The sequence below is a fragment of the Centropristis striata genome, chromosome 6 (assembly GCF_030273125.1).
Source record: "Centropristis striata isolate RG_2023a ecotype Rhode Island chromosome 6, C.striata_1.0, whole genome shotgun sequence".
Taxonomy (NCBI): domain Eukaryota; kingdom Metazoa; phylum Chordata; class Actinopteri; order Perciformes; family Serranidae; genus Centropristis; species Centropristis striata.
In genome coordinates, this window is record NC_081522.1 from 16,152,391 (window position 1) to 16,272,115 (window position 119,725).

At 39.9% G+C, this 119,725-nt stretch overlaps 9 protein-coding genes across 12 annotated transcripts; 4 read left to right on the forward strand and 5 right to left on the reverse strand.

Moving 5' to 3' along the window:
- The first annotated feature begins 13,054 nt into the window (after positions 1–13,054).
- Positions 13,055–15,668, forward strand: LOC131973983 (F-box/LRR-repeat protein 14-like). The gene has a single exon (XM_059336130.1). It carries the CDS (start codon positions 13,653–13,655, stop codon positions 14,862–14,864), a length of 1,212 nt encoding a protein of 403 aa, XP_059192113.1. The 5' UTR covers positions 13,055–13,652; the 3' UTR covers positions 14,865–15,668.
- Positions 15,669–16,861: 1,193 nt separating this feature from the next.
- Positions 16,862–35,201, reverse strand: LOC131973226 (ELKS/Rab6-interacting/CAST family member 1-like). Its single transcript, XM_059335163.1, has 20 exons — positions 35,025–35,201; positions 32,884–33,671; positions 32,583–32,771; positions 29,298–29,589; positions 28,676–28,803; positions 28,456–28,530; positions 28,198–28,353; positions 27,924–28,091; positions 27,546–27,713; positions 27,294–27,431; positions 27,034–27,174; positions 26,644–26,784; positions 26,295–26,488; positions 24,548–24,683; positions 24,286–24,417; positions 23,206–23,366; positions 22,857–23,004; positions 21,677–21,772; positions 20,427–20,612; positions 16,862–19,674 (listed from the first exon to the last, which is right to left on the reverse strand). Exons 2-20 carry the CDS (start codon positions 33,427–33,429, stop codon positions 19,537–19,539), a joined length of 3,333 nt encoding a protein of 1,110 aa, XP_059191146.1. The 5' UTR covers positions 33,430–33,671; positions 35,025–35,201; the 3' UTR covers positions 16,862–19,536.
- Positions 35,202–37,425: 2,224 nt separating this feature from the next.
- On the forward strand, positions 37,426–67,993 carry LOC131972744 (serine/threonine-protein kinase WNK1-like). 2 transcript variants are annotated; one of them, XM_059334439.1, is made up of 28 exons: positions 37,426–37,666; positions 41,102–42,371; positions 50,325–50,497; positions 50,822–51,042; positions 52,653–52,810; positions 55,027–55,115; positions 55,215–55,434; positions 55,603–55,704; positions 55,884–56,310; positions 56,417–56,577; positions 56,825–56,908; positions 57,288–57,323; positions 57,825–57,959; positions 59,110–59,186; positions 59,290–59,452; positions 59,540–59,656; positions 60,051–60,164; positions 60,264–60,312; positions 60,428–60,565; positions 60,782–61,782; positions 61,882–61,956; positions 62,071–62,184; positions 62,562–62,904; positions 63,482–63,659; positions 63,761–63,954; positions 64,194–64,346; positions 64,440–64,669; positions 64,798–67,993. In XM_059334439.1, the coding sequence occupies exons 2-28, from the start codon at positions 41,580–41,582 to the stop codon at positions 65,185–65,187; spliced, it is 5,934 nt and encodes a 1,977-aa protein (XP_059190422.1). In that variant the 5' UTR covers positions 37,426–37,666; positions 41,102–41,579; the 3' UTR covers positions 65,188–67,993. The 2 variants fall into 2 exon arrangements, with proteins under 2 accessions (XP_059190422.1, XP_059190423.1); XM_059334440.1 differs by lacking the exon at positions 37,426–37,666 and adding an exon at positions 39,602–39,678.
- A 174-nt stretch (positions 67,994–68,167) lies between these two features.
- On the reverse strand, positions 68,168–74,328 carry rad52 (RAD52 homolog, DNA repair protein). 2 transcript variants are annotated; one of them, XM_059334442.1, is made up of 12 exons: positions 74,190–74,328; positions 73,885–73,956; positions 72,472–72,591; positions 70,444–70,537; positions 70,291–70,358; positions 70,037–70,155; positions 69,875–69,950; positions 69,556–69,785; positions 69,256–69,446; positions 68,818–68,898; positions 68,465–68,701; positions 68,168–68,388 (listed from the first exon to the last, which is right to left on the reverse strand). In XM_059334442.1, the coding sequence occupies exons 2-12, from the start codon at positions 73,930–73,932 to the stop codon at positions 68,327–68,329; spliced, it is 1,326 nt and encodes a 441-aa protein (XP_059190425.1). In that variant the 5' UTR covers positions 73,933–73,956; positions 74,190–74,328; the 3' UTR covers positions 68,168–68,326. The 2 variants fall into 2 exon arrangements, with proteins under 2 accessions (XP_059190425.1, XP_059190426.1); XM_059334443.1 differs by having other exon boundaries at positions 72,472–72,573; positions 74,190–74,327.
- Positions 74,329–75,056: 728 nt separating this feature from the next.
- Positions 75,057–76,803, reverse strand: LOC131973858 (zinc finger protein 892-like). The gene is made up of 2 exons (XM_059335961.1): positions 76,466–76,803; positions 75,057–76,308 (listed from the first exon to the last, which is right to left on the reverse strand). Exons 1-2 carry the CDS (start codon positions 76,635–76,637, stop codon positions 75,608–75,610), a joined length of 873 nt encoding a protein of 290 aa, XP_059191944.1. The 5' UTR covers positions 76,638–76,803; the 3' UTR covers positions 75,057–75,607.
- Positions 76,804–79,190: 2,387 nt separating this feature from the next.
- On the reverse strand, positions 79,191–82,656 carry LOC131973857 (gastrula zinc finger protein XlCGF57.1-like). The gene is made up of 2 exons (XM_059335960.1): positions 82,343–82,656; positions 79,191–81,156 (listed from the first exon to the last, which is right to left on the reverse strand). The coding sequence occupies exons 1-2, from the start codon at positions 82,512–82,514 to the stop codon at positions 79,823–79,825; spliced, it is 1,506 nt and encodes a 501-aa protein (XP_059191943.1). The 5' UTR covers positions 82,515–82,656; the 3' UTR covers positions 79,191–79,822.
- A 5,066-nt stretch (positions 82,657–87,722) lies between these two features.
- prr5a (proline rich 5a (renal)) lies at positions 87,723–96,395 on the forward strand. Its single transcript, XM_059335994.1, has 11 exons — positions 87,723–87,885; positions 89,081–89,211; positions 91,609–91,734; positions 91,813–91,893; positions 92,439–92,487; positions 92,620–92,677; positions 92,765–92,856; positions 92,982–93,122; positions 93,737–93,872; positions 93,967–94,245; positions 94,328–96,395. Exons 1-11 carry the CDS (start codon positions 87,808–87,810, stop codon positions 94,615–94,617), a joined length of 1,461 nt encoding a protein of 486 aa, XP_059191977.1. The 5' UTR covers positions 87,723–87,807; the 3' UTR covers positions 94,618–96,395.
- Positions 96,396–97,204: 809 nt separating this feature from the next.
- On the forward strand, positions 97,205–99,209 carry tmem60 (transmembrane protein 60). Of its 2 annotated transcripts, none has more exons than XM_059335481.1 (2): positions 97,205–97,412; positions 97,670–99,209. In XM_059335481.1, the coding sequence occupies exon 2, from the start codon at positions 97,765–97,767 to the stop codon at positions 98,167–98,169; it is 405 nt and encodes a 134-aa protein (XP_059191464.1). In that variant the 5' UTR covers positions 97,205–97,412; positions 97,670–97,764; the 3' UTR covers positions 98,170–99,209. The 2 variants fall into 2 exon arrangements, with proteins under 2 accessions (XP_059191464.1, XP_059191463.1); XM_059335480.1 differs by having other exon boundaries at positions 97,207–97,412; positions 97,712–99,209.
- A 580-nt stretch (positions 99,210–99,789) lies between these two features.
- Positions 99,790–110,518, reverse strand: LOC131973474 (lysine-specific demethylase RSBN1L-like). The gene is made up of 8 exons (XM_059335479.1): positions 110,021–110,518; positions 109,636–109,761; positions 108,511–109,199; positions 104,067–104,204; positions 103,790–103,932; positions 103,413–103,580; positions 103,192–103,303; positions 99,790–102,347 (listed from the first exon to the last, which is right to left on the reverse strand). Exons 1-8 carry the CDS (start codon positions 110,502–110,504, stop codon positions 100,620–100,622), a joined length of 3,588 nt encoding a protein of 1,195 aa, XP_059191462.1. The 5' UTR covers positions 110,505–110,518; the 3' UTR covers positions 99,790–100,619.
- Between the last annotated feature and the right edge of the window lie 9,207 nt (positions 110,519–119,725).

The window sequence follows — 119,725 nt, forward strand, 5'->3', positions numbered from 1 at the left end:
ACTACATACCGAGACAAACAATTTACCTCCTTGCACTAGATCCATAAATTCTTAACTCAACTCAGTTAAAGAGGCACTGGATAAAAAGTGAATCATATAAAATACAAACATAAAGTTTGAACACACATCCATCTATCATAGACACGTGACTTATTTTTTTCAGTACTGAATACTAAAAAGATTGAACACAAAAGGCAGATTTAAAAGGTATTTCCACGTCAAAAAGTTCCAATGCATGTATTAAACACACAGTCCTATTACAGCTGATGACTTATTATACAGCACAACTTCATTTAATCCAGGAAAGTCCCAAAAGCTCCTAACAGACCTGCACAGACTCATTCAACTCTCACAAACCAACAGGTGACTGAACAACCACTAAATGATTTAGAGTTCTGTTAGAGAAATGCATTGAGGAAACCTTTAAAATTAAATTATCTGACACCAACAGAAAATCCTCACCTATTTCTCTGCGCAGATCGTTTGATGGGGAATGATGAGCAGGAGACGTCCAAGTTCTCAGTTTAACATGATTTTATTACAATATGTCAAGAAATGTGCAGTTACAGAGATCTCTGTGGGTTCCCACATCACTTCTCTGATACACAGCAGGCTGGTTTCAGGTCATGATGTCTGGACCAGTCTCATTTCCCTTGAACCACTTATCATATTCTAACAGATTTACTAATCTTACTTACTGGGCAGTCCGTGGCCTAGAGGTTAGGAATCGGAATTGGGCTTGTAACTGGAGAGTCGCTGGTTCGAATCCTAGAACTGACAGGTCTAGGACTGAAGTGCCCTTGAGCAAGGCACCTAACCCCCCTGCACAGCTCCCCGGGCGCAGTAATGTGCTGCCCACTGCTCCTTGCATGGTGTGTTCACTTGTGTGTAAAAAAAAAGAATGGGTTAAATGCAGAGGTTGAATTTCCCCATTGTGGGATTAATAAAGTAATAATAAATAAATAAATTAATAAATTAATAAATTAATAAATTAATAAATTAATAAATTAATAAATTAATAAATTAATAATAATGAAGGTAGATTTCTTCCAGGAAGTGCCGCCCTCTTGATCAGTTGATTTGTCAGTTTTAATCAATATAGGGACACGTCATGTCACCAGGCTGCAATCTGCCCAGAACACCATGTCCGTGTCCTGACCTGTTCCCCAAAACATTCAACAAAACCTCCTGCCTTGTTATGACTTACAGAGATATAATTGGAGACACAGATGTTGCAATGTGCACATAAAATATATATTTTTATGATGATAGAATCTTACTAAGTTTAAGCAGTTGGGGTAAATGTATTTAGTTTTGATGTATCTAGATTAATCATAGTTTTAAAACAATATCAGCACATGATCATTGTATCAAAAGCTCTTACATGATGAAGCCTGGGCTGTCAGAACTCTCAACACTCAGAACTCTAAACACCCACACAGGATAAATTAATTAAAAGGCGCAATAAAACGGGCATATGCAATACAATCGAAATGTGCAAAACATAGGCCTACTATCTACCTCATCTATAAATTATAGCATTCTCAGTAGCCATTTATTTATTTTTATACTTATTTATCACATCACGTCCTTGGTCTTGTTTTTGTCATTGTTTAGCTCGGTATTTTTTAAATGTTTTTACTCATGCTGTTTTGTTGTTTTGTTTTGTGTTATGATTGTCATAACTATGCACCTTATGCAGTGGCACTTTCAATTTCGTTGTATAGTGAACTATATAATGACAATAAAGACTATTTGATTTTATTTGATTTTGATTTGAGAGAGAGGGCACACACACAGTGAATTACGCATGCATTTGATAGTGACCTTTGATAGTGACCTGCGTCACGCACAGAGTCCTCCAGACTCTGTCCCTGCTCAGTTCCACATCAGCTTAACAAAACAGCTTTAGTGTTGAGACAAACCATAATATGACCTCCAGGACATCAACCACTGCACAGCAAGGAGTTAAATACTAGTGAGCGTCACTTTGAGTGCGAATTATAAAGCAGAAGAACCAGCAGTCAGGACCGACATTATGTTACGTAATGACGTTACGTAACGCTAAAACTATAAATAAAAAGTCATAACCACTCGCATAAAACTCACCATCTGAACGTCCCCCTGCGTGTCTTCAGCGTCCTGCGTCACAGCTGCACGTTAGCGAAACGGAGGTCACGTCACTTAAGATTTCTCATGAGCTGCAAATACACAGTTTCTCACAAAATCTACCTTTGCAATGCAATGCTATCTAAGTGTATGGATATAGACAGTAAATGTGTCTTCTGTGATGTGGAGGAATCTATTGCTCATGCATTTTTTAAATATAATGCTGTGCAGGATTTTTGGATGGACTTGAGAAATAATTTATCTAACTTTCTTAGTGTCTCATACCTATTCACCAAAAAATGTGTTCTTTGTTATTTTACTCATTATAACAAATCTGTTGAATTTGTAACCAATTTCTTAATTCTCTCTTGTAAGTTCTTTATACACAAACACAGATTTCTCAAAGCTAAGCCAAAGTTTAAGGTGTTTACTTGAACTCAACTATCTTCTTAAGTCTCTCAGAATTGTAAAAGACAAAAAAATGAACTATTTCTTCAATATTTTGACAGCCTGATGAATATATAACCTTAATTTCTAATAACTATATGATTTTTTATCATTATCATTGAATGCACAGACTTTATGTACTTCGTACTCTCTGCGTGACCAATGTATGTTCCTCTTTTTCTTTTTTTTAAAATTATTTTTATTAATTTTATTTTTTACTACTATTTCTCCTGATTAGTTCTTTGTTTCGTGACATTTGTTTCTTGTAATCCCTTTTTTGTCTGATCTCATGATTGTAATGTTCCTTAATTGTCAATAAAGACAAATAAAATAAAATAAATAAATAAATGAAAAAAATACACAGTTTCTAATTTGCCACTGAAAATCTCAAAGTATTATCAGTAGGCTCTCCTCTCTTGGAAATTATGCTCTGTTCACAACTTTTCTCCACACAAGGAATTACTTTGGAACAATGGTCAAATTACTATTAAAAACAAAAGTGTATAATGACAGCTGGATTGAGAGGGACATAATCTTTGTGACGGACTTGTTTGACAATAACGGAAGTCTTTATAGCTACGGAAACTTCCTAGAAGCTAAAGCCTTCCCAGTCAAATACAGAGAGTTTGTTTCTATTGCAAAGGCCATCCCCACTGGTGTGATTGAGTTAATAAAATGTCACTTAAATTATCAAAATGTAACTGTTCAAATACCTTCTCTAAAAATGTGTAGGATTGATATAATGGATTATAAAATGCACAAACAAGCATATCAGAAATATTTTACAGAGACAAAATAAGATTTCCCCCAGAGGAAAGTTCTTTTGGGATTCACAATTGAATGGAATAATAAACAAAAAATCAAAAATGGCTGCTGGTTGGAAGCTCTGTGCTGATCAGCTCTAACAATCTCCTGAATATCATGGGAATAATTTAACATCTGAGAGACTAGTTAAGTTTCTTAACTTCACAAAGAAACATTAAGCCAGTTTGCAGGGTTATTTTTTGGTATTTTTGAAAATTTTGGTATTTTTCATGACATGTGCTCTGCAGTCAACAACACTGGATTACCTGGAACCTCAAAGTCTTCTGTTTCTATTGAACTTAACCTTTTCTAAGAACGTCTATTGATGAAAAGAAACATGGCAACTAAGAAGTTATCAGAAGATATGGAAGAAGTTAAAAAGTCCCTTAACTTTATGTCAGAGGAGCTGAGCAAGGTGGTTAAACAACAGGTGGGCCTACTGGATTTAATTGATGAAGTCAAACAACTGAAGGCTGTGATAAAGGAAAAAGACATGAAGATTGAGGAGCTGGGAAGAAGAGTAGAAGACCTGGAACAGTACACAAGAATGGAAGATTTGGTGATATCTGGGCTGGAGACAAACCACTACTCCTATGCACGGATCACAGCAGGAGACAAGGAGGGGGAGGACGCACCAAGAGGTGAAAAACTTCTACTTGAGCAGCAAGTCATTAAATTCTTCAATGATAAAGACATTCCCTTGGACAGTAAAAATATAGCAGCATGTCACACTATCCCACAAAAACAAAACAAGAGGCCAACTATCATAATCAAATTTGTGAACAGAAAACATAAAATGGAGGTGCTAAAGCTGGGAAAGAAACTGAAGGGAACAGGAGTATATGTTAACGAGCATCTCACAAAGAGAAATGCTGAAATTGCACGGCAGGCAAGACTCCTGAAGAAGGAAAAGCGCATTCAAGACACCTGGACAAGGAACTGCAAGGTATTCATTAGACTTAATGGTACACAAGAACAGGCCAAAGTCATTGCTGTCAGAGATATCAAGGACCTTGAGAGATATAAATGATAGATTGATGGAGAAATGTTATTCTTTTTGTGTTTACTTTGTGATGTGATCAATATGATACAGGTGGGAAACAATACTTGGGCATGACAATGTGTGAACACACAAAGTTAAAATCTTTTGATTTTCAAGATCATAGGTTTTATGAGTTAGAAAATGGCATTGATCCAGACATCAATTTCTATCAGAATGTTAATATGACCTGTGAATATTATTATGAGGAAGAGTTAAAAACTAAAATGAAGGGGTTTTCAGTGATCCACTTTAACAGCAGGAGTCTTCATAGTAATTTTTCCAAAATTAAAGACTATCTTAACCAGTTCGAAGAAAAGTTTACTGTTGTAGCAATATCAGAGACATGGTTGAGTAATGATAAAGAGCTAGAAGATGGACTAGAGGGATATGAAATGTTTTGGCAAAACAGAGTGAACAGAAGGGGAGGGGGGGTTGCTATATTTGTAGCTTTGGGTTTCAAATGTAAAGTTATTAACAATATGTCAGATGCAATTGATAATCTGATGGAATGTTTGACCATTGAAATTCAGGTGGAAAGAGAAAAAAATATGTTAATTAGCTGCATTTATCGCACACCAGGGTCCTGCATTGATCATTTTAACACAAACATTTTGGAAATACTTGAAAAACAAAAAGGGAGGATGACTTTTGTTTGCGGTGACTTTAACATTGATTTACTAAAGTCAAATGATCATAAGAAAACTGCTGAATTTATTGATGCTATGTTTAGTTTTGGTTTATATCCGTTGATCTCAAAGCCCAGCAGGATAACTAAGGACAGTGCTACTTTGATTGATAATATTTTTATAAACATGATTGATGGGAAGATAAATAGTGGACTGTTAGTGACAGATATAAGTGATAATTTCCCTGTCTTTGCAATTCTTGAAAAGAACAATAAGATTAATTTTTCAGAAAAAATTCACACTCATTATTCAGGTAGAGTGAAAACACCAGAAGCAATTGCAGCTCTCAAAACTGGATTGGCAAATCATGACTGGCAGGAAGTTTATGTGGAGGATCCCAATGATGCTTACAATGCATTTTTGAAAACGTTTTTGACACTTTATGACAGATATTGTCCAGTGAAAAAGTTTATACAAAATCCTAAAAAGAGTAGAAAACCATGGTTAACAAATGGACTGGAGAAGGCTTGTAAAAAGAAAAACAAGCTATATAGGGAATTTTTAAAGCATCGAACAAAGGAAAGGGAGGATAATTATAAAAAATATAGAAACAGACTGACATCTATTATGCGATGTCAAAAGAAGATGTATTACGAACAATTGTTTCAAAAATATAAAAAGAATATTAAGGCTACCTGGAGTGTATTGAATAAGGTGATCAAAAATCGTAATGACAGGTGTTTTCCAATAAACATAGTTAAAGGTGACAATTCAGTGACTGAGGATATTGAGAGTATGGTTAATGAGTTCAACAATTACTTTGTTAATGTTGGTCCTAATTTAGCAAAAGAGATTCCCATTACAGGTGAAAAAAATGAAACCTTTAATTTAGCTTTCAATAAATGTAACACAATGTTTCTCGGGGGAGTTTGTGAAAGTGACATTTTAGAAGTAGTAAGAGAATTTAAGAGTAAAACATCTACTGATTGCAATGATCTAAATATGTCACTTATAAAAGAAGTTATTTTTTGTGTCCTTGAGCCATTAACTTATATTTGTAACAAATCTTTTCAAACTGGTATTTTTCCAGATAAGATGAAAACAGCCAAAGTGATCCCAATCTATAAAAACGGAGATAAGCAATCTGTGTCAAATTACAGACCAGTTTCTTTACTACCTCAATTTTCTAAAATTCTTGAAAAATTGTTTGTAAAGAGATTAGATTTTTTTATTGATAAATATGATTTATTGAATGACCATCAGTATGGGTTTAGGAGAAATCGCTCAACATCATTAGCAGTGATGGAATTTGTAGAAAACATTGCAACAGCTATAGATAATAAGCAGTTTGGAGTAGGTGTGTTTATTGATTTGCGTAAAGCATTTGATACGATCGATCACTCTTTACTTCTACAGAAATGTGAACGGTATGGCATAAGAGGTATAGCACAACTTTGGTTAAGAAGTTATTTAAATAATAGGTTTCAATATGTGAGTATTGATGATATTAAATCTCAACTTAAACATGTAACCTGTGGAGTTCCACAAGGATCAGTGTTGGGACCAAAGTTATTCATACTTTACATAAATGATATTTGTACTGTAAGTGATACATTAAAATATGTTATGTTTGCAGATGATACTAATTTATTTTGTTCTGGAGGCAATATAAAGGAGTTGTTAAAAACTGTAGAATTGGAATTGATGAAATTAAACAAATGGTTTGCTTTAAATAAGCTGTCCCTAAATGAAAGTAAAACCAAATTTATGTTGTTTGGTGGTAAAAGGACTAACACTGAGGTAAAAATAAATCTAAATAATGTTGAAATTGAAAGAGTATATGAAACAAAGTTTTTGGGAGTAATAATAGATGATAAAATTTGTTGGAAGCCTCACCTAAAATATATAAAACAGAAATTATCCAAGTCTATTTCTATCCTTTACAAAACAAGAGATCTACTGAATAAGAACTGCCTTCATTTGCTGTACTTTTCACTTGTGTTGCCTTATATGACATACTGTGTTGAAATTTGGGGAAATGCATATAAAACAAACCTAGATCCAATAATTAAACTGCAGAAAAGAGCTATCAGGATAATAAATGAAGTTGGATACCGTGATTCTACAAATCAGCTTTTTATAAGATCACACACGTTAAAATTTCAGGACATTGTATATTCAAAAACATTAGAAATTATGTTTCGAGTGGTAAACATGTCAATTCCTGTTTGTATTCAAAAAATGTTTAAATTAAGGCAGGGGATTTATAACTTAAGGGGGTTGCTAATGTTTGAAACTCAGAAAGTCAGAACTAATCTCAAATATAGATGTGTGTCAGTTTTGGGTGTAAAATTATGGAATGGACTAAATGATGAAATAAAGATGTGTAAATCTATGTTAGTTTTCAAGAAGACTTTAAAATCTAAAATTATCAAGGGTTACAATGAAATTTGATTGAATTTGATTTTTCAGTCTAAGCTATCATGTGTTTTGTAACAATGTGAATTACTCAGTTAATGTAATGTATATAATGTATACATGTAGATGGTACAGGAGAGGCAAAAATAAGCCTTGGGGCTTCAGCCTGTTCCTTTTTCGGTTGCTGTCTGATGGATTCTTTTGTAAAAACATGATTTTATTTTGTTGTCTTTTTTGTTGTTTTTTGTAACCGAAATAAAGCATTCATAAAGAATAAACTGGCGTAGACAAGTTGTGTTCCTTCCAATTCTGTCTCTCATTTAAGATCAGAGAGGTTCATTTTAAAATTTTGCATGATATTTACCCATGTAATAAATTAATTTCCAGGTTTGCTGATGTAGGTGGAATGTGCACTTTTTGTGGAGATGAGCCAGAGACAACTTTACATTTATTTTATGTTTGCCCATTGTCATCTATATTTTGGAGGGATATGGAAAAATTCATACCCGATAAGACTGGACAGCCCATAATTTTTTAACCTAAAGATATTATCTCAAAATTTGAATCTAATAACAAAACAGTATGCTTTATAACAAATCTTATGCTTTTGATGGGTAAGTTTCACATCCACAAGATTACGTTTTCCAAATCCCTACCTAACTTTAGTGTTTCTGCAATAGAATTGAAATTTTATATAGAAACTTTAGAGTTGATGTCAAATAAGAAATGTGAACGCACTGTGCTTCACTTTCAATACTTCTTTTCAGAAATCCCAGAATAGTATAAAAGTAAGCACCTTATACCTTATGTGCCTTTTTATATTATTGTTTTATTTTTATATAGCCTTTATATTTTAATCTACAGTTACTGTAACTGACATTTTTCTTTGTATGTCTTGTTTATATCCTGAATGTCTGCATTTCTTCATTGTTAAAAAGATCTGGAAAAAAGAGGTGATCTTTCACCTGCGATAGGCATCATGTGACGCAGCCAAGTCATATAATTTAGAGCTAAATTATTAATAATTGTTAAAGGGATAAAATGAATTGACTAGTTATATTCCTGTCCACTGCAGAGGGAACTGATTGGTGGTAACTGTGCTGTTATCAGTTACTGTTGTTCTGATAACACTCCAAGTACAAACTCTGGACAAGCCCAAACTTTCACTGGGTGCCTAAATGTAATGTTAATTTTTTGACTATCACAATTGCAGGTAACCTATATCTTCTATGTAATATGTAAGGGGAGTGGTAACGACATCAACTTTAACTTATTTATAGTAAAACTGTGCTCTTTTACCAAAAAGTACCAAAGGATAAAAGGTCTTTGTACCTGTTGCCATTCAGATGTTAATGTTATTCTGTTGTCTGTAGATTGTTTTTATGCACAGACTGTTTAGATTGTGTACTTTGACAAAGGCACCTCCAACTGAACCACTCTGTAAACTATGCCCTGTTGTTGTTATTGTTGTCCATCAGTGTTTAGGTGTTTTGTGTGTTTGTATGAATCCTTGCTTCAAACAACTCTCCCCGTAACATGGACATATATATATACAGTCATGGAAAAAAATTATTAGACCACCCTTTTTCTTCAATTTCTTGTTCATTGTAATGCCAGGTACAACTAAAGGTACATTTGTTTGGACAAATATAATGATAACTTTTTGTTGTACCAGGCATTACAATGCACAAGAAATTGAAGAAAACAATATTTTAATAATTCTCATATATATTGTATATGATGTACAGGATGTGGCTACCACAGCAGCTCGTCAGCACTATTTTGTTTTTCTGTATCAGAGAAATTGGAACCCTTAGAGTGAATCTGTCATCACTATTGAAGCTATTATCTTCAAGATATATATACTTGGACATTTGCTTTGTACAAACCACATTTTTTGTAAAATAACACAGACATTAACTCCTTTCGAGATCATGACCATTAAATCGTTGCATGTTAATTAAAGCAGGACAGATGATGAGGTTTGAGGTCCACTTCCGACCCGGACCACCCACACAGGTTTGATTGATCTGTCTCCTAGAGATGTGATGTCAAGAGCCTCTGTATCAGTCACAGCTGCAGCACAGTGAATAATGAAAGGCAAGGGAAAGACAAATATTATTTTTTGGCTTCTTTTTTTTTAAATCTGACCATTCAATAGATCTTTCGGTAACGCTATATATTAAGGTCCTTGTAATAACCATTAATTAACAAGTAATAAGGCCCTTGTAAGTCCTTACAAGATGTTTATTAACATTATTGTGTGTTTATAAGCTTATATAAGTGTTAATAATGGCATTACAAACACCCATGACCCACCCATTATGTCTTTGCCATGCCTTTATTAATCTTATTGTGTTTGCTTATTGATATTAAAATATACTTTATTGCTCATCTATTATAAGTTAACTATAAGTTAACTATGCTTTTTGCAACTACCGGATCTAAAGCGAGAACAATGCCTTATTACTTGTTAATTAATGGTTATTAAGGACCTTATTATAAAGCGTTACCGATCTTTCTTACATAAATGTAATATTTGCCTTCAGTTCTCCCAGAGCAGTCTGTATAATGATACCACAATCATAATCTTTATTGAAAAAGCACATATTAAAATCCACAAGAAAACAGAAAAACAACAACTATTTAGTGTATGTTTATAGAAATGTTAACATTAATGAGTGCATTTTAATTTTAGCTTCTCTTAAACACGTTTGACTACATATTTTCATTAATCCAATGCAAAAAAATAATGTTTAAAAATGTTCCATATTACATGGCTGGCCTTTGAAAAACAATATAACATCTAAACTTCAAAACAACTACGACTGAAGTCTGATTAAGTTTTTTCTACCAAATGTCTATTCCTTCATTTTTTAAAATGACTTAATATACACACACACACTGATTATATTCTCCTCAGCATCTTCTACTTGTGTCCATGTGTACTGTTTATTCATCTTTTAAATACAGGAGAATGTTTGGAATGTTATTTCTGATTAAATTCAGGAACCATTCTGCTTTTTTATTCCTTTTATTTTAAACGATCTGAAATCTGAAAAGCTTTGGAGAACTAAGTGGTGTTGAAGGATTCAGGAGCCCTGAAACATTTCAGGAATTGAAGGTATTTATTGTTTCAAAGCCCCGAGTGAACTGTTGTCAGAGGGCCCAGGATTTCTAGCAGTGCCCCTGAAAGTCAAAGGTAATTCTCAGGTCAGATTCACTTGAACTACAGTCCTTTCTCATACTGCTGCACAAACACACAGTATTAAAGATTGAGTTACCATCATGTAAGATGTTATCTAACATGTAGTTAGTTTCCATAGGGAAATTATTGAAAAAAAGATCTCATGTTGTCTGAACTCAAAAACAATACAGTTTATTCCCTTCATCACTGTTAAAAATGCACATTAGTTGAACCCAACAAAAAAGGGATTTGGTTACAGATTAGAAATATAAATACATAAACACTCATTTTTTCTCCCCGGCTTTCGAACCTGTGTGAGAAGAAAGTTGTTTTTGTGTGCTGTATTGTATATCTCATATCATATATTACTTGATATAATTGTCTTTGTTAATTTTATCTTTGATTTTATTGTTATTCATTTATGTATATTTTTGATTTTTTGTTGTTATTCATTTATGAAAAGCACTTTGGTCAACCTTGGTTGTGTATAAGGTGCTCTACAAATAAACCTTGAATATAAAATCTATATACTGTATGTATCAGAGGCTTAACCATGATTCAGAGCTCAGCCCAAGAGGCAGCTCGCACTATTTTCAATCAATAAAAGCCTAAAAAGCTGTACCTCAACTGGGAACAACATGATAGTTCCCAAGGTAAAAACTCATCCTGTAGAACCTACATTCTGAAAACATAACACAAAAATGAAAATGAAAAAAAAATTAGGATGACTTGTTTTCTCTCCTGCTAAATAAGAATAAGTTGGTTTTTTTGTCTCATGTTATTTTTTTTAATGGCATTACAATTGCAGTGTCAACAGTACTACTTATATGAAAGCTATGTTCATTATATCATGCTGGAGTTTACAGAAAAGAATGTTTGAATCCATCCCATAATAATCTGGGCTATTCCAATTATGAATCAACAATCCCAAGTAATGCAGGGTAAATATGATCTTCAATACTCTGAACTGTTTATTAGATCAACAGATGAAAACTTATTAAATCAAATAATTTTCCCTAAATTTTAATTTAAATTTGAAATTTTACATGAAGGACCAAAAAAGTTAACCCTGCTTACTTTAAATTTCCAGGTATTGTAATGTGCTGTGTTCCCCTTTTGTTTCTCTCTTTTACTGTTAGTGTGTAAATCAGTCCAATGCTTTGTGTGAACATTGAGACCCAAGAGCGTCTCTGACACGTCCCGCCTCTCTTGTCCTTTACACACTGAACCACCAACAATCATCCTCCCAGCAGCCAGAGGTGACCAGGTCAGTGAACGCCTCGCTGCAGTAACTCCGGGCTCCCTGCCAGGTCGAAGACATTTATACCATGTAGCACTCAAGAGGGAGTCAGTCTGTCTGTCATACTGTACTGAGTGTAGGGACTCACAGAGACTGTCGTCAGCTGCATCTGGAGGATGAGGCAGCCTCTCTGGTTGATGGTGGTTCTTGAAAAGCTTCCAACAATAATATATGGTAACGTGACTCCTGATTTCAGTCTTCTCCAACAGTCAGAACATTGAGAACTTAGTTTTCTCTAGAGACAGAATATACATTTATGTTGGTATCCTGTGCAATTATTCACCATCACCATAACTTTAACGTTTAAGTGTAAGTAAAGTGTGTAGGACTATAGCTATATTATTTGTATTTTTGTATTTTAAGTTTTTAATTTGGCACTCAATCACCATTTCCTTCACTTACTTCCTTCAAATTGCTATAACAAGGAAATGTCCCAGATATGGGGTGAATAAAGTTAATCTTCTCTTCTCTTCTCTTCTCTTCTCTTCTCTTCTCTTCTCTTCTCTTGGTAAATTCATGTTTATTTACTGGTGATGGTTTAGGTTTATGGAATCATATTAGCAGATAGCGCTCTTTATTGCTTTTCTTCTGTATATGTACCTCACATATAATATATTCCAAAATAAAGTTAAGTGTCAGTATATTTGGCCTATAAACTTGTCATTCAATAAGGAGCCACTAGGGTTCAGGGCCTACATTAATACTTATACAGTCTATGATTAATACATTAATTATGGCAATGTAACCTTTTCTTGAATTTGTAATTAATACAATTTGTATGCATATGTAATGTATTCATATCTGGTTTCAGTACCCACCAACAAATATAATAAAGATAAATAAAATTCATATAATAATAATCAAACAACAACCATATACAGTCTTATCATGCTGTATTGTCTCGCTGACTTCTTGCTAGGGGATGCTAGGGCACGCTATACAGATATGAAAGTTGAAAAGGTGGCAAAAAAAAAAAAACACACAGTCTGATATTACTATACAGTATATAGTATATATAGAGTATATTGTGTAAGGGAGCCAGTGGTAATAGTAAAGATAGTGGTTTGTTCCACTAGGAGCCGCTGTCTATCGGCTGAGCTCGCGGTAAGCTACCAGAGCTGCTTTATTCATTCGTAGCGCTCCGGGATGCTCCGACGCTGCTGGAAATGCCTCAGAAGGTAAAGGAGCCTGGCAGTTACCTTTGTACGAGCGAGCAGATTTGTGGAAGAAAGTTTCTGCAAACAAAAAAAGTTACTGGATACGCTTGGCGATGAGCTGGAGTAAGTGATAGGTTGTTTTGGACAGCTTGGACGGGGATGTTGTTTGGCTTTTCACAAGTTTAGACAGCTAACGCTCCGCCGACGGTGGCTAACGTTAGCGCAACACCGTTAGCCTAAACTGCTAAGTAAATATTACGACTGCCTTTCGGAGTTTATCAGCGTCCACGTTGTCAACATAAGAACTGTGCTGTAAGTGGTCCTTTTGTACCATAATTTTGTTGAGTATAATAGTAAGCTTCGCTCCCACGAGATGGGTGGATTTTTGTTAGGCGACACACAAAGCTAACTGGCTACAGTTAGCCTGTTTGTATGCTAGCTGACATTAGCTAACGTTGCCGAGCCAGCCAGCAACTTCGGCAGCGGAGTTTCGGCGAGCTAACCACGACAGTATTGTCGCCCACAATCAACCTCTGCTGCTAAAAGCAGTCAACCTGCAGTCATGTTTGAAATGGAGACACATATATCGTGCCTTTTCCCGGAGATACTGGCCATTATTTTCAGTTATCTGGACGTTAAAGACAAAGGAAGAGTAGCCCAAGTGTGCGCGGCCTGGAGGGACGCGTCCTACCACAAGTCGGTGTGGAGGGGGGTGGAAGCCAAGCTCCATCTGCGGCGAGCTAACCCGTCTCTGTTCCCCAGCCTGCAGACCAGGGGGATCAAAAAAGTTCAGATTCTCAGCTTAAGGCGAAGTCTGAGCTACGTGATTCAAGGGATGCCTCACATCGAAAGCCTTAACCTGTGTGGATGTTTCAACCTCACAGACAACGGACTCGGACATGCCTTTGTGCAGGACATCCCATCCCTGCGGGTGCTGAACCTCAGTCTTTGTAAACAGATCACTGACTCCAGCCTGGGCAGGATTGCCCAGTACCTCAAAAACCTGGAGGTGCTTGAACTCGGGGGATGCAGCAATATCACAAACACCGGCCTGTTGCTCATTGCCTGGGGCTTGCACAGACTCAAGAGCCTTAACTTGCGCAGCTGCAGGCATGTGTCCGATGTAGGCATCGGTCACCTGTCTGGCATGACCCGCAGCGCGGCAGAGGGCTGCCTGTCCCTGGAGAAGTTAACCTTGCAGGACTGCCAGAAGCTGACTGACCTTTCTCTCAAACATGTCTCAAAGGGCCTAAACAAGCTCAAAGTGCTCAACCTCAGCTTCTGCGGGGGGATATCTGATGCGGGCATGATCCACCTGTCGCACATGACCCACCTGTGCAGCCTGAACCTGCGGTCGTGTGATAACATCAGTGACACAGGGATAATGCATCTGGCCATGGGCTCCCTCCGGCTGTCTGGACTTGATGTCTCCTTCTGTGACAAGATTGGAGACCAGAGCCTGGCTTACATCGCCCAGGGCTTGTACCAGCTCAAGTCCCTCTCTCTCTGTTCCTGCCATATCAGTGATGACGGCATTAACAGGATGGTGCGCCAGATGCACGAACTCAAGACTCTCAACATTGGACAGTGTGTGAGGATCACAGACAAAGGGTTGGAGTTGATAGCTGATCACCTGACCCAGCTGACAGGGATTGATCTGTACGGTTGTACCAAGATCACCAAGAGGGGACTGGAGAGGATAACGCAGCTCCCGTGCCTTAAAGTGTTAAACCTGGGACTGTGGCAGATGACTGAGAGTGAGAGAGTGAGGTGAAAACTCTATTCAGTATACATGTTTAATCGTGTATAGTGCTCAGTTGTGTACAGAGAGGGACAGCCTGTATCCATTCTTAATTTTACCTTTTATACTGTGACTAAAACAAGCAGAGGGACTCAGCATTGATCACTGGAATAATGTTCATCTCCACTGCAATACTCCACTCTTAATTTCAGTCTTCTGCTCTCTTTTAATGTGCATTGTTTAATCTCAGCCTGTGTATATAGTTCTTACTATCTAGCTACCTCACCCTTCAAACACAGGAGTGCCTACTATCGCTGAATACTAGATTATATTGCATATTTTTGTGACTCACATACCAATGGAGATTTTGATATTTAAATAAGTCTCATGCAGAATAATAGCTAGGCATTTTAACTCTTAACAGAAAGGCAAGTTTTTGATAGAATGTTTTTTTGGCTGATGTATTTTTTACTTGTGTAACCAATATTTTTTGTATTGAGTGACTGTTGACAAAATTGTACTTCAAATTGAAGTGGGTGGATCGCTCCTGTCTGTCTTTGTTTACCTGTGTATAGCTGGCTATGTTTTATATTCCTGAGGAAATAAGTATGTATCAGATGTTCCAGTATGCTACTCTGTCAAAGGTTCATCAACGCAACTACAGAAAGGCATATTAATTAACAGCTGCCAAGGCTATATGCAATACCTTTTATCAGTGGGTTTTCTCCTGAGGAGCTTCCAACGATACTGTCAGAGTATTTGTTTAAAAAAGCAGTAATTTAAGATTGTTTTATATTCATACAGTAGTGATATTTATGAATAAAGATGGCAAATATGTTTCAGTTTTGTGTGTGTTTTCCTTGTAAGATTTGTAACAGTTTTACCAACTACTATTTCATTTAGAACTATGACACAGATCTCTAAGGTTTTCATAGTTTAGGCCACAACTTGCAATTTCTTTCTTCTGGGAAAAAAAAATCTTAATAGCTAACGTTTTATGTATATGACTATCACTTAATGAAAGTGAATTATGTGATTAAGATGGATATTATCTTAATCAAGCAAAATACTAATTCAATGTGCAGCTGTAGCCTCTTTTATATTTAAATATTGGATAATGTTTGGCCATTTGTGTTAAGTGGGGGGAAAAAAAGGTCTGATAGAAAAAAGTATTTGAAGAATTAAGTGTGGTTCCTATTGAATCCCACTGGCACTAAAAATAATACACAGCTCTGGGTTCAAAAGTTGTTTTTTACCATGCATAGCTATCATTAGTAAGAACTCAGTGTCTTTTCTTACATACTGAGAATGGACTGTATGTTCTCATCTTGACTCCAGTACTTTTGCTTGTGCCACGTGGGCTCTCTTGCATCCAAAATATTGCCAGATGGCATGCTACATTTTAGGTACCAGTTTCCTCTGGCATTCACACTTGTCTGCATTCATCTTGTAACATGCTGCATTCCAAATTGCATACTCTTTGTATTTACTTTAAATACGTATGCATACAAGTGAGTCATTATAAAATACCCACACCTTCTTGCCCATATACATCCTGGTGTTTTTGGCATACCAAATCCTTTTCTGGCATATTATATATATGGTGGTAAGGGTATTGGAATGCATATACCATTTTTGGTTGGTCAGACCTGGTCTGTACCATTGGTCAGAGTTAACAGCATGGTACATATCAGACAAAATAATTAACAGTGCAATTTCATGTTACAATGTTGAAAGTGCAATAGTGTAGACTTTTGTGGTGCTTATCATGCAAGTAGATAATTATTGCAATGATTTTTGCTCTACTGCTAATTTGAAAATCAGAGTGCTGATCTTTAAACTGGTTAAAGAACATTAAGTAACAAGTCAACAGTGTCCATCTCCATCACTTGGTTGACAAATTGCAAGAAACCAAGGCTTATAATTTATTTATTTACATACATACAAAATCCAAATAACTCACAAACGTCTGTTTTTGCTTTCTTTTTACACAGTTTGATTCTTAACACAAACAGACAGAAGGCAGTACATTTCTTATACAAATGCAAAAGAAAAGAAACAAATACCATGAACTTGACAGAAGCCCCTTAATCAGCTCTGTGTTCCTCAATAAGGAGTCGAGAAAAAGAGATGATGAGACATTAAGGCAAGGGCAGGGACACACAGGCCAAAGTAAGGGGAATTAAACACTTTAAAAAATGCTTTCTTCTTTCTCTGAACCCAGAGGTGAGGGGTTAAAAAGGGACGGAGAGAAATTAATCTCCACCCTCGAGACAAAAAGTACAAAAACAAGCATCCAACTAACATCCTCTGAAACCAGTGGATGTGTTTTGTTTTCAGTGAAACACACTGTTAGTCCACCCACAGCTATCTGTAAGTCAACAGTGCATAAGAAGTTTGTTAGAAAACCTCCAGATGCAGTTTTGTTTTGTAACATTATGTTCCTCTTATAACAGCAGGAGGGCCATGATGGCTGGAGACTTATTTTTATCCATCAGGCGCAGTCCGCCTTTGACATCAACCAACAAAAAACGTTGACATAACAGTTAAGAAGAAAAGACAACAACACTGGGATCTCAGGATAATAAATTTACATCACCATATGGTGAAAATATATAAAAAATGACTATTAGAAATAAATGCAAGAAAAGTACTCTCCCATCACACAGTCACGGTTTGAAAACATTTGTATTTCACACATTAGACACAAAAGATTTTTTTTGACACTTCTTTCCTCAGTTTTTGCTGAAGACACTAACTCGACGGTCATTTTTGTTCAGAGCAGCTCGCTCTTTAAGATTCTGTGCAAACATTCAATGCATATCCATACAGTAAACATTTTTATATATATGTATTATATTTATATATATATATATATCTCAATGGAACGTGACTCTCCGCAAGTTATGGCAGTACTGTCACACACACACACACACACATTTTGTCCTGAAGACAAAATTAGACACAAAAGACAACTGCACTGCTTTTAACTTTTTCAGATTTTTTTTTAAAAGAATGCACAACACCTTCCACTTAATTACCTTTATTCAGTCACTGTACGTGTTAAATATCACGTTATTTACAAACTGATCTAAAAAGTCAAAATCTGCTGAAAAGTGACTTTTTCCTGTAAATGTAGATGCACTTAGTAATTAAAAACCTCACCCCTGACGATTTCAAAAAACAATAGAGGCATCACTTGCATTTGTAAGTGATCTGAAAAATACAAGAAAAAGGGGTGTGGCTTGTATTCTTCAGTGATTCAAACTAAAGATCAGGTGGGCTTTAAGTAACATCTATAGAAACTTTGGATGAGACTGAATGATCAGTGGATCACATAAGTTCTTACATCATGCCTTAGCACCAATATTACAGAGGAATAAATATCCCTGCATTAGGTCCAGTACTGATCTCTGTGCATGCTCCAAGGCCACTAGAACGTTCTCAAAAAAAACATTGCATACCTCATAAACAAGTGGACGTGTGCAAAACCATCTAAAAATTAATACGTTTCAGAGAATAAAAGCTTTTTTTGTTTCCTCCCTCTTTCCCTCTCTCATATGTATTTGAGAAATTAGTGTAAGTAAAAGCAGACCTCTGATCTGTGTCAAAAGTCAGGCCTTGATCCCCCTCTCGTGCCAGTGACCCAGTCACTGACTACACAGTAAAACGTACCTACAATTTAATCCTGGCTACAATGACAGATCCATAGCTCCAAGCTGGGAGAGGAAACATTTGGAGAACATGCTGCATTTATATTTGGTTAAAAAGTGGCATTTTCCTAAGTATTCAGATGTTCAGCCACCAGTAGCTGTATTTCTAACTAGCGACTCCAACCTACTAGTTAGGGAACAACGACTATAAAATAAGCATCTACATGGCTCCATGAAATACCCACTGAACTGAGCTCCTCTCTGCTCCCCTCTAGATGTAGCAGCTCCCCAGTTCTCAGAAACAAGAAGTGCTTTCCTGTCCCATGTAAGGAATAAACCTTCCCCTTTTGACTTGAAAGGTGTATAAGAGGAATCTGAGGGGTAAAAGGTTGAGACAGAAGTGGGTGAGGTAACTGTGCTTGATCTAGCAGCTCCTGCTGTGAATTAAGACGTCTAGGGAGAGGAGGGTTGGCAGTATACTCCAAGACTTTGTGCGGAAGTTTCTTTCATCTTATATCCTTTCTCTCCCAACGCACCTGTCCCAGATTTACAGGTGTGCAATATTTTATAAGGCTACTACAAGCAGAAATTTAATTTTAGTGTTTACATATCCTTAAGGGTGAGCTTTTAACTTTTCATGAACCTGCAGTATGCTGTTGCCTGCGTAATTAGGTGTGTACTTTAGTTTTTAACCACCATCTGCCACAGCTGTCATTAAAAAGGAGGACCTCAGTTTTCAGTGTGTAATCTGATGCTCAAAGTGCCATATCTGACAGAATTTCAACAGACTTTGTGAATATCCCTAATTTGATTTTACAGGCCTGGCATTAGGGAGACACACGAGACAGGAAAGCACTTCGGAGTCGTGAAAGTTTGTATCAGGGTGGACGAGGGGAGCGAGGAAGAAAAGCTCAGCGGGGTGAGATATAATGCCCCAGCTTTCTCTCATCCTTACAGGAGCCTTGTTAAGTGGAGGTAGGGGCACCTGAGCTCAGCTACAGATTATGTGAAGACCAGGGGTCAGCCGGGGGTTGCGTCTGAGGTCAGAGTTGTCAGCATGACTCCTCCAGGGCGTTGACAACCTGCTCCAGGATATCAGGGCAGTAGTCTGCAATCTGCTGGAGAACAGAGTTGGCGTACTCCTGCAGCTCCCCGCTCTCCTTCTCACACACCTCCAGCTCTCGCTCCAACTGGAAGGAAAAAGCAAGTATTAGTTTCTTTAAAAAATAGTAGAGTAAAAAAAAAAAAAAAAAAACCCAAAAACTTCTTGAATATGACGTCATTTGAATCAAGCATAGGTGAGGAAATTCTACATTTATTTAAAGTCAGTAGCCTTGATACAATTATTGAGGGTTCCTGCATCATCAAGGATATCAATCCCACATTGAAGCAAACCAATTGCTTACTTTTTAAATTATTTATGTCAATATACCTGTAATTTATATGCTAAAAAAATACAAATTGGTAGTTACAAAAATGTTAATTTTTTAATCTTCTTAAGTCTTAGTCCTGTGTCATTGTTGTTGTTTTTTTATGATATTTAATCAATCTCATCATGTTTTTTTTTTTTTAAAGTCAAGTTTTATTTGTATAAAAGTCTAGGCATTTTACTTTTATCTTGGTCAGAGATATACTCTTTTCATGTAGTTTTTATTTTAGTGTCGCCAGATAATATTGAACATAATTTATCAATATATTCAGATCTGTGGTGTTCTTATCAGCTATTTTATGGCCACATTGCTTTCCTTCTGGTAAAGCAACAATATTCAATGTTGATGTATTCACAGTTTGTGTTTAATGACTTTGGTGCCATCTTGTTGTCTCAGTCATAAAAAAAAGGTTGCTGACAAATAATTGGTCGTTGTTTTCATTAACAAAATTAACACGGATAACAAATCACAATGTAGAAATTAATAACAAAGCATCAGAGTCCATTCGCTACCTGTTTGACACTCATCTTCTGGAGCTCCTCCTCCCAATGTTCAGGGTCGCTGTGGTGGTAGTGAGAGGGCGGCGTGAGCTGGCTGAGGATGCTGGGGTCCCGGTCATGGCAGAGGTCTGTCAGGTGGGCGATGTAGAGCTTGAGTTTACTGCGGTTCTGGGACAGGGCTAGAAGAGGGGGTATCATCTGCAGGGTGGGACAAAAGGGAAGAGAGTGTGAGGTATGGAGGGGAGAAACAAGGGCCTGGAAACATTCAGACGATGCATCAGATGTTTAACGGAGGAAGAGTTATGCTACGGTTTGAATGATTGAATATAATGAAAGACCAAAGCACAGCACCACACAAAAAGAGACAAAAACAAAACATCATCATCTGCATGCAGACTTATGACGGCATCACCCTCTCACATTAGAGCCAACCTCCTCAGGTGCATTATTAGAGTATCTATGGCTTCTTATTTGTGAATGTGCTGTTCAACAAAGTGTCTTACAAATCGACTTACTCAACCACTGATTACATTGAGGTTAAAACCGTTAACCGATGCAACACCTACTTGTCTGGGTCAAAGTGCGGGGAGCTAATCGTCGATGCCAGAGCAAGGGCATGCAAAGCTGAGATGCTTGAGTTTGAAGCAATGAGATTGAACCTTCTCATCCTCTTAGTGTGAGCATGCAAACATACACCACTGATCCCTATACCATAAGCCACTAAAAGCAATAAATGAACAGTGTCAAAGGCATGCAGTGAGTGGTAAGATGTGCTCTCACAGGAAGACCAAGCAATGATGACCATCAATATAAAGACGAGAGGAATTGCGTACAACAAAAGTAGAACCACAATGAATGAAAGATAGGTAAACATGCCACAGAGCAACGAATGAAGAAAGGTGTGACAGGTCTGGCTTTTCACACAAGCTCACCCTTCTGAACAAAATGGCTGAGAGAGAGAGGGGGAGGGCAAAAGGTCGGCTACGCCCAAATACCCTCCTCATCATCCTGTTAGCCACAAGGTAAGCCAATTGCAGCATTACAAAAGGAACATTTGGTTAGAGTGCATACAGACAAAAAAAGTTAAAAAAGACAGAAGAAAACTTTGATTTCAAAATCATAGTTCCCTCCAGATAGCCAGGAAATCAGTTTATTCTTCTTTAAAACAGACATCCAATTGTTAACAAATCAATTACAGATATTTTAGAGAAGCTGTTCAGGATGAAATGGAAACATGACTAACTGGTGGTTAGGTAAGCTACCTGATCTGGAGAGGGTTTGTGATTTGTCTGGTCAGGAGCTGTCTTCAGATGGTCATCCTCGTAGTTGTCTGCCATCAGTTTCATTCTGTTCTGAGTCTGTAAATGATGATGGTAATGGTAAGAATAATCACTTCAGTGACATGATAAATAGCAGATGCAACAACTCTTACTCAGTCTGACAATGATTTAGCTATTGCTCTGTTGGCAACAGCCAATATTTCGAGATAATATCCAGATAATGGATATCCGGCCTGAGGCTTCCTCTTCAGTTCTCCAGCTATTACAGTCTGATTAGCAACTCCATCAATACCTTTTGTTTGTGTCCAAGGTCCAGACAACATTTTGGCTAAATGTAAATGCAGATACATAAAACAAGGTTACTTTTTCCCCAGGAATGTCACCACAGACACTCAGTTCATAGGTCAAATACTGTAAATGCAAGGCTTTTATCAGTGGGACACAGGCTTTCTTTCCCATTGTGTTACCTCATTCTGCAATAGATAACGACTGAGCAAACATTTATCTAAATTAAACTCTTCAAGATTGGCGACCTTTCCAGGGTGTACCCCGCCTCTCGCCCAATGTCAGCTGGGATAGGCTCCAGCCCCCCACGACCGAGTGTGGATAGGCGGTTAAGGATAATGAATGAATGAAAGATCTGTACTCCCAATATAAAGTGAGTATGTCTTGTAAGCCCATATGGACTAGGCTTTATTGGAAGCATGACACGTATAAATAAAGAATAAATAAATAAAAACCCAGTTTGTATTTCAAAAATAAAGTGGCCACATGAAAAAATTGATTTAGGAGAAAAAGATTGCATATCATAATATATGTATAGGTATATATATAATACCTAATACCTTTGAGTAGAGCCAGCATTCATTTACATGTTTGATAGGGAGCCAGGGAGAGAGAGAGAGGAACTTCAAATACTGTTGGTAGAAAAAGTTACTCCCCAGTGTGACAGATGATCCTCAAGAGACATAATGCTTCTAAAAAAACCTACCAAAGTTTCCATTCTTTCCTTTTTTCGTCCCTGCACATACTACTGGTGAACATATTCAATATGAGAGACATGTAGGACAGATAGCTGGAGATCACTGTGAGGCTCGCTGAACTATTGGAACAGCACAATCATGTTTTCCCCTCCATGGACACCAGACAGTTTCCTCCCCACCTGCTGTTTGAGCTGTTGCACCAGTCTGTCCTTCTCCCGCTTCAACAGAGCCACCTCATCCTGGGTCTTCTTCTTCTTGGAGGAGGACAACTCCAGCAGGGCAATGTTTGCATCCTTCTCGCTGATGGCAGCCAGCAGTGCCTCCTGCCTGTTGGGTGGGGACGAAACAACATGGCATTTAACCACACGAGTAAATAGCTCAATTATCATTTATTATTCATTGCCCAAAATCCTCCTGCCAGCTGGAGAAGGCCAGAATAGGATGACATTTTACAAGATGAAGGCAGGAATCGATACTCTAGAGTCTACTCCACCCTACTGTGTTAGAGTGTGTGTGTACGTGTCTTACTTCATCTCCAGCACCTCCTCCAGGTGTTTCCTGCGCTCAGCTCGCAGGGTTGAGAGGTGTGCCTCTTTCTCGCACAGAGACTGCTGTGTGGAGGCCAGCTTGGCCCTCATGGACTCCAGCTCCTGCTTTACTTTCTCCATCGCCCCCAGCAGCTCCTCCATCTGCGAACACGCACGCACGCACAAACACACACACACCCCATGAATAGTGTAAAGAAGATTACCTTAATCTATCAGCGAAGGCACAGGGCTTTTTTTTGAGGAAAGGTGCTTTTGATGACCAGTATAAGGGCTCTAATAGGAGGCAGGGGCAGCGGGATTCATGTGGGCTTTTGGGAAGGACTGGGGGTCAACTATAACAATACAGCACAGCATTTCATTTACCTGTTATTCATTTAAAAAAGGGGCACAAGAGTACCATTGTTTCATATGAGCACATGCTTTAATTGCAATTGATGAAAGAGTGAATAATTCATCCCCAAACGATCAATTCTATTGGGTACTTGATGTGCGAGCCATCTAATTAACCGGCATTGCTATGTTTCATAAGCAGGTAAACAAAATAACACAAAAAGTACACGGGCTGGAAACAGCAGCACCTTACAAAATAATGCAATCCAACAACTCAAAGTCCCCAAAAATGATCAAACTTCAAGAACACATGTCTTGCAGGGTTGCTGCGTTATCGCATGATTTGTAGAGGTGTTGCAGTTTTTGTGTCCACCCCCGTAAGTGTTGTTGCTCACTGATGGGAGGTCATACATACTGGGCTCATACCTTAGACCACTTAAAGTGGGCGAGGTTGGACTCATGCATTGGTGTGAGTGAGTGCTTCTGATGGGCGGTGTTTAGCAGAGGGAGAACAAGAGAAAACAACAAGCAAAAGATAAAAGAACTGAGAAAGAGACGGAGGCGAGAGGAGAAGAGGGAGGTGAAGAAAGGATGAGAAACACCACAATGGCAGCAAAAAGACGGAGAAAGAATCTCAGTATCTGAAGGAGTTTCTTCTCTCTATATATAGACTTGTTTAGCTATGCATGTGTGATCCTTTGTGCTGATTTATATTGGTTCAGAGGTATACCTGTTTCTCTTGGAGTGACCTGGCAGCCTCCTCCTGCGCCAGCACCATCTCTCGCTCAGCAGTGATTTGAACGCTTTCTCTCAGCGCCTCCTCCAGCTCCTCTATGCGCTCCGACTTCTGACGCAGAGTGTCCTTCAGGACAAGAGTAGGAAGAGGTCAAATTATGATTCACTGGACGCTAAACTAAGAAGTCAGTGCCAGCAAATGTGAACTATGTTCTAATGCAAAGTTCATACAAGCAAACTGTACACACATGCCTCACCTTCACCTGTTGGGAGTTCTCGGACATGTTGTCCTCCCGCTTCCTAGCCTCCTCCATGAGTCGAGCATTCCTGCTCTTCTCCACCTGCTCCTTGTGCTTCAAAGACGCCACCTTCTTCGTCTGGTCCTTCATCTGCCTGCAGGGACACCATGGGAAACATGGGAGAAATTACATATTATGTACACATAAAAGTTAGACAGTGGTTCGACTGTAAATGTATCCCACAGGGCTATCAAAGTAATTTATAACAACACGTTAATGCAAATCCATTTGAATGCCACTAATTGATGTTTTAATGGGGCAGAGGAGCTGGGACAGACTAAATTGACTGACAGATGGTGAATTAATGGTAAATTGTTGACAAGTGATTCTAAAAAGAAAAAGCCCTTTTTACTACCAACAATGGCACTTCAAGTCCAGAAAGTATATTTAACATTTTATTCTCATATTTTGTAAAATGGTTATAAGTCAGTTATGATTGTAGTCAATTGTAAGTAAATGCTCTCTGGTGGCAAATAAAACACTTTTTTTCAAATCAAATGCAGACATAAAGAGATGTGATCTGATGAAAAACACACTGAAATGACAGTTACAACGATAGCCTTACAGACTTGCTTTGGCAAGATTTTAGACAGCCCTGCAAAGAGTCAATTTCAGTTTTGACACAGGTTGAAGGACAGAATAATAAGAAGGTGAAAAAGGAAAAAAAAGGGCATGACGAGAAGTAAGAGGAAAGAGTTCAATATGTCAGGGACAAGGCGCTTGCTTGCGGCACCACATACTATGGAGAGGTAAGAGGTGGAAAGAAAAACAAGGGAAAGAAATGTGAGAAGAGAACCAAAAGATTTTTTTTTTTTTTTTAAAAGGATGCCAAGGCCAGGGAAGAGAGAAAAAGAGCAACTACTAACCTGGAGGTCAAACTGATGGGGCGAGAGATTTCCGGTGAAAAGACAAGAAAGCAGTAAAGAGAAAAACAGACCAGAAAGATGAGTCAATATGAAGAAAAAGAGAAAGAAGGAGGGAGAGGACACATCAGCTCTAGGATTATGTAGTGACTCCACCACACACACATACAGGTACAAGAAACATTTCTGAAAGATGGCTTGCCTATGCCAGCTACTATGGCTTTATAACAGATCTGCAAAAACATTCACTCTATCAGCTTTAAAAGCAATACTGCCAAGATCCAGACTGCCAAATTACATTAAAATCCACAAATTCATATGCTAGGGGGCAACAATCTCCAGAGTGACATGATGTCATTGAAGGAAAATGTTTCAGTCTTGAGGAACAGTGGTCACAAGTCCAAGCTAGCAATGATACAGATAGCAGGACGCACAGTAAGACTGCCTTACACTGCAAAAAAAGCATGTGAAGACCTATTTAAAACCTCAAATTCACAAAAAAACTGCACAAATTAAAGACAAAGTGCTGATAATTAGATATCGCTGCACATAAAACTGACACAAATTCATTAAAAAAGGTATTACTATGCAGGACTTTCCTTAAACACAATGTATAGACACAAAATAAACTAACAAATAAAATAAACTCTCTCAATCACTTATGATTCACTAGAAGTTTATGGTGGTGTTTGTATCTACAGAGACACTGCTCTGTCTGCATTTCTTTACATTTTGCTGTGTATGGGAAAAGCTTGAACTCATGATGCACACTCAATATCCACATCTTTCACATTCACCACATTGTACAGTCAGCTAACTTAAACATGCATGTTTCCACCCACCTCTCCAGCTCATTAATCTTTTTATCCTTGTCATTCTTCTCATTCTCCATTTCCCGAAGGATCTCCAGCAGACGGTCCACCTCAGCCTGGGCCTTCCCAGAATCCTCTTTGTGGCGGGCCACTTCCTGTTCGAGGTTCTTAATGCGCTCTGCCAGCTCAGTGTTGGCCTGAGCCTCCAGGGCTGCATTTTGAGCCTGACAAAGGACAGGTGTTGGTTATTCACTTCACATCCACCGGTAGGATTTGGGTAACAGAATGTGTCATAATCACATGAAGTAAACATTCAGCAGTATCATGTAGAGCTGTGCCAACACATGAGCTGCATGGCTTCTTCATTTGAGGAGCTCACCCTCTTAAGCTGATTCTCCACTTTGAGGACCTCCTCTCTCTTCTGCTCCAGGGCGATCTCCATACTCTTGAGTTTGGAGTCTTTCTTCAGCCCGGAGGAGGCCAGGGATGATGCATGTTCCTTCAGGTCCAACAGAGACGTCTGTACATACACACACACACCCACATACAGAAGTATAGATGAACCTTTTCCAGCATATCACACTCACAGAGCATAGGATTGAGGAGACTGAAAAATGCATTAGATCGAACACAGGCACCCATGACTCATAGCAAAGTAAGACTAATGGAAAAACCTGCAACAGCAATGTTTCACTGTATTAATAGAACCACAGAAACAACAGTTTGCTTGTTGTTGTGTGAGCTTGCGTTCCTGCATCCTGTTTCTCACCTCTCTGTCTGACAGGTCTCCCTGCAGTAAGCTGTGTCTCTCCTTCAACTCTTTCAGTTCCTTTTTGTAACAGTCAATCTCCTCGGTCTTCTCCCGGTCGTCCCTGTCACGCTGCTCTTTTAGACGCTCAATGATGCGTTCCTAGAATTCAAAAAAAGAAAACAATTACGCATACACTGCCACAAATTAACATGCAGAAAATAATTACAATATACAGTTTGTAGTCAGAAGTAACTTTATATGTGCAGACATAAACTCGCCTTTTCGGCCAGAGACTCCTCCAGTGTTGTGAGAGCAGTGTCAGTGTTGGAAGTGTCAGCCTGCAAAGACTTTACTCTCTCCTTCAGACTAGTCAACTGCTTCTCCTTGTCCCTCAGCTGCTCCTGCAGGTTCTCAATCTGCAGACAAACAACAATCAGTCAACCAGAGGACACACAGTGTAGCATTTGGAACGTATGCAGTCATTTCAGGTACGTCAAGATCTCTGAAACAGCTCTTTTAGTCCAAATCACCTTCTTCTGTAACACGTTAATTTTGCGCTCCTTGACCTCCAGCATGTCCTTGAGGTCGTGGATCTCTCCGTTGAGTGTGCCCTTTTCTTCTGACATTTCTTGTATTTGCTTGCTCTTCTTGTTCAGAGTTGCCTCCTTCTCTTCCAAGCGCAGGCGCAAGGCATCCACCTGGTCAGGGGAACGTTGACAACTTTTTTGTCTTTGTTTGTGGTAGCATTAGCAGTCTTAAGTCTTTTCTCTCACTGCACTAAAACATTTGTACCCTTGAAGGGGACGATTATGCTTTTTAAAAATTTGTTTGTTTGTTTTTAACATTAAAAACATGTTTTAGAAGACACCTAGTTCTTCTGGGCAAGAGTGTGTAGGCTTCTGCTGTACCTCTGTCTGTAAGATGGCAGCTCGCTGCTCCTTGGCAGTGAGGGACTCCTTGAGGACTTCAATGTGCTGCTTGCTGTCTGAGAACTGGTTGGTGAGCGTCTCCAGCTTGGTCTGCAAACCAAGCATCTCTGAGTCCTTCCTGGACAGGTCTTGCTTCACCTGCTCCATCTGAAAAAGAGAAATTGGAGAAAGAAAGAGGATGAAGTCTGAATCATCTGTATTTAAGATCTACTACAACAGTTCAATCAAACTAAACTCTCATGTCGTCTCAGACCTTGTTCTTCATGAATTTCATGTGGCTGCGGTAGACCTCCATCTGCTTCATCTCTTCCTGACGCTCCTCGCAGCTCAGAAGTCCATTGGACTTCAGCATTAGCAACTCCTCCTCCATGTCTCTCAGGCCCCGCTCCATTGAATTGATTTTTGCATCCTGGGATTGATGAAGTAGAGTATACATGCATAGAATGAACGAATGATGTGTGACAAAACATAACACAGCCATTGTCATACACACTTCTGTTTAAATCATCACCTTCATGTCGATGACGGTCTGTAGAGCCTTAGTTTTGGTGGACTCGGGGGTTCCCTCGTATCGACGGTGCAGCTCCTTTGGGGTCAGGTAAAGGAGAGTATGTTAAATGTATAAAATAAAACTATGCATAGTTTGATATTATTAGTTATGTTGTTACTTCTCATTTATACAGACTAATAAAAAGTAATGTTATATCTCCCATAGTTGGACTGGACATTACCTCTCGTAGTGCATTAATCTCTCGGTCTCTCTGGTCCAGTAAACTCTCAAGGTGATGCCTGTGCATCTCTGCATCAGCCAGTCTCCTGGTCCGTTCCTGGTCCTCCTCCGATGCCTTGGCAGATGGCCCTGAGACAGAGTACATATAACCTTGGTTACCATGACGAAGTAGATAGAAAGACATTTATCTATCAAAGATATACTCTAATGTTTAAATGGGATTTTAGGTGTATTATCAGTTTCCTGCATCTGGCTTGTCCAATTTGATAGTTCTGCTATTTTGTTTGCCTCCAAAAACCATAACATAAAATAATTCTGGGGGACATGCATATGTCTTTGCATGAAGCTCTCACAAGCATGCATGGGCTTAAAGCATGCCTTGTGGTTAGTTTATGGAGTACAGAAACCCATATTTGGCCAGCGGGAGAGTGCTTGGGTGGAGCTGAGGGGGAACCAGTAAGCAGCAACCATCGCAGCCTTAAGTGATAGCCAGCCAGAACCCAAAACAGTTCCAAAATGTTTGTGAATGTTTGAGAAATACATGTACTTAGTATTTCAAAGAGTTTGCTGGTGTTCCTGTGGGAACATCGATTCGCTTTAAACTTTCTGAGGCTCAAACCCACCTTTGCTCTGCAGCATCTCCAGAAGTTTCTTGATAGACTCGTCTCTGGCTCCCAGGGTTTGCTTCTGTGTGTCAATCCTTAGCTCCATCTCCTCCAGGGTCTTTCTGAGGAGGAAGAGCTCTTTGGCCTGCCTTTCATGCTCTGCGTGTAGCCGCCGGTAGTTCTCCTCCGTAGGTTCAGAGGTCAGGGCTAGGTCCCGGCCTTGGATTGAGGGGTCTTGCTGGAGCAGCTGGTTTAGATCCCTCTGGATCCTCAGCTCATCTTGAAGAGCCTGAACAGTCATTTGGAGATGCTAGAAACAAACAAGACACAAACAAACATTTGTTAACATTCATCTGTTCTGTCTGTTTGTTGGACTTTATTACAAAGTGATTTACACAAGGGTTGGACGAGGTGAAGGGAATTTATTGATTATTTGAACAACACAGGGGCTACTCCCATCCTACTTTATGAGAATGGATCCAGGCAGGATATTATGTTACAGTATGTTGAAAATCAGCCTCTAAATCATGACTGAAAATTCAGCAGTGCCCTGACAGATGCACCCCCAACAGCCGGGCTTTGTGGACAGTGTTACGTTTCATGCCCAGAGAAATACAAGTGGTGAAACACAATCAGCACAGTATAGTCTTGCATTGTTTGTGGCATCTGACGCCACGGACACTTGGCAGAGCTGCTGTGAGACAGTGACACAAGGCTGTGTTACACTCTGGTCTGAACCAGCTGTGAGCGTTTTCAGACGACAGAACAAAGAGAGAAGTCAGTGTCTGCCTTCGTTTCTCTCTGTCCTCCTCCTCCAGCCCCCTCCCTCTCCTTCCTTTGTCATTCTCTCCTTCTCCCTCCACCAGCACACACTATTCTCCTCCTCACACACTATTCTTCTACCTTGCTTCTCGCACTATCTCTTCCCTCCAATACTCTCACCTCTCCTCTCACTAACCCTCCCTTTCCATCACCCTCTCCACCCCGTGACTAAGGCTGACTCACTGCTGTGACTGCACCGATCCACCCCCCACATACACACAGGCAGATTCATGCACGGAAACACACACATACACACCTTCTCCCTTCCTCAGCCCCTATATTCTCACTTTCTCTGCCTGAGGAGAGATAACAGTTGGGCGTTTGAGAGCAGAAAGAATAGGAGATGTGATGCACTAACTAAACTGATCCTTACACTAAGTCACGGCACATAAGGACACAGTGTACAGAGAGCCAAACCTCTGCTACAAATCATCCAAAGCACTGAGGAGACTGTGTGCAAGTTAAAATGTTATAGATGCTCAATGTGTGATACAGACTTGACTCTGTTCTCCTTCTTTTGTCTGTTCTACTAAACATTTGTACGGCTGTGCAACAGTTAAAGCATCACTGGCATTTCACAATAGAGCTGCAACGATTAGGCAACTAATTGATTAGTCGATTGACAGAAAAATGATCACTTACTAGTCTGATAAACGATTAATTGTTGAAGTAATTTGACATGAAAAAATGCCAGAAAAGGCTTTTGGCCTCTAAAGTATAGGGAGATTTCCTGCAGCTTTATGCCATATTAAACTAAATATTTGACTGACAAACATGACACTTAAAGTCATCACTTTGGACTCTGAGAAACTGGGATGGACATTTTATAGACAGAACGATTAATGGTTTGATTAAGAAAATAAATCAACACACTGATCCATAATTAAAATAATCATTGCAGCCCCATTTCACAACATAGTAAAAATGTATATTTTATCTGTGTGTCAAGGAGTATTTAGCAAGAAATAACTGATCATTTTAAGGCAAGTACCTGACTTTTTGTTTTAATGGGAAATGAAGCCATTTCACACCATTATAGACTAGATAATAGCAGTCACGTATTACAGACAATGACAGGCATAAATGCTTTGGAGCAGGGATTTTAGAAATGCTGTGACCAGCACACATATCAGCACAGTGAGTGCAGAAACAGAAATAACACATAAACATACAGTTGCAGATGTATGCGCAGACAGTTGGGCCTACATTCAATGCAGTTTAACTGGAGCTGTAATTAGCCAAATGCCTTTGAGTGTGTGTGTGCGTGTGTGTGCTTTCTGTTGCACGTGTGCCAGCGTGGGAGGTGGAGGCTGACATATGAAAGCAGACATCTTTAAATTACAGCACCCACTGATTAGTCCTGCACTACTCAGGCATTACTGGGAATTAGTCCACACTGTGATTCTGTGACTCAGCAGGAGTGAAAACAGCAAATTATACACATCTGCCCATCCATTAAGAATCACAATGAAACAAAGACTATTTCTCTTCATTAATCACAATTAATTTGCACAATTCCCACAACAAACTGTACAGTTTAAAAATAGACCCTGTGCCTATATTTGTTCGTTAGTTAAGAAATAGATTTTTGTTAAATGTGTGTGCATACAGTATGTATACATGTGTGCAGGCTGAACAAGGAACTGGCCTCAAATGTTGCAAAACACATCTCTCCATTCTTTACACCTAGAACCAAGGATGAAGAAAGACCTGGAAAACCCACAACAGGCAATGGAGGGCATATAAAAATGCTGAGTTTCAACAAAGTCATCAGGATGAACCGCAATATATATATATTCAACTCTACAATAATAAGACATGTTTGACATTCTGAAAATATGTTGAAAGGAAATTATGCAGTTAAGGTATGAATTTTCGTGAAAAGAAAAAAAACTGTTGTTTTTTTTATCATTTTAATTCAATGTTCCACATCACGTGGCCAAAACACAAGATAAACCGAAGAGAAAAATACTCATTTAACATTCTCAATCAGCACATAACTGAAATACTGACAGTTGTTTTCACAACAGCTCCTTTATTATTGCTACTTGTGACAATATTCTTAAGTTGGATTCTTATTCGCTACACTGGTAAAGCAACTATACATATATAACGCTTTAAATTCGCACATTTTCTCCTTGCTTACGCCATCCAGCAATTTCTAAAACATACAGAGATGCTAATGTCACCATTAGACTTACAGCCTCTTTCATCTATTAAGCATGAGCATATAGCTGCATATAAGAGGATTAACTAGATGTTAAAAACCTGCCTCTAGCCTGTGCAGAGCGAGAAGAAAGAGAGATACACACTTGTACTAAAGCTGACACACTGGGTGAAATGCATTTTTTCCAGACCAGTTCGACCCAGGCAGATTGATGACTCCATTTACATTGAAAGAAAATGGGGTGATGAGATCAGACAGAGGAATTTTGAGACGCAAACATTTATCCATTCATATAAATACAAGGGAACACTCACCTGTGCTTCATCTTGAATCACACGGTACTGTTCCTTCCACACAGTGATCTTAGAAACCTCATCTTTCCTGAGAGCTCGCTCCTTTTTTAATTCTGGGCTCCAGAAGGTCTTGATAGAATTCATGGAGGAGCTGAGCTTGCTCTCCTTAACTTCCACTTCTCGCCGCAGCATCTCATTCTCACGCAGAATCTGAGAAAACAGAATAAAGAAGAGTAGATCAGAAACACGCTAAATATGGCAGTCTGATTTATAAACTCTTACTAAAATCCTTGACAGAATCTGCAAAAAAAGTGCAAAATACCTCTTTCAGTTGGGCCTGCAGGTCCAGTATGGTGTTGTCTCTGGCCTGCCTGAGAGAATGGGGAACAGTGGAGGCCATGTGGTGGTCCCCAAAAGCTAGAGCGTCACCTGCCATCATGCCTGCTGGCAGCACGGCATTGCCAGGCACTGAGGTGGAGATGTTGGGGGTGCTCGCAGCCACAACCCCACTGCTGCTGCCCCTTGACCCATATGTCACCCTCTGTCTCCCCATGGTCGTCACTGTCCCTCCACTTTTGGGTATGTGGTCACCTGCCATGGCAACCTCATTGTCACTCAGGTACATGGGTCCTGAGGTGGCATACGCAGCGTTAAGGGACTGGATGTTCTCCATAGAAAGCGTCTTGCCTCCTGCTCCGCCAGGACCTCCTCCACTGCCCCCGGTGCTGTTGGTGCGACGGTGTCCCATCCGGGGAGAGCGGGGAAGGCGAGGGGAACGGCCAGATCCCTGATTACCAGTTCCACCTCCATCTCTTCCTCCACTATGGTTGGCATCCCCTCTGCCAACAGAGCGGGCACTACCGTACATCTTCTGCTAAATAGAAGAATGGAGCTGACAGCAAAACTGTATGACCTCAAGTATCTTCCTGATTTTGTAATTGTGACTTTCACAGATTTATGTGGCGGAGATCCTGCTTCAACTGGAGACGGCGGGCACAACGTTCATGATAAAATAGAGGTCTGATGTGCTCCACTTTCAGGGACGGACAATGCTGACAGACTTTCCTCTTCCAAAAGGAGCTATCCAGTGTTACAAATTATGACACCAATCTGCAAAGAAAACACAGTTTTTTTCCTATAAAAGTGCATGGCAATGGCATACATAAAGTATCTGTTATCAATTCATGTACAAAGTAGTAACAAAAACCCCAGCTGAATCAGCATCAGATCAAACCACTGCTTTCTAAAATACAGTCTCTGAAACAAAGGAAGTCAAAGGGGAATAATAAATGTAATGTTTGGTTCACATTTTAACATTCAGCACAGTGAAGAGTGAGTGTGTCCACTCTTTGCTTCGGGTTCACTGTCTGAACTGGACCCCCTCCTGCAGTACAGACAGTTATGTAACTGCTTAAAGTCATGTCTAAGAACAAACTGCTTAAAGTCATGTCTAAGAACAAAATTCTTCAAGAATAAAGTCCTTGCTAATCGACCCATTAAATATAGGCCTATCTACTTACATAGACGTTGAACAGTGTGAGAGCGACTGATTTTTTGGCTTTATCCTTAACAAAGGTTAAGTTGTATGCTGTATCGTTATAACTGTATGCAAGTTAAACCCTTCTGTCGGACCATTTTAGTTAAAATATTGGTATATAACATTGCAAGACTTAAAGTATCTTTGAGTGCGGAAATGCATCAAACTATTCAGGTTTGTGCTCTGTTTCATTTGTTTTTAACTGAATTTTCACCACAGCCATTTAACTGAGTAGTCTGCGTGGCCTTGCTGGCAGCTAACGTACCCGGCTAACAGCAAAGGCTGACATTTCTATACCTCAAACTACTTGTTATTGCCAAATTGTTGTCGTTTGCTTGACATGTGTGTAAAGTGCCTCGTATAATTTGTCTGCGGAATAAATCTTGAAGCTCCGAATCATTTTTTCCAATGTGCTGACGCTATGGATTAAAACTAGCAAGGGAGGGAAAGGGGATTGTCCATGGTGGACATTGTAAGGAAAAAATCTTCCTGCTCGTAAAACTGAATGCAAATAGAAATACTAACCCGTTACATAGTTTTGTAGATACATGACGCGATAAGTTCATTGAATGCGGAGTCAAAATGTGACACATTGAACCAGTATTAAAGCACTTTAATACTAACGACACGGTACAGGGTCTGCTTTGGAGACACCCACATCAAACCATATCCATTTTCCCCCTACCTCTACTGAACGGCTTTTCATTTCAGGCTACGGCTTTCCTCATTCAGAGCTTCACATACCTAGATGCGAGTCTTGTAAAAATCAAAGACATAGCTAAAACATCAAACAAGCACATACGTTTAGCGTTAGCTCGCCGTGACATATGGAGGCTAAGTCCATCCAATCTATGTGCTCAACCACAACCTCTTTTTTTTCTCGCTAACACAATAGCCAGTGCTGAAAACCTCTCCAAACAAACTACCTTTCTCGTTGTCTGGTGGAGCTCAAATCGGTGCCAATACTGAATCCTCTGTAAATCGGAAATCGGCCGCAAAACCCGTTATTTTATGTTAATTAGTCGATAGATGTCTATCTGATTTTCCCATCTTTTGCCAGCAGGACCAGCGGCTCAGGAGAGCCAGGGCGCTTCAGTGACGTCAAGCCTCCTGTGCGCGTTCACGACAGTCTTCCTCGCCACGCTTGAATTTTAAACGCGCGGTCACGAGCTTTATGGTGACTGAAGGTAGACGGGATCAGAAAGCTGAGTTAACCCTCTGGAGTCCATCTATTTATTGAAAATACACATGTTTTATTTACAGTAATAACTTTATTTAAATATGATATGTAGACAAGCTGAGAAAGCCAGTTGAAAGTGCAATCATAGGAGCTTTCACAGTGTGCCATTTACGTTTATAGACCATTTTTAAAATGTGAATTTTCTTTCTACAATGAAAACTATCACTATTTTTAATTTACATGCAAATAGACATGTTTACATTTTAGTTTTATTATTTATTCTGTGGTTTTTGTGTGTATAAATGGTAAAAAAAAAAAAAAAAAAAAAAAGGTACATTTCCATAGAAACCTGTGTCTTTGGTTTATATTTTCGGTTCCTTTATACTTTGTTAATTAAAATAAAATGAAAAATCTGACTGATAGCCAAGTTCGTGTCGAGAAAAAGGAGCCATGCATGTGAGGTAAGGACAGACTGAAAGATGCTGAACACAAACAGAAATGAATGCATAGGAAGTTGACAAATTTGAACCAAAATCTTCTGGACTGGAGGTTTAACATTTTGACAAAAAAAATGCACACAGCTTTGAATAAATATAATGAGTAAAAGTTGTAGTCAACTCTGAAGTGTTTCAAACATAAATTCAGTAAACAGGCACTGATTGAAATGTAGTTTACCACACTTTAGAATGTATAATCCTGGAAATACATTCATAATAGTCATGATAATAATAAACTAATGTATGAATTGCACATTGTGAACATACTGTCTTCAGCAGTAAGATTTTAATTTTGTGTGAATTATGGATAAATATGGCATGTTCCACAGAAACCAACAGGGGGCAGTGTTTACTAGTAGATAAGTGTATCTTCCAAATGGGTGCGACAAAAATACAATTGTCTGGCTGATTGTTCTTTTTATCCACCAAATACAATTAACGAAACGGAGTCAAATGTATGTAATACTAAAGTACTTTATAAGACACTCGTAACTCTCTGTGTGTCTGTGTGTGTGTGTGTGTGTGTGTGTGTGTGTGTGTATGAACAGGAGCAGCAGACATCTAGGCTTTTTAACAGCATCCTGTTCCCTAATAAGACAGCATCCTTTTTTAAATTAAATCTTATAATTGGTTAAGAGGACTTTGGTTAATAATGGTGTGATCAAAGTGATACACTTTGTCCAAACTTTAGATAAAAATGGTTTCCGGTTTCCAGTTTTTTAAAACAAAAGTGTTAAACATTAAAAAGGGAGGTGCAATTAAAAAGCAAATAAGCATAAAACCTAAAGGCATATTGAATTTTAAAACAGATTTTAAAAATGATATGGTGACACTCATGCTGAAAGTATAAAAAATATATATTTTTGTTTGTTTGGTTTCCGGGGGGCATTTCCATTACTTTACATTCAAAATGTATTTATGCATGAACATATCTCAAAATATGTATTTATTAATTAATATTAATTATTTTCAATGTGCTTATAATATTTAGAATCAGTGGTCTTTTTGTGGTTTGACTTCACGTGGCTTTTGATTGTAATTACACATACATCCATTGTGATGTGGAAATCAGATACAAAATTGATACGATAAAGGAAGGTGCTTCAAAGTTTTTTTTTATTTTAATTTTTTATTTATTTATATCAAACAGCAATACAATGCACAGTTACAAAGAAGAAGAAACCAGTTACAGAAAGATAAACAATGCAAAAAGTAAAATAGAAGTAAATAATATTTTTCAAAATAAAATAGAAGATTAATTAAATGGAAAACAATGAAACATAAACAAATAAATAAATAATAAAATAAACAGACGCAAGATTACATGTTAAATACATTAAGCGCAGTGCATATGTTGGCAGTCTTCACAGCTTTTTTGTTTTGCAGTCGGGAGAGAGTTGAGATATACTGTTCAAACTCTGACTTCAACAAAAATAAATTTGTTTTTTTACTTGAAAACTTACATTTGTGTATGTGGTATTTGGCAAAAAGAAAAAATTACATTTATAAGAAAATATGCATCATCATCCTTCTTTTTGTGAACAAAACAGCCAAATATGACATCTTTATAATGCAAAAGGTGCTTCAAAGTGTTTGATGTATCCATAGACTGTATAAAGGATGTATCTGTTATGGTTATGAGGTCATCCTCCGCTGGCGCAGGCGCTTTCGGAAACAACCGTTTCTTCGTCAATATGTAGCAACTACGCCGCTTGTTTGTCAGTGAGCCCACAAATCGCAACTCTGATATTCACTAATTGGGTAACTTATCTACCTGATACTTGAGGATAGTGTACATGTATTCACCTTTAGGTACGAGACTACGGATTAATGTTGTGAAGACAATTTGAACGCCGAAGACCGTCAGTGGTGTTGTGGAGACGATATTGAGGTAGGTCGCTGTCTGCCACCCGGCACCGCTTAATGTTAGCTAAGTGGCTAACTGTTAGCAACGAACAGCAGCTAGCACAACGTTTTTAAACCGAAACAACCGTCATATCTAAGGTGTACTAGTTGGCTACGAATAGTCGCCGTGAACGGGCTCAGTTACAAAGAATATAAATTTAAAGTGCGTAATAACAACAAACGAAGCGCTAACGTTATTAGCGCCTGCTCCTATCACATTGAATTGAATGGAGCAGCCAGGAGGAGGGTCTAGCCTGTAGGCCGTCGGCAGGGCCAGTCTAGCTAACGTTAGCTAGCTGAGTGCGAGTGGCGCTGTTTTTTTTTTTTTCTTTTTTCAATGCTTTATTGAAAATTTAAAAAATAAACATTTCTTGCACGTTTTTCACAGTACATACCTTGCATAAATGTAGAAAGAATGCTAGGTGAACATCAATCAACAGTAAAACGTATAATAATAACATCAATATTGTAAATTTAGAGCAGTTGAAATAAAAAAATAAATAAATGCTAAAATAAAGACACAAAAATACATATACAACAGTCTAAATGTTGTTTTCAATAAGGGGAATTCGAATTAGTTTTAACTGTTCATTTCAGTGGGAAAAACTTTCAAGATATATAATATTTGTGCCTTTGTTATTGTTAGAATTTTTAGAGATTTTAACTACAATTTGAATTAATTCATGAAGACAATAAATTTGGGGGATGATTTCATAACTCTATTCTTGTGGATGAAAAATTTTGCTAAACAATAACGTTGCAACATAGTTTTTTTTATTGTATTATTTATATCAAACAGCAATACAATGCACAGTTACAAAGAAGAAGAAACGAGTTACAGAAAGATAAACAATGCAAGAAATAAAATAGAAGTAAATTATATATAAAAATAAAATAGAAGAATAGCTAAATGGAAAAGAATGACACAAATAAATAAATAATATAATAAACAGACGCAAGATTACATGTTAAAGACATTAAATGCAGTGCATGTGTTGGCAGTCTTCACAGCTTATTTGTTTTGTAGACAGGAGAGAGTTGAGATATACTGTTCAAACTCTGACTTCAACAAAAAGAAATGTGTTTTTTTAATTGAAAACTTACATTTGTGTAGGTGGTATTTGGCAAAAAGAAAAATTACATTTGTAAGAAAATATGCATCATCATCCTTCTTTTTGTGATCAAAACAGCCAAATATGACATCTTTATAATGCAAAGTAAAACCAATGAAAATATTTGTGTTAACAAACGAGGCAATGTCCTTCCAGAGTTTATGTGTGAATTCACATGAAGACCAAAACAAATGTGAGATAGTTTCAGGGTGCAGATCACAAAACCCACATTCCACCTCAATGTCAACTTTAAACTTATGTAACAGCACTTTCTTGGGATAAAATCTATTTAGCATTTTAATCCTCTGGAGTCCAACTGTTGATCAGGGAGCTATGTTTTATCTACATTAACATAACTTTATTTATATATTAACAAGCTGTTGTGTGAATTATTCACAATTTTAGAGATGTAGTCTTTCAAATGAACAAAAACTGTGCATGTAAATGGACAAATGTATTGTTTGATTTTTTACATTTTACATTATCCAATATGTTTTACAACTAAGAACTGTTCTTAAACAGTTTTTGGAAAGATAATGAAATTTTCTAGGACCTGTGGGTCCCTGGCAGCTGCACAGTTTGACAAAATGAATAATCAAACTTAAAGCTGAGTTTGTGCTGAAGAAATAATATCATGCATGTGACATAAGGACAGTTTAAAAGCTAAAAAGCTGGAAAAAATAAATGCACAGAAAGTCTGCAAAATCCACCTAAGTCAATATGGACTCCAGGGGGTTAAATGACACTTCCTAGTGGCGCTGTTTGTCAGTGCTGGTAGATTTCCAACCGGCCTCATACATATCCGGTGTGCTAGCACGGCTTGTTATAGATATCTATGCGGCTTGTAATGTTGATCACACAGGGATGGATACTGGCCTTGGATACGGTAAAGTTGTCAATATTAAGTAGACTCCAGTGTTAGGTAATTGTCAATATGTTAAAGTGGGCACGTTATGTATGCGAAGTAACTGTGAGTTAACGTTAAGATAAATTGCTAGCAACTGGGCTGAATATATTTTAAAAAGACGTGACGTGGAAATCATTCATCGTTGGTTACCGTCTCACTGGTTAAAGATTAGCTTCCGCCAGCTAACTAGCTCTGTGCTAGCTATGCTTGTTAGCAAGCTAACAAAGAGCCGCTGCTCCTCCTTGCTTTGTATGCTCCATGTTGCCATTTCAAATGTCTGTGGTGTCACTTATAAGGCGGCGAAAAAAATAGGTACGTAAGGCAGGTAATGAATAGACTAATTTAATTAAGTCACGTCGTCGTTTCTGTCATTTATAGGGATGTTATTGATGCTAACATTTCCAGGTTTCGTTCGGACATTGTAATTGCCTATGATGTTAATGGCTGCAACCATTGCATGTTATAGATGACTAATAAGCACTAAGATTGACTTTGAAAGCCTGTATATTTAAGAAACTATAACTGTCACGTTACAAAAATAGAATTGCTGCATTGCACCTGTCTTCTGTATCTAGAGTCTAGATTTTAGTTGGTTTATATCTTTGCAGCTTTATCGTTTACTGCACAGGAGCGACTTTAACAATATCAGTTATTCAGATAAATATGCACTTGCATCATAAAAAGCGGAAAAACAGTCATGGTTTCCTGTTTATACTGTAGACAAGAATAATCGGCTGTCAGCTGTGCTCAATTAATTATTTCTAGTCTTAAAGTAATGTGAGGCATTGAGAGGTTAGTGTGTCATTCGGAAGCGCTGTGGAAAGCATTTGGGATTTGCGCTACATTACATATTTATAAATGTGTATTTATATGATATACTTAATATTAGATAAACACTCAATGCTTGCTTAACAAATTTGATTGCTTGAATGGTATACCAATGGGGCACAGCTGTAGACTTGCAATTAGAACCTGCAGTGTAGCCACTGAATGCAAGCATGTAGGCTACCATACAGCATATGAGATGAGGTATTTCTTGAATTATTTTTTTATGAGGGGTTCTTTTGCAAAAACTGATAACTTCACTTTAAAAATGGCTTCATCTGTTCTTGCAAATTAACTCTTCATATGTCCTTGGAAAAGACAGCTTATCTTAACTCCTTCATTAGTCAAACACAAATCACAAAATTATCAAATGATTCAGTGCAATGTACTGCACTAGATGTGTACTGTCTGTCAGCTATCCTTCTGATGAAAACAATGTTGTTAAACTTTATGTATACTGTAAATTGTACTTGTGAACACTTAGACTTGTCCCTTGCAAATCTTGTTGACATTTGACATAGTGCTGGATACTTTTAGAAACATGTCAGGCAACTTTTTTTTCTTTTTTCTCTTGCAGTGAAACTGGACTGGAGCGTATTCCGAGCATCTGGCCTTCCTGCCTTTGGCAACAGTAGGAAGTTTGGTGCCTGTTGTGGGCTGTGCGTGTTTTTTCCTCACCAGTGATTCCTTATGCTTGATAGAAGCTGCACCCTGTATCTTACAGGATGGATGGTGTGGACTTAAAGAGACTTGTGTATCTACATCAGCACTCTTTGTTCTGCTGTGGTGTTCAATCTTTCACTATTTACAAGAGAACACCTCCCATCCTACACCTCCCATCCTACACCTCCAATCTCTGCACTATATATATAAAGACCGCCTTTGAGCAATAAAAAAAGACAGCTGGAGATAGAAGTTTTAAGACTTTCTATCTTATTTTCTTTTTAAAGCACAGATCAATACTGCTTATATAAGCCTACATGACGGACATGGAAGTATCCTTATTTTAATTTTTTCCATTAGCGTACCCCCTTACTCTTAGTGTGGGTGGTGGGATGTCGGAAAAGCCAGACGACAAAATGGTGAAGTTCCTGGCTCCCCCTCAGAAGAGTGGAAATGGTCCCAGTTCTGGTTCTGATTCGATGGTGAGTGAGTGCCGGCCAACAGAAGTGAGACGCCGGCATCACACCATGGAGCGTGATCGATGTAACCCCGAACACCGTTTCCTGCGCCGCAGTGTCATCAGTGATTCCAATGCTACAGCATTGGCACTCCCTTTACCCAGCAAGATCCCCATCCCTGCTCCTCAACGGGTTCAGCTACGAGAAGCCGTCCCCCAGCGGCAGTTGGCTGCAACAACTGCTCATTTGCCACGGGCTGAATCAAGTTTAACTCGAAATGAGGAGTCTGCTGATAGTGGAAGAGGAGAAAAGCAAGGAAAAGAAATAGCCAAGGTGGATATAGTGCCTTCAGAGCAAGAGCCTGCCATTGTACAAGATACCTGCGATGGAGAGGTGGTGGTAGCAGCCCGCTCCGCACCAGGCTTAGGAACAGAATTGCCAAGTCAAACAGAACCTGAGAGCATCACTGAGGTGAAGCCACATCAAGGAGAAGAGGGGGAGGAAGAAGATAAGGACTCTGCCAAGGCTCGAGCGGAGGCAGAGCAGAGGGAAGCTGAGAAAAAGGTGCAGGACGACATCGAAGAGGCAGAGACCAAAGCAGTGGGAACATCACCAGATGGGCGTTTCCTAAAGTTTGATATAGAAATTGGACGTGGCTCCTTCAAGACTGTCTACAAGGGCTTGGACACAGAGACCACAGTGGAGGTGGCTTGGTGTGAACTGCAGGTATGAAATTGGGATAACTATTATTACTTATTACTTACCTTTCATTGTTGCCACAGCCATCAGTTGCTGCCAGTTATAAACATTCTTTAATTGAGTCACCCTCAATTTTGCATTCCTTCTGCAAGTGTCATCATCTTCTTTTGTTTAGGATGTTTGCTTTTATCGGGCTTAAGCATGGTGGAGTAGGGCCAAAGTAATTTCCTTTCATACTGTACCTAAGCTTTGGCCCCTGTCATTTCCGGTCTGACTGACATGGCTAGCATTTCCCTTTTGATTTTTTTACATTTGACCAACAAAACTTCCCATTTCCCCATTTAGATTTTTTTTAAATGTATTTATTCATACTTTGTGGTGCAGTTCAGTCTGTGCTAGTTGGCATGGCTACGTCACCATAAGACATTGGCAAATTACCAGAACTTATCAGGTCTTGTACAGTTAGTTTTTAACACTGCAAGGGATACTGCCATTGGCAGTGTGCACAGTTGATATAGTTCAGATAACGATTTACACTGATAGAAAATATTGTATATCATTTACAAATAATGATGGTTACTTTTTTATTGTAATTACAATAATAATGCATTAAAAGTTATAACTGAGCAAATTCTTTTCAGCAAAAGGTGAGATTTTAAAAAAATTGCACATGAACTTGTGGACCCCATTTGATACAACCTTGCTTCATGGACCTCTATCTGAAAATATAATGCTTGTTAGATATGATTCGTTGTCAGCTGCAGTTGAGGAGATAACTGTGGAGGAAGTGAAACTCATGATCAGAATAGTTTGTGATTCTCCACTCACATTGGGCTCACTTTTACAGTGAATTACATAGTGAAAATAAACATGTAAATTTTTCCTGGGAACCCCCTGGTCATAGAGCCCAGGTTGAGAGCCAAAGATTTAAGTTGTTGTAAAACCTTTTGAAGATGTAGCATATTTAAACTGGCATACATCACTAAAACTCTACTCAAGAATAAACATTCCATTGGTGACTTTTAATTTGCAATTTCCAGGGCTAAATGCAGCAACAGTACTGAGAACTTTTTAAAACATGACCAGGTTTTTGTCTTGTCTTTCAAATATGTCTAAGAGCCTTAATATACTTGATTATATTCTTAAATATTTGTCATTATTGTATCTAAATACTGTGTTCCTACATGAAATTATCCTCCATTTTGGTTTTAATCTGCTTCTAACCAATAGTAAGTGGTCTAAGAAATCCTAAAAATTGTAGCTATGCTCTCTGTCCAGTGAAAGCAGCAACATGGCCCGTAGCAAAGTTTGACCTCATTCACCACATGAACGTTTGTTTTTACTGTCACACTTTCACCCTGTCAAGAGAGGCATAGGCCTTACACAGCAGCACATACAACATTAGCTGCACATGCACACTGGTTTTGGAACAATGTGAAGATTACAGACACGTGCCCCTCCCCCCCTTTCACAGACCAAATCATGCGCATGCTCAGTGCAGTCCTACTCTGAAAGCTTGTGTGAATGTAAAATGGGTCACATTCCTGACAGAGGAATCTCCTGTGTGAAGTGCAGCAGCCTGGCCTGCCAAGGCCTGCCTCTGAACTATCAGTCCACCCCCCACCCTTTTAACTTCTTCACTTTTTCTGTTCTTTAATCCCTTTTCAACAAAACTTACATTTTTAGTATGCTATTTTTCTATCCATTGGTAATATTATACTTCAAGTTGGTTAACCTTAACTATTTCTTACTTATATTTTAACTCCAAAGCATCTTCTTATTTGCCAGTTAGGGTAGAAGGTATAGAAAGCTATATGAAATAAGCTATTTTCTACCTTGCCACTGTGATTGCTCATAGTTACTTACTTTGTTAGTATACATTTGACTTCATCTGTTGAAAGTTGCTATAAGGCTGAATGTTAATGCTAGCGATTGTTTAGTATTCAGGCTACAACTGATTTTGTACTAATTGATTGACGAACAGTCACACTGGGGGAGTACTTGGTATAATATAGAAGGGAAAATATTCTTGTAGTCTCCCATGACTTCCTGTGAAAACAAACAAAATGTACTGTCTGTGTGGTTTGAAAGAAAATTATTCAACCATTTTATTGACAAAGTTTAATTTCCTCTTTTTTGAGTGTTAAACTTAAACCTAAACTTGTTAAACTAGGACCTAGTCAGGCATTGTTGGTTAACGCTTGTATCAGGAGACTGATCCAGTAGCAAGAGGTGATTCATAAAGATGTTTCAAAGTTGATTGAGAAAACGGGTTTGGTTTATGCACATGGTCATTTTTGAAATATGTACATGTAACCTGATACTCCCATTCCCCTTCTTTTCTCTGTCAACTTAAGAGTTTCAGTGCTAGAAACTGTTCAGCTACACATAAGCTGAAATCCCCTCTCACATGGTTGTTAAAGCTGTCCCATGATCACTCAAATGTGAGTGTGTACATTGCCCATACGTCTCAAGAGCATATTTAGTAGAATGTAATGTTAAAATACATTATTTTTGCATATTCTTTCAGTTGTTGAATTGTTGGCATTAGGAGCTTTGATAGCAATATAAATACATTGACTCTTTTCTACTTTTTGTTGCATGAAAAATGCAATTATGCTCCTAAAAAGCAATTTTCACTCGAAAAAATTAAGACAGCACTGTTTACGAAAGGAGCATGGTCTCATCCAGTTAATTAACTTATTGTTTTGTTTCCTGTTGATGCCAGAATCAGTGATGCAGAAAGTAATCAGCCTTAACATTTGTATGTTCACTGGGAATTCAGTGTCAGCTGGAAGCAACAGAACCGTTGGCTGTATGCTAATGAAACAAGTCTGACAGGTTTTTCCTCATGAGATCCTTTAATCCTTTTCAAACATGCCAAAACTTCTAGAGCCATGCTAGCAGTCCTGTGGCTGTAGTGTATTGTAATAAAAAATAAGTTATTAAATAAAAAATATTTATGTGTAGTTAACATTCTAAGAGATTTAAGAAAGAGAAGTGTTGATTTTGGATGTTGTAGAGACTGTTTTAAATGCAAACGCAGATTTCACATCCCCTACTGTAGTGCTCATTACACACCTGAAAAACATAAAAATGCTATCCTTTATTCTCAGATTCATGCCAATAGTAGTACATAAAATCCAAACTGTCTTTGCTTTGTTCTCTATATATTTTACATGGACCATGTACAAATATGAATTATGAAACTGAAATGATACTAATCATCACTGTACTAATCTAGTACAAGTACATAAGTAGTCTAAGTACAACCTGAGGCTGACTGGAATTCATTCGTTTAGTCAGAGGTATGCTGTCATGATCTGAAGTGGAAATTTGGTACTAAATGTCATGTAAAAAATTCCTCAGTTGTTAGAGATATTTCTGGACTAGAGTGTAGGACTGATGGACTAACCAATCCACTTTGTCTTCCCTCAAGCTATGCCTCAATTGCGGTTAGAAGCATAAGTGAGTAAAGTTTAAATAAAATGGCTCTTGCTTATTCAGTCTGGAAAGCCATCTGTCCACAATCGTCTAAGAATTTCTAGGCGTCCACCCTTTTCACCCACCCATGAACCCACACATTTGTTTCGGATCTCACGTTGCAGGCATGCCTGAACAATAAGTAGGTCACCACCGAGAGGAAGTCGAGGGAAAGAAAAGGAATAAATTTAGGAGCCTCCCCTTTCTTGCTCACTCATCCATCTTCAACCATGTCATCTTCCTCTCGCTGCCTCCCCACCTCCTTCCTTTCCAGTACTGGCTGAAGCCAAGCTTTGAAAGACGAGGAAGAAAACCCCAGGCATCCTTTAGAAGCAATGGGCGCTGCCTGTCCAGCTGGCTGATGGAATCCGCTGGGAGCGACACGCGATACAGAAGTAGTTTAACTATACTAAAAAATGGACATAGTCTCAAGGGGTCTGAAAAGTGACCAAGTAACCAACGTGTTAAAGTGCCTTGAACCTGAACTATTTCTAATGGCTAGAAGGGGGAGATTCCACTGGCTGGATTTTGTAAATAATGGTCCCATTTAGAGCAAAACAAACAAAGTAGGGTATGTTTTAGGGCATGGATACCTTGTGATTGATGAGTCACTACCATGCAGACCTGTCTATCAGGATCAAGGAGTAGCAATGCCTGTCCATGGCAATATGTACCTTAAGATAGCCACAAAGCTTAGCTAGGAAGCTAACTTTATAAGTAATGGCTTTGCACTGGTGTAGCTGGGAGCTAGGTGACGTCAGGCTGCCGGTAATACTGGGTGTGCATAGTGCTCTAACCATCTCAGTTTTATAGTGACTTGTCTGTAATTTCTCTTCATGATTGGTAGTAGTCAGGTGTACCATATTTTGAATATTGATGCTTGTTTTTATTTATGGGACATTTGGGGAACAAACAACACATTTTGTAATGTGAAATTCCTAACTTAATTTTCAGCATTCCTCAATGAAGCCAGTAAAGTTAAGAATTAAGCAGGAGCCAACCTGTTACTATTGAAGCAGCAGTACTTGAACCATTAACTTTTGTCAAGTCAGTACTGCATACACTAGCTATGATATTGCAGTAAAAGTAACTGCTTTTGTCTGACAAAAGCTGTATTTCATGTTTAAAATAATTAAGGACTAGGCACTTAATTTCAAATGATTTAATCTCAGTTCCATACACAGTGTATTACACTGAAGTAACTTAAATGTAACCAATTACATTTGTAAGGAGAGCTACGGCAAATAGAAAGAAAACAAGATTTAATGCAAGCTTTGTGCATCACAGCACTCAAAATAGACCAGAAAGCAAGCTTGACACTGTGTTATGGTTCCCTTTTGACTGTAACTGTGTGGGGGGTTGTGACCTTTCACGAGGGTGTCTTAGATAACTGACCCAGATTTTGTGAATGACAATGTAATTTATAATCTATATATATTTTAGATCACCTAGAATATACGAGTCAGTATCTTTATTTCATAGGTTGTTTTTGGGAGTGTGAAAGTGACTACTGACCACTTTGCCCGCATATTATCAGACAAGTGTGCAATGTTGCCAAAAAGATAAAGCTTCTAGTCAATATAAACCACCAATTTTTGTCCCTTTTTTGGACATTTTTTTTCTGCTGTATTTGTTGTAGATATGATATACTAGTAGTCCTACTATTACATGTGAAATGGCCTGGATGCATCATGGCCTCTTCTGCGAACAGCTAAGCTTCACACAAACATATGCATCCACATAGGCATTCTGTACAAATATGTATGTAACATTTAGGGTGGAACAGTTTAACATGGCTCCTTGGCTTTCAGGCTCATCAGCAGTTACCCAGATCTCAACCAATGTTTCCCAGAGGGCTTTATCTAACCCTCAGTGTCAACGTCAGAGCAGGGACCTGACAGAACCAGCCCTTGGCATGATCACAGGCTTTTTTCACAGTCTATTTTTAGGATTGTTGGGTAATTTATGATGGCCTTTGCTTAGAAGCAGTATTTTCTGTTCTTCGTAGGTGATACTGTAGTTAACTGGCACTGGATGAAATTCAAATTGCTAGACATGCCTCAGGTCATGAAGCTGGTGAGACAGTGTTAGGGCTTGGTAATTATGGTTGAAATTATTATGTTTTGAACTTGACATGGCCAACCAGGGCTTGACAGTAACCGTTGTCAGGTTGCGGTTAGCAGTTTTTAAAAAAAATAATTGGCAACCAGTTCTTGTCCTTTTGTCACAGTGAGCAGCAAAATATGCACCACAAAATAAAAACATTTGCATATTTTTTTGCATTAGTTCTGTAAAGTATCAGATAAAGTACAAACTGCAAAGACTTTAAGTTACTGTAATAGTGTTTTTTTCTTTAATGTGACATTTTTTCATGATTAAGATGACATATAACTGCAGAGTATCTTTATTTCTCAAAATAAAAAATGATTAAAAATGGCATGGCATCATGTTTGCAGTTTCAGCAGGCAAAAGTTGATACCTCATTGACAGCCTTGCAACCAAAAAGTAAGTGTTGAGCCCTGCCAGTGCATGTAAAGTCACATGAAAAAGATTCTCAATGCAGAGAACTTTGTTCCACTGTTGTGCTTTACTTCAGAGAAAGCATTGAACATAGGTCAAACAAAAACTTCAGTGATTTATTTTCTCTCCTGTATATACTTTTTACTCTAAATTTTTAATTTGTAAAATGTTAATATCATCATAGTACAGTTTTGTAATATAAACACCTCAGTCAGTCAAACATGCTCAAAACATTATTTTATCCTTCTGACTTTATTGGACGCAAACAACCACAGGAGCAATTCTGCTGTGTAGATGTTTTTAGTTGCAGCAATGATCCAAGTCACATTTACAGCATGAGTCACACTGCACAGGCCAAAGAACTCTTTTAAGTGACAGTCAAAGGAAGTGTGATTTGTGTCTTGTGATTGTAAGATCGTAAATTCCTTGAGGGTTTTTTTTTTACCAGCACTGGGTCATGCATAATTCTGCTCAGTGGTAAGATAGTAATTATGTGTAATGAGTCCATCCTGGCTTATCCTGACAAATTGATGGGATACTGTTTGATGGGTAGGGTTTTGGAGTGCGAGTTAAGTATTTTTCTTTAATTTATTTGCAGAAGTTAAAGTAGATGTCCGATTAGCAGTTGAATGTATTCTCTATTTCATGGAATGCTGTTGTTGAGCTAGTTTGGACATGTACATTTGTTTTAACTGACTCATCAATGTGGCCATGTGCCTACACTGGAAAGGCTTTTGCTAGTTGGGTATTTGTGGGGGTTGGGTTGCTGCAGCCCCAAGGCAAGGAATTCTGAGGTTGTGAATGCTGCTTTGGATGTTTTGCATGACGCTGAAAAAGAGGGGAATTACTGCCCCAATAGATAAATACTCTGATAAGTAGGTCAGTTGGCCCATGTGCACAGCAGAGCCTCCATTACTTGCCCATTTCCCTTTCTTCTGTTTCCTGATATTGCTCCTCCAGTCCAGTGTCATCCCTTGCGCTCCTAATTGTTGTGAAGTAAACATATGCTTCCCTTTAACTATTATTTTGTCTGCCCTATGTTGCCCCAAGACATTGAAAACATTTAACCTCAAACTTCTAAAATACTTTCTATAGGGGCTGTGGCATCAGTATGTTTTCTACAAGTTCTGACTGTCACTGGAAGGTTTTCAATCTCTTGCTGACACACAAAGTCAAATCCTCGCTCTCCACTCACAAATTCTGAATTTCCTGGACAGCCTGGCCCATGGCCAGGCCCCTGGGGGCTTTAAGGGAGGTCTTTAGTTTGGTTTCACTGGGCTTGTCTAACTGGCATGGACTTGCTGCTCAATAGTCAGGCATGCTGCAAATGTAGGTCAAGCCAGGAATTACCTCTGAAACATGAGAAGTGCGGTTCTACTGTACACATTCCAAAGTTTTTTTGTTAACACAGAGATCCTACAAAAGCATTATTTTCAAATGTTATTTATTCATCAGTCACTTTATGGTATGTTGTATTCCATCAGGCAAACAACCCTTTCATACATTTTGCTATGATTCATTGATCAACGCATCAGCTGCCAGATAGTTGTGGACTCTTATCTATAGGTTTGTTCAGAATACAGGCCGGTGAGCAAAGTATAAGCCTCCCACTAGATACAGTTGGTATCTGAAGGGCTGTGCAGTATATCAGGGATAATATTTGTTATAGTTTGTTGTTCTTGATATTGTAAATAATGATGCGTTTTTCTATAAATTGAGCCAGAATTCTCATTTCAGGTTGTTTCTCTAGTTTTCCTGTTCTAGTCCCACCTGGAACATAAAGTTCACTGTACGTTTATTAATGTTTTGCAACTAAATGTATGGGTACATTTAGTTGCTAACCTGGTTAAGGATGATTGCTGTTTGTACTGATATATATATTGCTGTTAATATTAGTCCAAATGAATCCGTATCTATAAATAGTGCTGCCCTCTGTGATGTGTGAAATCTTTAATATTTTCTTTTTGTCTCCTGCAGGATCGTAAGCTGTCAAAGACAGAGAGGCAGCGCTTTAAGGAGGAAGCAGGGATGTTGAAGGGACTACAGCATCCCAACATTGTCCGCTTTTACGACTCCTGGGAGGGACCCTCGAAAGGCAGGAAGTGCATTGTACTGGTCACTGAACTCATGACTTCTGGCACACTCAAAACGTGAGTCTCAAACTTGCAAGAGCTAACAAACACAGCACTACAGGAGTTATACATACCTTAGACATTAGGGGCTGGGCCATTTTGATATAAAGAATCATCCTGACTTTATAAATAATATGAGTATTTGTCTTATATGTTAGAAAACAAGAACATTGTCGAACCTTTTTTGTACATTTATATAATTTGAGCACAATTTAAATATAATTGAAGTGCATTTGCTCTTGAAGTTACTTTTATTAATAATTGTACAGGAAAATACTATACATTCTATTAGATCTGTGCTCTTCAGAGGGCATGTGAAAATTATTATCTATTCTCTTGTAGATATCTGAAGCGGTTCAAGGTGATGAAAATTAAAGTGCTGCGGAGCTGGTGTCGACAAATCCTAAAGGGGCTCCACTTTCTTCATACTCGTGCTCCCCCCATCATCCACAGGGACCTTAAGTGCGACAATATTTTCATCACAGGCCCAACAGGATCTGTCAAGATTGGAGACTTGGGACTGGCCACACTCAAGCGCGCATCATTTGCCAAGAGTGTTATAGGTACGACTCCAAAGTCATTTCTACCCTCTGGTCCTTGTCCTGCTTTGGGGCAGTACCTTTTCTAAGGTCATATTATGTTTGTATTGAACGTAAAGGTGTAAAGAGGCTATTTTCCTTTGGCTTGTTTTTTTGACGATGTGGTTCAAAAACAGACCACAGAGTTTCAGCTGTCTCTCAAACCACAGCTCAAATGGAGGCCAAATACTGTGGTAATCTTAGGCAGATAACCACAAAGCTGTCTCTCTTTATGCTCACTCAGTGACTCTATCAAGTTCGGTCATTGTACAGAATATTTCTGTTCTATGTTTCTCCAAAAAAGAGAGGGTTTTTTTTCCAGGCACCTACTGAATGTAAGTAGCGCCTAATGTTTCTCATACTGTTAAATATTAATAATAATATTATGATAGTTGTCATGCCTTCTTGCAGGCTAACCTGGCCATGGCTAAAGGTATGGCCTTTGCTTCTGTCTTAGACTGGTCTTTGTTCTGTGGTTTGGAAATATGTGGTCTGTTTGCCAGTTATACCTATAATGTTTAACGTCTCTTTCTATGGGTTTGCCTCAACAGGTTTTTTTTTTCTAGTGTTTGTCTCTTACTGTCTTTTTAAAATATTGCAGGGCTGCAGTATCTTTTTGATCCATCTTTGTGTCCAGGGAGCTCTCCCCACTTTCTCTCTGTCAGCCTTTTGCCTTTAAGTTTTTGTTTATTTCCATTTTTTTTTTACTTTCACATTCTTGGGTATGTTTTTAAAATGTAGGCTCTAGCTTCAGCTGTGCCCCATTCTGCTGTTTGGAATGAATAGGGTACTGCTGGTCATTGAGTAAGTATTACCTTTTATGGGCCTGGTAAGTGTGACAGTGTGCTGTAACACACATCAATATCAAAAACAATTACATTCAAATAACCAGTTTTTCTGTGTAAGACCTGAGATTGAGTGTAAAGAGACTAATTAATAGAACAAGGCCGATGTGCAAAGACACTGAGCACAGTAACAAGCTATGGGATCTGCTTCTCTCAGCCTTGACCATAACAGTTTCCTCCTGCAGGTCAAGAGGAGATGGTAAGTCAGACTTCGAAAGGTGAGTGTACTATATAAGACTATGTGACTTAAGGTAAGGTCTTGACAAAAGTTATTTCCATAGCTAGTCATATTTCTCTTGAAGAGATCATTGACACCCCTTTGAACAAATTATATTGCATTCTGGCCTGGGTATTATTCTTTTGAACATTGGAAATCACATTATTTTTGGCTAACAAGTGTGTTCTGCACATTGGCAACCTCAGTCACATTCTTATATTCCAACATGTCAAGGTCTTACACAGACAAACACGTGCTTTCTTCTCTGCAGTCTAACTGAGCCCAGCTTCTCCCTCCTTTTTTGTTTTCTGTCTCTTTTTTGCTTTCCTCCCCCCTATTTTTTCTCTTTCTCTCTCTTCCAACTTTCACCTCACAGGTTCTACTCCACGACATATCAACAGGCTGGTCACTCCTCTCATCCTCCTCTTCCTCAACCCTTCACGGGTTAGAGGAGCAGAGGTGCAATGGGTTGTGAGAAACCCACTCAATCAGTAAGGGAGTTCGAGAGTTCTGAATAGTTGTTTTGATTTAAGGTACCCCTGAGTTCATGGCGCCTGAGATGTATGAGGAGAAGTACGACGAGTCAGTGGATGTGTATGCCTTTGGAATGTGCATGCTGGAGATGGCCACCTCAGAGTACCCTTACTCAGAGTGCCAGAATGCTGCACAGATCTACCGCAGAGTTACCAGCGTAAGTCTTCTTTTCAACCCTCCATGTCACCCCTCTGCCCTGCCTTCACCTCTTCCTATGTGCTGAGAAGGCTAGTGCCACAATCTGGAATGATTTTATGTTCCTCCCTTTTTCAAGCTTACATCACATTTCTATCTAGGGCTGTACCCAGTAGTTAGATTTTTTTATTTTATATGTGTCTGTTTAAAAACGGTATTTCTACAAAGTTGCAAATGAAGATTAGGCGACTCCAGTGATGGCTGCATAGGACTGTTTCCAACTTTTATAGTCCACTTACTAAGCTGGGAGGAGAGTGGGCGGTGGCTGCTGTGATGGGCCTTCAGTTGGCCGCTGTAACAACTGAATTCAGCCAGCGCAAACCCCAGCGCCAGTTTCTGATCCATCACACACGTACTATCTTTCTCTCTCCCAACTATACAGTTGCTTACGTTATACTCACACACATTATTTATTATGAAGGATTTTGCTACTTGTACAACACATTTTAGTTTAACAACATCTTTCAAAATTCCCTAGTGCTTTGGCCAGGCAGGGAGTCAGCTTGCTGGGTCGATGCGCTTGCGGCACAATGGCACAAGCCTTTTTTCATTTACTGGCTAGACTCTGCACAACAGCAGACAACGAGCCAGCTCTGACCCTCTGAATTTGCGCAGGCTGAATTTGAGTTGCTACAGCTGCTAACTGAAGGTGTGTCTCAACAGCTGCAGTCTGCTCTCCTCATGACAAAGTCTTCTAGCAATGGGGAGTGAGGTGGATTGACTTGCAGGGTGAGCTAACTAGCTTATTCTTGCCTAATTTGTGGGCTGACAAAGGGTGGGGAGAGTGAATCAGAAATAAGATTCTACCCATTTTAAATAGAAAACACTAGAAACGCCATATGTGACAGGCCGCCACAAATAAATCAAATTAATAATTTATTCACATTGAGGATTTTTTATTTTTTGATTACTGGTAACATAAAATATTTCAACAGACAGGAGTTTCATTCGAAAACTTCAATAGAAGCTTCATATGTTAAAAAAAACAACATTCAGTACAGCCCTATTTATGTATACTATTTTATTGAATCTCTCAAGTCTTGTGTATTCCTATATCCCCCAATAATTTCCCATTGTCCTGTTTGAAGAACAGAAAACCTCCAAGAAAAACACATTATTTAACAAGCCCCTTTGCTACACTTCAAACTGTTTTCCTTTGTCTTTCCTTCTGAATTATGGTGTATGTTGGTTAAGCACGTTGACCTGAGGCGTGGATGATTGATAAGAGGCTGAACAAGTAAAGTCCTGCTTTTTTCCTAACTGATTATGGTTCAGTCTTGTGATGATGAAAGAAGGGCAGTTGCTGTCAGGAAAAAAACACATATTTGTAGTCTTATTCATGCAGTTCATACTAGCTTACTTTTGAAATGCATAGTCACTGATATGACTCATACTCCTGCAATTACAAGAGTCTGAGATAAAGAGTTTGAACATGTTCCCAGACTGTTGACAAAATAGGCCTTAAAATCTATACCTATACCGATACACTCAGTTTATCATTAACTAAAAAGTACAAATACTGAAGTTATTGCCACATGACTCTACAGAGGGATTTTCTGTTTACCCCACTGCTCAGTATTGAGTACTTTAGCTCCCTTAAGTAGCCGCAATAGCTCATACTGCAGAGTATCAAGCACAGTTGACTCAGTTGAAACACAATGTGCTCTTGTTGTGTTGAGCCTACATGTAGGTCGTGTGTCACATGTTCAGGTTTTACAGTAGTATTCCTTTGGGAGTTGAGGCGTTGTTCTTCCAGTTCTGTCATTCAGCTCAGCTGTTCAGCCAGTCCTCCATTTTCCTGTAGCACCCTGTAGTTTCATGTTGCTACTGGCTCAGTTTATCACTGGCCTTACTGACTTATGAGCTCCTTTCCCATCATTTGACATTCTGCCATTATTAAATGCCACCCAGTGAACAGCATTCCATCCTCTACACATTATTTAACATTAGCATAATTTCTTAGACAGAACATCTCAAACGTCATACTGTGGCTTTTGAGATTAATTCCTAAACATAATTGGAAGAGGAAGTTAGTTTAAAGTTCCCAGTCATTGCGGATATGAGAATTTATATTTCTGACCAATGTAGAGCTTCCTAACTGAAAAAGACAACATGGTAATAGAAAAGGTCAGATGGGAAAAAGAACCATTCTCATTTGGGGTTCTGTGTTTCCTGTAGGGGGTGAAACCGGGCAGCTTCGACAAGGTGGCCATTCCTGAGGTGAAGGAGATCATCGAGGGATGTATTCGCCAGAACAAGGACGAGAGGTCTTTAACTTTAGAGCTCATGTAAAAGGTTTAAGGTTGTCTAGCTCTCCATGAAAACAACAACCCAAATTTGCTCACTTCTTATGTCCTTCTATTTAGGTACTCTATCAAGGACCTTCTGAACCATGCCTTCTTCCAGGAGGACACAGGGGTGCGTGTGGAGTTGGCAGAAGAAGACGATGGCGAGATGGAGGCTATTAAGCTATGGCTGAGAATTGAAGATGTAAAGAAACTCAAGGGGAAGTACAAAGACAACGAAGCCATTGAGTTTTCTTTTGACCTTAACAAAGACGTCCCAGAGGATGTGGCTCAGGAAATGGTGAATTGAACTTTTAATAGTTGAATCATTCTTTTAATGATGCACCATTGCATGAGTACTGTCACTATTAAAGACTGCATGACAAATGGAAAACAGGAAAAAAATGTTTAAAGGGATTTGCTGCAATCTTTGGATTGTGCTGAATTGTATGTTGTGTTTTTGCTGTAGGTTGAGTCTGGTTATGTGTGCGACGGTGACCACAAGACCATTGCGAAGGCCATAAAGGACAGAGTGTCTCTAATCAGTCGCAAGAGAGCACAGCGGCAGCAGGTTAGTCCATGCTCATGATAGTGCATCTAATGTGTTTTATGTTTATTATTTGCTTAAGTGCTTTGCTTGAATTTTTATCTCAGGAATATGATGCATGTACCTGTGCTGTGGTCTTTAGATGTTGTCAGTCAGTGTTTTCTTTTGGGATTTAAATACATTTGCTGCTGACTGTCTCAAAGGTCAGAGAAGATCAGGAGAAGAGAAGGTTAGAAGAAGAACAGCAGAGTCAGTTACCCCCAGCACAGCAGCCGGCGCAACAGTCAAGCTCGGAGGTTCTTCCGTCCCAGCCAGTGCCGCAGTCTGCTCCTTATGTCCCCCCACAACCAAACCACCACAGCACACAGATGTCTGCCCAACCTGCATCTCAGCAGAGCCTTCAGAGCGCAAACTATAACACTCCTCAATCAACCCAACTGGCCAATATGGCACAGGGCGGCGCCCCTTATATCCCCCAGTCAACTGGGCAAGTCCCAGTCCAAGTTCCAGTTCCAGTCTCAGTCCCAGTCCCAGTCCAAATTCCAGTACCAGTTCAGGGTCAGAGTGTGGCCACCATTCAGCCAGAGTCAGAGGAGCCTGAGACTGACCAACAGCTACAGCAAACTGGAGGTGTGTATCAAACATGATATCTACAGCCCACTGCATGATTAAAAAGTGATTTGATTTGACATTTACAGTATTTTCATAAATTAACCTTATTCTCCGCCACTAACAGCTAGTCATATGGGAGACAGACTGTCTGGTTCAGCCATCCCTCCTGAGGTCCAACCTCCTCCATCTGGAATATCCTACAGCCCTGTTCCCAGTCAGCACCTTCAGCCACAGGTGTCATGCCCACAGACACAAAATGACCAAACGCAGCAGCCGCAGTCAGTGGTGAGTCATGTTGAAAACGGAACAAAATCTTCTGTGTTGAAGAGAATAAGAGGATTTGCCTTTGCTATGTGCACTTCAGAATTATCAAGTTTTTTAAACTTAAAAAGACTACAGATACATTCATTTATTATACCTCTTTGCTATACATGTGCCTCTTGAGATATATGTCTTTGGTCTTGTAATTTGATCTGTTTACTGTATTCTTTGCCAAATCTTCACCACATGTTTACTCTCTGTGGTGCTTAAGGTTCAAACCCAGATGAAAGGTGTTCAGCCTGAAGTTGTTCCTGTTGTGCCCGGCAGCCAGTCGGTTCCAGGGGCACCTCCACAGGTATATTTTTTACTGCATGTCCTAATGTCTTTAAAGATAAACTGAGAAGCGTTGTTTTACTGACCCCTGGTTAAAAGTTTCACCCACCAATAAATCTAATAGTAATAACAGGTTGTTCTGGACACACCCTGAGTACATTTCTATATCACTGCAGCAAATGTGAACTTCAACCACTCAAGGTCAGAAAAACAGTTTCCAGAGGGAGTTAAGTTAACGGCATATAGCTTGTGTTATCTGCCTCAGGCTGCTGCGTTGAAAACACCTCAGTTCTCAAAGTCCGAAGTTTTCCAGTCTCTTCTGTTATATTTCCCCTAGTTTTCTTTCCTTTCCTGTCTCAAGTTTCCTACTCTTACCCTGTGTTCTCTTTTGTTTCTTATAGTACGGAGTTTACTACCAACCATCGCTTCCCCCTCAGGTAGATAATATGTCCCATTCTCCTGTTACACCTGTGAATACACGTACCGCCTTTCTGGGAAACAAAATAAACATAGTATCTATATTTTTATAGATATTTTGTTAGTTTTGACTTAATTATAATTGGCTTTTAAAAAATATTGAATTACGTTATCCATACAAAAATATTACATCCAGTAGTTTTTAATAACCTTGCACATCCAGTGTGGATTGACATGCAATCTACGTGTCTCTTAAATACACTGTAGATTTGACATTGTTCACTGATAAATAACTTGACATCCCACAATGTCAAATAGATAAATGCTCTGAGTTATGCAGCTCAGTTGTTTAATAAGTAAGTGCATGTGTTTGGAATAGAGCCAAAGTAAATCTCTGAAAGATTTTCAGGTTTTCTGGAACTCGCCAAGATGCGACTATGAATGTGTGTCAACTGTTATGTGAAACCTCTCTGATTTTATTTGTTTCTGCCATTCCCTCTTTATCACTTCTATTTTTACAGATTCCCACCCAGCAAGTGATGATCCCCCCATCTGCTCAGCCATCACCCCCCCAACAGCAGCAACAGCCAGAGAGCAACATGACTCTTCAGAGCTCCACTTTACCCCAGGCACAGACCGGAGCTCAGCAGCCACAGGTGACACACACCTCTCCACTGATCCTACTGAGCATGCACATTAATTTGGTCTTGCTTTGAGACAAACACTGACATAACACTTCACCGTAATATAGTATGGATTTCATTCTGTCCATTTTTATGTTTGAGCATTTTCTAAATCTATTTTTCTTTTCTCTGGACTCAACTCTTATTACGATGGCTGTCCCCTTTTTTCTTCCACTCTTTTCCTTTGCATGCTGCTCATTCCTGCATGACTCTTAGTCTTGGACCAGTGATCCAAGCACTCCTATCCTGTCACCTCCACTCAACGCAGAGCACCTATACTTCCTCTATCAGGCCTCATGCCTCTCTGTTTTGCAGGTACTCTAAAGAGCACAAAACAAAGTTATGTAGGTCAGGTGTAAAGCATTGGTTCATGCCTCCTTACACTGTTCTTGTTCATTATAGTGTGTACATTAACCCTTCAGAAAAATGTTTCTAGGCTGCATTTTTTATTTTATTTTTTTTTATTTTACGGATTTGTATTGAATATTACGCATTTATGTAAATTTTATTATATGGCACCAGTGAACATACAATTGCCATAAGGAGGGCAGTTGTTGTCAAGATCAAACAATGTTTTTTCTTCACCCACATTTAACAAACCACAGACAAAAATATCTTCTTAAAAATTAGAACATAACAGGGTTTGTTTTTGCCACTGTTAAATTTGCAGTATTGCAACTATCCACAGGACTGGAACTAGAAATTCATACAACAGCAGTTCCCTGTATAAACTTAACTAATATCCATATAAGCACAGCAGCGAAAAAAATGGGCACATTTGAAGGAAGTGAAATGAAAACTCCATTACACAGCAATATTTACACTCTGCCTGAGAGCTGAATAATGGCGTTGCTTGTTGTACTCCGATAGTTTCAACAGGTTTAACAGCTCCATCTCGTGGATGGTCTAGTTTAAATTGTTTCTTTCCTGTAAATCATTAATCAACATAAATTACCTAAATAAAATTGAATGAATGCATGGGAATAACGTTTAGATGATTATGGGTTTACTCTGAAAGTCCCTGAATTATTAAAATGTGTTATAGACAAACAAAAGGACTTTCCAGTTGAGATTTGCTGTTGACATGAAGTTGATTGATTCATGGCAGTTTTCTGTGTTTCAGGCCCCTATGAGTGTTCCTCAGTCAACAACAGTGGAGCAGGCAGGATCGTCTGCTCTGGTGCCGCCATCTGTAGAAAGGTGAGATGAAAGGGTTTTGTTTGTTTATTTTTAAACAAATCAGGTTTCAACAGCACTCCACTTCGTGTCCTATCTCTCACTCATGGCTCCATTCTTCATTCAGCTGCCTGTCAGATGCAGCTTCAGGTCTTAGTGACGGCAATGATGGAAGCTCTACATCAGGAGGTCGCCATGAGGGGCGCTCACTGAAACGTCACCAGCGGCGATCTGTACGCAGCCGATCACGACATGAGAAGACTGCAAAGGCCAAGCTAAATGTTCTCAGTGTATGTATTTGAACTAATGAGTCTATTCATACTCTGGCTGAAGCTCTTTGTCTTGACACAGTTTTAACTTGAACAAATGTTTTGCAGATCTCTAATGTGGGAGACAGAGTAGCAGAGTGCCAACTGGAAACCCACAACAGGAAGATGGTGACCTTCAAATTTGACCTTGATGGTGACAATCCGGAGGAGATTGCACAGATTATGGTAGTAGTGGTTCAATAGCTTTTCCCTCTAAACATGTAGGAAAGGTTAACTGTCATATGGTTGCTTGTTATAGGGATGCATAGTATGGATTCTTTTTTGCCAATACCGTTAAAAAAAAAGACATACCTGCTTCTCATGGCCAATACCCTTCAAGATAACGGACAATTTCACATTTATGTATTTTAAAAAGAAGTCAATAACCTGTAGTTCATACACGCCACATATTAATATTGTATATACTTTTGCATGGCTACTGTTTACAATATCCCATTGAATTGGCAATTGAAAAAATAATTTACCGTAAAGAAACATAGGATATATACGAACATTGCCACAATTTATTGTATTTATTTTTAGCAGCAGAAGTTTGAAGTTCTTGTGCTTTGTGTTTCAGGTTGAGAGTGAATTTATCTTGGAGAGTGAGCGGGAGTCCTTCATCGAGCAGGTCCGTGAAGTCATAGAAATGGCAGATGAGAAAGGAGAGGGCATGAAGGAAGGCTTTCCTCAGGTATTTCTTTATTACACGTCAGCCATATTAGCCAAATACACATTTGCGCAATTATGATCCTCCCCTGCTGAACCACGTTTATATTTTATCTCCTTGCAGATGAGTGATCACCAACAACAGCCTGAGCTGTCAGTTCCCATGCTGCCAGGTTAATGAACTTTTAAACTAGCCAATAATCCAGTTCTCCAATCCAGTGATTGCTTCTTATAAAGTCAAATTTCCTTCTCATATCTTACTGTTTTTTTTTTTTATCTTTCTCTCAGGCATTTCCCCCAGCACTACAGCCCAGGTGGTGCATTCAGCAGGACGAAGGTTTATAGTCAGCCCAGTTCCAGAGTCTCGTCTTAGAGAACAGTTCTTTGGCGCTTCTTCTGCTAATACCTCCTTTGGAGATGAACAAGGTGAGAGAATAGTTTTTTATTTCTCTGTGTAATTGAACTGTTCCTACAGTTTGCATTGATACATAATAATACATTTGAAACTGCATGAAAATAAGTATTTGGATGGGTACAGAACAATTGTCAAGAGACTATATATGATAATGACCTAATCTACTGTTTACATAGGCTGTCACTGATACTCAAAATGATCATATTTAAATTTAACTTCTTTTCTAGCTCCCTCTATGCCATTGGGCCTTTCTCTGTCTGCTCCATCTGGGACACTCCAGCAGGCTTTCAGTAAAATGAAACAGGCTCGTGTAGAGAGAAGCAGCACCCTTGATCCCCCTCCTGCTGAGCAAGAGCCAGGTGCTGTCTCGGCTACTGAGGCTGGACTTGGCCCAAACTCTAACAATATCCTGGCTCCTCCAGAAGCTGTAGCTTCCACTGCTAGCACTACATTTCCTGGCGTGCCTCTCACATCTACGGCAACATCTTCACCACCTCCCTCAATTGGGAGGGTGTCCCCTCCACCTATTTTCACTCAGCCTCAAACTCCAGCTCCTGTCACCAATGATCCCAGTTCATCTCCCCAGGTGTCCCATGAAACGGCCCCCTCACAGCTTCCACCAGCTGCCAACACCCCACCCACCTCTTCCAATGTTTCTCCTCCATCAGTGCAGACCTCTGTCCCTGCTGTACCTGGGCCTCAGCTGAGCAGTTCTCTCTCTTCTGTTGTTACATCCGGCAGTACTGCCACTGGCCCTGCTTCAGAGCAGCAGCCTTATAATAGTGCTGTTTCGTCCTCTCAGTCTGTGAATTCATCCATCCCTGCGCTCACATCACAGCACACAACCTCCCAGTCTCAGAGTGTCCCCATTTCTACTCAGCCCCCTCCTCCCTCCTCATTACCCAGTCAGACCCAGGTCCAGCCTCAGACAGTGGACTCAGAGGGTGCTGAGGTGCAGAATAAGAATGCTGGCAGAGATGATATCCAGGCTCTAGATAAGAAGCTACGGTCCCTCTTTAAAGATCAGAGCTCTACATCTGCATCAGTGGATCAGAACACAGGCACCTCCTCTCCTCCCACTGGGACTTCTTCCCCTCCACCTGGAGCTGCCCTGGTCCCCCCATCCAACCTTCCCCTCTCCCAGCAGGGTGTTCTGGGCCCCACAACCACCCCAGGACAGGGTATTACCCCTGCAGGACAGACACCTCCAACTAAACCCAGGGCACAGGTTGGTGAAAACTGCAGCATCAATGAATAAATCAAAAATACTCTAATAGTCAAAATAATATAATATTTTGACTTACCTCCTATCTTTGTTATTTTGTAGACTTTACCTACTGGATTTGATCAAGCTGCTACCCCTCCCTCTGATCTTGCACCCCCATTTCCTGGACCAAACCAGGTGAGGTCTACTGTGTACTACCCACTTTTGTAGGCTTTAACAGATAGTGTAAATGTACAAATGTACGACATAATGTTTCTTATATATCCTGTTTGTGTGACTCCACATTCACAGCAACCCCTGGGTAATTTGGACGCCCAGTTGAGGAGAGCTCTGAGCCCAGAAACTGTACAGGGAAGTAACAGGGTCCACCCTCCAGCAGCGGGATTCACTCTGGGACGTTTCCAAGTAAGTCAAAGTCTCAAGTTAATTTTTTTCGGTTAATAATGCCTTTTCACACCAGGGACAAAACAAAACAAATATACAGACTATTCATTGACAATTTTTTTACGTTCATATATTTCACACCAAAGTCGCCTTTCGACTGAGGATTAAAGTTTCACACCGTCACACAGTCTTTTGATACATCGTCGTCATTTTATTGGATTGCTTGTCTTTTATATGTCTGAATTTGCTTATAGAGCTAGATGGCTCCTGATTTTTAAAATTACATGCAGTCTATTCACAGAAGTTATTTGTATTTGTTCCTAAAACACCTTAAAACAGCTAAACCTCTTAAGCCTTGTGCTTGGTTTCTTAAAATGTTCTCCCTCCTCTCTTCACAGGTGTCTGTTGCTGCTGATGGTGCGTCGAGCAGTGTTCAAGATCCTTCCAGCATTGTTTCCTCTTCTTCCCTTACTCCGTCCTCTACCTCCTCCTCCTCCTCCTCCTCTTCATCATCTTCCTCCTCTTCCTCCTCCTCCCCCTCAAGTCCAGAAAATACCCTCCACCGGTCATGCTCTCTGTCCAAAGGAGTTTGTGAAATTGACACTGGAAGAGGAGCTTCCTCTGTCTCTGCTGAACCTGCCAGTCAACCCACCACAATTGGGCGCTTCCAAGTGTCCACAAGCACCAATACCACATCTGGGCCAACCACTGGCTCTAAAGTGGGACGTTTTTCCGTCACAGGTATGTTCCAGCAAATTAGGCTAGCTTTGTGCAAAGCCTTCCTTGCTCATTACTAATTCACACAGGTACCTCCTAAACCATACTTTATGAGTACCATATAAAGCTGATGCTTCACACTATCTCACCAGTTATTTCACTGCTAGCCTGAGCAGGCTGAATGAACCATTATAAACATTTTAAAAGTGGATAAAAATATTATTACAGATATCCTTTTTTGTCTTTGATAACTGGCCGTTTTATAAAGCAGTGTGATGCCCTGTAAGATGCATTTATAGGAAGTCATGCACTCTGTGTGTGCAACTCTCTCATTTTTGTATTTCTAAATGTATCCCATTGACAGAGTCAGTAGGAATTCTTATTTAGAGCTTTGATAGCATTTACTAATTCACTTATCTAGCCTCTGAGCTTGAAAATCCATAATGTTTGAACCGTATCACAAGATAATCCTTGGATGTGTGGATGTGTCAGTAAATTAGCATTAAACAAAGATTTTCTTCTTCCTGTGCACAGATTACAGATGTTTAGTGTGTATTCGAAGGCTCTATCTCTAACACCTTATGTGTTTAATTTCTCTCAGTGACCCCAGCTGCAGCAGCAGGCTCCAGTCCATCACATGGTTCCAGTATGCAGAATGGGCCCTCATCCTCAACGTCTGATCCTCAAAACGCACACAAAAATTACAGTAGTGACAATGACGACGACTCAGAAACTGAGGACGAAGCTTTGCAGAAAGAAATAAGCCGTCTCAGAGAAAAGTACGCCACATGTTCACAATCCTGCTTTACTCTTATAAGTATTACAGCTCAAAAGTCAAAACATATATTTCAACACAACTGTGTGTCTTCTCCTGTCACAGACATATGACAGAGATCCAGACATTGCAGTCTCGTCAGAAAGAGGAAATAGAGGCCCTGTTCACGCGGATGGGAAAGCCTCCCCCTCCTTCTGTCTACTCCCCTGCTGTGGCAATGGCTGGAGGCCGACGAAGGATTAAAAGCAAAAACCACAAATCTGCTCGCAGTAGTGGACAGCCCAGCCCCATACATTCAGGTAAGGACACGCAGAAATGTGCTGCCCACTGCTCCTAAGCATGAGTTTGAATTTCCCAATTGTGGGACTAATAAGGGAATCTTAATCTTAATCTGAACTGGCTTGTTCAGCTCTCAGGACAAATGTAATACTCATTTTGATGTGAATACAGCAATCAATCACTGAGGCTGTTTAATGGTGTGTGTTAAAATGGTGTGCTCCTGGGTAAATGTTTACACGTCACATGCTTGTATGTTCAGGATCACCGGCCTCAGCTCAGAGTCTTCATGGTTCAGAGTCCCCTCCAAAGGAGAGTTCACCATCAGCAACAGATGCATCACAAATTAATAACTCATCCATAAAGCAGCTTAGATCCTCTCCATCCATGCCCAGCCTCAGTAGTTGCTCCACAGGTATGTGCAATCACTTAATTTTGTCACAGTGAGCTGCTTGAATTGATCCCTTGAGTCTTTTTCCAAGTTCACACCTCACCTCTTGTTTACCAGGAGCGAGTGGTACCAGCTCCACAAATGGTTCAGGTCATTGTCAAAACCACTCTAGTACTCTGACCCACGTGACTGGACCCACTCCTCCTTCCTCTCACAACCAGAAGGGCAAGGGCACCTTTACTGATGACCTGCACCAACTGGTAGATAACTGGGCCAGGGATGCCATCAGCCTCTCCCAGTGCAAGAGAGGTCCTAAAACTGGAGCGCCAGCACCACTGGGACATGATGTAGGCATTTAGTATTTTCTTCCAATGTAATAGGTGTCATTTGAGCATTTTATGGCTTTGTGGCCTTCTGTGATGCGTATGTTTTTGTTGTTGTCAGGTAATAATCCTGAGTTTTTTCACTATCACAGATTATTCCTCCGGCCAACATGGGGCGTAAATTCTCAGCTCCAGGCTACCTCTGCCCAACGCTTCCCACGCCTTCCACCACCACCACATCCACCACGTCCACGCACCTCCCCAATCCAGCTAATCCCTCTGCTCCTTTGGGGCCTCGTAAAGGCTCTCTGGGCCCTGTTGCACCAGGGTTTGGATACGCCTCAGCCCCGTACAGTGCTCCTCAGTGGGCAGGACCCACAGGCACATGCCAGGTCAGCATGCTTAACCCTGCACAGCCACTAACGCAGTACCAGCCACCTACAACAGCCTCTGTGTCCCTGCACCAAGGTTACCACATGGGAACAACACAAGCTCCCCAGAATTCAGTCAACCCCGGAGGGTCCAACCTGAGGCCTACGTAGCCCAGTCGCAGCCCTGATCCAGGCTAAGACAGAGGGCCAGACAGGGCAGACAGTCGTCAAACGAGAACCACTAGCTTTCATTGCAGTTGGCTGGTTTGCTGGCTGAGTATTGCGCTTTTTTATTTTTATTTCACCTTTTATTATTATGTGTTTTTTTTCTGTATTAGAGTTGACCTGTGTGGTTCAAGTCCTCTCAGACAGAACGAAATCTGTCTGGCAATTGGAGGGAGAGTGCAATACACATCCACAGCACAGGAGTGTCACACTTAGCCTGCCATCAGCTGTGGAATTGATCTGTGACGAGTCAGTTGGTTGTGTCTGGTGATGTCATGATGCACAGGTGTAACCAACAGCAGCCAAAGATGTCTTTTGAGAGCAGATGTTGCAACATCGTCATTCCTTTGAAGAGGAGAAGTTAGGCGGGATTCTGGTTCAAACCCTTACTGGTCTGACTTTAAGCCGAGCTGGGACCGAAGACAGTTAAATTTGCACACCACATAGTTAAACGTGTGCGCGCACACACACACCTGACTAAACATTAACCTGGTTGAGTGACTTGGGATGGTTGGTTAAGTTCTCTCAGAGAAGGTACGGGGGGGAGTGTACACCAAGTGGGAGATGGGAGTGGGACAGTTGGTTTGTCCCAGATGGATTAGCAAAGTGTGAGTGATTGAGTTGGGAGAAGAAAGACAGAGTACGTTAGGCAGGAGTGTAATGGATAAGGTTTCAGTAGGAATACATCCCAATGGCTACCTATTTAGTAAAATGCAATAACAGCAAATAGTAGATGAACTGTCCCTTGTAACTGTGGCCTTAATCCCCAAACACATTTAAACATTGACTTTGTACATAGATATTTCTTCACTGGGTTATGATTCCATGTTTAGCATATTTATGTCCCTGTGAGTCTGGTGACATTGTGATTTAAGTTCTCCATCCATACAGATTTATTATACAGATTTATTCATGTCTGATATGAAAGCCAGTGGATCTGCCACATTAAAAGCATTGTCCTGGTGTTGACCACCATTCGCAGTGTGAGACTTAAGAGGTGATGCTGCTGCTGTATATCACAATCTGGTTGAGGGTGTTTGCAGGGTGTTTTTTTTTTTTTCATATTTTTTAAAATGCAAGAATGAAATACGAATCCCAATTCAACACATAAAACAGCTTCACTTAGTGCTGATATGATCAGTTTAAATTCTGCTTGTATCACAGAAACAATTTTGGTTAATATAAATAGTATTTGTGGAAGATTTTAGTCCCTGAGGGGATGAAGCATCCCCACTCCTCCCAGTTGTTTACACAGATGGTGCACAGTACACAGATGAACAGGTTGTTAGTGAGGTCATGCCCTCCGCTCATAACATTTAGCCGTCACCTCTCAAATCACAAGTGTCTGGGGTTCTCTCTTTCTGTGGTCTGTTTTTGTATGCGTATATTTAATAAAACAAATGTTCTTTATGGACCTGTATTCAGCCATCAGATTTTGATGTTGTTTCACTGTAATATTATTAAAGGTTGTTAAACAACATGTAGTTAAAGGAATATAAAAAGTGCAATTGCAGGGTTGTTGTTGGTATCCTACTCGCCACGCAGGAGTGATCCTGTGGTTTATTAAGCTCTTCTCTCTGACTGCCCTGCCCCTCCTTTTCTATTTTATTGTATATATGTTCATGTGAGGTAAATGCTTTCACGTAATGCTCAGTCACTAGAGTATGCTTGTGGTGACCCACTCTACATGCACATGCACACTGTAACCTGTAAACATGAGGAACACTTTAGTGCCTTGCATCCTCACTAATGACAAGTTCCAGATTCATCTAGTTCTGTAGCTGTGACTGCACTGCAGAAAAACAGTTAACTAAACCTGCACATGATGTAAACACAAAACAGGTGGCTTCATAGCTGTCATACGGCCAGCTCAGAGGATGTAACACTCTGAAGCGTTAGACAAGACACCACACAGGACTGCAGAACAAAGAGCACACTGAGTAATGTGGAAGCGTTTATGTTCTCTCTACAGTTCCATTTGTGTTGGTTGTGTATTTATATTTGGCTCATGCGTACATGGATTTGTTTTTTTCATTAAACCATTTCATAGACGCACTTGTTCTGGCAGCGAGTGAGCTGTATAAAGGTTAAAAAGTTGTCATGCTGGCTTAACTTTTGTCTCACCACCTCACGAGTGCCATGCTGTCATTGTGACTTGTTCGCCTGCTCGTAGATTGGATGAATAGTTAAACTTCTCTAGAGAAAAAATAAGTTACTGCAATGCAGAATATGCAATGTTTAAAGTTTTAAAAGGGACTGAGGGGTAATGGAAACATTTGCATGCTGAGGGTTGTTACCAACTTCAATGTTTTTGATATTGGAATATTAGAGACCTTTTTCTTTCTTTTTTTTATTCTTTGCCTTCCTGAGGGTGATCACGAAGTGTTGACCTGTTTGAATGCCATTTACCAATATCACAGGCACAACTTAAATATCAAACTATCTGCATATTATTTCTGCATGCCAGCTTCACTGGTGTTTAATCTTACAAATGACAACCAGCTCACAACTGGCTACTGTACAGCACAAGCTAAAAAAAAAAAAAAGCTCTTAAGGTTCATATGCTACTACGCTATTATAAGTAATTCTCACAGACCTCTGCAGTGCTGTTTGAGGCTACTGACACGCAGTAATATCTGTCAAGCTCTTATTTCTGATCCCTCCTTACTGACCTCCTGTGATTCAGTGTCTTTTGTGTAAATTTTTCACATTGTACAAAATGTAAAAACAAATAAAAATAATATCAATTAAAGCACGCCTTTGTATCATTGTTTGAAATTGTGATGACCAGATTTCGCTGTTTTACTGGACCTGAAGGCTTCAAAATAATTATCTAAATTAAATATCTGATAAAGTAAGCAAAAATCAAAGTTAATAAAAAAAACAATTACAAATCTATCCATAAATACAACTCAGCTGACTGACATCTGTGGTTATGTTCTTTATTTTTTTTTACAAATCCAGGCATTTCTCCAATTATAAATAGCAGCAATTTGTTGCAAAATCAACTTAACCGTAAACATTTAAATAAAACATATAAAAGCAAAAAGAAAATGTAAAGAAAGTGTGGAAAAGCGAAAAAAACTCATGTGTCCAGTCTGCGTTTCTTCATGTACTGTCCTTGTCTGCACGGACTGGAGGCTTCACCTGTAAGGTTGAAAAAGTAGGTTGATGAACACAAATCAGCCAACAGCTCACTAACATCTCTCTCGTGAGACCTCACCTGGTCTCGCCTGATACTGGTTCTGATGTGGAGGTCTGTGCTGAGCCCAGTTCTGCACTCCGCTGTATGAAGGGGCCTGGTCTGGAGGCCTGCCTGGGGCTCGCTGAGGGGTCTTACTGCGCGTCTGCATTTGGTGATTCCCAGGCGTGCTTGGCCTGAACGCTCCGGAGGATGTGTCGTCTCCAGGGACGTCCAGCGCCTCAGTGCCCAGAGTGAAATCCCAGAGCTCAGGATCATCTGTGGGAAAGGACACACCAGATGTACTGAGTGAGACTGGCTGATAAAAGGTGAAGAGAGGTTTCCTCACCACACTGTCTGAGTTTTTTGAGCCCTCTGGTGGTGGCTTACTGCACCTGCTAAATGCTCGTCCTTGCTGCTGGGCTTCCAGTCTCCAGCTGAGGTACGATCACTGAACACTGTTGCACCTTCGTGGCCTGGGGGAAAGGATACATCTTTATAGAAAAACAAAATATAATACTAAATGTTAAGAATAAAAACACTCTTTTAACAAGCGGAACAGGTATTGTATTCCATGTATCAGCACTGGTATGGAAAGTTTTTGAACAATACAAAGCCATATTCGAGAGATGAATATTTTTTATATTTTGTGACATTATATGTGGCAGCTTCCCCATATTTATCGGCAAGCAGCTGCTGTTTTCAGATAAACAATTTCACGTTCTGTATTACTATTCAAGCTGTAGTCAAGAAAAACCTGTCATGGGCAGAATAATTTGAGTTAAAGACTGCTGCTTCAAACTGAAATCACTCATGACACATGAAACCCTCACCTCCACTGGATCCTCTTGCAACAACAACCTCTGTGTCCTCTGACTTGACTTGATCAGGTTTCTGCTGCAGCTTCTTGGCCTCCATCTCTTTCCTGAACTTCTGTTGAAGCTGCTGCTGTCGGAGCTTTCTCAGCTGTTTGGGGTCTGTGTGCACTTCAGACGTGTCAGCATCCACAGAGTCCATGATGGGTCTTAGAAGGAGAGACCGAGGAAACAGTTTGGAGGTTAGAGGGGATGCACGAGTGAGGGTAAGCAGTGTCGGTGCCATTCAAAACAGAAACTCAACCCACTGCTGTTTACCTGGAATCGATGTTCTCACTCTTCCTGTCAGCAGAACCAGCAGCATTAGGGGTATGAACATCTGAATACTGCTGGTTCTGGTTCAAGACTCTGGGCTCCAGTGGCATCCTGCTGGGACCCACCGCAGATAGAAGCTTTTCCTCCCGCACCAGACTGGAGATCCGGGCCTTCTCCACTGAGGGCTCACCCTCAGAGCGTTTAGTCCGAGCCGGGTCTAGAGCAATATGAGGCTTTGTGTAGAGGAGAACATTCAGCATCCAAAGACTCTTCAAATTGAAATAAAAACACAAAAAGTGAAAGTTTATATCATGTCTCTGACCTGTTTGGGGATCTTGTTAATGGCTAGGAGGTATTCTTTATTCATAATGCAGTTCCCAAGAGCATTACCAAAGCATCTAAACAAGAGATAAAAAGATTGTAGGTTTTTAAATGTTTCTTTTTTTCATGCTTCCAACTGAGAAGATTCTGCAAATTCCAGTACTTCAGTGCTCTCTTCATGCCATCCGTGACAGCTTCCTTTCTCGCCTTTTCAAGTGACAGAGCTTTAGACCTCAGTCCTTCACTGACTCCATACCCTACATCCTCATGAAACGACCCGTCCTGGAGGAAAAGTACACGTTAAACACAAACTCATGCCGACATCATACAGAAGAGAATATATAAAGTTAAATTAAAATCTATAGCTCTTGATCAGATGGTCTATCACATGAAAATAAGTATGATTCTTCATCTAACCTTCAGCTGTACTTTGATAAACGCACTGACTCCAACATAAAACTTCCCGTTGTTCATGTCTACAAAGTCTGTAAAGCAGAAGTGTTTTGTTAGTTTGATTGTGTGGGAAATTAAGCAGCATCCTCTGGTGACAAGAAGCTTTGTGAGTCGTACCAACGTTCTGCTGAGTTATGGAGTGAGACCATCCGTTGTATCCGAACATCTCATTGGCCAGGCTGATTACACGATGCCCTTCAATATAGCAAACCTGGAAAAGTCCATTCAAGAGTTGATATGAGAGAGAAGTGGATGAAGGGTTTTATCAAAATGATGTTACGATAACATGATTTGTCAAATTGGAAAATGGATTAAATTTCCTCTAGTTAAAGTGCTGCTGGAATGAGTCCTTAAACCCAGAAATGTGGTTGCATTTTTGGTTCCTTCATCTCAAAGTTATTGGGGTTTTTTTTAAATGTGTTTTTGCTAAGACAAAGACCTGAAATACAATCAGTGGTTAACTTAAGCTTAAAACTGCCTTAAAATTATTCATTTTTATTATTTTGAACTCTCTGATTTGACTGATTTCAGTCTTTTAACCAACTTCAGTCCTGATCACAACTATTAAATATTCAACACCAGTTGATATGTAAAGAAATACATAATCAATTGGTTGTCTATGATCAGAAACAACATTGGGCAAACATGAGAAAATGCCTGAATAAAGTGGAATCCAGTCCGAGGTCCCTTTGCTGATGAAAAATAAAATGTCCAGAGATGCACAGGGTTAAAAGGGGGGTGGCGATGAAAAGGCAATTGTGCACTAAATAGGGCCACGGGGCAATCGCACCGAACTGATCCCATACAGCAATAGCTGTAGGGACCAGTGCTCTGGGATTTTTCTTCTTCCTCTTCCGGACACAATTTCGTCCCGCTACTAGTCCTGCAACTCTTCGAGTTGTGCTATTACTTTTCTCTACGGATTACGAATGTTTCGCGACGTAAGCGAAAAAGAACAATAATTGGAGATTTTCAAACGTCAACTTCTCCGGCATCATTTCAGCTAGAGACTCCATTTAAACTTTAAACAGTAGACACAAGTCTTGTGTATCGGTGTATTAATCCACGTTTCGATAGGTCATATTCATTTTTATCAATCCTGTTCAATGACATGATAATTTTTGGAGAAATTTTGAGATTATAATGGGTGTGTATTGCATGGTATGTTCGTGTCACAGTGTGTGACATCATCGCTCAGAGTGGAGAGGGAGAGAAAAAATTATCAAAAAATAAATTTGAAAACTGCGCTCCAGGCCGCAAATTCCACTCTACAGAAATAATTTATACATAGAAACGTAGGAAAATTTGTCTCCTCACTCACAATCCTCTGGTAAAGCTGTCAGAGTTGTAGTTTGGGCGTACGACGCACAGATGCGCCACCAACACGCTCCAACAGCCTCATTGGTTCCCATATTAAAAACGCAGGAAGATTTCTGTAGAAACGCATATTTAACAGTTTTTCAGATCGCTCTTACAAAACTATTTCTTCATTTTTCTTCACAAAAAACATATGTAGCTGTTCAGGAAGAACTCAGGACGCTCAAAGTGAAGTCTGATCAGTCGGATAGGTATTATAGTTTTGCCAAAAATGCTTTTTGTTCGAGGCCAGAAATTCCAGTATGTCCACCTCTGGCTGCTGTCACTGTTCCGGGACATTCAGGTGTTAATTCTGTTGATTGCTCTGCTCTGATTACCTTTGATCCTTTGATGTGATTACAGTTACACATACACACGCACACTCCTCCAGATACACATGCTACTCACACACAATTTTTTTATACTCTACACACACACACTTAACTTTATGTGATTTTAGTTGCACACACACAATTGCGCGCGTTAGGGCATAGGTTGCTGTATATATAAATACTTGAAAAGGAATGCTTGTTGTAAGTGTGCTCCTTGTATATAATATAGTATCATAACATTACTAGTATTAATTGTTGGAAATCTCTGAACAATCTCATCATAGTGTACACACACCGGTAGTAGCCCATGTGGCCCTTTCAGAATTTCCCCAAAGGAAATTTTCTAGTTGTGTGATTGTAAGCCAGCTGACACATTTGACTTTTCTACAGTTAACTTAGAAATAGCCCCACAGCTGTACAGGAAACAGGAAACAACAGCAGAGAGACAAACACTCGCCTTCTGTCCTCCTCCAGCCATTCTGGTACTGATGTACTCCGGTCCCAGCTTCTGTTGCAGAGCTTTCTGCACCGCCTGGTGCTCCTCCGCTGTGTACGTTAACTGACAACACAGTCCAGTCAGGGAACCAAAAGAAAAACAAAGCACACACACACACACACACACACACACACACACACACACACACAGACAAAGACGTATGGATGTTTTTTCAGTCATTGATCTCTGATTGAATAACACCCTCAACCAATGTCGTCACACTGTCTGCTGTCACAAGGTTCTTTCTTCATCTATGCAGCTGAAACAATTTAGATATACATTCTACATAAAATATATATAGACATTGGTAAAACACATATGAAAGAAATACAAGACAATAGATTTTATTGATCAGTCATATGTTTAGTGCATGTTATTTAAGAATCCTCACATCAGTGGTTTATCAACTGTAATATGAATGTATTAAGTGTCTCTGACTACTTAACATCACCATCAGGTGTTTTTCCTACCTCAAAGCTAATTAAAGGGAAAATTAAAGGCACAATAAGTAGGATTATTCAACTGCAATTTGTGAACACAATATTTAAAATGTGTCCCTCCTCCCAGGCTCCCAGGTTTAGCAACCTTCAGTCTAGTTAGCAAATAAGAATAGTATTTGTGTCCTGAGAATTTAGCAGCGCTTTCAACTCTGACTGCACCGATAACACTGTTTACAAGTCGAGTCGGATAAGGCTCTGATGAGTAGCTCTAACAATGTCAGCCAGGCCATGCCAGGAAATGTTCTGAACACAGGAAAATGAAAAAAAGAAGAAAAAAATAGAAGACATACAGGCAGAAGAGAGGATCTCTGCATGTACAGACACCACCACACATTTCTAGTGGGTCATAAATTATGACTGAAAGGGATTGTTTTTATAAGTCTCTACATTTTTTTTCTTTCAGGAAAATCCTACTCATAGTGCCTTTAAAAGAAACAGGATGATAATGGTTAAAATGACTATTCTATGCCCGAACCATAACCTATTTTTGTTCTTGTCTTTCTTTAGTTGTATTTGTGAACTGTGGGAGACAGAAGCCGATCCTGACAATCACTGGGTGAAACAATGAAAAATATCACACAGATAAACACACACACCATTATTAACAAAAGTCCTCTTAACAAATGATAAGATTTAATTTAAAAAAGGATGCTGGCTTATTAGGGAACAGGATGCTGTTAATAAGCCTAGACGTTTGCTGCTCCTGTTCCATTTTTTTAATACTCTATACACACTCTCTCTGTCTGTAAACCGCTAACAAATGGAGACACTGGTGCATCCTAAGGTAGTTGTAGTAGTTTATTAGATTTGCTCACCTCAACATCATTTCAGTAGGTGATTATTTGAAAGGAGTCTTAAAGGGACAACTACCTACCTGTCCGAAGCACCTAGGTGCAGCGCTGCTCTCCTCGTTACCGGACATGACTGCAGAGCTCTCCTGTAGTCACTAAAAATAAACAGACATGTACATTTAATGTATCTAAACAACAACTGCTGGCAGTCTCCTAACGCCATAATCATCATGCTACAAGCTACAATGTCTCAGAAGTCCCATGGCAGGTCAAACAAACAAGTAACGTTATCTTACTTAATACTGGTTTCAGTCAGCTTTTACACTACCACATTAACCATGACCGAGTGCCGTTGGAAGTTAGCTAGCTCGTTTATAAACACACTCACCAGTTTAAATTCCTTAAATTTTTGTGTTAAATGTTAAATGAGCACCGGGATATTATGCTAAGTTACATTCTAGCCAAACAGAAACAAGAGGAATATCTGAACTTCCCGCTCGGTCAACCGGGGGAGGAGTTTATGCTGCCTTCACGTCCTGTCGGACAATAGATATTCAACCCAAATGTCGGAACTACTGTGCTTTGTATTTGACCAATTTTGATCATAGGCCATGGCCAGTGGAGGAAGAACTATTCAGATGCCTTACTTAAGTAAAAGTACTAAAAACACACAGTGAAATTACTCAACTACAAGTAAAAGCCCTGCATAAAAAAAAAATTACTTAAGTAAAAGTATAAAGGTGTCAGCATCAAATTTTACTTGATGTACTTAAAGTACTCCTTATGGAGAATATTCCCAAAATATCGCTGGATTACTATTTATGCATTTATGTGAACAGAATTTTACTTAATATACTGTTATGTGGTTTAATTTATTTAAAAAAATACAAAATCATTTTAAATTGATGTTTTTTATGTTAAATCTTTACCTGAAAAGCTGTCAGCTAAATGTATTGGAACAGAAGTATAATGTTACATTTATGGAAATACTCAAGTACAAGAAGCTCAAAATTGTACCTTAATACAGTACTTTAAATGCAACTGTAACATACAATAAATGTACTTTATTATACAATATCAGCCTCTCTCAAAAGTTAAAGCTGTCCTATTGCAAAGACGTGTAGGATAATCAAATACTTTACATCACATTCATTCCCAACTGTAAAACTAAAATGTTTCCTTGATTTAGGAGATCATGATTGTTTTAAAGATGCTGATTTAAATAAATATAAGTAAAAGTCACATGAAGGGAAACTTTACAGTGAGATAGACATTTTTTTATTGAAAACATTTTACATTCAGTTACAGAGATGTAGCTATAACAAAAAGAGTATTTTGTTCAGTTAATGAACAAGTCGCCACAGGACTTTCAGCTTGATGGTTTCTCCTGTGTACATTGATCCCACATGCTTTACAAGTATCCAGTTTCTCGTCTGAAAGGATTCTCTTATGACTGATGGTTAATGTTGATCCATGGAGAGAGGAAAAAACAAACACCATTTGCACGGTCCTTATGCACGGCCTGATAGCACCATTATCCTGGCGGACTCAAACTTGGCCCCTGGCACTTATTCATGCGTTGTCTACTGACCACATCTTTGCTTGAGTTGAGTAAGAACTCTCAAATGTACATCGCTTTGGAAAAGAGCATCTGCTAAATGACATCGTAGAAGTGTAGACTGAATCTTTTCCCACGTCTTGTAAAGATACAGCCCTCAGCTGGGTAGGTTCTCACGGGGAATGGTAATTGACTGCTGTTTGAAAATTTCCCATGTTTTACATGCGGCTTCTCACCTGTGTGGGCTCTCATGTGGTCTGCCAATTTACCATTTTTGTGAAAACGCTGCCATCTGCTTTGCATGAATAAATCTTATCTGTGTGGGTTCTCATGTGGACAGTCAAGATATCCCTACGTGTGAAAACTTTCTCACATAATCTACAAGAATACGGCCTCTCACCTGTGTGGGTTCTCATGTGTCTCTGGTAATGTGAATTATACTTAAAATCTCTTCCACATGTGTCACATAGAAACTTTTGACCTGACCGAGTGTTACGACGAATCTCAGGTTGAATCGACAGGTTGTAATCGTTTATGTCGTATCTGCGATTTCTGCTTCTGTGACGTCTCGTCCTTGCGTGTTGCTCTGCATCTCTAGTGGATCCTGTCTGAGGTTCACCAGAGCTGAGACAGATATACTGGTGGTCACTGTGTGGTACAGATGCTACAGAGTTTTCAACTGACATGTAGCTTTCTTTCACCATGATCATGTTCGGAGTCTGATTTTCACTGAGGTCACTTTCCTCATGAGTAGGAGTCAACAGAAAGGCATCAGTCTCCTGCTTCACAACAAGCTGCTCTATCTCAGTGCAAAGTTCCTCTTCTTCCTCCTTTTCCTCTTTAATCTCAATGGCATCTGGTTCCTCTTGGTCTAGACTCTCCTCAATACAGAGCTGCTGGGGGTCAGAGAGAGCCTCCCTCTCCTCAAAGACAGGCTGCTGTGGGGACTCTGCAGGGACAGACAACAAAGGAATAAGATACCACTGTAATGCTGGAAAAACAGATGCAGACATGCGAGCAAACTAGTGCCAGTATATATTTAAACAATTGTAAGTTTATGTTAATCGAATTAATTTATTTTGTGACATTAAAACACGTTTTCTCACCCATCCTGTGTAACTTTATTTCAGGTTTCCAAACAATATCCAACAGTCTGCGCTGACGGTCGATCTCTTCTTCGTAAAAGACGATAGTTTTCTCAAAAACTCCGATTATATCGTCAGCAGCAGCAGCCAGTCGCTCGTTGACAAACTCTCTGAGATATTTAATAGAAGACATTGTTGCTTAATTACGCCTGAAATAGTTATCTACACTACAACAACAATATCGTTTTCCCGCTTGCTCACTAAATGTATGCAGCTAATTCCACTGGGTGTCACAGGAATTAAGTTCCGACAGTGGAAGTGCGGAACTTTTCTTTCCGCTTTCAACTGATGGGATTTTATTAAAAACGTTTAACATCAGTAGGAATGATCAACATCTACTTTGCTTCATTCCAAAGTAAATTTTAGACTCTTTAATAAACTACTGCTTTTCGCTGACAGTAATCTTAATTGTTTTTTGGCAGATAATGAATTTGTGTAGAACAAACCAATCAGCAGAGGTTAAACTTGTGTGAATTCTCTATTGGCTTTTCAAGTTACAGCTATTTCTCTAATCGCGCCCGTTTTGTATGTTGTGAGTGAGATCAGGACGTGAAGGCTCCACTACACACAGAGTCCATTGTTGGCCCTCTGCACATTTAAAAAAACATATTTTTCTTTATGGATTTTCTTCTTTACATTTCTATGGATTTTTTTGGGTCATTTTCCTGAAATAAAGGTTCAGCTTTCTTGTCAAAGTTGAGAGAAAAGGCAAATAGTATGATATTGAATTGCAACCACATCATATTTACCCCCAAACCATGTTTCTAAACATAGAGTATGCAGGCTCTGATCTGAATTTAAACTCAAACGCCATTTATTAAATATCACTTGCTTTATTCACTTTCCTACACTCCTGACAGTGTACACAATTTGCCAGTGAACCTCAAAACTGGCATATAGCTATATGTTAGCTGTTTTTAATTCAAGTATAGAGAATTGATACTATGTGTATATATCCATTGGACTTTATATTCACCAACTCATCACAATGTGTCAGTTGTCGTTGGATTCACTTTGTTTAATCCACTGGATGTTATACTGCTAAATTCTGAAAGTGGGAAAGGTGGTTGGCATTAACCAGAAATTAATTTCACAACAGATTATTCATTTGTCATTTATTCACAATACATGCCAAAAATGTGTCCAGAAACACAACTGAGGTAGTGTAAGTAAAAGTGTGTATGGAAAAACAGCAACAACAAGAAAAAGGCACATTGATATTTAATAGGATTTCTTATATGGTGATATAAAACAGTGATGTCAGTCTCTCAGTAGTATGATCTAATTTCTTGAAAAGATGCATAGGACACTTCATATACATAAAAAGAGTTTGTTAAACTCTAAATTAAAAGTGATTATTAAACACTGTACAGTGAAATTTTGGGGGAAAAAACAAAACATCAAGATCACACCATCACTGCCACTACTGAACACTCACTGTGAAACTAGCATTTCCCCTTTATATTTAGAGATTGTTTTCGAGAAATACTGTTGCCAACATAATTATAGGAATTACAGTCATATGTAGAAAAACTTTACACCCAATTATTGATCATCTCTTCTTTGCAAACAATATTTTACATTCAGTCACAGAGATGAAGCTGCAGCAAAGTGTATTTCATTCCGTTATTGAACAAGTCTCCACAGGACTTTCAGTTTCTCCTGTGTAAGTTGATCCTCTGGGTTGTTTTTTGAGGTGATTCTAGAAAAAAACATTTCCACTGGTGCTGCAATAACAGTAGTGTTCAAAATAATAGCAGTCCAATGTGATTAACCAGATTAATCCAGGTTTTTAGTATATTTTTTATTGCTACATGGCAAACAAGGTACCAGTAGGTGCAGTAGATTCTCAGAAATCCAACAAGACCCAGCATTCGTGATATGCACGCTCTTAAGGCTGTGCAATTGGGCAATTCGTTGAAAGGGGTGTGTTCAAAAATAACACAATAGCAATGTGGCACTGTGTACTGTGGCTTGAATTCAGAGTTTGGGGGTCATCTCACAAACTGTTGATGTGTTCTTTGGCAAATTGTAACCTCTTCTGCACATGCCTTTTTATAACAGAGGGACTTCGCAGGGGATTCTTGTAAATAGATTAGCTTCACTCAGACGTCTTCTAACTGTCACAGCACTAACAGGTAACTCCAGACTGTCTTTGATCATCCTGGAGCTGATCATTGGCTGAGCCTTTGCCATTCTGCTTATTCTTTCATCCTTTTTGATGATTGTCTTACGTTTTCTGCCACGTGTCTCTGGTTTTGCTCTCCATTTTAAAGCATTGGAGATCATTTTAGCTGAACAGCCTATAATTGTTTGCACCTCTTTATAAGTTTTCCCCTCTCCAATCAACTTTTTAATCAAAGTACGCTGTTCTTCTGAACAATGTCATGAACGACCCATTTTCCTCAGGCTTTCAAAGAGAAATGCATGTTCAACAAGTGCTGCTCATCCTTAAATAGAGACCACCTGATTCACACCTGTTTTTTTCACAAAATTGATGACCTCACTGACTGAATGCCACATTGCTATATTTTTTAACACACCCCTTTCAACGAATTGCCCAATTGCACAGCTTTAAGAGCGTGCATATCACAAATGCTAGGTCTTGTTGGTTTTCTGAGAATCTCCTGCACCTACTGGTACCTTGTTTGCCATGTAGCAATAAAAAATATACTAAAAACCTGGATTAATCTGGTTAGTCACATTGGACTGCTATTATTTTGAACACTACTGTATGTGATTCTATTATCACATACTATTTTGTAAATGTGTATAGTCTGCCACTGTTCTTTTCTTGGTTTTCGTCATCAACAAACACAAACCAAAATGCCCCTGGATTGACTAACAATCAATCAGAGTGACTAAGCGTGGGACATAGTAGCCAGACATGCAAATTGGGGCTCCATTGGTCTGTTTTCAAGCTGGAAAAACATGGCAGCCTGATCACAAAGTCTTTTAAAATTACAGCTAAAACAGTACATTAAAACATTTGAAGCAAAAAACAGATAACACAGGAACTGAATGTTGAATCATGTTCGATCAGCGCCGTCTAGTTTGACATTTTGATTTGAGTGTTGTGAGTTTTGCTGGATGCTACTCTTTGCATCGAGCCTGCCCCATATTCTTTTTATGTGTGTCAGAACAAATAAAAAATGAGTTTAGTGAATTTTGGCTCCTCGTTGTGTTAAAAAAAGACTAAATTTCTGTAGGGACTCCAAAAATGCCTTTAACAAAGCAAAGATTTCCACCAGTGTTGCTTCTTCTAATGCATTCATTCATCTCATACCTATGTCTGAAATCTTTCAACATTTTGCTTCTCTATGGGTTCTCTTCTTTGTGGGTTCTCATATGCTTTTTCATTCCTGAAATGTCAATGAATTCTTTTCCACAGATCTTACAAGGGTACGGCTTCTCACCTGTGTGGGTTCTAGTATGCCTTTTCAATGTTGATATGTCACTGAATTGTTTCTCGCAGATCTTGCAAAAGTAGGGTTTTTCACCTGTGTGGGTTCTCATGTGCTTTTTCATTCCTGAAATGTCAATGAATCTTTTTCCGCAGGTTTTGCAAAGGTACGGCTTCTCACCTGTGTGGGTTCTCACGTGGATTATCAAATAATTGCTACGCGTGAAACCTTTCCCACAAGTTTTACAAGTATACGGCTTCTCATCTGTGTGGGTTCTCATGTGGACTATCAATTCATACCTACGTAGGAACTCTTTCCCACATGTTTTGCAACAATACGGCTTCTCACCTGTGTGGATTGTCATGTGCCTTTTCATTGCTGAAATGTTACTGAATTTTTCCCCACAGGTCTTGCAGAGGTACGGCTTCTCACCTGTGTGGGTTCTCATATGAGCTGTTAAATAATTGCTACGCGTGAAACCTTTCCCACAAGTTTGACAAGTGTACGGCTTCTCACCTGTGTGCGTCCTCATGTGGATGATCAATTCGTCGCTACGTTTGAAATCTTTCCCACATGTTTTGCATGAATATGGCCTCTCACCTGTGTGAGTTCTTATGTGACTCTTCAGTACTCTTGTATGACCAAATCTTTTCCCACAGGTATGGCAAAGGTACGGCTTCTCCCCTGTGTGGGTTCTCATGTGGACTTTCAACACAGAGCTATATCCAAAATCTTTCCCACATATTTTGCAAGAATAAGGCTTCTCATCTGAGTGGACTTTCATGTGTGTCTGCAATTGGGAATTATACCTAAAATCTTTTCCACATATGCCACATTTTAAAGACTTTTTACCCACATGTTTGCCACTTTTCTGATCCTGGCTCTCAGCTTCATGAGAGGTGTGAAGGAGGAGCTGGTGGTCAATGTTTGGTTCGGATTCCACCAAGCTTTGAGCTGAACTGTAGCTTAAAGGCGCTTCATCCATCACACTCTGAATTTCATCAGTACTCAAGTTCAGAATATGATCCTCACTGTGGTCACTTTCCTCATAGGTAGGAGTAAACATAAAGGCATCAGTCTCCTGCTTCACTACAAGCTGCTCTACTTCTTGACTTGTGCATAGTTCCTCCTCTTCCTCTTTAATCTGTGGAGGATCTGGGTCCTCTTGGTCCAGACTGGAGGTCCTCTCCTGAATACAGAGCTGCTGCTGGTCAGAGAGAGCCTCCCTCTCCTTACAGACATATTGCTCTGGAGGGACAGAGAACAAAAGAAAAACCCGAAAATTTCGGCAGACATTTTTACAATGTTTTGCAATACAGCCACATCCTTAACTTCCTATAAAGATGTTTTCCTGTTAATACACTGTAACCTCTAAAGCGATTATTCTGTACTGGTTTCCAAAAAAACTAAGTGCCAACAACAAAATATATGTTTCATCAGAAAGAAAAGGCTCTGCTTAACGCTTTGATGTAGGTTTTAATGTCTGTTGTAAAAAAAAAAGTGTGAGCCAGATTGCAGGTTTAGCTAAAACTGTCTTTTGGTGTTTTTTTCTAGAAATGTCTGGTCCCAGTTAACATTAGTCTCTATAGGATAGTTGGTTGGAGTTGCTATCACATTCAGACTCAGTTAGCCAAATGTGTAACTCTGAATAATTGCAAAGTAGAATGTCTGCGACCAGCATGGATTTCTCTACAGTCTGCCCTAAAACCGATTTATGAAGAGTGAAAGTTGTGGGAAGAGGCACAGGATATCAGAATTTCTGGGGAATTTTTTTTACCACCTCTATGTTTTCTATGGGAAATTTGATACCATTTTTTAAAAACGATTTTTAAGCAAACCATTAGGCGAGTCCCTGACAAAAGACATACAGGTACATCAATAAATTAGAATATCATAGAAAAGTTTATTTATGTCAGTAATTCAATTCAAAAAGTTAAAAAATAATCATTATATAGATCGATTACACACAGAATGAAACGTTTGTTGATTCATTTATTTAATTTCTTCTAAGTATAATGATAATGATTATGGCTTACATTGAAGACCTAAAAATTAGTTTCTCAAAAAAAAATTGAATATTACAAAAGACCAATTATAAAAAGTATGTTTAATGGCCTCTGACAAGTATGTCCATCTATATGCACTCAATACTTGGTTGGGGCTCATTGACCTGAACTACTGGAAATGGATTTTTCCATGTTATTCTAATATATTGAGATGCACCTGTAGCACAGAATTCCCGATCATTCCCCGCGATTTCATGTATCTTTTGGTTTTTGATTGAACAGTAAGCCCCTCGCACCTATGGTGAACATGGGTACACCGAATGATAGCACTGTGATTAAAGAAAAATAAATAAACATGCGCGCAAATTAGCACCAGTATATTTTCAAACAATTGTGTTTTTGTGTCATTAAAGACACGTTTTACAAACCTGTGTCGTGTAGGTCTATTTCAGGTTTCCAGACGTTATCCAGCAGTTTTCGCTGACGGTCGATCTCTTCTTCGTACTCGACGATAGTTTTTTCAAAAACCTCGAATATTTCTTCAGCTGCAGCAGTCAGTCGCTCGTTGACAAACTCTCTCAAACTCACAAATGAAGACATTGTTGTTAATTTGCAACTTAAATAATAATATTTTCTGCTGATTCAATACGTGCATGTAGCTAACGCGACATACGCTTGTGTTGTTTACTTCCGCTTGGTGTCACACTGTTTATTTCCGACAGTAGAAACGCTGGGGCTTTTCTTTCCGCTTTCAACTGTTGGCATTTTAATTAGAACATGTATTTGACATTAGTTGTCATGAATGTACATCTACCTCGTTTTATTCCACAAGGAAAATTAATATAGACTGTCAACAAGACTTCAATATTGCCTGATCCCATTTAAATATCACTTGCTGAAATTCTATCTTACTGGTCTCATGGCACTCTAGACATTTTGTAAGTGGACCTTTGAGTAAATATTTCAGAATCATTTAATTCATATATAGCTAACCCATTATGATAGCAGCACTGAGACACCAGAATACACATTAAGAATATGTATGTATATACTAATTTTAATAACTTTTTCACAGTTGCCATTTTATTCAATTTGTTAAATGCACTGGACATTATACTGAAACTGTAAATAAGCTAGGGTCTGTTTCTCTTGTGGCATTAACTTGTATCTAATTTCATATGCGATTAAACTCCCTTTCATTTAATGAAAAAAAAAGCCCTAACACATAAGTCAGGTAGTTTATTAAAATAACAAAAATAAAGCACATGTACATTTAACTGGATTTCTTTTATGTTTATATAAAACAGTGATGTCAGTCCATCTCAAATATAAAATCTGTTTGTAGGATGCTTCATATACAATTATCAACTACAACTTGAGCTACACAAGTCCTTTTAAATATATTAACAACAAATACAAACAAGTTTTTAACATGTTTTGAACATCAGTGCAAAAACAAAATGAAAAAAAATATATATATATTTTTTTTTTGCCCCTTTCGGACAGTCACAGCTACAATACAGCTCTTTAGGAACATGTCAGACCTATGTGTGAAGGGCTGCGTAACAGTTCCATTCAGCCTGCAAGCAGAAGAACACCTTGCAGGTCCCACATCTCACTCGGCTTTTCCCAGTGCAGCCTGTGTGCTGCATTCTCTGGGAGATGTTCATTAGCCATTAATATGGGGCACTGCCATCAGGATGGGGTTTTTTTTGGACATTCTTCTGAATTGTCTTCTTCCTCTGACAGCTATGAAAGGTACTTATTGCAAAGTAAATAACACATTTGCCCATGCAAGCAAGTCGCTGAGGTGTATTGGTGCATAACGTAGCTGAATCTGAGTGGACATTTAGATGAAATTTTGATTTACTTTCAAGGCTTGCCAAAATAAAAACAATTACCTTTATTGGGCTGTCCTTGAGGGCTTGGTCCTTGTGTCTTTCCAGGTCACCATTTGAATCTTCAGCCTTAATCTGCTGAAACTCAGCAGATTGAGGCTGTGTTGAGATTGTGTTGTAAAGTAGCATTTTGCTACAAACATTGAATGTGGCTGTGTCTACATGTTTACCTCCCAATCATTCACCTAGCCCTAAAGCCCTGACTGCCTAAAATAAACAAATATCCACTGGGTCTTGGCTTACCATTATTTTAACCACAAAGACGTTTACACCTGCTGCTATGCTGATATGCTATGGAATTGAGTCCTCATCACCACCACTGTCATCCTCACTGCTGCTGACCGTTGATTTTATTGCATCTCTCGATATGGGTGGTGCATGTCTGTTTCTGTGCCGACATGAGTGGATGTGAATGAACTGTAGAAATATTTCTTAGTAATTGAACTTGCAAAGTTCAACTTCCGGCCGAGACACAAACGCAATGGCAGCATAGAGAAACAGCTCCGAGTATTGAACTTTTTCCGTGCCCCTTAAACATCGAATTACAATGACAAACTGAAAATGTTGAGTAAGAGGGGCAAGGATGTCAGCTAGGGGTAAAAAAGACGGCAAAGAAATTTAAAAAACAGGGCAAACAGGGACTCAAAATGGAAATGCTAACGCGGCTAGCCCTGATGGAGAAACCACGGCTAATCTAGGTTTGATCCTCCAAGAATTACAAGATTTTCGACAAGACAATAAATCTGCTTTAGAGGAAATCAAAGGAGAAATAACAAAGACCAACACTAGACTGGAGGAAGCCGAAGACTGAATCGAGAAGGCAGAAGAAATAATACAAAATGTCGGGGGTGTTCTGTCAGAAATGCTGTGATTCCATAATAGGTCGCCGCCTATTCTTGTACCACCATGACAGGAAGTACCAAATTTCCTTCACACTGGTTTTATGTCCAGCCTCACCCCTGCTTTTTGCGTTATTTATTGAACCACTGAGTCAATGGATAAGACAGAATTGTGAAATTAAAGGGAAAGTATACACTTTGAGGAACATAAACTAGCATTATTTGCAGATGATGTATTAGTCTACCTAACACAGCCTACTCTAACATTCCCTAAGCTAATGACTGTTTTGGAAAAATATGGTGCTGTATCAGGATATAAACTAAATGTTCAAAAGACACAAGTGCTTACTTTTAATTATGATCCACCTAGTTCCCTGGTAGAAGTACCAACTAAGATGGGAGGCAGACCATATACGATATCTGTGTGTTAATCTCCCAAAAGATATTTCAAATCTATCCACCTTGAATTATGGGCCGCTAAACAATAACATCAAATCTGATATACAGAGATGGAGTCTCATAACATTCTTAAATCTTAATTCCAGTTACAGTTAATGGAATGGAATAAAATGATATCAAGATTTCTGATCACTACGCAGCCCAATCAAGACCTCTAGTGGGCTGGTGAAACCCAACATATTCCGCAAGATGGAAAGATATAGAGAGCAATATGACCCATCCGATTCCTTTAGCAGCTGTAATGGCAGACAATTGACTAATGAAAAACATGATGGAGAAAAACAACCCCTGGATTAATACCACATTGAAAACATTACAGAAGACAATAAAACTCTGTGATTTGGAACATACTGTAAAAATATTAAGATGGTGTGCTTTTTAAAAAAATCATTTTTAGATATTTTTTTGGCCTACATACAAAATACAATGTTTTTTACATGACATTTATTTAAAAAAATATATTTGTTTATTTTTTTTATTTAAAAAAATACTTTTAACTTTTTTTTTAAATCAGACTTTTAAACTTTGAAATGTGTCAATTTGACCCACAACATAAGAGGAGGGTTAAAGAGATTTTTTGAAATATACATTTTGATTATAATCTTTTTCTATGCTATATTGCCTGTCGTACCACAGTGGGTTTCATGATCAAAGAAAGTTTTTGCATCACATCTACACTCCATACTGGCCTCCTCCCTCTCCCCTCGGGGAAGTACAGTTCTTTATACATTATTATATCAATAGTCTACCAAACCTCCAAAATTTACAGCAAGCTCCAGTTGCCAGACTAATAATCCAGAGCGCATTACAGATCACAAAATTTATTGAACAAATTGTCCACAGTGTCAGCAGTGCACTTAGTTATCTTATGTAAGTTATATCTGACTAGATTTAACTTTCCAGGGGTCTGTTTGACAGGATGATACTTCTGTGAATTGGATTTAGTGGGACACTTGAAAGAAATCCTCTACAGTAGCATTGAGATATGATTTATAGTGCCATTGTTTTGCATTCTCTATTACAGACCTAACCACTGAGCTTTAAAAACAAGAGGGAGCTTAAATATAATATAATTTTAATATTACTTCTTCTAATTTTTCTCCCATTATTTTTTTAAGGATATGTATCTGCGTATAACCCTTACCGACATGTGTCATATATTTACACGGTCGCCCATAAAGTTGAAATAATTTTGTTTTTCAGACACTGTTAATGGTTTAAATTTCATTGGGATATGTTTGGAAAAGGTTTGAGACGATATACACATTATCTGTAAATAACAATCTACATTGTCACAATCATTTCATGGAAAGAGGTTAAAAAATATTTTATTTCAACAGTATGGGTAGTGTATGTCAGTTTGTGTGCAGACATAAGTGGATGTAAATGAACTGTATGAATATTTCTTAGTTATTGAACTAGTAAAGTTCTATGTGGGACCTGCGATTGGGGGTGAAAAATGTAAGAAAATAAGCCCTTCATGTTTATTGTGTTTGGACCTGTGAAAATAATAAAATGTATATTTTAAAACAAATAAATTATCTAATTGAAAAAGTCACTAGAAAAATATTGTCTATTAAAGCCTTAATTGTTTTAGTTAAAAGGTGTTTGTGTTTACCGGGCCTTCATCATTTGAGTTATGCAGTGTCAGGATTACAAATCAGCCTACAAACCAGTTCAGGTAAGAAAATATTGATGAATCCCATATTTGTGCGTAAAACGTTCTTACGCATAGTTTAAGCACAGAAATGTGCGTAGGCGCTGTTTGTGAATGAGTGAACTGACTGAATTGAAAATAAAACAATCACAACCTTAACAACAGAACCGGGATGTCACAATCTGACTCTGTCGGGCCTGTTACAGACATTCACCCCCACACCGAGTCTCCCTCTGCCTGCTGCTCCAGTGTACTACGCCCTCCCAGAATAGCCTTTAGAAAACATCCCCCTCCACCTTTAATCCCCCTTTTTATATTTATTAATCTCAATTTACATTAAACCTTTAAAACTACACATTGTCGTGGCGTGATCGTTGCTCGTGAAAAGGGGATTATCTGCCAAATGCCTGCGCCTGCTTTGACAGATGGCAAGACACCCACTGTGTTAAACGGCATAGATTGGGGTCAGTGCTGGATACTACTCCCTTCCACCGTGTTTATACAGCTATATGCATACAGGAGGCCAAGCAGCATGTAGGCCTACTACAGTGTCTTCACAGTGCGCGTAGCTGTACGGTGGTGCTGCGATTAACATACAATACATATCTATATCCCCTTTTCAAGAGGATCGTGTATTGGGGTTAAGGGTCTATATACCGTAGCCTTTATACCAGTTAGTCTCCAGCTTGTGTTTTAATGATATGCCACTTGATGAATAGAGTGAGCATTCTGTCCGGGGCATGACAAAACTCATCCCTTTGTGTTTTTCTCTTCAATCCCAGTGATTTGCCTGTTTTGCATACAGCTAAAACCACAGTGCGCGTCCACGGGCTGCTCGCGGCTGCATGCACGCGCCCAGGTTCGCTTTGCATCTCGTCAAAACAAAACGGGGGCGAGCCAGTGAGCGAGCAAGCGGCGGCGCATGCTTCATGAATGAGTCCCCCTCCACCGCACAGCAGGTCGGACCCTTCATCCGCCTGCACCCTCATGCCCGTATGGGTGCGCAGATCGGCGGGGACCAGTAGAGGAGCCAGCCGCCAATGAGCCCGGATAGAAAACCCTTCGCATCAGTGCTACATGACCGTTTCATCCCACCAGGAACAACACGACAGGATAAGGTACGGTGAGTGCTGGCTGCTGTGGGCGGGCAGAGGCGCATGACATACGACAACTTTGTGGCCATTATGATACAGTTTTGTCCATATGGGTGGACTTTATGCTGCATCTGTGCCAGCATGTGTGTTTCCATAAGGCAGCCACGTTGTTTACAGTGCCACTTTGTCTCATTCTGTCGTCCACACAGGTAGAAAAAATAGAAAACCATCCACGTACGCACGACTGGCTGTACATTCCTCCCTGTAGGATAAACGTGGACTGTTGATTGCGTGTCTGAACGATGGATTGGCTATCTTATGTCGAATAAACATGATGGGGGTAGTTTAGTGGGATATCAATAGGCCGGAAAAGCAATACCGACTGAAAGAAATTAAAAGTGTTATCGATCTGACTGTAATCACTCCTACTAAAAGACAAGGAGGAGGGGTGAACAAAAGCAGAAATGCCCAGACTGGCGTGGCATGGCATGTCGGGCAGACAGTGTGTAGTCTCTGTGCTCATGGCATAGATGTGACCCTACTGTATTGAAACTGCAGTCCAATCCTGACGAAAACACACCACTCACACATTTTATCACTTGCATGCAGGGTGGCAGAGAAGGAGGCTCGTGTTGTGTCTTTGTCTGTGAAGTGACAGCCCAGACTGTTGTTCTCTCTTCTGACCAGGGGATGGTGCTTTACTATGCCCAGTATGTTTCTATGGGGAGACACCCAATAATACTGTAATGGCATAGTGGCTGCGTGGCTTTTACTGGAGTTATTCATACTGTACGTGCACACACATGCATTTCCCATTTTTCTCTCTGATGTAATGTGTGTGTGTGGCTGTCTGACGGTTTGGGCGTAGCTTGATTGCAAAACACTCTTCCTTATTGTTGAAATAACACAATACAGAAACAGAAAGCACACACATTACAGTTCCTTTTAGGTCACAAATGTGTGGATCGATTTTTTCCTTTGCCCCTTTGACCGTAAGTTCAATCTGTTTTGTTTTGTCTTTGTGTTTTGGTGTTCGCCCTATTTCATTCATTGCCTCATAGTGAGTGGGAGGAGAAGTATCGTGGCTCTCAGGGCCTCACACCGCTGCTTCACTTCCTTGTGATCACTGCCGTATGCTGTATGTGCCTTTTAATGATATGTTTACATTCAGTCAAACCTTATTAACCATTTCTCCATCATCCCCCCTCAACATATTCAGATGCTTGACGGACTCCGGCGGAGGCATGCCTCCCGGCCCTCCTCCAGACCCCTGTCACTCAACTTCAGCACCTTCTCTGCCCCTCCCCCGAGCCCAGACCTGGACAGCAGCAGTGAGCATCCAATCAGGAGGTGAGGCTCGGCTCCTGGGATTAAAATTTCACAACACATAGCATCCTGGAAAAAGCATGAAATATTAATTAGTATTCATAAAAATCCCACCATCTCCCCTCCCAGAAGATTTCATTAAGCGGCTGACCTTTGCTTGCAACACATGTTGACCTAATGATAATGATCTCCTGGTGGGATGTTTGATTGACTCCTTATGTGTGTACATGTCATCAGTTTGAACACTTACTCTCCATGCTTTCTGTGTATGTGGGCGTGGAAGGGGGTCTGTTGTTTACCGCCGTGCTGTCAGCAGAGAGTTTCTGGACTGCGTGGGTTTGAACTCATCGGTTCTTCTTCTTCTTCAGAGTGCAAGTTTTCACCAGCCCCTCCGGAAAATATGCAAACATCGTTTTCCTTTTCTTTTCTTTTTTTACATTCACATCCTGAAGGGATTTAGGATTCAGTTTGCCTCATGTAGAGCTAAACCAACAAGTTGACAGGGCCAATATGTTGACGATGTTATCTTATTGCAGATAAGTAATGAAAAAAATATTTGTACAGCAATACCAAAGTTAATACTGTTATAAGGCTGGTTGATACAATGATTAATATCATCAAAACAATATGAAATGTCTATCGTATATATTCATTCTTTTATTTATAGCTTCCATCCTGATTTTTTTTTTTAAACAGCAGCCAAACTGCATTATGGGAATATCTATGTCATTTGGACTGCGGTTTATGTTTTGATCCTTGCACATTGAAGTGAAGCTTGAGCAAAGCATAGAAGCACTTTTTTGTAGGTACACAAAAAATAGACTTTACCATGTGATTATTTCATATAGACTATTTATTTATTGAATGCTATACCATGATTTTTATTATTATCGGGATATGTAGTGAGCTGTATCCGGATAGAAATTTTGGCCTTATGCTTTCTTTCAGAGAGTTAGATGAGCAGATTGATACTCCTCTCATTTCTATGAAGCTACAGCCAGCAGCCAATTAGCTTAGCTTAGCGTAAAGATGGTAACAGCTAGCCTGGCTGGCTCCATCTGAAAGTAACACAAGCTGCATTCCAGTGCCTTTAAAAATCACAAGTTAAATTGTTATATCTATTTGTTTTAATCCATGCGAAGACTAAAGTGTAAAAGCCAGAAAAGTGGGTTATGTGCCAGACTTTCAGTGTCAGGTGCAGTGACTCCCTGGGGTCTCCACTGGTTTCCTGGGGGTTTCACGATGACATGACTCCATGCAGTTACACAAAATAGTCCAGCTGTCCCTCCTGTTTCAAGTCTTCATGCTAAACTAAACGAATCAAGTGCTGATTGTATGTTCCTACTTCTCATCTAACCCCTGCCAAAGAAAGACAATAAGAGGATTTCCCAGTATGTCAAAATAGTCCTTTAACCTCTTGATAAACAGTGCTGGACCAGTTTTTATAAACTCAAACTGTGCACCTAAACATCATTCAAATTCATAATAAATATTCTGCTAGAGATCCCCAAAATGTCCAAAGATACCTAACATGGCAGGTTCAATTTGATGCACAAGACATCCAGAACATGTCTACTTGATGGACTGGTGCTGTCATAAAAACATTGACTCCTGTTTTATAATATCTGATTCCATGCGAACATCATAGTTTAAAAAAGCTAATACACAACATATATGTGATGCTTTCAGGCAGGGTAGAAAAAGATGATCTTTTTCCAAACTCTTTAGAGGATATTAAACATCTATCTGTCTGGCTTCACACGTTAACTGCTTTCTTAATATTGTATTTCTGCACCAGCTGTGCTGAATACGGAAGAGCAGGAAAACCGTCTTTATTGTCCCGCATTGTGTCACTGCTTCCTATCCCTGTTGTTGTTGTTAATAAGCCGGACGACTTCCTCCCCCGCCTCCTCACTGTACAGTGACAAGCACAACAAAGTCTCAACTGCTTCAGTCTGATCACCCTGCAGTTCCTCTGGCATCTGTGCTCTGCATAAATATTTGTCTGCATCAATGGTTGTATTGTATTGAAAGAGATGCAGAGCATGCCCCCTATCAGTGCATGTGCTATTGTTTCCTCCTCTTCTGAGACCTGGGGCAGAGCGGTGGCCCACCTCTCAGCTTGGCTCCACCCATGCTGCTCTTAACGTGCTGCCCCTCTCTTGCCATGCATCATTCTGTCCTACTTCTCTCCTCCTCTGTCACTGGCCGCTCTTCCTATTGTCATTGTGCTTTTTTTCCTCCTCTCTGCTTACTCTGTCCCTCTTTCAGACTCACGCTGCTTATGTTCTCCCCTCCAGCTATTTCCTCGCGTTTCTTCTCTGTGTCTCTGTTGCTCATAGCCTGACCTTCTTTCTCTCCTGTCCACTACTTAGTGCGTTCTCTTGTTTCTTTCCACTCCCTCTATATCTCCCTCATGAGGACTCTGCACCGGCTGAAGCTGATGAGCTCCCCCAGCCTCAGCGAACTGGGGAAGAGCGAGAAAAGTTCACCAGAGGACAGAGGAGAGAAGCAAAAGAGGGCAGGAGCCAATGCCACCTGGAACAGGTACGCAAAATACAGTCAAGGTACCAAAAAAAAAGAATTTTGAACAATTATGTTGACAAGTTGGTGTGTGTGTTGTAGCATCCACAATGCTGTCATCGCAGTCTTCCAGAAGAAAGGTTTAGCCGATAACGAACTCTACGTCCTCAACGAAGGTGTCCGGTAAGTTTTGACAGGAACAGAAACAGAGGAAAACATTGACGCAGCACAGAGAAAACATCCCTATTTCAGCCTGTTGATGTCATTTTGTGCTATAATTAGTACAATTACTGTCTGTCCTACGTTAGCTGACCGATCATTTTCTTGTGAATGACTTTGTTTGTGTGTGTGTGTACTGTAAGTGGGCCTGGGGAGTCATGTGTTTATGCCAGATATCTTATTATCTTTCCAAACCAGACCCATAACTTCTATCACAGGAGCCTCCATTACAGCCCAGTAAACATATTTCCATGTACAGAAAAGCCACGAGGAGATTGACACACGTTTCTCCAACTACACAGGAAACTCTTTATGATAAAGCAGGAAAAACAGGGTGCTAATATGTAATTGCACAGTCATGTGTAATGCAGTTTAATAGCTAGCTTATTAATTGCAGGTTGTAAAAACCTTATTTACACAAAATAATAGTTGAATATTGTCCATCTTTTGGTTATTGATTGTTTTGTTTTAGTCAAAGTGAAGGAAAAGCCACAAATTTGTTTCCTCAGACACCTGCTGAAGACTGAGCTGGGGTTTTTCTTCACAGAGTACCTTCAGGTAATATGCTTTTAATATTAAATGAAATAGAATTGGGATCAGTATAGGGCTGCAAAACACCATTCAGATAAATGAAAGCAGTGGTATCTAAGATATTTATATTTAATGGTATCTTTTTACTGTATTTTACAGAACCAGCTGCTGACAAAAGGCATGGTCATCCTTCGGGACAAAATAAGGTTCTACGAAGGTATGGCAGACTGGATATATGGTCTGAGTACATTTTGTCTGAGCCTGTGAATTGAGCTTTAATCAACTGTTTTTTGGCTTGTTGCAGGTCAGAAGTTACTCGACTCTCTGGCAGAGACCTGGGACTTCTTCTTCTGTGATGTTCTCCCGATGCTGCAGGCCATCTTCCATCCAGTTCAGGTGCACACACATCCTAAGAGTCAGCTGTTATTTTTGTCTTTGCTGCCCAAAAGATCAACAACCTTAACTAATCAATCTTTACTGCATGATGATCAACGTTTTTTGTTCTTCATGTGTGTGTGCAGGGTAAAGAGCCCTCTGTCCGACAGCTTTCTCTGCTTCACTTCAGAAACACTATAGTCCTGAGCGTAAAATTAGAGGACGCCCTGTCTCGACCTCGGGCCCGTGTGCCCCCCTCTGTTACACAAATGCTGCTTATTCTACAGGTAGGCCTGCAAGACAAAGATAATAGCCTGTTTCCTCACTCACAGTTCATTGTTGTTGTCACCAACATATCAAAACTGCACCAAATCATGTATGTAAGCACATGATCGCACAGAAGGGTGGAACACTTTCATGGAAGATAAATATTTGCAGTTTTACATCTTCAGTTCAATTTCAATCTGGTGTCTAGTAATGAATATACACACACAAAACTGAATGGCATAAAAACACCAAGTGCATATAGTCTTAAAAGATTCCATACAAAAGACCAACTTGTGATGGGATGGTTTTGGAATCTTATTCAGTACCCAAAGTTAATTTTATCATAATTTATTCTTATTCACATGTTGTTTTGATTAATCTTATTATTATTTTTGTTTCTTAGTGTGTGAGATTAACTGTCATAAAAAACAATTGTTGTAAACACACTGATATGTGACAGTGAAGCACACTATTCTTACATTTGAGAAGCTGCAAAATGTTGCAAAAATTGCCTATTCTGTGAATTAATTAGCATTATTGTCATGGATTAGTTTTCTCATTGTGGTGATTGCTTAAGCACCAGGTACAGGAGGTTTTTTCTATTGGTGTGACTTTGATGGCTGTTTTTGTTTAGGGGGTCCACGAGTCGCGTGGTGTGAATGAGGACTACCTGAGGCTCGAGTCCCTGATTCAGAAGGTGGTCTCTCCCTACCTGGGCACACACGGGCTTTACTCTGGTGATGGTACTGAGGCCAACTGCTGTGTTCTGGGTGAGACAGTGAACTCAAAAAGCAAAGAAATACCACCATTTGTCTGATGGGTGATGTAAATGAAACACTCCCTACTTTTCTTCTGGTGTTTCAGAGAAGCGTTTACCGTGGGGCTGGTCCAAGTCTGCGGATCAACCGTCTAAAAACCCTGTGGTACGATCGAAAAGCTACAATATCCCTCTGCTGCTGACCCCTGTGGCTGAGTATGACCCAGATGCCAGCTCTGTTGGCAGTGGAGGAATTCGGCGCCACTCGGCCTGTGAGATTATAACATGCCTGGAGGAACAAGGACTGGCCTACGCTGACTTGGCCTCAGGATCTGAACTGTCTGACCCCTCCTCCAACAGGCTGTGTGTGGGCTCTCAGTTCAATGGTATGACACAGATTAAGATGTCTGAAAAAACTGGGATTGTAATGTAATAATCCATAATAATCCAGTACCCTCTCATTCACAGGTATGGTACAAGCAGGAGCGAGTGCCATGGACTTGCCTCTCTCGTCTCCCTCTATCCTCCCCCTTCATTCCTCAGGAGCTCTGCACGGCACCGAGGCCACAACAACAATGACTGATCTCAGTAAGGGTGCATCCTCCACGCCGCCCAGCGAATCATCCAGCCCCGAAACCATAATTGGACAAGTGCTGGAGTCTGCGGACTCAGACTCGGATGGAATATTTATTGATTTCCCTCCTCACTCCTCAGAGGCGATGGGGTACTGCCGTGAGAGCAGGCAGAGCACTGTGTAGCTGTGGTTGCCTCTAGGAGGGCACCTCCCGTCCCTCCTCCAGTGTGTACGGTAATAATCTGCAAGACAGATTAAAGAAATATTACGACTACATTTCATTCAAATTGGTACCATCTTCATTTCTTACAAGTCCATTCCAAGTGCTTTCACTGGTGAATGAAAACCTTGCAACTCTTAATGTTGCTTGCTCTTAATGTCAACTTTTTAAGAACTTAGAAAAACATCTTGGTTCGACGAAATACGAAGCAAAATAGGATTTAAAGGACTGAAATGTTTAATGTGGTTTTAAACTTGAGGACACCGTAGTTGTGACCTTATCTTTTTTATTCAGAGTTTTCAAATGTTTTCATAAACCCAAATAAATCACATTCTTTTGTTGAAGGATAATTTAACTGATATTCTATATTTCTCTTATTGACAAAAAAATAACATGAAAAGACCGGAATCCACAAATAATTATTTCCAACAAGATTTGCCTTTGTAGCCAAAGTCTTATTTATGTTCCCACACTGCCACATACATTCATTTTTGTCTAAAAACATTTTCTTGTTTCTTCATTATGATGAACATGGACACAATGATGTACCTAAATCTGAATATGTTATTTGGGAAAGCACAAATAATGTGATAGAAACAGATATTTATTCAATCAAAAGTTGCTCACTTAAAAAAGCCATGATTGACTATATTTCAATTAATTATACGTCAATAATAAATTGTTTGATGATTTGTATGCACAAAAATTGCATTGACAATGTATATTAGGTAAGAAAGTACAAGATAAGACTTCTCTTTCCCAGCCCTTTATCTGAATATAGATACAGGGATGGTCATTTTGTTGGTTGAACAACTGCAGAAACAAATACAGATACTCTCTGTAGACCTCTAATAGGCACGGCCATTTATTTTGACTCAGTACCACATTCACATTTGTTATTATAAATACTCACTAGATCATCAAATGTGTATCAATCTGTGGCAAACAATATTCCCCAATGATACAGCAAATGTAATGTAATTCATTGAATACAGTGTCCAGATCTATGTATCATTATGTATGTGAACTCCATATTTGTGACCCAAAGAGTTTATGGCTTTACCAGGCTTTTCAGGCTTGTGTCTGAAAGTCAAAGACATACTTAGAAAGTAATTTAGACTAAGGCACTGGTGGTTTTGGTCTTTTCATGAGATTTGCGAACAAAAATATACAATATAGTCCTTATCCTTTAACCCGTAGAGTGTGTAGGTTAAAATTGTAGTTCTGAGGTTTCAAACAGCATCAGTTTCTTATCTCTGCTGAGGAGAGGTTAACGCCTCCATTCACATGGAAAAGTGACAGAAACTTAAATATTTATCATGGATTTGATTTGTGTATTTTGAATGTCACAACAGTTTTGTATTTTATGTTTACGCTTTGTTTTCTGCCTTTTGGCAGTAACAGTAATGGGGTCTTCTCTCTCTTTTGTACGACATCTTATTAAAATGTGGACTGTTGTTGTTTTAATGTCGGCGCCGGTCATAGAGGTCTAATGCAAACTTGTCTTAGAGCAAACATCAGTGTGACAGCATTTCTTTTATGCATTAGCTCTGTACAGCAGCAGTTTGAGGAATGACAATGTTTATTGTTTACATTTGATAAAGACATGAACATGACTGAATGTCGTCTCACACACTGTATTTTGCACCACCACTACTTTGTAAATAAAAATGCATTGTTGGTTTTTAGGACAGCTAGATAGTGTAAAGTGAGCTTTTACCTTTAAATGAATTGAGATTTTATTAAGGGCTTTTTAACAGAATCTTTTTCAAATGATGTTTTACCTCAAGCGTTTTGTACTTTACTTTTTTGACAATATATGATGTCTACGGAGTTGTACTTTGTATTCATTTGTTATACTAGCCCGGTAAAAATTAAATAAATTTGAATAGTATTTAAAACATGGGTTATTGCCTTCTATTTTAAACAATTAATTTATATTAAAAATAATATTTGCCTTGATTAATATTTCCATGTGTATGAGAAGCCACACAGACTTCTAATGTGGTTGGTCATGAAGGGGAGGTGATCCACAATCGCAGCTGGCCTTAGTTTTACCATTTATGATAGTAAAGCCAGGATTTTAGAGATACTGAGATCAAAAAGTCCAAATTCTCCCAATGTACCTCCCAACCCCACCTCAACTCACAACTTCGAAAACAAAAACAAAACAAATCTAAAACCCTGGAATCACCAAGGACCAGAATGTGTATGGTTTTTTAATTATTTTTTTCAACCCCACTGGGTCAGAAGTGATGATTGAGAGGGATTATATTGGTATTCTACTTTAGTGTTTTTTAGTTGTATGTTTTAAACTCAAGGTTCACTTCTTAGCTTTCTTTCAGTGCTTACAGTTCAGTTGCTATGGAGAGGAAATAAAGTAAATAGACCTGGCATTAATATGAACTCAGTGTCCTCGATAGTTCCCAGACCTGAAGTTGTATATCAAAATAAAAGACATAAGCTGAAAAAGAATCATGCTTTTGTTTTGAAAATAGGTACCGGAAAATATGCAGTTAGATATCACAATAAAATATAATTGCCATGCTTTTATTTTGTAAAGACTGACCGGAAACTTTGAGCTGGTAACTGCTGGCGGAGCTGAAAGAAGCTAAAAGCTAAGAGCTAACTACACTGTACTCCTCGCTGTTATTGAGCTGCTTTCAGGTTAAAACTAACACGTTTTTTTAAAGTGCTGACATTTTTGCCGGTGGTAAAGAGTCAGTCCTTCAATGAGATTGGCTCTCCTGTTGAACTTGGTAAGACATCTTTCTCTGAACAATGTTTTTATTTGGGTTTCGCAAGTTAGCTATAGCCAGCCAACACACAGTAGCTTCCGGTCTGCACTAAGTGGAAGTAACAGCAAAATTATTCCTCAGAGATACACATTTATAAAAACCTGAAAGGTAGTGGAGGGAGTTTTGATGTGTGACTAAAGTTAAATCCTATTTTCAGACAATACATCCATCAGATAATTTGGTTGAGCTTCCTGTGTTGTGTTTTGGTGTGTTCTCAGATCAGTGTGTGTGTGTGTGTGTGTGTGTCACCTTGGCTGCAGTCCTCAGTCTCTCTGGGCGTGGGTGATACTGGCTCTGTGCCAGTCCTCTGTAGATGAAGATGTCCCTGGCCCAGCGAGTGCTCCTCTCCTGGATCTTTGCCCTGATCTTTCTCATCATGCTGGTCCTCAAGCTAGACTCTAAGATCCACTGGAACTGGTTTCTCATCTTCCTTCCTGTCTGGACCTTTGACACCATCCTCATCCTCATGCTGATAGTGAAGATGGCAGGGCGCTGCAAGCCGGACTTTGACCCCAGGGATGGGGAGCAGAGCCTGAAGAGGAGGCTGTGGTACCTGACAGCTCTGCTGCTGAAGCTGGCCTTCTGTCTGACACTGTGCTCCCGCCTGGAGAGGCTCACCGAAATGTGGGTCAGTGTGGTGTGTGTCCCGCTGTGGGTGCTGCTGGGTGGGGCACTGGTGGAGCTGGGACACAGTGTTTTCCACTACAGGAGGGAATGAAACGGAGGACTCTGCAGTAAACACAGAGGACAAAAACTTTTTCTCTCGCTTGGGATGCACCAATCTGAACCACTGGATTGGTATCAGGGCAGATACTGACCTAATTAGGTCGATCATGTAACAGTCAGACATGACAGATCCACATAAATACAGTTTCATCATCAATGTCTATAAAATTCAGTGTCTGCTATAAGTTACATTTAAATCACAGCAGATTGCAGACTTAATGACATGCTGTACGGATCCCAGTGAGTTCTGCATTGTGTGGTTTAAAAGAAAGTGTACTTGTATTTGATTGGGAATCGATATGCAATATTCAGAAAGAAGTCAGAAATCTTTCCACAGTAAGAGCTTATTTGGGGTCATTCTTTGACAGCATTAGATCTTTGTTCAAAAGGAAGAATTAAGGTACACCAGTCTTCAGTTTGGCATCTTTAGAATAAATCCAGCCTTCACATTGTTTGAGCATTCACATCGCTGCCTTCTGGCTCATCTTTAGGCTGCAGAATTTAATGAAATGGTTAAAGGGTAATAAGAGTTTTTATTTTTATTGTTAAACCTGCTCACGTTCTGCCATTGTGATCCAAAATCAGTTACTTGCTACACTAAATGTGAGACTTTAAGTCACTATTTACGGAGAGACCGCACATATGTACACACAAATGCAGTAATTTCTGATGTGGGATCCTTGTGACACTGAATTTGTGTTGACCGAATGAAATGATGCAACCTGCAGTAGCATGCACTGTGTGCAACTGAGCCATATTATACCTGTTTGTGAAATCACTGTTTAATCGTATATCACTATCTGACCATTTCTGCAAAGCAGTTATGTGACGATACACACATGATGTATTACAATTATTTCAGTCCTCATCCAAGAATGTCTCTCTCACAATTTGAATGTAAATTCTTTACTTTCTCCAACTATATACACCAACTATTGTGGCACCAAAGTTCATGGCAATCAATCCACTAGTTTTGAGTGTTGGACCAACATCATCTAGATCCAAGCCAATTAAAGCAAGTTTTTAACTGGTTGTCAAACTGTCTTAATTCAATACTGACACCTCTACATGACATCCTTACTGGTAAAACGTTAAGTTGGAAGACATTTTTCTGAAGAGAATAAATATGTTGATGTTATCTTTAATGCTAATGGCTAAAACTGGGGCTGGATCATTGAGAATAAGATACAAATTTAATTTTTTTTAAAAAAGGGACAATGATTGACATTAAACAGAGGTAGATAATTTTGGGTTTTGAAAGGATTTAAAACCGATTCTTAACCGGTCCTCCAAAATGTTTTATTTATGAATTACATAATGAGATCTGTATCAATATTATTTATGTTAAGCCTTATGTCACCATTGTCATTACAAATTATTGACCTCATATAGCCAAAATGGATATATTATCTCATCACTCTGCAAACAGCAGTGTTTTAAAAAGAAAACGATTCAAAATAATTGTATTTACTTATTTTCGCAAAACAAATGCAGGGAGGTGGTGCTTATGGAAACATTACCACTTTTGTCCACAGGTGCCACCAAAATCAACACAAAATGAAAGTAAACCATAATGATGTGAAATGCAGGAGAGAAATTAAGACTAGGTCAATATTTTTGAACCATTTATTGAGAGGTTCTGATCAGAGTATAAATCACACTACCAAGTCTTATCTTAGGAAATAAAATGTATTTACAACAAAATCTTCACATACATTGGTTTCAAATAAAAACAGACAGTAAATGATATAAATAAGTTCTATGGAAAATAAAACTTGTCTTACAAAAAATATATGCAATTTCTGTATACATTTTCTCACATTGGTGCTAATAACATCTATACTGTACAGTTTTGGTACATACAGTATCATTTACAGCCCTGTGTGAGTCAAACAACGTCCAGTCTGAAAACAACTACTTGCTCCGATTTTTGGAGTGTTATTAACAACAAACCCCATCGACTAAAGCAACATGGCAAAGAGGGTTTCAGCAGGAGCTCGGTGACTTGCTGCAGTGTCCCAAACGGTGAACGAAAGTATTCCTATAGCAGGAAGCAAGGATGGTTGTTTTCAGATTGGCTAGTCCAGTACCTAAAATAGGTGCTTTAAGAGCGAAGCTAAGTAGTGCACAGGCACTGACACATGGGTCACATAACATTTTATATAGAGCCTACATACATTCGCTAACAAACGTGAAGTGAGCTACTTAGCTTACATTCTTAGGCACTGATAAAATATTTGGAGAGTGCATCCTCTTTTCACTACATCACTGGAGTAATGTAGCTGTGTCAGTGGGAAATGGAATGCACCTCGCTCATTGGTTACAAATCGGAAAAGACCAGTTGATGTTTGAAGGAAGGATGCATTTTCAAATACTCTAACAAAGCCTCGGCGTAAGTTGTACAGTAAAAAAAAAAGAAAAGAAGACTAGACATCTAGACATTCATATTAATAAGTCTTTCTGTGTTTGGGGTGTGTGTGTTTTAAGGGGCTGTTTTAACGAGTGCTGCTGTGGCCGTGTGTCCTGTAGGGGCGTAGCAGGTTTTCCCTGCACAGTGTCCTTTGCTTTTGGGCTTTTAGAGGGCACAAGTGTCCGACTGTCCGATACGAATTTAGAGGAAGAGCCTCGAGAGTCACTGTGATGGTGGGTCTTAGGCCGACTGTCTGTGAAGGAAAGGGCCAGAGTTTGGTGAGCCTCCATCGGCTTAAAGAGGTCAAAGGTGATGAGTGTTCGTGGTGGTTTGTGTTCTGGTGGTGCAGAACCAGAGGCAGACTTCTTCCTTTCCTCTTTGCTGTTGACGTCTTTGTCCTTCTTTCCATCTTTTTTAACCTGAATGTTTGCAGGTTTGGGAGTGCCTGTCTTCATGTCTTCTCTCCCTGACTTTGCCTGCACCCCCTGCGTACTTGATGTGTTGCCCTCCTTGCCCTCCCTGTGTCCGCTTTTCTCCTTCTTCCCATGTGAAGACTTGTGTTTATGCAAGCAGGCGTCTCGAGCCTCCTCTCTGTCCGGCCGTAAGTGAGACGCTCCTCTGTCTTTATCGTGCTCCTTCTCTCTCTTGACGTGCGGTTGTGTCTTTGAGTCCCACTCCTTGGCCCACTTCTCGTCTCTCTGTGCCGGCTGGGGGGTTTGAGAGGCTTTACTGCCCTCTCTTGTCCGCTCCTCGTCCTCTTTTTTCCTTATCTGCGGCAACGGCTGCGTTGATATGGCGCCCTCTCTTCCTCCCTCGGCCTTAACTTTCTCCTGCTCTCTCACCCTGTCCTTCTCTCTGTCCCTGTCTTTCCCCCTTTCCTTTTTATCCCTTTCCTTCTCTTTACTCCTTTCCTTGTCCTTCTTCTCTTTAGCCCTCTCCTTCTCATCTTTCTCTCTTTTTCCTTTATCTTTTTCCTTTTTGATTTGTGGGGTATTGTAAATGCTTGTTATACTATCTTTAGTTTTCTCTTTCACACCCTGACCTGGAACATTTGTCTTCGGCTGCCTCTCGTCCACCACATCATTCTCCTTCCTAATTTGCTGTAGTGACTTTAAGGATGAAGTGTCCACTCCACCCTCCTCATGGCCCTTCTGCAGTGTCTGGCATGTGTCAGCACCTCCGCCCCCCCCTCCCTTTCTTTCCTCTTTTTCCTCTTCCTCAGCTTTAGGCTCTATTAGTGTGTGAGTGAGTGCACCTTCATCTCTCTCCTTCTTGACAAAGGGGAGAGACTGTGTTGTTGACAAGCCCTTTATCTCGGCTCTGTTCTCTTGCTCTTCCTCCTTGAAAATCTGTGTCGGACTCTGTGAGGCCGGCCCCTCCTCTTTGTCCTCATCTTCCAGCTTTGTCACTGTCTGTACAGCAGGTTCACACTCCTTCGCCTCGACCTCCTCGTCTTCCTCCTCCTCCTCCTCCTCCTCCTCCTCCTCCTCTTCTTCTTCTTCTTTGATATGAAGTGTTTCTTCTCTAGGTGCGCACTTCTCTTCCTCCACCTCTTCCTCCTCCTCCTTCTCTTCGTGTTGGTGATACTGCTTGAGTCGGATGTGCCAGGCCAGACTGCAGACAGCAGCCACAGTTTTGAACTGGTGAACGACTCCTCTGGGAATAAAGTAGATGTCATTGTGGTAGAGTTGTATTCGAGCATATCGGATCCCCTCCCTCCTTAGCTGGTTCAGCTTGGCATCATCGATCCACTGTACACACTGTGGAGGGAGTGACAGGAACACATGAGATTCAGTAATTCTTAAATATCAGAAAAAAGTTTAATTATTGCATCGTAGAAGGTAAACATCAACATAATCTGATCACAAAATTCCTCTGTTCTACTAATTGATTACCAAAAGATGAAGTGATATACAAGAGATCAAAGAAAAGCTCCGGGTTTTCTTGTTTTGCAGCTAAGCTACATATTTGACAGGGGACAATGCAACAAAATGTAAATATAACTTTGACATATTATAACCTTATAAGAATATGCTGAAAATGTTAGGTAACAGAGTGTATACACATTCGGCAGACACAACACAACATTATCCTTAATGTTTTGAAGTTAGCCACCTGGCAAAATCCCAATATTCACCCTCAGAGCTTCATTTTTGGTTTCCTGAGGAGAATATCTGTCTAATGCTCTACTAGAGCCGTGTGTCAACCAAGAAGTTCCTGGTTTTGGTCCCACAACTACTTTTCTAGGAAATAAAACATTCCCATAGCCCATTGTTTTCTGTGTTTCCATAGAGCATGCAACCAAAAAACTCCCCCAAAAACCTTGTCTCACTGAAACAACAATTTACTCCTGCATGGTATTTACTGATTCACGTTGGATGTAATGAAATGCAGAGGAATCAGAGAGTTTGTTAGTTATTTATTTGTACTTGAGAACCTAACCGCTGTGAAACAATCAGAAAATAACATTATATTTCTCACGGTCACTGCCTATTGGACACCAAGAGCCTGACTTTACTTATAATTTAATCAAACAAAGAGAAATGCTCTCACATCATATTCATACCACTGCATCATACTGAGCAAGACTAATAACTGACCCACCTGAGACAGGGGAGGTTCGTGAAGGTCCAGCTGCAGCCTCATGACCACATCTGGGAAATCTGCAGCGTGGAAACACACAACGTCTTTGGTGATCCGGGCAGGAGCGTCACTGCTGTAAAGACAATACACAAGTCCTGTTTACAGATCTGAGGTTGCTATTCTATGCAAATATCTGTGCTTACTCTATGTGGCTAGGTAAAAAGATGCCACTGTGTACTTACTCCTCTCCGCAGCGCACGGCCTTCAGCACACCTACAGCAGCAGTAGTTTGTCTCTCGAACCCCTGACCGATGTGGTCAGCGTGGGCTCTCGTCCGGTCCTCAAACAGCATCTCCCTGGGCTCACTGGCTCTGGGTAGATACTGCAGGTTCTTTATCTCATTGGTGGACCTGAAACACAATTATTCAGTCAGGACATGTTCAAGGCATGGTTAAGTACCTGAACATGGCATGTGGAGCTGAGAGATAAGCAGTAAGTATTTCACTCGTTTTGCTACAACAGCTTCACTTCAAACTATTTCTTTTGAAAGTGCAGATGTTGGCGATACGATAACAGCTGCGCACTTGCATACATTTACAGACTCAATATGTCAACCCACCTTTTCCTTTTGAAGGGTGATTTTGGCATGTCTGCCATAGGGATCATCTGTTCTCCTGGTCTGACCCACATAATGGGGCCATCGTCGCTCTCAGTGGGGCTCTGCAGCCGCAGACTGGAGAACGTTCCCCAGGGCAGAGTCCGCTGAATAAACATAGTGTGAGAAATTTCCGAGTTACATAATGACTCATAGCCATACACGGGGAAATGAGAGACAGACGCTCACACGTCCAATGGCTGTAGGGGTGTGTACACATGAAAACATAACAAACACTAACCTCCAGAAAGGGAGATTCCTCTAACATGTTGATGAACTCTGGGAAGTAGTCTCCAACCTCCTCGTCCACAGCACCGACCAGACTGACCTGCCGCATGGCCCCGGCACGGTATGTTCCCTGGGAATATGTCCGCTTCACCTGCAGGAAGGACCACAGGGAACACAGGTCAGACCCTCACCCGAAAGATATCATAATATCCACAATCTCCACAACTTAACCTGACATGTACTTTACAGCTGAGACGATTTTAATAAAATCATATGCATCTTTTATAGAACATGTCCATCTCATAAATAGTGTGACCTTTCCAGTGCACCTGCCTTTAATAAAGGACACATTAAGAGTAACATCTGCATCTGTTTGCCATAAATCCGAATATCTGGGTCTTTCAAAGACCTCCACACACAAGACAGTCATCAAGAGAGGCAAATGTTAACACACAACAAAAAACTAGAAAGGTTCTTGTAAGGTGCAGAACTCCACCAAAGCCATTCCCTATCTCGTAATGTTAACAGAAGTGAAAAATAATTTGTGTATCTGCCCTGTGACCTGGACCCGCTCCAAAATGTAATGGGCTCCTCCTCGGCCCGTGCTTTACCTTTCCACCAAGTAACAGTAAAATGGGTCCAGTAGTTTTACTGTAATCCTGCTGACAAAAAGACAAACTGAAGCCAAGAGATAACTACTATGGCGGAGGTAATAAAAACTGCAAATAAAGACGGTCTCGCTGAGAAATGAAGTAAACCAGCAGAGAACGTCAAACACTGTGGATAACACGAACGAATCTAGACAACCGGACTAACTGACAACAAAATCCAACCTCAGGATCACAGTCCACTTCAACAGCGTGAATGAGCTTTGATAAAGCAGGACTGATGCCTCAGAACAAATTAACTTTTATGTGTCAGAATCAGGGTGATCGAACTCTGATCACTGTGAAGCTTTAGTTGGATTATGGTGTTTTCTTACTGCAATATGCATCAAATGTATTGTGTTTTTGTTTGAGGGATTACAGAAGATGGTAAGGGTGTTGATGATAATGTGCCTAACACCTGTTTACTTATAATGTATTAAATAAAACTTTATTAATCCCAATGAAAATTGTGGGGCAAAAGATGCCGTGTTTACATGGTAAATTAAATACACATGATATGTACATAAACATTTTTTTTTACAAACAGTGATATCAACAAATTAAAAACATAGAAAGCTCAGGTCATCCCAGCACACTTTACACAAGTTTAATTTGCTTCCATCAGGATGGAGGTTTTTATCTCCCTAGATAAGACACTAAAAAGTATATGAGGTCTATTGTTCCACAATTTATCGGCTTTTTAAACTAAATGTAATTGGACCCATTTAGTAGCTGTAGATGCAACAGGGTTTCTGGCTTTTTGCTTTCTCTCTATGACTTTGGTGAAAATTAACATAATGACATTGGTCGTGTGCAGCTGTACTTTTTTATTGTTAGTCATAGCTGGGCTTTTCTGTGTTTATCATTATTGACTGAGCCAACTCACCCATCTGGGATATTAAAGGTTCTCCTTACACAAACAGGAAAATATAAAAATATACATGTAAAATCTGAGTACACATGATGGTGCAACCCATGAATGAAAGTGCACAGTACTGGTTACTATGTTAAAAAATTAAAAATAAAATAATCTAAAAGGGTTTTGTACCCAAAAGGTGCAACTATTTTTCATAAAGACAGAGCTTCCATGTTAGAAATGTTACAAATAACAAGCAATTAAAGTATGAATAAAAAGTATAACCCGTTTAATACGAGGTGCACCACACTGCAAGTGGGAGATGTGATAACAACAGTGGGAGTCTGAATTTAATGTTAGCCTTTCAACAAAGACAGATAATGACACCAGATGCTGACAGAATTAATATGGCCCTGCGAGTGTTTACTTAACTACAGCCAAAGTGTTAACATTGAAAAAAGACAGTTGTTCATAAAAATTGTCTCTTGAGAGCAGAGTAGGCCAAACTAGACCAACACTGCTCTATTCTACTCTCTGCAGATGCACACCAGTCTTTCTAATTCAATTTTTCTGTGGAAGATTTCTTTTCCTGCAGAACATTGACACCTAACTATGCATTAAACCTATCCCAGGACAAAGAAGGAGCACGGACACCCAACACATGGTCTCTCCACCAGTCACCACCACCTCCTCCAAACACAGCAAAAGAAATTGTGGCCTATTTGTTTTCATCTTTTGTAAATTGTATTTATAGTAATCTTTGCTTTGTCCTTTCTCTTAAAGTGTACATGGCTTTGTTTACCATGTATAAACAATAAAGATTGTTGAAACAGAGAACACAAAAAAACAAACGCAAAAACGAAAGCTGCAGCATTTCAAGATGTTGTTTGGGATGCTCTAAAACTGATTCTCAAAGTGAGAAAGAAGACCACTGGGCTTTGTGACACACAACTCACAGGAACAAAACACTGAGAAAATGTGTATCTACCAAAAAAGTGAATATTTCAGGCTGTTGAGCCAAGTGATGCAGTAAAATACATGTAATCCTGTAGGGCATGGGCAAAACGGAAAATCTTCCATCCTTACATAGGTCATTTAATTTAATTTATAATTTTATATACACAGGTGCATCTCAATACATTAGAATATGATGGAAAAGTCCATTTCCAGTAGTTCAAGTCAAATAGCCCGAACCAAGTATTGAGTCATATAGATGGACATACTTTTCAGAGGCCAACATTTCCATATGAAACATACTTTTTAAAATTGGTCTTTTTTTAATATTCAAATTATTTGAGATACTGAATTTTAGGTCTTCATTAAATGTAAGCCGTAATTACTATAATTAGAAGAAATTAAACAAATTAAGACATGAAATATTTCGGTCTGTGAGTAATGGATCTATATAATGTGTTATTTCCACTTTTTGAATTGAATTACTGACATAAATAAACTTTCTATGATATACTAACTTATTGAGATGCATCTGTATACTATAGCATGTTTTCCAGAAATTCAATAAAATAGTGTCTATGAAATTCTTCGACTCCCAGGACGCCAGGATCTAAATGTAAAGTGTTGTCCAAACGATGTAAATATTGCCACAACACAGTTTAGCCGCTGTTTTCCCCCGGACACAGTGATGTGAAAAAATACATATGATAAATACATATCTTCCTCATCCCCCAGCTCTATAATCTGTATCAGTTACTTCCACATGTAAGGTTAATGCCAGCAGATATTCTCTAGATTCTGACGTCATTCAAACGACAAACAGTCATTAATCAGGGAAACTGACTGCTGAACCATCTCAATGCTGTCAATATCAAGCGATGTAAGGCCCAAACTGGCCAAATTAAAAAAATATGCCGACAGTTGCCTCGAGTTTGGTTGTATTGAAAACAGCAACAGGATGAAATGCACCATCTGCCTTATGTTGGTAGCGGAGGAAGTCATGATGGCAGACAAGCTGAAGCAATATCTGATTACAAAGCACTTGAATATCAGTGCGATCAGGAGGGAGACCATGGGAACATTTTCTTCTCAGTGAGGGGTCCCTGGGTTGAATAATTTCACATTTTCCTGAGCTGAATTTGTTCTCTCAACTTTTTGATTACAAATCTTGCTATATTTGAAAGGTCCTCCTTACAATCAATCAAAGACAAATGCTTTATAAAAAAACTAACAACTTATCTCAGACCGAGCAGTCTTTACTGGTGTTCAAAATGAGTTTTCTTATCTGTGCTCGTCTAAGTCCTATTTTTCTCTCGTCAAATCAACTAATACCACAGGTTTTTAGATTTGATTTAGATTTTTAAAGTAGTTTGACTTTCTGTTTGAAATTAAGAAGTCAAAGAGATATTTAAAATCTAGAAAAGAAAAGCGACCAGAAAGTCTGAACACAACCAAGTGAAAGCCAGACTCAAGAGCATCGCTCACAATTGTCAGGAAGAGACAACAGCAACATGATTCAAATCAAGTCACACGATAACCTTTTTAAACTCATAAACAATTAAGCTTTCCTCAGTAGTGTCTTTAGAGGCTGACATAAAAGAAAAACTCTAAGTGAAAGTGCCTCTACACTCTCTCAGAGAAATGTTTTGAGGAACCATTATGTTAAGTGACGTACAACATGACACAAACCATTAGGCCTTACTGCTGCACAAGTCAACCTTGACGCTGAAACCCTCTGAACACAGGAGTAAAGACGGTTGGAGGCAGAGTGATGAGCTCTCTCTCCATCAACAGCTTGGACAAAGACTGACACACAGATCATTTACAAAAAACTGTTGATGTGTTGTCTCGGCTTGTAGCAGTGGAATCTGTGCTGCTCACACCTCCAGACTACAAACTGACACTTTGAGGAGAGTTCAGCTTCTTCTAACGCACTGAGCCTTCGAACTGTGTTGCCCACTGCAGAGAGGGGAAATAATACAAAAAAACTAAAATCTTACCTGAGTGTGGAAGTTGACCATGGTTGTCGTCTCTATGTCCTTCTTCCCGAGCACCTCCATCTTTACTGGGGCGTTGGGGAACTTGTAGGAGAAGTAGTCCAGGAAGTCTGGGAGGTAGGATGCCGCTCCATGGATGATTCCCATCACAAAACATGCAGCCTGGGCCTCGTCCTCGCTGAAGGAGAGGGTGACAAACTCCTGGGCGAAACGCTGCATCTCAGCTGGAGACAGACAGGAGAGCTGCTCGGTGTAGGCGTGCGCCACAGATGCTCCTCCGTTGGCCTGCTGCTCGATGTGGATCAGACGGCCAAACTCTAGACCTGAAAGACCCGGCGCTAGGGTGCAGTGGAGCGGGGAGCTGTAGCTGAGCCTGTCCCTGACCATGGAGGAGATGGAAGAAGAGGTAGCAGCACTAATAGGAAAATCCTGTTGGTGTTGTTGTGGCGCTGCGGTGGTGTGGAGTAGACTGCTGCTGTTCATGCTGTTGTTCCCGTTGATTCGACTGAGGAACTCGGGCGGACCCAGAGACACTCCTGTACACACCGTCTGGCATGACCGATGATACATTTTGGGTCGGCTGTGCCTCTCCTTCACCCGCTCGCCATCTTTGTGCTTCTTTTTCTTCTTCTTCTTGATTTTCTTCAGCAGGAGGTCTTCCTCAGAACCAGCTTTGGGCTTCTCCTTAGACTCTATAAAGGAGGATAAAACATTTTTACAATAAGTACAATGTTATGCATCATGTTGAGGGTTAATAGAAGTGGAAAAGTAACAGTTTTATATACTTAAGATAACATGTGAACTTTGACAACTTTGTGCAAAAGTAAGCACATTTGTCGAACTATGTTAAGTTTTAATGTAACTGTATATTAATGAATGGCGATGGGTTGTAATTTGCGTGACCTATAAATTATGGCATTTTTTTTTTTTTAAATCAATAGTTAATTAAAAATATTTTCATATTTGATTTATTTCCCACAATTAGAGGTGACTTGAGCAAGGGGCCTCAGCCACACCTCCAGCATGGCAACATTTTTAAGATATATTCAATTCAAAGTTATCTCAAAATAATGAAAAAAAAAGAACACTTTTCATCCCAATCTAACCAACGCTGCATGTCATGCCTACCTTTCTGTGGAGAAATCACGTCTCCGTTCTCTCTTGCAATGTCATGGACAGGTGGCAAATTGTGATTTTTCCACTCTTTGCTCTTTTCCTTCTTCTTCTCCCGGTCTTTCTCCTTCACATGGTGATCTGAGAGGAGCACAAGAGGAGACAGAGTGAGGTGAAATGCTGCTACATCCATGCTGAGCAACATAACTGACGAACAAACATTTCCACGTGTATATATCACCATCTGGGCCTAATAAATACTGGGGCCTGTGGTGGAGAATATTATGTAATAATTAAGTTCATCGTTTTATTGCAGTGTTGCTTGCCCTACAGACTTGAATTTGAACATAAAGTGGTGTAACGGGGTTGAGTAGGGAGCAGGCTGGCTGTGTTGTCCTACCTCTCTGTAGCATTTTCACGTCGCCGTTCTCGGTCTTTGTATGGCAGCTAGCTGGGCTCACTCTCTCCACACCAGCGGCGGAGCTCCGCTGCGCTTCACTGCTTTTCTCCTTGTGCCGTTTCTCTTTCGCCTTTTTCACTTTGTGAGGCGAGGCGAGGAAGTTGCTGATTTTGAAGATTTTCCGAGCGGGAGTCGTTGGCACCGCGGCGGCGGTGGAGTGGCTCGCCTTGGCCGGGCCGAAACTCCATTTCGCTGGGCTCCCACAACTCTGCTTCCCGTTGTGTTTTTCCCCTGCGCACACCTCTCCGTTCAGTTTCCTGTGCTTCAGGCCCTTCTCCTCCACCCGGACCTTCTTGGGGGGCGGTGGGTAAATGTCGCTGGAAGACTGTGGTCGGCTCTCCGGCGGCCGTTTAGCTATCAGGGGTTTAGGGGAATTTGTTTTGCTGTTTGCTGCGAAATGCATGGAGTCCACGGCCTCGGCCATCTTGGAAGTTTCTATTTTTTACGGTCAGACGTAACTGGTGCGTGAGAGCCAGGCCGGGGGCGGGGTTCAGCGGGCTACGTAACTGACGCACGGAGGAGGGAGAGCAGAGCAGCAGACTGTTTACAGCCTGCAGGACAAGACACAGCACTGTACTCCTCACTGCGCACATACACTACACATTACCATGAGAGGAGCGGGGAGGCCTGCCGACAGAAGGGGGCATTCATGATCTCAGTCATTAGTCAGTTTTGCTCTTCTGGGTTTGTCATCAGTCTGCTATCAAATGTGGATGAAAAACGTAAAAATGTGGTACAACCCCGATTCCAACAACGCTGGGGCGCTATGAAAAATGCAATAAAAGCAGAATACGTGCAATACATTAATGAACACTGCATAGCATCATATCTGCTTCTGGCAAACTGAATTGAAGACTGTGCACCTTACCTCCCTTTCTTGCCTATGTTTACATTATATCGTATATATTTTTCTTTACATTTACTTGCCTATGTATGTTTATGTTTATTTTGTATATTTTATATATATTTTATTTATTGTCGCACTGCTTTTTGGAGTCAGCTCTCAACTCTCATTGTACATGTGTATAGTGACAATAAAGGCATTCTATTCTAATGCAAAGCTTTGCAAATCCTTAGCGACCTACACTCAGTAAAATACAGTATAAAGACGAGATATCTAATTCTCAAACTTTTTTGTAAATTCATAAAAACGCATGTAAAATGCATCAAACTAATTCTGAATCTGATGCATTTTCTTATTATTCACATTTTACACCGCGTCTAATAGACCAGCAAAGATTCTTTAAGCCTATTGTGTTCTAAAACATTTGTATAGGCCTATATGTAATTTGCTGATGCATATATTGGTATTTCTAACTAAAGACATTTTTTTATATATATTCATAATTGTCTGATAGGCTTATCAAAAATGTCTGGAAAAAAACAATCAACTAAATATTCATTAAAAAAAATGTGTTCACAGTGTTTGGTCATATTGTCCGAAGTCCATTATGTGACATTAAAGTCTTAATCAATGTTTAACAAGTAGTTGAAAATTGTAAAGAATTACATTTTATTCTGATATATTACTTAAAGATGTCACTAGGTGGCAGTATATTGATGAAAATACATTTCCTTGTGTAACAATCATCACATCTATTGACCGTCCCAGCTGTTATAAGAAAGGGAAACAGTCACAAATGTTTTGAGGTGTTAGTTGAAAACATGCAGATTTATATTTCACAATAACACATGGTTAGTCACTAGATTTAATACATCCAAGATCTAAGTACTATTAATCATTTTATGTCAACATTATGTGATTAAAACGTCAATACCATGCCTAAACGCTGTCTTCACAACATACTAATATTGGATGAAGGTTTTCTTTTTGTTATGACAAGAAAACAGAAACAAATCCTGCAAAAATGTGGAAAATTAAATTTCTCACAACCATTCAGTCAAATGGTCCTGTCTCTTTCTCTCTGAGTCCACATCCATTTATATGCTACTTTAGTCTGTATCTGCAGTAAAGTAGAAGTCATAATCTGCCAGAGATTGGAAAGGTAGTGTATACAGTGGTGCTCAGCGCTGACATTGGCTTACTCTACAGTAAGATTTGTTTATTTCTTTTGACCCGAATTGTTCGTTGGGTGAATGTTACACTCAACACTGACACTTAAACAGTCGGCATAGAGAAGAGGACACAGTTCGCAGGATGATAAAGTAAAGGTTATTTTTGGTTTCCATAACACGAGTCATTGTAAACAGAATAATCCTTTAAAGAGCCAGCAGCAGTGGTAGAAATCTAAAGGTATTTTATTTTTTTATTTCCATTTCATGCCACTTTATACTTCTACTGTAACTCGGACAGAAATATTGATACAAATAGTTACTTTTCAGATTAAGATTCAACAAAACATAATATAGAGTTTATAAAATATGATATTGTACAAGTAAAGGCTCTGAATACCACCCTCCACCAATCACCTTCAGTATTCTGGATAATAAAAGAAAGTTTTTATTCCAAGGTAATTACTTTTAGCAGCCTCAAGTCTCCTGTAATATTGACGTACAATTGGTACAGAGAAGAAAGAAAAAAACAATGCATTCAGTAACAAATATCTGTGCATTTACATGTAGTCTATCCACTATGTATCGTGCACGGTTTCTATTAACCACATCTGGGAAATATACAGAATGCAGCACACATTTATTCAGTATGAACATCAGGATATGATATGATGAAAAACCAAGTATCTCACATTTATGACACATGCTTTTATATAACGTCTGCTACTATAAAACTTAAAAAATATAAAATAATCTCGCCTGTCATTAAAAAACACCCATTCATTTATCTTGCATGCAAAATATTTCCACGTTTGCCTCAGAGTTCACTCCCGGTAGGCAGAAGGGGACAGCAGCAGATAACCTGTTCCCATGTTACGGCCTCTTTCCATTTCCATCTTCAGGACAAAAATTCTTATATTTAAATTTCAAACAATGTCTTAATAAAATCCAGGCTTTTGGATTAGAAACAAATTGATCTGACGTTATCTGGTGTTGGCTAACTGTAGGAAATCCAGCCCAGATGTGAGAGACACTTGGTTGTTTCATTTTTAGGAATCTCTATCAGTCAAATGACAGATGAGAAACATTCTCACACATGGCAAAGGAATGTATCAGTCACTGAAGGTTTAAGATATTGGCAATGGACAATTCAAGCGAATATGAATGTGTGTTTGTGTGAGACAAAGAGTAAGAAGGTGACGAGGAGTGAAACTTTAATATTAAACTGATACACACTGATCCTCAGGATTAAGGCAGGTGTTGTATCATATAACTGTTTTGCTGAATGAATATATGTTTACTTGTTCTCGGCATGCAAAACATGAGTCAGTAGAATAATATTGTCCAGGTAGGTTTATACCTTCAGGCAGGCAGACTGAGTGTGGTATTACAAGAGGCTGGCGCTGCACCACGACAGTCACTGGGTTTGCTCCAGTGCAGTTGGAAATGGGACACTTATGCACATAACAGACATGACCGACGACACTGGCTTCTCTGCCTAAAGTGGAGGGAGATGAAGTGGTCTGCCAGGAAGCCAAGGCAGCAAAGCTGGACTGATGGTCAGATGTTTGTTCTAGTCTGCATGGAAAAAACCCACAGTGTTTACACGATCCAGGACAGAGAGTGGGCCAAGCCAGCTCACTGGGGGAATTCAAAACACTTTATCCCAAGAGGGCACCCTGAGGAGAAAAAAAACTGCTGTCCATAAATGGGTAAAGCCCGTAGTGAGGGTATTATTGGGAATTGTAGAGTTCCTGGCACGGCTCCCCAGAACAGAATGGTTCATTTAGATAAAACTGCTATGAAATGAATTGACCCTGTTAGCCTAATCAACTATATTAATCCTTATTGTTCTTCATGCAGCCCAGTGCATCGAGTTAGTTTGTTGTGGCTGAGATTTATGCTTGGCTGTGCTGTAAAAGATGTGGCTCTATGATAATAAATCAATACAGCCTAGTGTTCAGACAGAAGTCTCTCGAGAGTGTAAACATTTCTCTCACACTATTTCCCAGTGTAAGTGTTGAAGTACTGAAGTGACGGTGAAAGGTGAAAGGACACTTATTCCTGGCTTTTATCCTGCCAACAGTTGTCAAATGTCAAATGAGCTCATAGGTGCATTAGCGTAGAAGGACTTGCAATTTAAAGTCATATAGAATATGTTTGGATAAATAGTTACCATCTTTACATGCACAGAATACAAGCTCTTTATATTGTTTAGTTGAAACATATTGCAGCATCTTTTTTTCCAATGTAAAAAAACAGAAATGATTAAATCATTTTCTTTGGCTCATCCTCTAAAACTAGCATTTTAAGTTGTTTTGCTTGTTTGAGGTGCTGTTTCTCCAAATGTAAGAACTTGCAGGTCAGAGCTGCTCCTTAGTGAGTAGTTTTCTTCCACCTGAACTCGTTTTTCATCTCTAACCTGATGCTTCCCACAGTCCTCTTGTTAAACAAATGGTTTCCTTTGTCATTATCAAAAGAACAGCTGAGAAATCTCTCCAGTTTGGTGCCGTCAGAGCAACCGGCCAATGAAACAGACAGAGAACAAAATGCACAAGGGTCACGTTTCATCGCAGTCTAAAAATAAGACAATTGAAATGGCCTAACAAGCATTAAAATTGACAAATTTATGAAACATCAAACGCTGGCATTACATGCTATCACTCATATCCCATATCCTGTGGTGGGACTGACATTCACACCCCGGGTCTGAGAAACTAAAGCCTCATTATCTAAACTCCCTGCGAAGCAGATGCCTCATTTAGTTCATGTGACTGTGTTTTCTCTCATGTTTTTTTCTGACTATATTATGTAGACACAACGAGTTAGCAAAGAACCAAAACTTTGGATGAACGGACTGTCTGAACACAGCGAGCCTCGCCTCTCCACCCAGAAATTGCTTCACTAATTCTCGACACTTGTTGAGGATTAGCACTGTCCTAATAAAGTCAATAGCACATGAGCTATTTCTCTCCCCTGGCATTGCATCTGAATCAAGCGACCCTCTTGGATAAATCCGACATTCCTGACTTTCATTACTCAGAAGCTCAACTAAACCACGCGGCTTACAGTAAAATGAAATATGTCCGTACAAATCTGAGTAACAAACTCTTGGCTCTGGCCCAGTGGCCAGTATTTTTTGCTTCAGATGCATATTCTGACCTGTCGCATCTGTCACTCACATGTTTGTGGACATGACAGGAAGCTTGGGTAAGAGCCTGCCAAAGGAGCTGTGACACACATGCATATTCAAGGCCATGATGTACTGATAAGTGTGCATCATGGAGGGAGAATGCATTACAAATGGTCTTCATTAAGTGATATGATTACAGTGAGGATACAATGGAATGTAATAATAGGATTATTAGAAGACTCACGCTTTCTGAAGCTTTCACAGTTTGTTCTTTTTCATGGCTGATATAGAACTGTTACAGCTAATTCTGCTTATATTATAAAGTAGAGATATTTTAACATTTCCTCACGCTTATTGTCCATTATCTCATGGGGATCATCTACTGAGAAGTACATCAACACAATCCTCCTCTCACTCTCTGTTTTTTTTCACCTGTTTCCCTCTCAAAGCTTCTCGCTCGCTCCTCATTTCTCTCTCAGACGCACTTTCCACTGAACAGCTCCATCAGTTCCCCCTCCCTTCTCTTCTCCCTCCCACCTTACCTCCTCCTCTCACTGTCACTGTCTCAAACTGAGGTGGGTCTTTTTTACACTCTCTCCCTCTTCTCCTTTTACTATTTACTCTCAGGACGCGATGAGGTTAACAGCACTGTGCGTTTGTTGGACCCTGCTGGCCCTCTCAAGCCTCTTTTGGACAACAGCAGACTCTGGCGAAGGAGACCTCCTGGGGGATCATGGATTTGGGCCCTGTGTTGCAACTCTGAGACCTGAGGGTCCGTGCAGACACGGGCAGGATGCCTGCCCATACCTATTCAGCCTGCCGCCGCTGACTCTCCATTTGCCAAAGCAGCTGAGAGAGCTGGAGGAGATCATGAAGGATTTGCAGAGGCTGAAGGACAATGTGGACCAACTGAGGAAGATGTGTGCAGATTGTACAGTAAGCCAAACTGAGAGTACGTGTGGAAGGCAAAAAGATAGAGAGCATGAAAAGCTGAATGAGGGCACAGACAGACATGAGGATGAGTGGAACTGGCTGAATGAGAGAAATGCTGAGAGGCCGAAAGAGTGTGGGACAGACAGGGTTAAAGCAGAAAAGACTATGGAAGGAGATGGTGACACTGACTCAGAAAAAAGCAATGTTTTGGAAGAGAAAGATAGAAAGAAATGGGAAGCAGAGGCGGAGAGCGATAAAGGGGTCGTAAAAAAAAATGAGAGAGAAGAAACTCTGAAAGAAGTGGCAGAAAAAGATGGAAAAACTAAGACCGAGGGGACAAAAGTAAAGGACAAAGTGGGGCAGGCAAAGGTGCCAACTGCTAGTGGAAATGAGGAAATAGTGGATAGGGTCAGCAAAAAGGTTGTTGAAAAAAATAACAGGGAGACAGTGACAGACAGAAATAAAGGCAAAGATGGAAAGGGGAATTCAAAGGGAGATCTGGAGGATAAGTTGGAGAATGGAAAAGAGAAGAAGATTACAAGTAATATGAAAAAGAAGGAGAAAACAGAAAAAAGTGACCATCACGTGTGGCGAGAGGAAACAAAGGAAACAGAGAAAAAGACCCAAACTGAAGAAGACAGGGGCAGTGATGGAATAAAGATGTCTGAGGGCCATGATGAGCATACAAATAAGGAGCGAGGGCGGCATGAGGAGGAGAAGATAAAGGAAATGGAAAAGGGAATACAAGTGGAGCGAAATAATGAGAAACCAAAACAGACTGAAAGCATCGGGCGTGCAGAAAAAGAGAAGACTATAAAAGAGGGGGAGGTGGAGGACACAGAAACAGGAACAGAGATCAAAACAGAAGGAGAACAAACGGTCCAGAGTGTGCAGAGAGATGGTGATGGAGAATTATCATCCAGCAAGGCAACTGAGAGGACAGACTTTGTTTCAATCAGCCCAACTCCTGACTCTATCATTAGTTTAGCTCCGAGGCATGACTCCAAGGACTTAAATGAAATTATAACCTTTGCGTCATCTCTTCCGTCTCTGTTGTCCAGCTCAGCTTCACATTTGATCACAGATGTCAATCAAGGGATGAAAAGAGTTGTTGATGGACGACCAACCGAAAGCACAGGCCTTGGAGGCATTTCTGAACACCATCACCCTGATTCAGAGGAAGACTTTAGGACCACAAGTAGGCCAACAACAACAGCAACAATAAACACACTGGGTGGTCCTGGACAACAGATAACCAGACCCACTTTAGAGTTCACCTCTACAACCAGTGCAAGACCAGGGGCAGGCTTCCAGGGTCGAGTTAGCTCATCTACAGCAACTACAACCCGTCAGAATTTATACACAAATACATTTCCAGAAGTCGCAGACCGCAGCCATTGGACGGCTAAAAAGAACATCAGCTCAAACACTAAGACTGGCGTGAAACCTCTACCAGGCCGAGGACCAAAGCCCGGTGAAAAGCATAAACCTGCAATTAAGCCTGAAGCGGACCAAAAGCTTAAAAATCCCAAGAATGATCGTAAACCTGCCCGAGTTCCATTGCCTGACAAAAAAACTAAGCATGACCAGAAGCAGAAGCCTTCTCACCAAAAACCCAAAACTGAGCAAAAATCTGAACCTGGCAAAGACCCTAAACGAGTCCAGACTCTAAAACCTGACCAGAAACCTCTCCCTGATCATTTACAGACGGATCAAGGTCAAAAAAACAAACAACATCCGAAAAAAAGTCAAACACCTAAACATGACCAAGAACATACAACTGGTCGAAGCCAGTTACCTATTAGAGAGCGTGAATCTAATCAAAAGCCTGTGCTTCCTGGTCAGAAACCTAAATCTCATCAAAGACCTCAAACTGTAAACACAACTGCTTCTGACAGAGACCCTCGAACTGGCCAAGAGCCTGAATCTGCTCAAATCCCAATAACTGAAAACTCAAAACCTTTGAAAAAGCCAGTTCATCCTCTCAAAACTGACGAGCCGGACCAAACACACAAACCTTACATACAGGAGGAAAGTGAAGAAAAAACTAAACCTGATCCAATGTCTACAACAAGCCAATATTTAACACCTGTTCAAGAGCCTGAACCCGAAGGTGAAGCAACTAGCCTCATGCCAAAAGCCAACCAAAAGCCTGGAACAGAACTTCTTAAAAACTCTGATGAAAATCCTTCGATTGAGCCTAAATCTGTCGACTCGACACCTGGACAAAAGCTTACATCTGGTCGTGTCGTTAGCAAACCCTCTGATCAAAACCCTAGACCCAGTAGGAAAATCCCTAAAGTAAACCAGAAGCCTAAACCAAACCAAAAACATCCAGAGCTCATAACAGGCCAAAAGGCTAAACCGAAGGTGAAGCCTAAAACAAACCAAACACCACAAACCAATCAAGGACTTAGAACATCTCAGCCTGACCAAATGCCGGATCTTAACCCCAAATCTGTGCATGATGAAATTCCTGGAACAGAATCCAACAAAACATCCAAACTGAGGCCTCCACCCAGACGCAGGCCACCAGCTAGGCCTACAGTCCAGCCAGGAGCAACACCTGTTCAAAGGCCAAAACCAGCAGTGCCACTCAAGCCAAGTCAACAGACCAAAACAGAGTTAAATCCCCCTCAAATCAGCGGGACGACTTATAACAACCTCCAAAACTCTCAAACTGGCATGCCACCTGCATCTGGCCCTGTAACACAGATTGCTGATGTCAGTGTTTCCCAGGGGGACACAGAGTTCAGTCCCAGCACGATAAAAACTATCACTCCGGGTCCAAAGACCTCCAACAGCCTGGAGACCGGACCCTTCCCTCGCCTTCCCACCCTCGCCGAAGGCTTCACGACGAGCCCAAGCAGCAGGATTACGTCTGATCTGAGGCCACAAACAGCCGGCCGACAACCACCGATCCCAATGACAACAAGACCAAACACAATCATCCGTGGGATCCTCCCAAGTGTTATCCCTAGCACCAGTCCAGGATCCACAAGGCCAAATCAAGCCTCAAATTCTGACCCCAGCTCACAAGCTAAGATACTTGACAATGGTGAGGAAACAGCACCCAGAAAAACTCCAGATCCAGGCAAAATGATGATTCCAGTCCCTACCACCAGTGCCCAAACTACCTCCACAGTCAGCCCTGACCTCAGGTCAACAACCCCGGCCACCTCTGGCCCCGAGCCCCTGGCTGCTGAGTCATCCACTCCCACTGCAAGGGAGCTGCGTGTGAAAATCAACCAGGTGGCTGCTTTCTTCAATAACAGCCTGAGTCCAAACGGAGGACCACCAGAAAGGCATCCAAAAGAGCACCCAGAGGACAGCCAGGGAGGCAGCAAGCCTGGCAGTAAACTACAAACACTGATACCATCTAAAGGCAAGAGATATGATTTTAAAGGCTATTGCAGTGCTTCATCAAGTTTTATCTGTATGAATACATGTATTTACACATACAGGTGGTAACTTTTTGCAGGAAATGTGGTTGTTATTGACCAAGCTTGCATATTGGCATGTAACACAGCACACAGCATTGATTTGCACTGCTGTGTATAGTGGTG

Excerpts from the sequence above, each read along its gene's own strand:
- LOC131973983 (XM_059336130.1), top strand. The coding sequence starts at position 13,653 with ATGTTTGAAATGGAGACACATATATCGTGCCTTTTCCCGGAGATACTG.
- prr5a (XM_059335994.1), top strand. The coding sequence starts at position 87,808 with ATGAGCCCGGATAGAAAACCCTTCGCATCAGTGCTACATGACCGTTTC. Across the intron at positions 92,678-92,764 it reads CAAAATAAGGTTCTACGAAG|GTCAGAAGTTACTCGACTCT; the intron begins GTATGGCAGACT and ends GGCTTGTTGCAG. Across the intron at positions 94,246-94,327 it reads TGTGGGCTCTCAGTTCAATG|GTATGGTACAAGCAGGAGCG; the intron begins GTATGACACAGA and ends TCTCATTCACAG.
- rad52 (XM_059334442.1), bottom strand. The coding sequence starts at position 73,932 with ATGTCCGGTAACGAGGAGAGCAGCGCTGCACCTAGGTGCTTCGGACAG. Across the intron at positions 70,156-70,290 it reads TTATCAAAGTACAGCTGAAG|GACGGGTCGTTTCATGAGGA; the intron begins GTTAGATGAAGA and ends CTTTTCCTCCAG. Across the intron at positions 69,786-69,874 it reads TTAACAAGATCCCCAAACAG|CCTCATATTGCTCTAGACCC; the intron begins GTCAGAGACATG and ends CTCTACACAAAG.
- tmem60 (XM_059335481.1), top strand. The coding sequence starts at position 97,765 with ATGAAGATGTCCCTGGCCCAGCGAGTGCTCCTCTCCTGGATCTTTGCC.
- LOC131972744 (XM_059334439.1), top strand. The coding sequence starts at position 41,580 with ATGTCGGAAAAGCCAGACGACAAAATGGTGAAGTTCCTGGCTCCCCCT. Across the intron at positions 55,116-55,214 it reads CGCCAGAACAAGGACGAGAG|GTACTCTATCAAGGACCTTC; the intron begins GTCTTTAACTTT and ends CCTTCTATTTAG. Across the intron at positions 56,578-56,824 it reads CGCAGCAGCCGCAGTCAGTG|GTTCAAACCCAGATGAAAGG; the intron begins GTGAGTCATGTT and ends GTGGTGCTTAAG.
- LOC131973858 (XM_059335961.1), bottom strand. The coding sequence starts at position 76,637 with ATGTCTTCTATTAAATATCTCAGAGAGTTTGTCAACGAGCGACTGGCT. Across the intron at positions 76,309-76,465 it reads AATAAAGTTACACAGGATGG|AGTCCCCACAGCAGCCTGTC; the intron begins GTGAGAAAACGT and ends CTGTCCCTGCAG.
- LOC131973474 (XM_059335479.1), bottom strand. The coding sequence starts at position 110,504 with ATGGCCGAGGCCGTGGACTCCATGCATTTCGCAGCAAACAGCAAAACA. Across the intron at positions 103,933-104,066 it reads AGGAATCTCCCTTTCTGGAG|CGGACTCTGCCCTGGGGAAC; the intron begins GTTAGTGTTTGT and ends ATGTTTATTCAG. Across the intron at positions 103,304-103,412 it reads GCCGTGCGCTGCGGAGAGGA|CAGTGACGCTCCTGCCCGGA; the intron begins GTAAGTACACAG and ends TTGTCTTTACAG.
- LOC131973857 (XM_059335960.1), bottom strand. The coding sequence starts at position 82,514 with ATGTCTTCATTTGTGAGTTTGAGAGAGTTTGTCAACGAGCGACTGACT. Across the intron at positions 81,157-82,342 it reads AATAGACCTACACGACACAG|AGCAATATGTCTGTAAGGAG; the intron begins GTTTGTAAAACG and ends CTGTCCCTCCAG.
- LOC131973226 (XM_059335163.1), bottom strand. The coding sequence starts at position 33,429 with ATGTACGGTAGTGCCCGCTCTGTTGGCAGAGGGGATGCCAACCATAGT. Across the intron at positions 29,590-32,582 it reads TGATTCAAGATGAAGCACAG|CATCTCCAAATGACTGTTCA; the intron begins GTGAGTGTTCCC and ends GTTTGTTTCTAG. Across the intron at positions 20,613-21,676 it reads ACAAACCCTCTCCAGATCAG|ATGATACCCCCTCTTCTAGC; the intron begins GTAGCTTACCTA and ends CCCACCCTGCAG.